Source organism: Eretmochelys imbricata, chromosome 1, assembly GCF_965152235.1.
Source record: "Eretmochelys imbricata isolate rEreImb1 chromosome 1, rEreImb1.hap1, whole genome shotgun sequence".
NCBI lineage: Eukaryota > Metazoa > Chordata > Testudines > Cheloniidae > Eretmochelys > Eretmochelys imbricata.
The window spans coordinates 321,987,733-322,095,130 of record NC_135572.1 but is presented as its reverse complement, the minus strand read 5'-3'; the positions used below and the strand labels follow the sequence as shown (position 1 = coordinate 322,095,130).

Below are 107,398 nucleotides of genomic sequence, written 5' to 3'. Positions count from 1 at the left end.
GCATGTCTTATACATAGGCTCTCTTTTCCCTGCAGTCCCACCCAGTATCTGCTGCTTTTATTGCAAATACAAGTTGTTTTCATTAAAGACTAGCATTTATCATCTTCTATTCACCCCTGCTTGCTTTTTTGCATGAAAAGGGTGAATCTGGCACCTTCAATAGTTTGGGTAGGAAAAAAAAAGTCTCTAGAGGAGGTCAGTATTTCACAACCTGGAATGTGTAAACACAAATCAGACTGCCAGCATTTTTCAAGGGCCTTGTGAGCCTCCCCCCACACATTCTCTGTCTCAGACAGTTAACTGAAATAGATTTATTCAGCCATTTGCAACTTGATCCTAACTGTATGAGCAGCCACTAGAGTCAGAACATACTGACCCTGCTGGGTGATAGGAATAAAACTTCCTGTAACGCTGGGCTATGTCACGACTGACAGTTAATAAAGATCAGTCACAGTCAAGTGGGCTGTACCCTTGTCACTCAAACAAGGTGCCAGAACTATCACAAAAACCACTGGACCTATTCTTGGGGGTAATGGTGGAACCAACCCCTCCTGACTTTTAAAATAGATTGAACAAAACACTAGAAAATGTACTGGAATAACAAACCCTGCAGTAGCAGCAAGATGAATTGATTGGTATAACAGGCAGTTACTATCCTGTACGTTTTACATTTTGATTATATGAAATTCTTTGTTCCTCCTGAGCTTTGGAGATGTAGAGGCTAATTCTGATTTTAAGCCCCTGGTTCTGGAATACCTTATTAGGAATTCTGCACTGGCTATTCCCGACAAAGTGGGAACTGGATTCTGACAGGTATTGTAGAGAAACTCCCTGAGGAATCCCCAAGATGCTCTACATACAGGGTGGATTCTTTCCTGACTGACAAATGGAACAGGCGTCTGTCAGCTAGACATCTTTAAAGGGTCCACAGCCCACCATTGGAAGATAGGTTATTCTATGGATCACAGATGAGGTCCATTCCTTGGTCAATTCAGGAAGAAAAGCTAAGAATATAGAATCATTTTGCCACTAATAGTAAATGGCAGGTTTAACTGGTTCACCTTGGCTGACTTATCAGACATGTGGACCATGGAAGAGCACTAAAGCACCATAGCCCAAAGTATGGGGTGGGGGGGGGGATATCCTGAGAATATATTTTGTAACAAGGTACTGACCATAAGCAATCTTCCTTCCTTCCCCACATCTCTCTCCAAGAAAATGATATCACAATGAGATTTTTTTACATTACATTATGTGACAGTGGATAGGTTGGTAAGCCCTTCCACTCCCATTCACTGATAGACAAGAGTTTTTACAGTTTATGAAACTCTTGTTGACAAGATGGCCATCATACAGGGGATTGCAGATGCAGAAATGGAGGGAGTACTCCATGACATAAAAAGAGAGTTCACTGTATTTCTATGAACTTTCCGCACAGTCGGGACCAGTATATTGGCCACAGAGCTGCTGTAATAGTAAACTTTGTTAATTGGCTTCAGTATAATCAGTTAGTCTCCTATGCAGCCATGGTTTACAAAAATCTCCACCTCTTGCAGCCCAGAGCCTTTAAATATTATCTTTGAGTTACTCATGGCAAATAATTTTTCTTCAACATCTGCTTATGCAAGGCTTGTACAGTTCTATTGTTGTTCAAAAACGCTTTTAAAAGACTGGAGTACTCAGAATGGACTCATATATTTTTAGGGAAGACATTGCTATGAACAGTTATCTTGTTGCTGGTCACCTTCTTTTCAGGGATAGAACAATCATTCATAGGTAAATATGAACTTCCTTGCAGTACTGTTGCACAAAAGGAGCTGCAGCATTTACAGGTTTTCTCCAACTGGAAAGTGTCTCCACAAACTAAGCATGGAATTTTCTTGTTGCTGTTTTGTAAACCTTTAAAAAAAGAAGGCAGTCATTAATTAACCCACATTTCAACTGATGTCCATATTTTAAAAGTCCTTGTTATGCAAAATCATAATAAACTCTTCAAAAACTGCATTCAGTTATACTATATAGTGCTTTTTCAATAGTAAAACAGGGCTACATGGAAACTGTGTGCCTCAGGTATTAATACAAAACCTGTTAATACATTAAAAGGACTCTGTATATACCACAACCACTTATAGACCATTCTATAAGTGTTGGATGTGTGTGTAAGCCTTTAGGCAAGAGATTTCAGGTGACAGTGAAATATGCCCATTCGTTCCAACTCTCGGCAAACGGAACACCATATACCACATCCTTAAGTTATGTTTTTAAAAACACACTTGGCAGTATCAGTAGGAAGAGGATCCCTTGTGGGAAATCCCCCCAAAATGATGATGGTGGTGATGATGATACTTAGCAGATAAATAACACATAACATCTGCAGCATACTCTACAAACAATGGAAATTTTTCTTTAACTTTTTAGTGAATTTAATACTTATGAAATGTTAGGGCTTATAGGCCTTTAAACTGAAATCCTCTTCTTATCCACAGAACAGGTACAGACGACAGCAGCTGCAGCACCCATTGCCCTGATGACGTTTCAAAATTGACCTGGAGAACTATCCAAGTTCAGTATCCATGTTTGCTTAATCTTTGACCTCTCTGCCAATTAGGTTCCAGTTTGTGCTAAAAGATGGTGATTTTGTAATGAGAATAACAGTCCACTGGAACTGGTCCGTAGTCCCCACATAGCCAGCAGACACAAATTATGGTCACTTCTGACCTGGATTACATGTGAACTAGTGATACAGAGGTGAAAGTCTCTGTGTTCCAGTGCCAATCTCTTGAGCCATCCAGAGACAATAGGAGGTTGAATGAGAATAGCCAGCTATCACTAGCAGAAATAATAAGGACTTGTGACCTCTACACAGAAGAAAAAGGAGTTGGGCATTAATGTGGATATCTTAATAAAAACTTGTGCTCAATAGGCAGCGGCAATCCAAAAAGCAAACAAGATGTATGCTGTATAAAAAATGCAATCGAAAATAATCTTCAAAATATGGTATGCCATTATATTATATATACAAATGGTATGCCCTCACCCAGAATACCATATCCCAAAAACAATATAACATAAATACAGGGGATTCAGAGGCAAGCAGCAAAACTTATTAGAGGCATGGAGAGACTTCCAAAGGAAAGGCTGAAAAGTTTGGGACTATTTATATTAGAAAGACAAATAACATGGAATATAATACTAGTAGACAAATAACTAGCTAAGCAATCCAAAAACTTATACTGTATACCTAACTTCTACTTTCCCTCTAAAATGTATTTTTATGTAATTTATAGTGAAATAATACTAAACAACAGATATTACCTGATATTTTGGAAGGCTGAAGTAAAGGCCAGTCCAAGGGATTCATATTTTGAAAGGTAGGGGCTGTCTGATTTACTCTGTGAAAGCTTGAATCTGTTATTCCTTTTGCCTTGTTTATATACTGCACATGTTTCATCTCTGTGATGCTTTCTGTAGGTTGTAAAACTAAGCTGGGGAAATCTATGTGCCCAGTGGATTTCATGTGTGCATCCCTTACTTTACAACTTTTCCCTGGTGGCTTCTTGAGAGGCCTAGGTAAAGTGCAAAAAATAGCCTTTTCAATTTTCATTTTGATGTTTTGCTTGTTATTTCCAGTTCCTATTGATTCTCCTTGTTTTTCGTGATTGGCTGAGGTGCACTGAATTGTCTGTGGTATTCTTGTTAATGTGTCAGGAAAATTAAAATTAGCAATGGGAGCAGCTTTCTGCCTTGATCTCTTAATACCAACTCCTTCCACAAAAAGGTCCGTAACATGGAACGGCGGCAGTTCCAAAAGAGGCTTGAGAGACACAAAAAAGAAATTAAATTTTTCAACAGACTCATGCACTACTAAATTATAAATGAAGACACTACTGTTCCATGGGTTACATCTACTCATAAAATGGGTTCATACAGCACTTTGTGTGACGAAGGATTCCACACCACTGTGACAAAAACTGCATAATTTAGAACTTACTAAGGCTACTAATTTCTACATGGTGTTTATTTTTCCACTTTATACAATGGGCCTAACACGGTGACCAAGGAAGATGAACAAAATAATAATGCCAGGTTTCAGAGTAGCAGCTGTGTTAGTCTGTATTCGCAAAAAGAAAAGGAGTACTTGTGGCACCTTAGAGACTAACCAATTTATTTGAGCATAAGCTTCCGTGAGCTACAGCTTACAAGGAGAGTGATCACTTTAGATAAGCTATTACCAGCAGGGGAGTGGGGTGGGGGGCAGAAAACCTTTTGAAGTGATAAACACCCATTTTTTCATGGTCTGTGTGTATAAAAACATCCTCACTGCATTTTCCACTTTTATGCATTAGATGAAGTGAGCTGTAGCTCATGAAAGCTTATGCTCAAATAAATTGGTTAGTCTCTAAAATAATAATGGAAAACCACTGAGACTTCTGCTTTTATACTAAACTCTGTTTTATGGTTACTTCAGTCTATCAAACCCATCACTCCTCTTTGTCTATATCATCCAGCTGTTGTACCCTGTCTGACACCTAAATTGTAAACTCGCTGGGCGAGAGTCCCTCTTCTTTGATACTTGTCTCTGTGGTGCCTAGCACAACAGAGCCCTGACCCTTGATTGGGGCTCCTTGGTGCTACGGTATTGTAAATAATAAATTACAATAACAATTATGATCAATGAGGTGAAAGAAACTTTTCAACACAATTAAAATCCTCCCCATTCAACTGAAAAAACTGGGGTAAAAAACATAAGCCTTACAGCATGCCTTGTGGGTTGAAATTAAGAATAACAGACTATGTCCAGGACCGGCCCCTGAAAATACCTGCTCCAAACACAGTACCCAACTCTAGGGACTGTCAGCTTGAACATCCCACCTGATCTCTACCTTCAGGGTAAAACACAGTCTCTAAGAAACACAAGACTTACAAAAGCCACAAAAGGAGCTTAACAGCTCAAAATCAACATCCTGAACTGTACCCAGAAACAAAGCCAGGACACGTGTAATATGCTTCCACAGGAAAATAATGCTAAGAAAGTAGGTATTTATTAGAGCTGGTCAAAAATTTAAAAATAAAAATATGAGGGGAAAGTCAGCATATTTAAAAGGGTTTTAATTGCATTGCTTTTGTAACAGTCCTTTTTTTGTTTTCTGAATTCTCCCAGAATGTTTCTTTTAAACTCAATTTTTGGTGATGAAATCAAAATTTTTCTAAACTTAGTTTTTTTCTATTTCATAAAACATCACCCTGTGACTAAACTGACCAATCAAAATTGGCAATACCAAAAACTGGATTTGTGTGTGGTGGACAAAGCACGGCCTGAGAAGCCAGTCGATTAACTGATTCTGCACGTCTGTTGCAGCCTCCACTGCAACCACCATAGATCAAAACGATCCTCTAAACACTTATGCACATGATTAATTTTATACACATGGGAGTACTCATATGCATAAGTGTTTGCAGGATCAGAGCCTGAAGTCATACCTGACCGGTTCAAGTCTCAGAGACAGCAGACAGTAAAACTGCCATCTGCTCTCCGACAAGTACGTTCCCCGCTGGGGCACAGCAGGCCTGAACTTGCGTCATATTCACTCTTGGGGCTGCAAACATCTTATTTAATTTGTTTTAACTGAATAACTAATTTATTGTGCTCTGTTTTTCTTCACTTCAGATATATCAATCAGCATAAAAAAGAGAACACTAAAATAATTTACTAATTAATATGAAGATTAACATTGGCCTCAGTCAGTTGCAATATGACTCTAGAATACAGCATCCTGTTCCTTCCACTGTAAGAACTGTGAACCAGATTAGCACACTGTATAGTTACCAACTGACCGATCAGTATGAAGCAATAAAGTTATAGCCATTACTGATTAAAGGTGGCTAACATTGGGAAAGGAAGTGTTTTGTTTAAATGACCTCAAACACACACAGGCCAAAATTCAATGGAGAGATAAATGAGCCCTGAAAATATCCAACACTGAAACATAACTTAAGGATGCTATTGACGTAGCTTGCACTCCTGTAGAATGAGCTCATGCCCATAGAGGGGGCATAGGCGAAGCCACTTCATATCCAGTCTTGATGCAGGAAGTTATCCACTTATAGATCATCTGTGAGGAGACTGCCTGTCCTTTCATATGGTCTGCATATGACACAAACAAACAAGAGGAAGCCCGAAAGGATTTAGTCCTGCCCAGCTATCATCTGACATCCAATGTGTGAAGATGATGCTCCTCTGGCAATGAATGCAGCTTACGAAAAAACACAGGCAAATATGCCGCCTGGTTTAAATGAAATTGAAAGACCACTTTCGACAAAAATGTCAAGTGCAGCTGCAACGTCACTTTGTCTTAGGAGAATTGTGTGTAAGGAAGCTCTGCCGTCAAAGCCTGCAACTCAAACACTCTCCTCACAGGTGTTATCACCATGAGGCATGCAGTTTTTTGACATGAGAGGAAAGGAGCAGGATGCCAGAGGCTCGAACGGAGGTCTCATGAGAGCCACTCAGACTGTGTTAACGTGTCACAAAGAAGCTAGTTCATCACGGGCAGATGGAGACAAAAGACTTCTTTCAAGAATCTCGCCACCATGGCACTGGAAAACACCGATCTTCCAAGAATGGGAGAATGAAAAGGTGAGATTGCCACCAGGTGCACCCTCAACGAGATAAGCATTAAGATACGATGATTGAAGATGCAGCAAATACTCCAAGATGTCTTGGATACTAGCCAGCGTTGGCTGAACTCCACAGGCCAATGACCACATTGAAAAACTCTTCCACTTTGCCAAATAGGCCATTCTGGCAGAGGATTTTCTACTACTGAGCAGGACATGATGAACAGCCACTGAGCATTGCTCTTCCTCCTCATTCAACCATGCAGCAGTCATGCCATGAGATGCAGAGAACTGACTGCAGGATGCAGAGTGCAACTGTGATTCTGTGTGAGCAAGTCAGGAAGGAGAGGAAGGGATATGGGAGGCTGAATCAACACCGTGAAAAGGTCAGAAAACCAGCACTGCCTCAGCCATGCCAGGGCGATGAGGATGAGCTTTGCCTAATCTGCTTTCAACTTGAGGATGACCTGTGGAATAGTTGGGATTGGAGGAAAAGCATACAGGAAAGCCGACTTCCAGTTGAGGTGGAGGGAGTTGGGCAGGGAGCCTAGACTGAGGCCCCCTTGAGAGTTGAACAGTCGGCATTTCTTGTTGTCCCTTGTAGCAAACAGGCTGATTGTCAGGATGCCCCATATTGCAAAGATAACTTGCAGAACACTGGACTTCAGCGACCACTCATGGTTCAAGGAAAAATTCCTGCTGAGATGGTCCACAAGATGATTCTGGACCCCAGGCAAGTAAACGGATAACAGAGTGATACTCTCGTTGAACCAGAACAGCCACAACTTGATTGTCTTTTGGGAGAGCACCTTGGAGTGTGCTCCCCCTTGCCTGTTCCCATAATACATCACGTTGGCAAGTATGGGAACTACTGAACCCTTGATGCGGTCTAGGAAACAGAGATAGACATTGTAGATGGCCCAAAGCTCCTAGACATTGATATGCAGTAGAGCTTCTTGCTCTGACCCCAGGCCCTGAACTTTCAGCAACCCCAGATGCGCTCCCCAACCTATCAAGGAGTTGTTCATGACAACAGTCCTGGTTGGTAAGGGCCAGATGAAGGGAATGCCTTGACATCATTCCTGAACCGTCTACCACTGCAAGGAGTCCAGGATTGATGGAGGTAGGAAGTCTAACCTATCCAGGGGTGAAGGGTTGGACGGAAAACAGTCCTGAGCCACATTTGCAGAGGGTATTGGCACAACCTTGTGACTGGAACCACAGGTATGCATGTAGACATGTGGCCTAAGAGCCTCAGGCACATGTGAACTGTCATGGAAGGCTGGGACTGCAGACTGAGAGAAAGGCTACAAATGGTCTAGAAATGGTTAATTGGCAGGAATGCTCCTTGAACTCGTAGAGTCTATTAGGGCCCCAATTAAATTGTTTTTCTGAGTGGGGACCAATGTTGACTTTCCTGTGTTTAGGATGAAACCCATCGAGTTGCAGTCGAGTAAGTGCAGTGTGATGCATGCATGAGAAAGAACTTCTTCCCTTGACCTGCCCCAGAGCAGCGTGTCATCCATACAGGAAAACATGGATTCCCCTCTTCTTGATGTACATAGTCACCACAACCATACATTTGGTAAAAATCCTAGGGGTGGATGACAGCCCAAAGGGAAGGACTGTGTACTGAAAATGGTGGTTCACCACAACAAACCAGAGAAATCTGTGGCTCAGGAGAATCGCCATATGGGTGTAAGCATCCTGAAGGTCCAGAGCAGCAAGCCAGTTGTTCTGAGTCAATGTGGGGAGGATAGTTAATAGGGTGACCATATGGAACCTCACGTATCTGATATATATGTTGAGGTTGCGGAGCTCGAGAATAGGTTTTACTCCTCCCTTGGATTTGGGAACCAGGAGGTACCAGGAGTAGAAGCTCTGACCCTGGTGTTCCAGAGGAACTTCCAGCACCACTCCCATGGCCAGTAAAGAGAAGCCTGCTTGAGGAGCAGTATCTCATAAGAGGGGGCCCTGAAGAGGGATGGGAAGGGCAGATGGGTGCGGGGAAGGAGTGGAGAGGAACTGGATAGTTTAGCTCAATTTGATGATGCTAGGACCCAGCTTGTACTCTAGCCCCAAACATCGTAAAAGCGAGCTAGCCTGTCCCCAGACAGAGGCAGAGTAAAGGGAGTGATGACTGGACCACTGCTCTGGTCCAAGGAGTCAAAATGGGCATTTGGGGAGTGCTGGGGAGGGCGTGTTGACTGGCTGAAACCCGGACCCAACTGCCTGCACCTCTGGGATCTATGCCCCTTTCTGGGATAATCCAACTGTTTTGAGAGACAGAAGGCTGCCAAAAGGTGCATTGTGGACAGTATTGTTGCTGTCTGCACTGATGGTGTATACATCCCCAAGGAACACAGGGTGGGCCCTATAATCCTTGAAGGTGTGCAGGGTCTTGTCCATCTTGTCTGAAAACCAACACCCAGCACCGAAGGGCAAATCCTCTATAGCCTGCTGCACATCAGGAGCAATGCCCAAATTCTGCAGCCAGGACGCCCTTCTCATGGTCATAGAATCATAGAATCATAGAATATCAGGGTTGGAAGGGACCCCTGAAGGTCATCTAGTCCAACCCCCTGCTCGAAGCAGGACCAATTCCCAGTTAAATCATCCCAGCCAGGGCTTTGTCAAGCCTGACCTTAAAAACTTCCAAGGAAGGAGATTCCACCACCTCCCTAGGCAACGCATTCCAGTGTTTCACCACCCTCTTAATGAAAAAGTTTTTCCTAATATCCAATCTAAACCTCCCCCACTGCAACTTGAGGCCATTACTCCTCGTTCTGTCATCTGCTACCATTGAGAACAGTCTAGAGCCATCCTCTTTGGAACCCCCTTTCAGGTAGTTGAAAGCAGCTATCAAATCCCCCCTCATTCTTCTCTTCTGCAGGCTAAACAATCCCAGCTCCCTCAGCCTCTCCTCATAAGTCATGTGTTCTAGACCCCTAATCATTTTTGTTGCCCTTCGCTGGACTCTCTCCAATTTATCCACATCCTTCTTGTAGTGTGGGGCCCAAAACTGGACACAGTACTCCAGATGAGGCCTCACCAATGTCGAATAGAGGGGGACGATCACGTCCCTCGATCTGCTCGCTATGCCCCTACGTATACATCCCAAAATGCCATTGGCCTTCTTGGCAACAAGGGCACACTGCTGACTCATATCCAGCTTCTCGTCCACTGTCACCCCTAGGTCCTTTTCCGCAGAACTGCTGCCTAGCCATTCGGTCCCTAGTCTGTAGCGGTGCATTGGATTCTTCCGTCCTAAGTGCAGGACCCTGCACTTATCCTTATTGAACCTCATCAGATTTCTTTTGGCCCAATCCTCCAATTTGTCTAGGTCCTTCTGTATCCTATCCCTCCCCTCCAGCGTATCTACCACTCCTCCCAGTTTAGTATCGTCCGCAAATTTGCTGAGAGTGCAATCCACACCATCCTCCAGATCATTTATGAAGATATTGAACAAAACCGGCCCCAGGACCGACCCCTGGGGCACTCCACTTGACACCGGCTGCCAACTAGACATGGAGCCATTGATCACTACCCGTTGAGCCCGACAATCTAGCCAGCTTTCTACCCACCCTATAGTGCATTCATCCAGCCCATACTTCTTTAACTTGCTGACAAGAATACTGTGGGAGACCGTGTCAAAAGCTTTGCTAAAGTCAAGAAACAATACATCCACTGCTTTCCCTTCATCCACAGAACCAGTAATCTCATGATAAAAGGCGATTAGATTAGTCAGGCATGACCTTCCCTTGGTGAATCCATGCTGGCTGTTCCTGATCACTTTCCTCTCATGCAAGTACTTCAAGATTGATTCTTTGAGGACCTGCTCCATGATTTTTCCAGGGACTGAGGTGAGGCTGACTGGCCTGTAGTTCCCAGGATCCTCCTTCTTCCCTTTTTTAAAGATTGGCACTACATTAGCCTTTTTCCAGTCATCCGGGACTTCCCCGGTTCGCCACGAGTTTTCAAAGATAATGGCCAATGGCTCTGCAATCACAGCCGCCAATTCCTTCAGCACTCTCGGATGCAACTCGTCCGGCCCCATGGACTTGTGCACGTCCAGCTTTTCTAAATAGTCCCTAACCACCTCTATCTCCACAGAGGGCTGGCCATCTCTTCCCCATTTTGTGATGCCCAGCGTAGCAGCCTGGGAGATGACCTTGTTAGTGAAAACAGAGGCAAAAAAAGCATTGAGTACATTAGCTTTTTCCACATCCTCTGTCACTAGGTTGCCTCCCTCATTCAGTAAGGGTCCCACACTTTTCTTGGCTTTCTTCTTGTTGCCAACATACCTGAAGAAACCCTTCTTGTTACTCTTGACATCTCTCGCTAGCTGCAGCTCCAGGTGCGATTTGGCCCTCCTGATTTCATTCCTACATGCCCGAGCAATATTTTTATACTCTTCCCTGGTCATATGTCCAACCTTCCACTTCTTGTAAGCTTCTTTTTTATGTTTAAGATCCGCTAGGATTTCACCGTTAAGCCAAGCCGGTCGCCTGCCATATTTACTATTCTTTCGACTCATCGGGATGGTTTGTCCCTGTAACCTCAACAGGGATTCCTTGAAATACAGCCAGCTCTCCTGGACTCCTTTCCCCTTCAAGTTAGTCCCCCAGGGGATCCTGGCCATCCGTTCCCTGAGGGAGTCGAAGTCTGCTTTCCTGAAGTCCAGGGTCCGTATCCTGCTGCTTACCTTTCTTCCCTGCGTCAGGATCCTGAACTCAACCAACTCATGGTCACTGCCTCCCAGATTCCCATCCACTTTTGCTTCCCCCACTAATTCTACCTGGTTTGTGAGCAGCAGGTCAAGAAAAGCGCCCCCCCTAGTTGGCTCCTCTAGCACTTGCACCAGGAAATTGTCCCCTACGCTTTCCAAAAACTTCCTGGATTGTCTATGCACCGCAGTATTGCTCTCCCAGCAGATATCAGGAAAATTAAAGTCACCCATGAGAATCAGGGCATGCGATCTAGTAGCTTCCGTGAGCTGCCAGAAGAAAGCCTCATCTACCTCATCCCCCTGGTCCGGTGGTCTATAGCAGACTCCCACCACTACATCACTCTTGTTGCACACACTTCTAAACTTAATCCAGAGACACTCAGGTTTTTCTACAGTTTCGTACCGGAGCTCTGAGCAGTCATACTGCTCCCTTACATACAGTGCTACTCCCCCACCTTTTCTGCCCTGCCTTTGGTCACCACAAAGGACAAAACTCTGGCCAAAGTATCCACAGTTCAATACAGAATGCAAACGACATCTTGGCCACTAAACAGCCCTCACTGACAAACTCCCAAAATTGCTCTCTGGAGGTATCAGGCAGCTGGCCCACTAACTTAGACATATCTGTCCAATTTACAAAGTCATACCTGGACAATGTCTGCTCGTTCGTGATCTGCATTTGCAGGGTGGAGATCCTCCTGCCCCTTAAATCCATCCTTTTGGAGTCCTTATCCTTAAGAGTGGACTTAAACCTGCCCTGTTGGGCTCTGTCATTCACTCCAGCTACGACTAGGGAGTTTGAGGCCACATGGGAGTAAAAACCCTCAAATCCCTGCACTGGGATGAAACAGCATTTCACCGAGCACTTTGCAGTAGGCAGTACTGAAGCCAGTGTGCTCGGGACGACTTTTGTAGGCTCTAGGAATGCATCATTAGTAGGGAGGGCTACTCTCCCAGGAGCAGATGGCTGCAGGATATCCACTGACTTATGGGAGTTCTCCTGCAGGAACCCTGCATGAATGCCAGGGAAGTGACCATGCACCACAAAAGGTCCTGACAGGCCTTGAAATCCTCTGGTATTGGAGGAGAGGAAGAACCAGGCACTGATGAATCATCTGCGGACGAAGAAGAGGTGGTTAATTGCATCAAGGCTGGCTCCCGTTCCTGGACTCGCAAAGCTGGAAAGGACAGCTCAATGGGCTCTGCACAGGGAAGGCTCACTGGTGACTGAACCTGCTGTGGGTCCACAGATCCTGCCACTGATCTGCCTGGCAACCTTGCCATAGAGCAAGCTGAGGAGTGCACCCTCTGCGACTGAGGAGCATGCCATGGATTCCCTGGAAGCTACTGATAAGGGTATGGCCAGTAGGCGCCCCATACCAACCGCAAGAAGAGTGCCAATCTTGGTGCCCATAATGCTCCATGAATGGTCCCCGATGTGGGTTGGGTGAGGGAAAGCGGGAGGAGGAAGATCCCGACCTCAATGCCGAGGAGCCTTGGGTTTCCAGGGATAAAGGTGGAGCCAGTCCTGAGGGAGCAAGTGATTGGTTTGACTCCTCCATTGCCCAAAATAAGGCCGGGACCAGCATGAATGATGGAAGAGGTACCACCAGCAGCGAGTACGCTGATGCCAGAAGTGGTGTTGACCCCAAAGTCAGCAGCAGTACAAACCAGCTGACAGTGCCAAAGTGAGGGGCAGTGAAAGTAGCCACAGTAACATCCACGGTGCCAACTGCAATGGAGTTTCCTGGTGCTGAGATCCCAGGTACCAAGCCCAGTATTGGCTCTGCTTCCAAAGAGTGAGGAAGGGATGCAGTGCCAACAGACCCAAGGGTTCAGCAGTCCCTCCAATCAACAGGGCTATTAATGACACAGCCCTGACCAAGTCCCGGGCCAAAGGAGAGGTCACGATGGAAAGTTGGAAAGATGGAAAGCATACCACCTGGTATGCTGCCGATGTCAGAACAGTTGGTGCTGGTGTCACCCTCGTCGGTACCGGACTCAACGAACGCCCTGGGGCAACAAATGGAGTCGATGGTACAGGGTCTATAGCCCCCATGCTCGGTACTGGGGAATGGTTAGAGGCACCCACGTCATCCTGCGCACCAGCACTAACCCCATGCCATTCCACGCTCTTCCTGGAGAGACGGGAGAGTCCCCATGAGACCTGGAGCAGTCTCAATTGGTCTTATACAACCTTTTCCTCAGCACGCCACATGGGGAACAGCTCCTCAGTCTCTTTGGAGAGATTCCTGCTCCAGAGTTCAAGGCAGAAGGACTCTTGGAACCTGAGGGCAACCCCTGATCCAATGAGGGTCTCGGTGCTGAAACAGGCCACATGGCCTGTTCAAGCAGGGGCTATTTTAGGCAACGGTCGTTTGCAACTTGAGTCAATTTAATGAACATCTACTCACTGAATACCATTCCTTGCCTCACCCAAGCACAGCTGGCACCACACGTGGGAATTGCTGTTAGGGATTGTTCCCCAACACGACGGACAATGTTTAAACAATGGTGAGGGCATCACAGGGGAATACTTCACTAAACATAAGTAGCATTAAGGGTATTACAAAGCATACACAGCTAGAAAAAACACTGAACTAGTGACAGAATGGGAATTTAAGACCACACAGAGCTCCGACTCCCGCCACGGGTAGTAAGAAGGAACTGAGGAGGTTCAGGGCGGTGCTGCCTCATATAGCCAAGGGAGGGGCTATGGCCACAAAGTGCAAGTGCTACTTTTCTACAGGTACTGCTAGGGAAAATTCTCCAGCTAATTCTCCACACACTGAAGTTGAATACACAGCTGTACCCACTCAAAGAATGTTAATTAGATTTTAAAACAATCGCCAAACTAAATTCCATCTGATTAGTGAATGATGCAGAATTATTCATACCTGCCTCCAGAGAAGTTCGAATTTTCCAGTGTCCCAGTTTTTGTCACGTTTCTTCTCAGTAACTACCTTAATCGTGTCTTCTTGTACCTGCGCACATAGCTCTGCTGTGACCGGTGTAGAAGGGAACATTGTTGGGCTAGTATTGATTTCAATCAACCATGGTTTAAAGTCCTCTCCAAGAATAAAGTCTGCCCCATACAGCTCAAAACTGCTCTTCCGGGCTTCCACGCTCTCTTGAGCCATCCTCATGGTGTAGGTAATGGCTTTTTTCATGGATGGATAGATAACATTTCGCCACATATTGCCTCGACCTCTCTTTTGTAAGTACTCCTGAAATTTGGTGCTTGTCCACATATTGTGCCATGGCAATAGAGGATTCCGGTCTGCAGCATTTTTGTATTGTTTCTGGATAGAATTATTGCAAAGATGAATGGAGCTGTGGAGAGAGGACACCACAACTATAGCAGGCAGCAAGCTACACATAATTGTACAATGCTACTCAACTGAAAAAATGCAGGAAACATATTACATTAGAACAAATTATCTTCATATTAAAATCTCAGGGTTTTGATTCTTAAACCTATTTTCAGTTTCCTTCATTAATTCCCCTCTAATGTAAGACAAAGGATGGTCTTATGGTTAAAACACTAGCCTGGGCTCAGGAAAACTGGGTTCAGGTCTCAGCTCTGTCACACTCGCATTTTGTGCCCTGGGGCAAGTCACTTAAGTTCTCCATGCCCCAGTTCCCTGTCTATAAAATGGGGATAATAATGCTTCCCTATCTCAAAGGAGTGTTGTGAAGATACATTTGTTAATGGTCATGAGGCATTGTGATGGGTACCATGTAAGTGCTGATGCTGATAGAGCATCTACAGTGGGTTAATTTACCAGATATCCTGCCACTCCCAATCTTTGGTATGGCCCTTGCTAAAAATATGTTCCCATGGAGATATTTAACATTGTTAAAATTGTTTTAACATTGTTCAATTTTAATAAGTTGTCCAGAATTTTCCCAAAAAACTCCCACAGTTCGCCTAGTGCTTTTCTTGAATATTTGATAAACAGACTACAGCATACATAAAAGAACAAACATCCCCTAATGTTCTAAAATGTTCTAAAATTACATTTTCTATAATATTCATATGGATGAGGGCACAGTTAGAATCACTATTTTAAGTTATGACAACTGCTGACTGACACTAAGAGTCTAATTAAAGCACACAACCACGACCCCTGTTCACACTCTGTAACTAAACGCAACTTCAGAAATCATCAGAAAGTCAAAGCATTAGCATAGACTGGTTCATGAAATTTTAACACTACCATAATTCCACAATCAAAATTCAGGGACCTGACATACTGTAGAATTTTTCAGCCTGTTCATTCACTGTTCTGTATAGCTACATTTTTGTTTATACTTCCTTGGTTACCTGTCTAGATTGTCTAAGGAGAAACGTTGTGTAGAAAATCTCAGATAGCTTTCTTTATAGAACCATATAGTCAGAGGGTTCCAGTCAGTGACAAGAAACCACTGTCTAATATCAAATTTAGTATCATAAATTAGCAATGGTGTCTCAATGTACTTCTGTACCACCCACTTGTGGTCCTTTACTGGAAATTGATCTGTTGCTTCTACTAACTTCAGAATATCATCCAGTCTATTTTTGCACACTATTTCTGGAAGAGAAAAAAATTAAAATAATATGCATGTTAGTGTCTAATAATAATGTATGCAGGTGACAGTGTACAAAAATGAGAGATTATACACGAATGAGAATTTCCATTTATCCTACTTATGCATGCAGGAACAATAGTAGAATATTGATAGATCACCAGAAAGACACCTGTTATGGTAGAATTAAACAAAATCAAACAAATAACCCCCTCCCAGGTTGCTCGCATTAATTATGTTTTTTAAACCTTCATTATTCAGACAAACAAAGACATATATTTTACCCGACCCCTGAAAGGCTTACCTGCAACCTAGCGATTATGGGCCCAATCCAGCAAAGCATTTAAGCATGTTCTCAACTTTAAGCATGTGATTAGTTCCACTGACATTAACTGAAAGGACTTTCATTGAAAACAATAAGACTACTCACATGCATGTACTTCAGCACATATTTAAAGTTCTTTGCTGGATTTGACAAGTTTTCCTTCTGCTATTCCTTCCCCAAGATACACAAAGTAACAGAGGTAAGATGTTGAAAACTGTGTAAAAATGACTCTTGCATAGAAAATGGGAAAGGTTCTGATTGGAAATGTTTATGCAGTTATGAATGGCCTGGTGGGACAAACAGCTGATGTACACAGTACATTTACAAGTTGCCTCTCCAGATGATACCCTACAACTTTGGGTAATAATAAACACTTTAAATTAAAAAAACAAAGGAAGCTCTTACCTCTGCCACGAGATTTTGCTCCTGGTTTAATAATCCAGATATTGTGGTTACCATCTATGTCTCGCTGTGGGCTTGTAGACATGATTTTGCTTAGAATCTTTTGACACTGTGTAATGTAATTATGTGCACTACAAATGACAGCACCTTCACTACAAAAAAACAAAATTTTAAAAAGGTAATACTTTATGCATAACTATTTTAGAAGAAGCATTTTATGAACTTAGTTTATACAGCTGTCAATATTGCTTTTTTCCCCCTAAAGTACAGTATGAAGTGTTTCTTGCTACAGTGATAGAAATTATTAGATTATGGATTTACAGAAATAAGTCTCACAGGTTACTGAGCTCATTTATTTTGGGTATTGTGTCAGGAAAGTTCTGTTATTAAGGAAATAATCTGCTTATAAAAACTTGCAATAATGGGGTAACGTGAATTATGAAAAGCACAGGAGTGAGGTTAATTGCAGGCTGAAAGAAGGGGGATTTTTTTCTTTAAACAACAAATAGAGGGGTTAGATCCAACATCTAGACAGCCCTGGGCAGGCAGGGCAGCATGAGAAGAATTGGCACCTAGTATCTGAACACTAGGAAAGTCAAGGCTAGTCTCACCTTTCTTTTCTAGACCTCTTAATTGCATAGACAGCATAAAACATAAAGGAATATATGTCTTCACAAACTGTCTCTCGTCAAAATCATAGAATATGAACTCTTCAAGGTAGGGACTGTGTCTTTGTTGTGTGTGTATGGTACCCAGCATACTTTTGGATAGTTAATGAATAAATAGTAATACTGTTATTTATTATCTATATTGTGATAGTGCTTTGGGACACCAATCATAAACCAAGAACCCTCTGTGCTAGGTACAAAGACAGAACAAAAAGAGTACTTGAGAATGTAATCTAGGTAATCCTGGGCCCGTGTGCATGTGTATTGAATTATCTGAGCTCCTTCTCCCTGTAAACACTTCTGATCCTGTATGCTCTCCTGATCCTGCAAGGTGCTAAGTGCATACCGAATGGTGCTCACTCCACTCAACTCATGCTTAAATAAAATGCGAGTTGAGGGAGGGTGGATGCTTCTCGAGAGGTCTCAGCATCTTGCAGGATCAGAATCTATATTTGTTAATTGCTTAGTTATCAAGGTGATGGCTAGGGTAAGATCATAGCTGCTGTATACAAACATTTAAAAACATCAAATCTTACAAATATAGATAAGTTGTGGTTTCAGCCATTTGAGAATATTAGCCTTCACATTCTGGGGGAGAGTAGGAAAAGAAGGTAAATAATCTTTATGTCTGGCAACCGGCTTTGTGCCACTCTGTGCTGTGAACCTGTCATACCTCATCTACCTCAGCAGTGTCAGGCTCAATCAGTACTTAGATGGTAGGCCTTCAGACACCTTGATACTGTTGGAAGAAGAGGTTGTACAGATACCCCTCCAAACCAGTACTAAAACAATGCACCCAATATGGTTTAGGAAGCACTGTGTTGCTGGAAGTATCATCTAATAGGTGAGATTTAAAACCAAGATGTCAGTCTCCTGAATACTAACGATCACATCATTATGGCAGTGGTCAGAGACCTTCTATTGTTCAGGCAACAAGAAAGACCAATTATCCTGATCCGACCATGATGACTTACAGATTCCAATGAATTTCAAAGTCTGCTAAAAGACCCAACCCACAGAACAAGGAGTCAAGGACCTGGTGAATCATTACCATTCTATACTGTCTGCAACCATTAACACGCTGCCCCCAAAACAGTCCCTTTCTCCCCATCAACACACAGTTCTCCTTGGTTTTCTGATACCCTGTGCTGGATGAAGACAAGAGTGGAAAACTGAGTGACAGTGGAAGAAAACAAAGGCTGATTCAGACAGGGTGACATATAATGAATTCCTCAAAGCCTATGCTGAGCTGTATTACAGACCAGGAGAACCTTCCTATCAACCTCCACTGAGGCTGCCAAATCCCACCCCAAGGAGCTATCCAGGGTGATAAACTGCCACATCAATCCTGAATGCCTGCAACCTTTATCAGAGCCAAGTACCAAGCATTCTTAAGTACTACCATCCTACTTAACTGAATATCACACCCATTTGAGAAGTCTTCTCAAACAGGATGAATCTGCTCTACTTCCACCAACCAAGAGCTCACTTGCATTCCCAGTGTTCAGGACATTCACTCAGCAGGAAGTTATGGACACCCTAAAGGAGTCTTGACTCAAGACTTGTGAATCTGACCCATGCCCTTCATGGCTTGTGAAAGAGTGTCATGAACAACTGGTACCACTCCAACTGAATGAACCAATGCCTCATTCAGAGAAGGAATCTTTCCTTCCTCCTTCAAACATGGAATAGTCCAACCTACACTGAAGAAACCCACCTTGCATAGTTTAGTCTTAGCCAACTACCACCCATCGTCAATCCTCCTATTCCTGAGCAGTTCATAGAGAAGCTACCAAAAGGCCAAAAATGAGCTCCTCCGATTGAGGGTAACATTCTAGCCCTGGATGAATCTGGATTCAGGCCAGGACACGGAACTGAACCCACTTTCGTGGATGATCTGTCAAAGGATAGAGGACAGACATCTATTCTCATTCTTCTGGGCCTCTGTGCAGTATTCAACACTGCTGACACTGAGACAGGTGGCAGGGATCCAGGGTAATATGCTAAAATGGTTTAATTCCTTTCTGAAAGGATGATCCCAACAAGTAGTGAGTGATGGGAAACTGCACCTCCTCAACTAGACCCCTGACTTGTGGGGTTCCACAAGGATCAATTCGCTCTCTGATCTTTTTCAAAATCTATATGCAACCACTAGATGAACCGGTCAGATGACACGGATTCATGTGCCGGCAATATGTAGATGACACACAGGTCTTCCGATCAGTCACCACATACAACCGCAACGCTACCACCAGAGCTTGGTTGAGTTCAGCTCTTGGATGAAGCTGAACGTAAGACAGACAAAGGTGATGCTGGTGGGCAGAGGAAAGCATTTTAGAACATAAAACCAACATAAGAACAGCCATACTGAGTCAGACCAAAGTTCCATCTAGCCCAGTATCCTGTCTTCTGATAGCGGCCAATGCCAGGTGCCCCAGAGAGAACAAACAGAACAGATAATCATCAAGTGATCCATCCCGTGACCCATTCACAGGTTTTGGCAAACAGAGGCTAGGGACTTCATCCCTGCCCATCCTGGCTAATAGCCATTGATGGACCTATCTTCCATGAATGTATCTGTCTTTTTTAACCCTTTTATAGTCTTGGCCTCCACAACGTCCTCTGGCAAAGAGTTCCACAGGTTGACTGTGTGTTGTGTGAAGAAATATTTCCTTTTGTTTGTTCTAAACCGGGTGCCTATTAATCTCATTTAGTGATCCCTAGTTCTTGTGTTATGAGGAGGAGTAAATAACACTGCCTTATTTACTTTCTCCATACCACTCATGATTTTATAGACCTCTATCATATCCCCCCCTTAGTTGTCTCTTTTCCAAGATGAAAAGTCCCAGTCTTATTAACCTTTCCTCATATGGAAGCTGTTCCGTGCCCCTAATCATTTTGTTGCCCTTTTCTGAACCTTTTCCAATTCCAATATATCTTTTTTGAGATGGGGCGACCACATCTGCATGCGGTATTCAAGATGTGGGCATAGCATGGATTTATACAGAGGCAAGATGATATTTTCTGTCTTATTATCTATCCCTTTCTTAATGATTCCCTACATTCTGTTATCTTTGAAGATCTTACAGCCACAGTGCAGTCCACATTGGTTGAAGATACACACCCACAATTGGTCAATTCAGCGTATACTCTTGGATTCCTTGCTGACACGGAGCTCTCACATAGCATTATCCACTAGTAACACTTTCTACCATCTTTTGCTTGGCTAGGAAACACTGTCCCATCCTGGCAGACAAAGACCTAGCCTCAGTTATTCAGCCTGCATCATCTCTTGGCTGGATTACAGCAGTGCAATGTATCTGGGTGCAAAGCCATCAGTATTTAGGAAACTTCAACTAGTACAGAATGCTACAGCATTTCTCCTCAGCAACACAGGCTACTGGGAACATATCAAACCTGTCCTCCAATCCCGATACTGGCTTCCCATAGAATAATGAATCTGGTTCAAGGTCCTGGACCTTATTCTATGCCCAGGATATCTAAAAGACCATTTAAAACTCCAGGATGAAGAGTGTGATCCACAACTATGCTCCTCTGGAACAATGGAATTCTCAACAGTAAAACTTGTCTGTGTGGGAGACAGAACTTTCCCTTGGGACTGTCCAAGAATGTGGTATGAACTCCCCCAGGCACTAAGGACTATCATAAACCTTTCCACTTTCTGCTCTATATCAAAGGCACAGTTCATTGACCTTGTCTTCTCTAATATGAACACATAGCAACAGGCATATTTATTTATTTTTTTAAAAAGGACACACACAATCAAAACAAGGTACTCTGCTGTGCACATTTTTCCCTCTGGGAGTAGATGAGAGAACAAACATCACATGAAAGATGTATAATCATATAGTTTATTGGAAGGCACTCAGACACTATGGTATAAGTGGCCCCATAAGAACTTGAATAGAATAATCCCATTGCACTTTTTGACAGGTTTCAGAGTAGCAGCCGTGTTAGTCTGTATTCGCAAAAAGAAAAGGAGTACTTGTGGCACCTTAGAGACTAACCAATTTATTTGAGCATAAGCTTTCATGAGCTACAGCTCACTTCATCGGATGCATTCAGTGGAAAATACAGTAAGGAGATTTAAATACACACAGAACGTGAAAAAATGGGTGTTTATCATGCACACTGTAAGGAGAGTGATCACTTAAGATGAGCTATTACCAGCAGGAGAGTGGGAGGGGGGGAGAAAACCCTTTGTAATGATAATCAAGGTGGGCCATTTCCAGCAATTAACAAGAACGTCTGAGGAACGGGGGCGGGGGGGGGGCGGGGGGAAATAAACAAGGGGAAATAGTTTTACTTAGTGTAATGACTCAACCACTCCCAGACTCTATTCAAGCCTAAGTTAATTGTATCCAATTTGCAAATTAATTCCAATTCAGCAGTCTCTCGTTGGAGTCTGTTTCTGAAGTCTTTTTGTTGAAGAATTGCCACTTTTAGGTCAGAAATCGAGTGACCAGAGAGATTGAAGTGTTCTCCGACTGGTTTATGAATGTTATAATTCTTGACATCTGATTTGTGTCCATTTAGTCTTTTATGTAGAGACAGTCCAGTTTGACTAATGCACATGGCAGAGGGGCAATGCTGGCACATGATGGCATATATCACATTGGTAGATGTGCAGGTGAATGAGCCTCTGATAGTGTGGCTGATGTGATTAGGCCCTATGATGGTGTCCCCTGAATAGATATGTGGACACAGTTGGCAACGGGCTTTGTTGCAAGGATAGTGTGCATGATAAACACCCATTTTTTCATGTTCTGTGTGTATATAAAAATCTCCTCACTGTATTTTCCACTGAACGCATCCGATGAAGTGAGCTGTAGCTCACGAAAGCTTATGCTCAAATAAATTGGTTAGTCTCTAAGGTGCCAAAAGTACTCTTTTTCTTATTCACTTTTTGTAAGAATATGCATGTTAAAACCCAACTGTCCTGGCCAGAGTGTACCTCAGATAATTCCATATTGCCTACATAAGTACTCTCTGTAGTTTCAAATGTAAACAGTGTCCTGTCCTTCCATCTTGAACTGTTTTATAGTACAGCTGTGCACTGCTAAGCCGTGTGCTATGGTAGACCTTCCATGTGGTAAGTTTAGTAACTTCATTAAAATCAGTATACACTGATTTACACCAGCTGAGGATCTGACCCTATATATTTGTATTGTGCTTTGAGTTCCTTTGATGAATAGAGCTATATATCAGAGGGGTAGCCGTGTTAGTCTGTATCCACAAAAACAACAAGGAGTCCGGTGGCATCTTAAAGACTAACAGATTTCATGATGACTACAGCACCTCCTTTGTCAGGCCCTTTAATTATAATGTCAGAGTTATTTCTGAGGCTGTGGATGGCATTAAGTTCTGTACGGCTGAGGTTATGGGGCAAGTGATGCTGTCTGTATACAATTTCAGCCTGTGCACATCTGCGGAAGCACTCTACGTAGAAGTCCAGTCTGTCATTTCGACCATCAGGAGGAGTCCACGCAGAATTATTCTTCTTGTAATGTTGGTAGGATCAGTGCGCTGTTCAGTGGTGTGTTGAATATATTCCTTGAGTCGGAGATGGCGAAAGTAGGCTTCTAGAGCTATAGATGTGCAACATATTACGAAAACAACGAGGAGTCCAGTGGCACCTTAAAGACTAACAGATTTATTTGGGCATAAGCTTTCATGGGTAAAAACCCACTTCTTCAGATGCATGGAGTGAAAATTACAAATACAGGCATAGATATACTAACACATGAAGAGTTACCTTCAAGTGGAGAACCAGTGATAACAAGGCCAATTCAGTCAGGGTGGATGTGGTCCACTCCCAGTAATTGATGAGGAGGTGTCAATATCAAATTGGAAAATTGCTTTTATAGTGAGCCAGCCACTCATCTCAGGCATTGGCACTCTTACAGCAGGACCCATCCAGAAGTCACCTACTACAGGACAGACCCAACAAGGAAAATAACAGAACACCACTGGCCATCACGTACAGCCCCCAGCTAAAACCTCTCCAGCACATCATCAATGATCTACAACCTATCCTGGAAAACGATCCCTCACTCTCACAGACTTTGGGAGGCAGGCCAGTCCTCGCTTACAGACAGCCTCCCAACCTGAAGCAAATACTCATCGGCAACTACACACCACACCAGAGAAACACTAACCCAGGAATCAATCTCTGTAACAAACCCTGTTGCCTACTCTGTCCCCAAATCTACTCTAGCAACACCATCATAGGACCCAACCACATCAGCCACACCATCAGGGGCTCATTCACCTGCACATGTACTAACATGATATATGCCATCATGTGCCAGCAATGCCCCTCTGCCGTGTACACTGGCCAAACCGGACAGTCTCTATGTAAAAGAATAAATGGACACAAATCAGACATCAGGAATAGTAACATACAAAAGCCAAGAGGAGAACACTTCAATCTCCCTGGACATTCAATAACAGATTTAAAAGCAGCCATACTTGAACAAAAAAACTTCAAAAACAGACTTCAAAGAGAAACTGCAGAGCTACAATTCATTTGCAAACTTCACATCATTCATGTGGGCTTGAATAGGGAGTGGGAGTGGCTGGCTCACTACAAAAGCAATTTTCCAATTTGGTATTGACTCCTCCTCATCAGTTCTTGGAAGGGGACCACATCCATCCTGACTGAATTGGCCTTGTCAGCACTGGTTCTCCGCTTGTAAGGTAACTCCCTTCTCTTCATGTGCCAGTATATTTATGCCTGTATCTGTACTTTTCACTCCTTGCATCTGAAGAAGTGGGTTTTTTACCCACAAAAGCTTATGCCCAAATAAAACTGTTAGTTTTTAAGATGCCACCAGACTCCTCGTTGTTTTTGTGGATACAGACTAACACGGCTACCCCTCTGATACTTGACAACATATTGGTGGTTGGACTGGATGATCTCCGGAGATCTCCTCCATCCTGGATGACCTCCTCTCCTCATCTTCTATGATTCTGCGATTACAGTATTTCTTATTGGAATTACGGGTTTATTTCTAATCTGAATTTACATTTCGGGCCAAAATGTGATACATTTACTCACAATGAAGATTATCTTACACCCTTTACAATAGGGCTATTTGTGGGGTAAAGTACTATTCATTGTGAGTAAGGGAATTATAACCTAACCCTTAATCAGGACTTTAATTCAAAACAGTTAATTGGAGTTGTGAAATCTTACTGAATGAGACAGTAGTACTGTTCAATTAAGTCTTTCCATTCCTCCTCACTAAGAATTGCAGACGCGTTCGTTGCTGTGTCAATGTCCTCGTGTTCCATCTGCCCAAGGTAGGTTTCACACACCTGGCAAGCCATGTCTATTAGTTTTCCAGGAAGTTGCTTGATTTCCTTTTCATCAGAATCTACAGGAGTTAAAAAAAGCAGGTGATTTAGGACATGTCAGTGAGGTAAGTACATTTCTGGAACATATGTACAATTAGAGAAGCAAGTCTTCCCCAAAGTATGGGGAACCTCTCACATTCGATGGCTTTCTTCTGGCTGCAATAGATTTCTTTTTTCAGTTTGAGAGTTTTTATTGTTTTGTACAACAGAAATAAAATGAGAAAGGAAAAATGAATACATTCAGAATGTGTTTGCAAATGACTCCCTAGTTGAAGTTACATTGGGACTGCCACTTAAAGCAGGACTAAAAGCCCAGTGTGAGGGTGACAGGACCCCTGCCAAAAAGAGACAGTGGTGCTCTAGTCTAGTCCATCATGGTTACTCCTGAGGGCATTCTGCACCAAAAAATTAAAAATTTTGTGCACAGTATTTTAAAATTCTGCAAAATTCTGCAAGTTTTATTTGTCAATAAATAAATGCAGAGGCTCTAACATGGCAGTGGGGAGCACAGGCCATTGGCTGCACGAAGGTGGGAGATCACCCTGCAGCCTCCCCACCCTGGGGACACAGACTCAGTAGTCAGGCTGCACCTGATCCTGACATAGCACAAGGCCTGGGCCTGCCCCATAAACACCCTGAGGCCCTGCCCCTCTGCGCGAGGCACACCTGGTGTGGGACAGGCAGGCTCAACCAGGCAGGATCCAAGTATGGAGGGGCTTACTGTGGGGGGATCCAGGTGTGGGATGAGAGGATTCTGTGTGGGACAATCTGGGTGCAGGCAGTTCAGTCGAGGTGTGGGGGGATCTGGAGGCACAGAGGCTCACTGGGGGAAGGGGGCTCCAGGTGCAGAGGTAATGGGACTCTGCAGGGGCTGCTAGGTGAAAGTGGTTGGGGTTCAGTGGGGGGGTCTGGGCACTGGGGTAAGGAGGCTTGATGGGGTGGGAGTCTGGGTGCAGCTAATTGGGGGTCAGTGGCGTGGGGGTCTGAGTGCAGGGAGCTCAGTAGGAGGTTGGGCTGAGTTCAGGGATGAGGATCCAGAGGCAGGGGATCTGTGTGCAGGGGGCTCCAGATTCAGGGGTTGAGGTTCAATTGGGTAGGGTTCGGGTATGGAGGGCGAGGGGGGTTCTGGGTGTACAGGATGAGACTTGGCGGGGGTGTCTGAGTATGGGAGGTCCAGATGCATGGGGGTTGGGTGGATGGGGGAGCAGCTCCCGTACAGTGACCCCTCCCTCCACAGCTGAGGAGCGATGGGGGCAAGAAGCAGGGGAGGATGCTGAGCTTCCTGCAGCTGGGGGAGGTTTCTGGGGGTGGATCTGACACAGCCTCAGCCACTCCTTGCAGGAGAAGAGGAAGTCCCGTCCCCTCCTGCCTCCAGTCCAGCCAGGACTAGCAGCTGATCCTCGCTCAGGGTACGAGCCACTGCTGAGGTATCCCCAACCCAACCTCTCAGTCAGCTGCTCCGGGTGCCTGAAACGATGTACCAGCGCAGTTATGGAATGGTGCATGACTTCTCTTGAAGATTCCCTTTACTTCCCGGTCAGAAAGTCATTTTTCTGCAGGGAAGCAAAGAAATCTGTGGGGGACATGAATTCTGCGCACACGCAGTGGCACAGAATTGCCCCAGGAGTAATCATGCAAGAAGGCTACCCATGAGATAGGGCAACTTGATATCACTCTTATGAGCTACATGTGCATGGGGATGTACCTTATTGCACTGTTATATTGCTAGCAACTTACAAATGTATCTCTCCCATCTGCTACTGCTGATACACTCCACTAATAGTCATTGACCCAGTGTGGGGGTATCAGATGTGCAACTTACTGTGTATTCATATTTTCAACTCCACAGGTGGAAGACACAGCATTTACAGCTGTCAATCCTCTTTTCCATTTCCAGTGTAAGGCAGAAGCCTTGCAATATGAACAGGATGAGATGGATGTTTAGCCCCATGACTAGGTCCCACGCCATCTGTGTGTATTTAATGTGACAGGGCTGGGACTGTGTCTGGTTTTCTCATATTTTTCTTCTGTCTGTACTTCCTCCTTACACTTTTATTAGATAAACAGCACTTTAGCTTTCCACACCTTTATCTGCTTTCCCATAGATTAACATTCTTTCTTCCTTCAGTGTGTATTTTTTGCAGTTCCCCGAACTTAGCCTCTGCGGCACTGACCAGCACTAAGGAGCAACCCAGGCCAGTGTCTACCCACTCATACCTGGGATGGCCTGACTTTTCAGCTCCAGCCTCACCATTGTGGAAATCTTTGTATGGCATTTAATTCCTGGCCTTTCCCAAAATGCTCCCAAATGTTTAACTTCCCCCAAAGCGCACAGCCACCTTGCAGCAGGCTCAGCTGCCTTTATGAAAATTCCATGGGCAGATCTATTAACCATGCATATCTGGTTAGATGCATAACTCCATAGTTGCATGTCTATTCAACCCTGAAAGCCCAGCCACCACACCTGAGCTAACTCACTCAAGTCAATGACAAAAACCTCCCACTGACATCAGATGGAGCAGGATCGAGCCCCAGAACTATCCGCACAAAACCTTGTTGTCATAAATATAAAGGGAAGGGTAAACCCCTTTGAAATCCCTCCTGGCCAGGGGAAAGCTCCTCTCACCTGTAAAGGGTTAAGAAGCTAAAGGTAACCTCGCTGGCACCTGACCAAAATGACCAATGAGGAGACAAGATACTTTCAAAAGCTGGGAGGAGGGAGAGAAACAAAAGGTCTGTGTGTCTGTCTATAGTCTGTCTTTGCCGGGGATAGACCAGGAATGGAGTCTTAGAACTTTTAGTAAGTAATCTAGCTAGGTATGTGTTAGATTATGATTTCTTTAAATGGCTGAGAAAATAATTGTGCTGAATAAAATAACTATTTCTGTCTGTGTATCTTTTTTGTAACTTAAGGTTTTGCCTAGAAGGGTTCTCTATGTTTTTGAATCTAATTACCCTGTAAGATATCTACCATCCTGATTTTACAGGGGGGATTTCTTTATTTCTATTTACTTCTATTTTTATTAAAAGTCTTCTTGTAAGAAAACTGAATGCTTTTTCATTGTTCTCAGATCCAAAGGTTTGGGTCTGTGGTCACCTATGCAAATTGGTGAGGCTTTTTATCCAACATTTCCCAGGAAAGGGGGGGTGCAAGTGTTGGGAGGATTGTTCATTGTTCTTAAGATCCAAGGGTCTGGGTCTGTAGTCACCTAGGCAAATTGGTGAGGCTTTTTACCAAACCTTGTCCAGGAAGTGGGGTGCAAGGTTTTGAGAAGTATTTTGGGGGGAAGGACGCGTCCAAACAGCTCTTCCCCAGTAACCAGTATTAGTTTGGTGGTGGTAGCGGCCAGTCCAAGGACAACGGGTGGAATATTTTGTACCTTGGGGAAGTTTTGACCTAAGCTGGTAAAGATAAGCTTAGGAGGTTTTTCATGCAGGTCCCCACATCTGTACCCTAGAGTTCAGAGTGGGGGAGGAACCTTGACACTTGTTAATAACTTTGCTTAATTACAACCTATTTTCAGTGCATAAGCTTTGGAGGAGATTTAGATATTTGTAAAAATTGAAGGGGAATTTACAAGCTACTTTTGAGGGACACACAGAAGCATTAGACAAAAATAAAATTTTCCTGCACTCTCAGATGCATAAAGTTTAATGTATGGCTTGATTCCAGTAGAGAACAAGGCCTTTTAAAACTGTCGTTTAACAGATCCTATCCATCGCAGATCCACAGGTATCAGAAATAAATATGGTCTCTCAGATACCATTGGGATAACTGTTGATAAATATTGACTTTTTAAATGGTGACCACTGTAAAGTAAAGTAAAATTGAAGTAAAATGCTAATATTTGTCCTCTAAAAATATACAGATTAATTAAAGATGAACAAGATATTCCTCAGCCCTTTTTCCACACCAATGATTTTGTAATATTAACACTGATATTTAAGAAATACCTTTCTTTTGGCCTACATCTTCTTTATTAGCTTTTCCTTTAGACTTCTGTGTTTTTTTATCACAGGCATTAAGACTGATGACCCATTTGAGTATGCTACATGCTGCTGTATTCCTGAAGTCCTCTAAAACAAATAACATATTATTTTAGATTCTGATCCACTAAACAGAATGCCCACAAAGGGATAAACCTGTTAAAGAAATATGGTTTTCATAAGCAAAAATACTATTTTCCACTCCACACATCAGTCTTTTATAAAAAGTAGAAAGCCTAGTACAGTAACTCCTTGCTTAACGTTGTAGTTATGTTCCTGAAAAATGCTATTTTAAGTGAAATGATGTTAAGCGAATCCAATTTCCCCATAAGAATTAATGTAAATAGGCAGGGTTAGGTTCCAGGGAAATTTTTTTTGCCAGATAAAATACTATATTTTATATATGCATACACACACACACACACACACACAGTATAAGTTTTAAACACACAATTTAATACTGTACACAGCAATGATGATTCTGAAGCTTGGTTCTGAAGTCAGAGGGTGGGATATTTCCCAGGGAATGACTTACTGCTAAATGATGAACTAGCAATGGGCTGAGCCCTCAAGGGTTAACACGTTGTTAATGTAGCCTGACGCTCTACAAGGCAGCATGAATGGAGGGAGGGGAGACAGCATGGCAGAGAGAGACAGAGACACACACTGTGTGTGTAAGAGAGAGAGAAAGAGACACACATTGCCCCTTAAAGTACGCTGACCCCACTCTAAGTACACTGCCTTTTTAAGTAGATCAGCACGTTGAGACAGCAGCTGCTGCCAGCAAGCTCCCTCAGTACTGAGCCCTGTCGTGTCCTCCCTCTGCTCTGTGGAGATGGGGTAAAGGAGCGGGGGGAGAGGGACACCCTGACATTAGCACCCTTCTTTCCCCCCTCCCTGCACAGCAAGCAGGAGGCTCCCGGGAGCATCTCCAAGGCAAAGGGCAGGAGCAGCACACGGCAGTGGGGGGAGGGACAGCTGAACTGCCTGGCAATTGATAGCCTGCTGGGCAACTGCCGCAGAGGGAACTTAAGGGAGTGGATGGGGGGCTGCCGGCCCACCCTGGTTCCAAGCCCCCACCAGCTATTCCAACGGGCTGCTCTTTCTGCAAGCAGTGGACAAAGCAGGCGGCTGCCATACAACGTTATGAGGGAGCATTGCACAACTTTAAATGAGCATGTTCTCTAATTGATCAGCAATGTAACAACGAAACAACGTTAATCAGGACGATGTTAAGTGAGCAGAAAAAGTGTTCTCGTTTACCTCTGAGGATAGGAGAAAAAGCAATGGATTTAAATAGCAACAAAGGCAGTTTAGGTTGGACATTAGGAAAAGCTTCCTGTCAGGGTGGTTAAGCACTGGAATAAATTGCCTAAGGAGGTTGTGGAATCTCCATCACTGGAGATTTTTAAGAGCAGGTTAGACAAACACCTGTCAAGGATGGTTTAGATAAGACTTAGTCTTGCCATGAGTGCAGGGGACTGGGCTAGATGACCTCCTGAGGTCACTTCCAGTCCTACAATTCTGCGATTCCAGCACATTTATCTGTGGCTTTCTGAGATATGGATGTTGTGAAAGAATATTGAAGCTGGTGCGACACTTCACCCCATATTCTTCATAACGATATTATTTTGATATGATTATAGCATAAGTATGATGTATTTTATGCAAGATAAGTCATGCGAGGTGTCATTGGAAAAATTATGATTTGCTTAATATGATTATCCTATTTATGTACATGTATCATTTTTGTATCTAAAGTTATAAATACTGACTATGTATCTGTACTTCAAAGGTAGTTACAATTGGTAACACCCACTAGACGAGATGCTTTTAGTCTAGATAGCTGGTTGTGAAGGGCCTATTCAGGACAATAAGCCATTAGGAAAAACAACAGGCCTTAAGAGAAGCTTATCCCCCACCTGGTGAGCCTTCCTGAGGACATTACAGACAGGCTGTAAGTAATGGCTGCTAGGACTCTACAAGGACATATGACCAGGTCACACAATTCTGGACTCCATCTTGGGATGTCAGTATTTCTCCACAAACCGGTCTGGGAACCAAGTTTTGAAACAAAGGATTCCCGCCATATGCTAAAGCTATATAAGGCAGGGATACATCATCTGTAGTGCTTCACTCCCAACACAAGAAGACTCCTGGAAACACCTGAGGAACAAAGACTGAACTGTGGGAAGTGCTGCACCCAGGCTAAAGGGATTTCAAGCCTATGTATGAAGACCTGAGAAATCCAAGCTGTACAGCTAATGCAGCTTGTGCCTAAAGATCTACAAGTCTGCCTGTACCATCAGTTTGGGTAAAAATCTGCTATTCATATCCAGTTTGTCTAGTATATCAAGCTTAGGTTGCGTTTTTGTTTATTTGCTAGATAATCTGCTTCGATCTGTTTGCTATCACTTATCACTTAAAATCTATCTTTTGTAGTGAATACATTTATTTTATGTTTCTTTGACTGGAGTGGTTGGAGAAAATCTCTGCTTGGTTACCATAAGTGGGCATTGTTCTCCTCACATTGAGGGAGAGGCTAAGTGGGATTTAAATGCATATACTGGCCAGATTTGACCAAGGCAGGACAGTACTGCTCTGGGGTCCTAGGCTGGGAAGCTGGTAGTTTGAGATCCTCTGTGTAACTTCAGCTGGGTGTGTCCCTACCTGTGTGAATGCTAGTGAAAGTGCAGGCTGGAGGGCTTTGCAGGTTGTCACAACAGTACAGTGTGAGAGGGAGCCCAGGCTTGTGGGTCAGAAGCCCCAGTGGTACCCCAGTCCCAGGTGGGACCCTGGGGGGAACCCATCACAGCTGCATCCACAGCATACAATGTGCTATTTAGAAATCCTCATTCTGTCGTTTATTGGACTATAAAGTGTCCCCCTCACACAGCACTATAGAGTTGAAAGGGACAGCAGCATGTGACCAGCAAAATATTTCTGGGTACTACTTAAGAAAAATAGGATGAGTTTTATCAAGCTGCCAGCCCACAGAAGATTGTCAGCACCAGGAATTTGAGGGGGTAGCAAGCAACGTGGTCAGCCCTCAAACAGAGGATCCAGCGGGACATCTGACTGACCCCAATGAAATCCTAGGGAACAACAAAATAGCTGCATTGTCCCAGAATACCCTATAGGGGTGAAAGAACCAAGTTGCAGTCCCTTCAAAGAGAAATAATGAGACTCGCTAATCCCCTTAATAAACCTGAAGGTAGTCTACTGCCTGTTTGCCATGTAAAGAGAAAACGGAGTAGAAGATTGTCAGACCTCTTCTACAAAGACAACCTATAACGAGGCAGAAGAAAGCCAGGACCAGTAGTGGTCAGGAGGCTGTGTGTGTACTGAAGAATGTGGTTTGTGTGGGCAGGGCTTAGAAAGTTCAGATAAATTTACACTAACACCTAGATTTTGTGGATTTTATCTGAACTGAACTTAACCACACATCAGAATCTTATGAAGTTTGCCCATCACAGTATCAACCACCTTTCATCCATCTGAAATAGCTCATTAAAAGATGGTAGAATATTACCATCAAATTTTAAAATGCATCCTGAAAGTCTGAAAACTCACTATAAAAATGTTCTTGATAATTTGTGGTTTTACACATTTGCATATACAAAATATATGCTCAAATACATACATTTACTGTTCTTTCTACGGTGTAATGTATAATGTCATCTATTTTAAGAGGCTTGGCATTAAAAATTAACAGAGCAGGAACTTTGCCTTTGAAGTAATACATTCAATGAAAGGACTCATTACTCCACACCAAAATTATTTTCTGTAAAAAGAACAGGTCATATGTAGTGGTGAGCTGGAACCAGTTCGCGCGAACTGGTTGTTAAATTTTGAAGCCGGCTTAGAACCGGTTGTTAAAGGGGTGGGCAAACTCCGGGCCGCATCTGGCCCACAAGAGCTTCCTGTCCAGCCCGCCTGAGCTCCCAGCTGGGGAGGCTCCCCTGGCTGAGAATCCCTTTTTAATTTTTACTCACCGGTGGCGCTCCGGGTCTTCGGCAGTGGGTCCTTCACTCGCTCCAGGTCTTTGGCGGTGGGTCCTTCAGTGCCACCGAAAACCCGGAGCGAGTGAAGGAACCGGTTCTTCAGATTTTGGCAGCTCATCACTGGTCATATGCACATCCTTACTCAGATTCTTCCATGCACTGTGACCACTTTATACTGCACCACCAATGCAAAGCCGATTTCAATCCAAAATATCTGCCCTCAGATCACCCCAGTTTTCAGGAATCCTCTGGTGGTATATAGTTATGGTTGGCTATGGCCAAGGATTTCATGAACACCACTGTTTTACCAGTCACTTTGGGCAACTGGTAGCAAATATAATAAAGCAGCCTTCAGGCCAGGCCCTTGACTGGCATCACGAAGTGGGGAGCACAAGAGTCACCTTTAAATCCTTCCACCTCCTCCCAGCTGCCCTGTACATTCCATAGTTATAGTCAAGTATTGAGATCCCTTTTAGATCACTCTGTAATATACCACCACTTTAAATTTACTTCATAGCATTAAACGAAAATACAATTTTTGTTACATCACTTATTTATAACACTTGAAATATTTGGCTCTCAAGAGCCGTTTATAACGACTGCAGGGTGTTTCTGATGCCTTGCAAAATTTGTAGACACTTTGTTTTCAATTTGTATTGCAGTCATGCAACATAAAATTTTCAGTGGAGTGAAGAAAGAATGATGAACCTTCACAAAACAGTAGATATTTTCCTGTTTTCAAACAAACAGCTCATAAACTAGACCTGACACCAACCCACACATCTCTAAAAGACTTTAAAAAAAATTCTAGCAGTATTAGATTTAGGTGATAAATTAGTTTGAATTTCATTAACAGAAGCTCAATTTAAAAAGCAACAAAGAAATTATTTCATTAATCCTCTTCTTTCATGCAGCAGGAAGGTTTAAAAATTGCTTTCAGGCAGAACTCCTCAGCTATGAAAATTATGTCTTAATTGCGAAAACCTGACAGAAGAATGATTAATTGATCTACTTCAGGTTTCTGAAAGATTCAGGTAATAAATTATCTACCTTAGGGTAAAAATCCTTGCGTTCCTCCTATTATCGAATAATGCGGCTATACTGCACTTACACCAGTGTAACTGGGAGCAGAGTAGTTTTAGTTCATACATATTTTCAAACTAAAGGCTTGTCTATACTGTGCTTTAGTTTGCACTCCAAGGGTGTAAATTCTAGTGCACAATAGGGTGCCGTACACTAACTCGCCTGTGTGGACACTGCTGAAGTGCACTAAAAGTTCCCTAGTCTGCATTTAGTGTGGTCCTTTCTCAAACAGTACCACCATTAATATACACTAAGGAACGTGCCAGCAGGGTCCTCATGGGCCAGTTAGTGCATGACACTAGCCCTTAATTTGAAAATATGTATGAACTAAAACTACCCAGCAAGGATGTTTCGCTCAGACAAGCTGTGAGGCTCTTTGGGACCTGAGTGGGAGTAATCTGCAGGCAGAATTTGGCTCTGTTTGGACTTAGTACTGCCAGGTACTGAATACTCTAGCTCTGATCCAGCAAAACACAAGCACAAGTTTTAACTTGAAGCATGTGAGTTGTCCTATTGACTTCAGTTGGACTCCTGACATGTTTAAAGTACTGTAGCATGTACTTAAGTGGTTTGCTGGATGCAGGCCACACTGCTTAGACCCTTGCTTTCAAGATCAAGTTATCAGTATAGAGAAATGCCTGAGACTGAACATGGAAGCTACTCAAATGACTTACCTATAAAATCATGTTTCTCATCATCCATGCAAATACCATAGCAGCGGGGGAAAAAGGTATTTGGATTTGCTGGAACATACCATGGCAAATTTCTCAGATTCAAACAAAGTCCAATCTTAAAAAGAATAAGGAAGAGATCAGATGATGGTTTGGCATTTTCTCTGATACACTGATAGAGAGGACAGATAGCACAAAAAGTCTTGGCCTCTACTGAAAATTGTGTATTTATTCCTTCTGTTTATAAAGGGATGTAATTCCATTAACAGGTGCTCATCCTGCATTGCAGTTAACATTTGCAACCACACATCATTCTTCAACATAACAAATAATAGGTTGCTCACTCCATTACAGATACATAGCTATCCCCACCATGCCCTCCTGATCCTAATAATAAATACTCTTCTCCCTCAAATGAACCCAATCTTGAGGCCCAGCAAACCATTCCTAATCAGGAAAGCACTTAAGCGCTTGGGTAATGTTAAACAAGCACTTATGTCCAATACTTTAATGGTATTTAAGCATCTGCTTAAAATTTAAGCACATACTTAACTGCTTTCCTTAACAGAGGTGGACTTAAGCATGTATTTAAGTATCTTGCCTAAATGCCTGGACGAAAAAGCAAGCTTTCCTGCCTGACAGGAAGGTCAACAGATCTGAGCTCTGATAAATTAAGGAGGCAAGTTTGAGAGCTGAGGGTCCTTTATGGAGAACATCTGGCCCCCCACCTATCCTTAAAGAAAAAAAGGGAGCTCAAAGCTCTAGCACCTTTGCTGGTTGGAAGTGTAGCAGTATGGCACAGGGTGGGAAGCTGTTTCTCAAGTAACCAAGTCCCAAGCCAGTTAGAACTTTAAAAACTATAGCTAACCCCTCAAAGTCTACCTCTCCCTATCTATCCTCCTCTTTCTTCCCCTACTATTGCCACATGAACAGCTCTTTGCTGGGTAGTGCAACTGTGACCCAAGAGAACGGGTGGGAAGGTGTACAGTAGGTGGTCTGCCCACAAGAGCAGGAAGGCAACGGAGAGGGAGCCCATGCTGTGCCTGTGCAGCAAACAGAACTGATGGTATTTCCTGTTTTGTCTGGTGGCGAACAGGTCCCTCTGGGGAGGCCCCCACCTCTGGAAGATGACACTGATGACCTCCGGGTGAAGAGACCACTTGTGGCGAGAGGAAAAGGATCTGCTGAGGCAATCCACCAGTGTGTTTCAGGCTCCCGGGAGATGTGACACCTCAAGGTGAATGGCGTGTTTCATGCAGAAGTCCCACAGCTGGAGGGCCTCCTGGCACAGGGCTGAAGACTGAGCCCCTCCCTGCTTGTTGATGTAAAACGTTGATGCAGTGTTGTCCATCAGGACCTGCACCACTTTGCTTAAGATCTGGGGAAGGAACACCTGGCAAGCCAAGCGTACTGCCCTGAGTTCCCTGACATTTATATGCAGGGAGAGTTCTTCCTGGGACCAGAGGTCCTAAGTCCTGAGATTGCTGTGGTGGGCTCCCCACCCCAGGTCTGATGCATCCGAGACTAGGGTTATCAATGGTTCAGGGTCAGCAAAGGGTATCCCTTCAATTACAGATCCTGGGTCTCTCCACCAGGTCAGCCAAGCGAGGACCAGAGGCAGAATTGTGAGTATTGAGTCCAGATGGTGTCTGCTTGGGAAGTAGACTGACGCCAACCACATCTGGAGGGGTTTGAGGTGTAGCCTTGCGAACTGCACCACGTAGGTACATGCCACCATGTGTCACAATAGTTTAAGGCAGACCCAAGCAGTCATTATTGGGTGGATCATGACCTTGGAAATCAGGTCCAACATAGCTCGGAATCGGGCTTCTGGTAGGGAGGCTTTGGCCTGGGTCAATTCAAGCACTGCCCCGATAAATTCTATTCTCTGAACCAGAACAAGGGTTGACTTCCGCTTGTTTATCAACAGACCCAGCACCTGTAAGGTGGCTCAGACTGTACTGATGCTGGGCTGCACCTAAGCCTGCAACTGACCTTTGATCAGCCAGTCATCGAGGTATGGGTAGACTTGTATGCTTTGATACCTGAGGAAGGCCGCTACCACCACCATGCACTTCGTGATGACCCGTGAGGCAGCCAACAGGCCAAAGGGAAGAGTGGTGAATTGGTAGAAGCGTTGACCCACTACAAACCTGAGAAATCTTCTGTTCCCATGGAAGACAGAGATTTGGAAATAAGCATTCTTTAAGTCGAGGGCAGCATACCAGTCTCCTGGATCCCAGGAGGGAATGATGGAGGCCAGGGAGGGCAGGTGGAACCTAAGTTTCTTGAGATATTTGTTGAGACGACGCAGGTCCAGGATGGGCCGTAGACTGCCCTTGGCCTTCAGGATTAAGAAATATCGTGAATAAAACCCCTTCCCTCTCAAGTCTCGAAGAGTTTCCTCTATGGCCTCACACGTAGGAGGGCTTGCACCTCCTGGACAAGAAACTGCTCATGAGAAGGGTCCCTGAAGAGGGACAGGGGTGGAGGGTTGGAGGGAGGGGTGAATGAAAATTGGAGGGTGTAAGCAATTGTTACTGTACTCAGTACCCAATGGTCCGATGTTATATATAACTACGCTGGGCTGAAAGGCGACAGGCGGTCCAAAAACAAAAAGGGGGGGGGGTGGATCTGGTGTCGAGACTGGTATATTGCCCTTGGACAGACCTTCAAAAGCCTGCCAGGCCCTTCCAGGATATCTATGAGAGCCTGACTGGGAAGCTGAAGTAGGAGGCGGGGGTTGGCGTTGCTTAAAACCCTTCTCTTTTCTTTTGTAGGGCTCCTGCCTGGAAGGCACCACGAACCTGGAGGTGGGAGGGGGGTGGCTGCTGAGGCCTAAAGTGCTTCTTGAAAGCTGGAACCGTGTAAAGACCCAAGAAACAAAGAGTGGCCCTTGAGCCCCTGAAACTTCAAGTTCATCTGTTCTGAGAACAGGGAGGTGCCCTCCAAGGGGGAGTCCTGGATGGATTGCTGAACTTCGTGATGGAGGCCAGAGGAACGGAGCCACGAACAGCGCCTCATGGTGACTGCCGATGCCATAGTCCTGGCTGATGAGTCGGCTGCATCCAGAGTCAGCTGGAGGGAGGTCCTGGCCACAGTCTTGCCCTCCTCTAAGATGGCCATGAACTCCTGTCTTGACTACTGCGGCAGGGAATTCTTAAATTTGGACAATGAGTCCCACAGATTAAAATCGTATCTCCCCAGCAGGACCTGCTAGTTGGAGATACGTAATTGGAGACTGCCCATCAAATAAACCTTATGTCCAAACAAGTCCTGTCTCCTGGCCTTTTTATTTTTGGGATAGCATTCGACTGTCCCTTTCTGTCCCACTCATTCGTTGCCAACACTACCAGGGACCCCAGCAATAGGGGTGTGAGTAAAACTACTCAAATCCACTGGCTGGGACATAGTATTTCTTCTCTGCCCTTTTTTATGTGGGGGGAGGCAGAGAAGGAGTCTATACAGTGTTCTGATGAGGCCCATCACCACTTTGTTAACAGGCAAGGCCACTCTGAAGGGAGGAGCTGCAGCCAGGATGTCGATTAGGCTGCAGCTGTGTCCTGACTCCTTAAGCTCCTCAACTTCCAAGCCCAAGTTCGCAGGTCACCTTTTCAGAAGCTCTTGGTGGGCCCTGAAGTCATCCTGAGGGAGTGGGTTACTAGGGCCTGCAACCGCCTTGTCCGGGGATGATGATGAGGAGGCCTGAGCCAGAGGTGGTGCTTCCTCCTCCTCTACTTCCACCACGTCCTTTGGGGCCATTTCCTGGACATCGGCACTGAGGTCAGTACCAGAATTAGGGTCTGGTGCTGGATGGGAAGAGACGATAGCTCACCTTTCTGACACCATTGAGTATGAACAATGGTAAGGGGGGGCCAGGTGACAGGGGAAACCCCCAAGGACTCTGGTGGCCAGGCACTGGCAGAAGGGCTGGTACAGTAGTCTGGTGTGTAGGCTGGGTACCGGTAGGTTTTGGGTGGAGCAAAGGATTCCACTTCTGACTCTGAAGAGGAATCTTCCCCTGAAGATCATGGCAGTGCAGTACCTGCTTCTGCAATACCAGGGAACTGGGGACCGCTGCATCGGGACCATGGAAGGCTTGCCCCTGGATGGCGCTGCAGTGGTCAGTGCCATGGTGGAGCTCACTGCACCTTGCTCCCTTCTGTTCCCAGTTGCCTTGGCTGACGAGGGGAGTTGAGGGATCGGTGGGATCGGAAGGGACAGAAGGTCCTTTGCCACCTGGAAAGCCTCCTGGGTTCAAAGGGGCCAGCAGACACCTGACCCCATGGCTGCTCTGGGGAGTCAGTGGTGGGTCCTGTATCGGACCCAGCTATCTAGGCAGAGTCAGTGGCGCAGTCAGAGGCTCAGGGAGGATGGGTGGCCCAATATGGGTCTGACTACGCTAGGCACTCCCCGCTTGTCCCTCTTCTGTATGAGAATGGCCTTCAGCCGAATATCCCTATCCTTTCTCGTGTGAGGTCTGAAGTCCCTGCAGATCTGGCACTTCTCTTTAACGGCAGACTTGCCCAGACACATTAGATAGCTAGAGTGCAGGTCTCTCACTGGCATTGGCTTGCCTCATGGGGCACACAGCTTGAAGCCCAGGGACAAGCCCCTGGGGCAAAAAGTCCCTCAACGACAGAGTCAACTACTAACACCATTCTAACTCTATCTAAGAGCTATATATACTAACTACAATAACTATACAAAATATGAACAGAGAAAGTCCAAACCACAGGGAAAGAAGCCTTGCTACAGCAAGAAGGGTCATTCCAGCAACTGTCACAGAAGGAACTGAGAGGGCGCAGGGCCAGCGGCACCCCTTATACTGATGCATGCGTGTAACACCAGAGGGCGCTAGAGCCGGCCCAATGGATACCACCAAGGGGAAAATCTCCAGCAACTGTGCGTGTGGTGCACACACCGCTAGCATGGAATGGGCATGAGGAAGCACTCGAAAAAGAACAGCAAAGCCTTTCATTGGGGTTTAATTCACTAATTTAAACAGGTTGAGAATTATATTAATTATAGCACAACAATCTATTTAGATGCTAAAAATATTAATATAACAAAACGGTACCACACCTATCTTAAAAGCCCTAGGTGCTTTTGACATAAGATCACAAAAACAAATAATAAATAGTAGCTAATAACTAGCTTTCCCTCAACCCTTCCCCACCACCACCTACAAAAATCAATCATTCAATATACTTAGCAAGCACACAAACCATACAGCTCACTCGGGCTCTACAGTAGGATCCACACAGACAGAGTCTTGTATGCCACATAGAACACCAATGAAATCAACAGGGCTTCACATGCGTGCAAGGGTCTACACATGTGGATTTGATTGCCAAGTTGGGGACTCAAACATTTAGACCTGAGAACATGGATATTGTTCCTTTAGAATTTCAAAAAAAAATCCACCATGCCCCTCTGGTTACATAACAATAGAAAAACAAATTCATCCTCCTGAATAACCTGGGATGAATTTGCTCCCATATATGTAAAGTCTTTAGCTTTGACTTCTTATATCAGTTACTGTTGATCACATTAATATGGAAATAAATTTAAAAAACCCACTAACACTCACTAACCCTTCACCTTGTATAATCTGTTCATGAAACCTAATACCAATAATGTTCCCCATGTGGGAACAGCACCAAAGACCAAGTGATTTTAACTATCTACTTACTTTAGTTGTAAAGGAGCCAGTTTTTGCATAATGATTCAGCATCTGATCACAATGTAGGTTATGGTAATTAATTGCATCCTTTTTTATAGTCCAAAAAAAGGATGTCTCTTCATTTCTTACCAACCTAGACTGGCACAAAAAAGACCCTGTATTATGATTCCACAGATTTAAGATCAAGGAAAGTTTTATTAATATATCCATACCAACTGCTCATTTTCTGCAGTATATCAAAGTTATACCCACGACTTCACTTTGTGGGCACAGGAAGCTGTGCACTGGCATAGCTGTGATAACTTAGTTGGGAGAACATGTACCGTCACAGAGCCTTTTAATTCTATCTGCTCCTTAGAGCATTTCCAAAGTGAATTCCTCTGAATAACAAATAAGGGCTTGTTGATGTGCGTACGCACGTATGCTCTTCTGCCTGCAGGACCAGTGGAATGTTAAGGCTCCAGGACATATGTACATATTTTTGAGAAACTCCCAGTCCCAAAGAAAATAGTAAAAATGACAGTTGCTTTGGCGGCTCTCGTGTCATCTGCTCAAGCCCCATTTTTAAATCAGGTGACTGACTGGCTCATGGGGTGATTTTCTAGACTGCTCATTTGTTCACGGGGTAGCATCACTAATATCTTGAGCATCCATTCACACAGAGACATATGTGAGCTGCTGTAGAGACAGTCATCCTTGTCTTCCAGAACTATATGATCAGTGAAAGTGCAACACAATAGATGGCCAAAATAACTTGGTGAAGCTTTGGTATGAGTAGGTAGTAATGGCCACATAACCTATCATATATGTGCTCTCTTCTGGACTAGGATAAACTTAATGAAATGTTGGTTGTACAATATCAGTGAGTTATAAGTGACTAAACTAGATGGCAAATAATACCCTGACAAGTATAAGATTCTTTCGTAAGCCCCATGGGGCCATCTTCCTAGTTCAGTCAAAGGAACGACTGCCAGTGGCTTCACTCGGTATGCTACTGGATTAAGTACATGCAATAAGTTGTTGGTGTGTGTGGTTTGTAAATGCAAATGATTAACTAAATGATTAACTAATAAATCAGTCAAGCAACTTCCCTGAATGGCAAGACCACAGATTTGGTAATCAAGTAATAGACTGGCCAGTGCACAGTTAGTTTAATGTACAGTAAAATACAAATTACTTCAGTAGGGGCTGCATATACATTTGATGGGTACTGCATACCAATCTGCTAGACCAAAAATACATCCCATGCTGTTACTGGGCCAAATTCTTCCTACTGTAGATGCACTTTAGCTGGCATTTCCTTCCGCTATCCAGCAGGCAAATTTTTGCCTTGCGTAACTCCATTGAATCCAGGCAGAAATTGGCCCACTGTGGCTGGACAGTAAAAGGAAGTGAATTAAATGAGACAAAAAAATCAAAACTTATCTTACACATATTTTTTAAAATATACTTCAGGAAAAACAATAAGTACATATGTAATCCTACCATTACATCATGAATGTCATCTGAACTGTCAAGGCCAGAAACTTCTTCACACAAGACACTTCTTTTGCCTTTAAAAAAAATCATGTAACAATAATACAACATAGATAAATATATTGTTTTAAAGCCCACAGAAGTTTTGAGCAATAGGGAGTTACATCTACAGAGTGCTAGGAGTAGACAAGAGCCCCCAGTCCCAGATAGATTTTGTGAGAGGAGCTATGTGCCCTATAAAAGGTGCTCTACATTTATTTGATCTCCCACGACCTGTAGGCTGAGAACATTAGCAACCATAAATTAATTTTTCTTTAATAAATATGAATATTACACACAAAACCATGTAAAAAGAACATTAAGTTTGCAAAATCAAACACTAAAAAGTTAGGAAATGCCAGCATTAAGGCTGCCCATGCAACCCTAATTCTGCCCATTGTGCATATGCATTACGATGCAGTCTTTAATTACATGATAACATACTATTTTTTCCAGAGAACCAGGTTAGATGGTGCTCACAAACTGAGCAGCTATACAATATTTTGTTTTATCCTCATTGTTAAGTGACTCCATGCTATCTGTAATGCATGCTACTCAAATCCTGCTCTGAAGCCAGAATTATCGATTTCCTTGTGGGCTTTTCTACAGTACTCATCGCTTTAGCATCTGACTGCTTCACAAACATTACTTTATTTTCACAACACTCCTGTGAGATGAGCGGGTATTCCTAGAGGATTGCACTTGCACACTTTCTAACTTTTGTGGGTGGAATTTATTACACATGCTAGGGCTCTTGCATTCCTCTATTCCACCCCACAAGCTCCCTGTGTACCACCCTTCTATCTCCCTCTATGTCAGGGACTCCCTGCCTCTCCCTGCAATCTCCTCCCTGATATGAGTTTTGAGTGTTCCACATTGTCCCCTCCACCCATACCAGCGTCCCCCCTCCAGATACACTGGAAGACTTTAATGGGAGCCATCAACCAGTTGTTCTATCTCCAGACAACTGCAGAGCTGCTTGAAGCTGTGGTTGTGCTAACCAGATAGCAGGGTCTCCAGGTGTCCCCCATTTTCCCTCTTTCCATTTTCTAACTTTCCTCAAAATCAATAGGTTTCTGTCCACTGATGCCTAGAACACTCCCTGCAATTTTGGGATTGGAAGTGGCATTCACAAATTATCACATTTCAGACAGACAGACACAAAAATGCCATCAAGTTGAGTGTAAGGCCGTCACAAGTATGGCCATTTATTCCAATTTTAGCAATAGGGAACTGAGGCACAGAGAAATTAAAGTCACAAGTATCCACTAACTTTGGGTGCCTAATTTCAGACACCTAAGACCTGATTTTTCAGAGTGTTTAGCATTATATAGCACAGCTCCCGCTGACTTCAGCCACAGCCGAGCGCTCAGCACTTCTTTGCAAGTTCGACACCAGTGTATCAAGTTGGGCACTCAGAAATGAGGAACACACAATTAGTGACCATCTGTGAAAAGTCGGGTGTAGGTGACTTGCTCAGCATCACATGGGAACTCTGTGGTTGAGGCAAGAATAGAATCCAGTTCTCCAGTGCACCCTCAAATTGACTTTACCCTGAGACCATCCTATTTCTTCTGCAGTTTCCTGCCTCATTTATTAGACAGCTTCCAACTTCTACAAAAAATGAGGTAGGGGCCCTACAGACAACAGACTCATTCACTACACAACCCACTGGCTCCCAGTGCCAATTTTCCTCCCTGGGTTCTTCATACAATCTCAGTCTCCCCCTTCCTGTGGCTCCTTGTTCAAGCTTCTTTGCCCAGCCAGTTCCAATTCTCCCCATTCATGACGGCTCCCTATCGGATCTGTCTACCCTACCCCCGCCACTGTTCCTCGCAGGTCTCAGTCTCCTTGACCAACTACTCCCAGTCTCCCCATCATCTCTAAGAAGTCTCTCCTGAGCATGTCAGAACTGCAATTTTTCAAAGGGTTGGAACTTGGCCAGATATGGGCAGATTTTCATAGGGACAGCACAAGGCACATCCCTGATACAAAGGCCACCACCTTGCCAAATTTCAAGTCTCTGTCCCAAACCATAGGGATGCTAGACCTTCTCAAAGAAAAGGTCACCAGAATGTTTTTAAGATGGACAAAACCATTGTTTCCCCAACCTTGTTCTCAGAAATGGCCTAATCATTTTAGCTGAAACTCTCCTCCAAAAATGCAGCCTGAGGCAGACACCTGGCATGGAAAATTTCAGCCTAAACAATTAAAGTTTTGAAAAGTTACATACTGAAAACAGGGCCTTATAATGGGAAGTGAAGGGCAGCCTTAATTATTGGTGCTATTACTGGTGCCACTTATAATATTCTGTGCCAGGAATCATGCCTCTTCACTGGTTGTTTGCGATTGGCCTACTTGAGATATTAATGTAGAGAAAGTACTGTCTGTTGGCCAGAGCAAAAGACAGATTCCTGGGTTCTGTTCCTGGCTCTATCACTGACTTGCTATGTTACTATTTACCATTACTAACTGCTTGGGTTTATATATGAACTTCCCCCCTAGACATATTATAACCTAACTGTCCATTAGGAAGTATTTTATACCTACCTCTGAAGCAGCTGATACGAAAACTGTTATAGACAGCATAACTTGCTAAATGGACCTCTGGCCTGATCTAGTCCGATAATTTCTATGTTCCTATCACCTTGTGAAGTCACTTAACTGCTATGTGACTCAGTTTCCCCAACTGTATAATGGGAATAATTATGCTCACCTGCCTCCAGCAGTGTTGAGGCTTAGTATATTATTATTTGTAAATAGCTTTATGTTTGTTGGAAGAAAGGTGCTACAGATGCAGGGGGTTAGACTAGATGATCTCCTGAGGTCCCTTCCAACCCTGATATTCTATGATAATATGATTAATGATGTCAGGTCAGGCTATGCCTGCAATAGTAATGAGAGTAGATGGTACTACCTGAGGCTCATCAAACCCACTGCCTTGTAGGAGGGCATAAGGCTAAGGAAGCAACCCCTGACAGAAAAGCCCTACTGCCTTGTGGGTGAATTCAGGAGAATGTAAGGCTAGGAGAGCAAACTCAGACAGAAAATCAGGAGTGGAGGCCCTAAACTGTCAGGTACTAATATTTTAGTATCTTTCCGGCAACTCCTGCAGTGGATCAGGTACAAGATGTATTGGTTCTGCCTCTCCTCTGGATTTTACCAGTGACGCCGAGAGGGGGGTCCTGATGCATGGGCAACTCAGGGCCTCCATATCATCTGCCCAGGCTTGTGCCTTGGAGAAATATTCCAGCTTCACCTCAAGTGTCGACACAACATGGGAGGCAGTAGTCACCGGTTCTAAGCTCTTACTTGACTGGCGTAGAGTTGAGCGCCAGGGGCTGTCTCCGATGGTGGGAGAGATCATTGTATCTCACTGGATAACAACCGCCCACCATAAAACTGAGCAGCACCCAGACAACAGGGTGTTGTCCTGCCACAGTCTGCCTTCAATGGGTGCTGGGAGCTTAGACTTTTATAACTTGACAAGTGGACTGTAACCAACGCACCAGGCAAATCAAGAAAAAGAAAGAAAACATCCTTAAAGATAGGGTGCTAGAACGTTTGCACCATGACAACTGGATTATCTGAGGACCTTCAACAAATCAACGATGCATGTAAAACTGCTGCGATCAATGACAAGCTGAAACGACAATGTGGATATCGCATCCCTCCAAGAAACATGGCTCCCATCAAGCGGATCTCTAAGGGGAAAAAAGACTACACATTTTTCTGGCAGGCGAAAAACGCTGAAGACACACAAGAGCATGGAGTGGGATTTGCCATCAAGAACTCACTTCTATGGATGATTTGTTATACCAATAAATTAAAAACCAGCAGGATCTTATTAAAGGGAAAAAGGCAAAATACCACATTTATTGTGAATACAGAAAGAATCATAGTAAGCAGTTAGTTACAGCTATAACATTCCATTCAATCTCATATTTATTCACACATTCATTCATTCATACACACACACAGGTTCTGCAAGGTTGTTATCATAGTTACCAGCCTTAGAGTTGCTCATGCCAAGCCACTGGCCAGGTGGCCTGGACATGAGGAGGGAGCAGAGCCTTGTCAGATGCTCATCTGATGCTCCTGGAAGTTGGTATGCAGAATCAGATCCCAAAGTTCTCACTTTTTAGAGTCTATTTTTATAGGAATTTCTTCCTATGCCAGTCTGTGGGAATTGCTTCATCATGCTGTTGCTGAATGAATCAGCAAATAGCACATTCCTGATGGCTCCGTGCTGCTAGATGTTATCTTGTTCTTTGGTGCTCCCATTCTTGAGGCTGTTGGGTGGATTCCAGTCTGCCCTTCGGGGGTCCTCTGGTTATTTCCACTTGACGCCTTCTTCAGCCGATGGACACAGGATTCTTAGGCTGGCACCTCCCTGATCATTCAGTTATTATCCACACCAAGCATCCATCTACATCCATCTCTCTCTCTATTTTAATCACAATTGTTAATACAACAAAAGGGCGAGGAGTCTCTGGGTGCTGTTTCTGTTGTAAGAGTATTGCTTTGAGTCTCTCTCTCTGTGAATTGCTTTGAGAACAGACTCTGTCTTAGAATGTACTAACACAATTAGCAGCTTGCAAGTTTCACACATAGAGGGAGGGAAACAGTACCAAAAACCAAGAGACCTCTTAAATTAGTAATACCCTGGAATTTAAACTATGGGGAATCAAACGCATTTGTGATTTTAATACAGAATGTCTTTAATATGATCCAACAGATTGAGCCACGTACAAATGGATCAGAAATATTGGCATCATGCTTGTTCACATCTGAGGGCCCAGTCAACCTTGTGAGTGTGTATGCCCCAACACTCTCCTCATCATTGGACATCAAGGACCAATTCTATGACCAGTTGAACAGCACCATCGGCAGGATTCCAAAACATGAATATGTTTTCCTGCTAGGTGATTTCAACGCAAGGGGAGGAGCTGATCATGAAAATGGACCAACTGTCTTGGTCAACACAGAACTGATAAGATAAATGGAAATGGTCAGAGAGTGCTAGAATTTTGTTCCTACTACGACCTTCATTCTTCCACTCAAAGCCACAACACAAAGTATCTCGGAAACATCCCTGATCTGGCCACTGACACCAACTGGATCTTATCACCACAAGGCATACCAACCTTATGTAATCCTTTGCCAGGTGGAGCCAGTAGCAACCAGGGCCGGGTTCAATACCTTTTCAACAATACAACACAGAACCAGCTCAAGTTCCCACCCAGTAACCTGGGAAAATTACACACCATCCCTGGGTACCTGAGAGGCAATACTTCCCCACTCACAAGCACAGAGTCTGAGTGTAGAAAAGAAACTTTTAATGAAGGAGGGAAGTCACCTGACATTAATTAGGGAAAATGCCACAAGCAGGATTCATAATCATAAAACTGTGAGCAGGACACCCACCCCAGAGTGCATGGGGCAGTGTCTTCTGCCTCGTGTTCTTGAGTCCTACAACCAAAAGTTCCTTTTCTGTGCCCCTCTCTGCTCCCTCGCCATACCCCACTCACAGTGGTTGTCTTTGGTCAGTGAGGACCAAGGGTTCAGAGGTGCATCTGTGGGAGTTCACCTCCCACGCAGGGAAGAAGGCACCTTGCTTGCTCGACCATCTGAGAACTCGCCAGCCGCAGTTCCTCTCTGCTGGCCACCCTGCCAGCCATCATTCCTCTCTGCTGGCCACCCTGCCAGCCATCATTCCTCTCTGCTGGCCACCCTGCCAGCCATCATTCCTCTCTGCTGGCAACATCAGAAACATGTATGATGGGCTCAAAAAAGCTTTGGGTCCAATTTCAAAGAAGACAGCCTGAGTCATCCTGAACAGACTTCAGACCCTTGCAGACTTCAGACCCTTGCAGACAGCATCTATCCTGAATCACAGTACAGCTTCAGAACAGAACTGAAAGATCTACTATCAGCGTGACCTTTTGCTGAGAAAACTACAAGAGAAATGCAGAGAACAAAAAAAGCCCCTTTACATAGCCTTCATCGATCTTACAAAGGCTTCTGACCTTGTCAGTAGAAGTGGACTATTTGCACTTCTAGAAAAGATTGGATGTCCCCCACAAGCTCTTAAGTATGATTCGGTTCTTCCACGAAAACATGTATGGGACAGTCCAATATGACAGCTCAGTCTCCGAGGCTTTCCAGATTCATAGCCGGGTCAAGCAAGGCTGTGTACTTGCCCCAACTCTGTTTGGGATCTTCTTCTCCTTGCTACTGGAACCAGCTTTTGGTTCCTCAACTGAGGGAATCTACTTGTAGACAAGATGAAAAGCTTTCTGATGGAAAGCTGTTCTATCTTGCAAGACTTAGATCTAAAACCAAGACACGGGGGACCCTCAATCAGCACCTCCTCTTTGCTGATGATGCAGCCATGACAACTCACACAGAAGCCCATCTCCAAAACCTCACAAACAGTTTTTCCAAAAGCCTGCCAAGACTTCAGGCTTACGAGAAGCCTAAAAAAGATGAACATAATGTACCAAGGAGTTGAAGAAGCACGCTTCATCAAAATCAACCACTACGAACTCAAAACGGTGAACAAGTTCATATATCTGAAGGCCTCTATTGCAGCCAACCTCTCACATGAAACAGTTGTTTCTGAGGCTGTGGATGGCATTGTGTTCTACATGGCTGAGGTTATGGGGCAAGTGACTCATAAAACTCTCATAAAAAAGCAACCTTCCACACAAACTTCCTCGTGGCTGGACTTTATAAAAACTAGACAAGCCATTTACAACATACACTTTGCTTCTCTACAGAGGAAAAACGACATTAAACTATCTAAACTGCTACATGCCACAAGGGGCCATAACAGTGGTTCCCTTAACTCACCCAACAATATTGTTAATCTATCCAGCTATACTCTTAGCCCGGCAGAAGAGTCTGTCCTATCTCGGGGCCTCTCCTTCTCTCCCATCACACCCACAGACATGACACAGTTCTGCAGTGACCTAGAATCCTACTTTCGACGTCTCCGACTCAAGGAATATTTCCAACACACCACTGAATAGCACACTAACCCACAGAAAGCTTCCTACCAACACTACAAAAAGAAGGATTCTGGGTGGACTCCTCCTGAAGGTTGAAACAACAGACTGGACTTCTACATAGAGTGCTTCCGCCGACATGCACAGGCTGAAATTGTGGAAAAGCAGCATCACTTGCCCCACAACCTCAGCCGTGCAGAACACAACGCCATCCACAGCCTCAGAAACAACTCTGACATCATAATCAAAAGGGCTGACAAAGGAGGTGCTGTCGTCATCATGAATAGGTCAGAATATGAACAAGAGGCTGCTAGGCAGGTCTCCAACACCACATTCTACAAGCCATTATCCTCTGATCCCATTGAGGGTTACCAAAAGAAACTACACCATCTGCTCAAGAAACTCTCTGAAGAAGCACAGGAACAAATCTACACTGACACACCCCTAGAGCCACGACCCAAAATCCATAAACCTGGGAATCCTGGATGCCCCATCATCTCAGGCATTGGCACCCTAACAGCAGGATTGTCTGGCTATGTAGACTCTCTCCTCAGGCCCTACGCTACCAGCACTCACAGCTATCTTCAAAACACAACCGACTTCCTGAGGAAACTACAAACCTTTGGTGATCTTCCAGAAAACACCATCCTAGCCACTATGGATGTAGAAGCCCTCTACACCAACATTCCACACAAAGATGGACTACAAGCTGTCAGGAATAGTATCCCCGATAATGTCACGGCAAACCTGGTGGCTGAACTCTGTGACTTTGTCCTCACCCATAACTATTTCACATTTGGGGACAATTTATACCTTCAAATCAGCGGGACAGCTGTGGGTACCCACATGGCCCCACAGTATGCCAACATTTTTATGGCTGACTTAGAACAACGCTTCCTTAGCTCTCGTCCCCTAATGGCCCTACTCTACTTGCGCTACATTGATGACATCTTCATCATCTGGACCCATGGGAAGGAGGCCCTTGAGAAATTCCACCAGGATTTCAACAATTTCCACCCCACCATCCACCTCAGCCTGGACCAGTCCACACAAGAGATCCACTTCCTAGACACTACAGTACTAATAAGCGATGGTCACATAAACACCACCCTATACCGGAAACCTACTGGCCGCTATACTTACCTACATGCCTCCAGCTTTCATCCAGACCACATCACATGATCCATTGTCTACAGCCAAGCTCTAAAATACAACTGCATTTGCTCCAGTCCTTCAGACAGAGACAAACACCTACAGGATCTCTATCAAGCGTTCTTACAACTACGATACCCACCTGCTGAAGTGAAAAAACAGATTGACAGAGCCAGAAGCGTACCCAGAGGTCACCTACTACAAGACAAGCCCAACAAAAAAGTAACAGAATGCCACTAGCCGTGACCTACAGCCCCCAACTAAAACCTTTCCAGCGCATCATCAAGGATCTACAACCTATCCTGAAGGACGATCCCTTACTCTCACAGACCTTGGGAGACAGGTCAGTCCTCGCTTTCAGAGAGCCCCTCTAATCTGAAGCAAATACACACTAGCAATTACACACCACAACAAAAACACTAACCCAGGAATCAAACCCTGCAACAAACCCTGATGCCAACTCTGTCCGCATATCCGTTCAAGGGACACCATCATAGGACCTAACCACATCAGCCACACCATCAGGCGCTCGTTCACCTTCACATCTACCAATGTGATATGTGCCATCATGTGCTAGCAATGCCCCTCTGTCATGTACATTGGCCAAACTGGACATCTCTATGTAAAAGAATAAATGGACACAAACCTGACATCAGGAATTATAACATTCAAAAACCAGTAGGAGAACACTTCAATCTCCCTGGTCACTCAATAACAGACTTAAAAGTGGCAATTCTTCAACAACAACAAAAAAAAAACTTCAAAACCAGACTCCAATGTGAAACTGCAGAACTGGAAACCAACAAATTAGGCCTGAATAAAGACTGGGAGTGGATGGGTCATTACAAAAACTAATTTCTCCATACTAATTTCCCCCTACTGTTACTCACACCTTCTTGTCAACTGTTTGAAATGGGTCACCCTCATTATCACCACAAAAGTGATTTTTCCTCCCTTGATATTCTACTGTTAATTGAATTGTCTCATTAGACTGACCCCCCACTTGGTAAGGCAACTCCCACCTTTTCATGTACTATAAATACACATACACACCAGCTACTGTATTTTCCACTCCATGCATCTGATGAAGTGGGTTCTAGCCCACGAAAGCTTATGCCCAAATACATTTGTTAGTCTCTAAGGTGCCACAAGGACTCCTTGTTGTTTTTGCTGATACAGACTAACACGGCTACCATTCTGAAACCTGTCATCAGGAAAAGAGGCTCAACTGCTTTCATATGCGTTGCCTTCATTGAATCTTTGGAATCTCTGGGAGGGACAGAGTCACCAACACTGAAGTGCTCAAGCAGGCCAGCATACCCAGCATGCAAACACTCCTCAGAGATGCCATTGCTGGCTTGGGCATGTGTGCCGAATGAATGATGGGTTCATCTCAAAGGACATCCTCTACGGCAAATTGACATCTAGAAAAAGAGCCAAAGGGTGCCCAAAATTGCATTTCAATGATGTGTGCAAGCGAGACCTCAAAGAAATGGACATGGATGTGGATAACTGGGAAGGTCACACTCAGGACCACAGCCTTTGGAAAGAAGAGCTCAATAAAGGTCTCTGGAGTCACGAGGAAGCGGTTCAGCTTAGCAGAGAAAAGAGCTCTCAGAAGGCAGAGCCCAAAGGGACGAAACATCACCTTTAAATGTGACAGATATGGCAGAGATTGTCTCTCTCGAGTGGGTCTCTTCAGCCACAACCACGGCTGCCATAAAACCAATTAAGTAAATTCTTTACCTCTCAGGAGCGCATACCTATGGTCTTTAGAGACTGAAGGATGCCTAATACTACTATATGAATGCTTTTATAATAACTTTCTTGTATTAAATTAATCCTCTACTTACCAGTTATTTAACTACATAGGCATCTTTAAGTGTTACTAAATGCTCTTAACAACTAGGGATTGGGAATCAGAATGAGTACAAGCACAATTGTTGTGATTATCCATACAATGGCTTCATTGAAACAAATGAGGAGAGGAGTTCATCGGTAATACAAATTGGAGTGTGCAGGAAGGGATGCTGTTTACATTACAGCAAATGTTCCTGAAGCTGAAAGAATAGGACCCCTCATTTTGCTTGTGCTGGGGTTAGAATCACTAGCAAGGAAGTAGCACTTCCCTCCCTTTAGGACAAACTCAGATCCATGTCATAGAAGAGTCCAGACTCAGCTTTTCTGCTTTACTCTCTGGATTTCCTTCTGTATGATCAAAAAATGGCATAGTAGGCTTGCATGTTTGTTGTCCTTCAGAGACTCTAGATAACATGTTCAGGTTACAGGAAAAAGAAGATTTATTGCCTAACAGCCAGACCTGCAAACTTAACCTACTTACCAGCAAGAGGCTCATCTGGCCCTCAGTATTACAGCCCCTGTAAACCCCTTTTCCTCTTTTCTCAAAATCAGAGACTGAAAGTGAAAATCTGCATGACTAGTTCTGATCATTTTGTGTTGATTATTGTTATGAGAACTACAAACATTTAAAACATGATAGGACATTTGACATAAAAGCAGAAAGCTATTTAGGTACTTTACCATTCTTCCCACCGTCTTCACAATCAGCATCACACTCGTCATCTTTATTGTCCTGTAAGTCATTTCTTATGGAAAGCTTTCTCTCCACCCATCCTTTTTTCCTTAAACTTCTACGAATTACTGGGTAGGGTCCACAGATGGTAAAAATGTTCTTTTCCTAAGATTGCAAGCAGATACTTTTAAATGAAAACACAGACACTGCCAAAATATTATGGTTTATCTTTAACAAGTAAGGTCTACATCAACACTAGTGCAATGCCTTTGAAGTTGCGAGCACTACATTTTGAAAACAAGAGGGGAAACACTGAAGATGTATTCATTAGATTTCAGTGGCACCTACAACATGTTAGGAGCTGTCCACACACACAGGAACACAATCTTTGTCCTGAAAGCAATCCCGCTGATTATTCCACAATAGTATTAAGCAATTTCCCTCCAGTAACAAATGGCTGGTTAGCACAGTGGGAATACACATCACCCAGTCACTTTGGGACAGCCAAATTAATGAAGGTGAACTTCAATGTTACAAATGAAATTTTGCCATATAGACAGACAGACATGTTTTATAGCATGAAATCACCATCTTATCTAGGTCAAATGGATTTATGTCTATATCTATTCTCTGTCGCAGGGTTTGTTCCCCTCAGCCTGTAAACCCCCGCAGAACTCAGCAATAACAAATTCCAGTAAGAGAAGAGCAAATGTATCGTAGTTCAGTGTGAGAATGATGTGTACTGACAAAGCTCTGGCACGGGGGCAGTCTTTGTACAGTGCTATCTGCACTATAGCCCTGTCTAAACAAGAGGGAGGCTATTTTTAAAAAATACCAACACAGTTTTAAAAACCATTTAGCAAACAGGGTTTAACAACTTAAAAAAACTATTAGCTCATTATGATCAACTTCCAGCTGACCCCCAGGAAAAATATCATTGTTAGAAAACAGTATTGTAAATGGAAAAACAAACCACTAAAATCTATTGTCAACACACATACCCTGATTGCCTTGTCAGCTAAAAATCTTGCCAGCTTATATTTGTCCAATTTGGGGGAGAGAGGCAACTCTTCTGCAATTCTCTGGTTTAGCTCTAAAAAAGAAAATAAAGCTATCATGCAACAGGAACTGTAACCAAAGGAGCAATTAATACATAGAAATAGAGGCCCATCTTTTGCAGTGCTCACTCATTTCTAGTAGTGCCCGCAATGTGCCTAGGCACTGTATAAACATATAAGTATGTACCTAAAAGCTTACAAACTAAAGCCCTTATCCTGCAAGTTGATCCATATTGCCACCAGAAGTCAGTGGAACATCATATGCGCATAGGGACTTATCTAAGATACTCATCTGGCCCCCATCACCAGAGCACCTTATAATCTTTAATATATTTACACTCATAACACCCCTGTGAGGTAGGCCAGTGCTATTATCCCCATTTTACAGATGGGAACAGAGAGGCAAAGTGACTTGCCCAAGGTGTCATACGAAGTCTGTGGTGGAGCAGGGAATTGAATCTGGACCTCTCAAATCATAGACAAGTACCCTAACCACTGCATCACCCTTCCTCTTTTCCTGCCCATGTGGATCAGTTTGCAGGATCAGATCCTGAAAGGACTGTGGGATTGGGCCCCAGAGCTCCCTCAGTGTACCATATAAGGAAAAATCATTGGGATTTCTCATGACTGCATCTTGGAGTGCTGAGAACACTAACATGCATGGTATGTAAGATGCTCATGGATCTCAACCTCATTTACTAGTAAACGTATTAAATTGTTCTGCATTTTATTTTCAAAGAAGTGGCATCCTTGTTGGATTATTTATCATAGGGCCAAATCCTGTTCATCACATGGGTGATCACACTGATCTCAGTAGGACTACCCATGAAAGTAAAATAATTAACATTATGGCTCACTTTTACTGTCCTGGTAATTTGTTAGGGGAGCATGACATCTATAGAAAGGATACAGATATGGACATTGGCCCAGATCTACACCCTGAAATACTCAGCACCACGATGCCTAACCTCTAGAAAATCCCTAAAACAATAACGTGATCCACAAAGCTTGAGTTAGGCTCCCCATACAATGCAGGGGAGAGATAGCACCTAAGAATGTGATCTGCAAAAGTCAGCATGCTAAGCAGCGAGCCACCTAAGCTAGCCAATGGGAGATGCAGAGGAGAGGGTGTGTGCTAAGCCCCACCCCCTCATGCAATTCAGCACCTAAATCTGGGCTGCAGAAAGGGGACTCTCTCTGCTAGCGAACCACAGCTGGGAACTCCTCTCCTAGAGACAAGTGGCTTAGGTGCCTAAGCTGTTTATTGTGAGAATGAGTTATGCTCCTGCCTTACCCCACACAAAATGAACAGAGGTAGGGATCAGAGTCAGTGGACCAGAGAGACTCTAGCCTGGTGCTTATGGCACCCACCTGAGAAGTGGGAGACCCAGGGTCCAGTCCCCCTGCTCCAATAATGATTTAAGTATTTACCCAAAATGAAACAGCTTCAACAGTGAGAGAGCTCCACATCAGAATATCCCATGGCTTAGTAGTTAGTGCACTGTCCTAAAAGGTGGGAGACCCTCTCTTCAAATCCTTTCTCCCCCTCAGGCAGAGTGTGGAACTGAACCCCCATCTCCCAAACACCAGGTGAATGGTCTAACCACTAGGCTAAAAGCTATAAAGGGATGGGGGCACCTCCACCATTGGCCAGATCTTGAGTGGAACGTGAGCACTCCTACCAGATCAGACCCTGCAGGCAAGATAAGTGCTTTTTCCCTGGTTCATGGATTGCTCTAGGGCTTAGGCAGAACAGGTTTCTGGGCACCTAGAGTGAGGTAGCAGCAGGCATGTCCATAGGCAGAAACTTAGGTTCCTAGGAAACTTTTACCCTGAAAGCTTAGGCACTGCGTGAGTTTGGGTGCCTATGGGGTTAAGTGGCAGCCAACTCTGGGTTTTGTGGATCACAGTGGAGTCTAAAAATGGGACTTGGGCACCTAAGCCCCAGAATTAGGCACCTAACTACCTTTGTAGATCTGATCCCTTATCAAACATTTGCTGGTGGTAGACAGACACTAATCCTTACCTAGTTCCTAAATAAAGGCCCAATCCAGCAAACACTTAGGGTATGCCCTCACTACCCACCGGATCGGCAGGCAGCGATCAATCCAGCGGGGATCAATTGATTGCGTCTAGTCTAGACGCAATCAATCGATCCCTGAGAGCTCTCCTGTCGACTCCTGTACTCCAGCACCGCGAGAGGCGCAGGCAGAGTTGACGGGGGAGTGGCACCAGTCGACTCACTGTGGTGGAGACACCACGGTAAGTCGATCTAAGTACGTTGACTTCAGCTACGTTATTCACGTAGCTTAAGCACATGTGTAAGTTTAGTCATCTCAGTAAAGTTACACATGTGCTTAAGTGTACATAGGAATAAGGCTAACCTTTGTTTTCTAACTATTATAAATAAAGTACCAATTATCTCCATTTGCCCCTCAACCTAGCCATCATTCATTGGCTGATCTTTTTTTTTTTTTTTTACAGCTATTGTGGCAGAAGTGAGACTTAAGGAGAGATCTGAGGAAGGAGTGGGTAATGGCCTTAAGGATCAATTCAGGAAAGGATTTCCACATCTAAAGGGCTGCATAGAAGAAGGTGTACAGACACTGTGCAAGAAGCTGTCAGGTGGACAAAGCTGGCATTGCTGGCAGAATGGAAGGGGGTGGGGGGGGGCAATGCAATCCAAAAAAGAGCGGACACGTATGGAGGAAACAAACTACAAAGGGAACCTGAATTTGATACAATGAAATGGGGAAATCAATGAAGCTATTAAAAGAGGAGGAGGATATAGTCAAAGAGATGGGCAAGAAAGGTGGCCTTAGCAGCAATATTTTGAATGGAGTGGCAGTGGTAATGGGAGCATTAGGGAGGCCAGAGAGGAGGTGGTTATAATTGTTAGGGTGTAGATGATGAGGGCCTGAATGAGACTTTTAGCTTTCTGGACAGAAAGAAAAGGATGGGTTTTAGAAATATTTTGCAGGAAGAAGCTTCAAGAGAAGCTGCTATGGACAGGACATTCCTTTGCACAGAAAAATATTATTATGGAAAAAGTAAAGACTAATGAGCTTTCTGATTAGTCCGATGATTACACCTCAGCAAAGCTTCCTTTTTCTACCAGTTCCTGCAGGAAGAGTAACTTCCTGTGAAAGCTACTTTTCCACATGAAGTCTACGAAGAAAGAAAGTAAATTGAACATGAAATGACAAAACAGACCCCCCACACCCTTGTCAAGTATAATGGAAAGTATGGTTATTCAAGGTCTGATCATGCAACCAGAACTGCATCAGTTGCACCATTCTCCCCATACAGAGCCCTTTTGGCTTCAGTAGGATTCTGCATGGTCCACCCACATACATGCAATCACTGGATTGACTCCAAATGGAAAGTTACCTCTGTTGAAACGTTTCCAAGGTAGACTACCTCAAACTAAACAAGTTTCCACTGGATAGGATTCCATGCTATCAGCAGCTAGGGAATTTAGGAAATGCTTTGGCCTTTTTAAATAGCTTTAAAAGTCTGGACCTTAAGTCCAGATCCCAAACACAATAATCTCTATGGGAGTCTTTCAACTGATTTCTATGAGATTTGGATCAGGCTTTTAATTAGAAGAAAGTACTGCATTTTTATATATACCCATTTGTTTTAATGATCTTGTGCAAGTACTCAGTCATAATATTACTTTCAGAAATCTTTAATGCTGTTTGTAGTAATTTTTGCTAAAAATTCTAGCATTTTCATTAATAGAAACATAGTATAGTGTGAATTTAGTCAGCTGAGAATCAGCTTGCTGTACATAGGTAAATGATTATCCATACCAAATGTGTGTGAAAATGTTTAAATTAGGAAATACCAACATTAAGGTACTGACCAGCCAGAGACTTACCAGGAAGCAATCCCAGGTGGCAGCAAGCTGTGGGAAAACATTTGTTCACAACAACTTTTGGAACCTTCTGGGGAGGGAGGTTGGTTCTTATCATTCCTATCAAAGAGAAGAGACAGTTTCCAAAATACAGAACTAGAGAAGTTATCTGAAATTGATAAGACTAGATGTTATAAGTGAGTTAATAACAAAAATAGCCATAGAGTCAAGGAAGAAATAGTTAAAAGCTCAAATTATGATACAAGCTTTCTAATGAAAATGAAATGAAGCTGATACTAGAAACCATTGGTGGAACCAATTTCTTCTATGATTCCAATTACCCATTTCCATCAATGGCAGAAACTGGTCAATTAATATATATGAATTTATTTCATGGTGGGAAAAAATAATTTTCTCTATAGATTAATAAACTCTTTTAATTTAGGTATATAAATTATATCCATAAGACATTACTCAAAGGAGATGTATTAAAGACAGTTAGTTCTCAAGGACCTGATTCTGAAAAGTACTGAGAGCCAAATGCAGTTAATGCAGAATTAAGGGTATTTATATCCTACTGAAATGAGCAAAAATGCATGTGAATTAAGGAAGGAAGGAAAACTGGCTCACCAGCAAGTTCCCTTTTCTCCTAACCCTGCAGCAGTCTCTCCCTTGGGAATCCACATTAGTAGAGAGGTTGGGTTGAAGGTAGACATAGGATGACTGGTGGCTCTCCACCAGATTTTCCACACAAAAATCCCACAGGCTAGATTTAGTAGATTATTCCTTTGCACTATGGAATTCCTCACCTCGGTGGTATATTTCTGGACAGACATAGTTGGAGGAGATTGTAACAACACATCCCCTGCAGGAACCTAAATATGCTTTCCAGGGACTGCAACAAACCAGAAGTGCAAGACGGCAGTGCGTAGCCAAGGTGTGGATGGCTCTTGTGCCTAATGGATCCCTGAGCTCTGCATATGTCTTGGGAGATCTGAGAGTTTAAGGGTAAAACCTCCAGTCTCTGCCACGAAGGGACAAACTCTGTCACATCTCTACTGCTCTAACACCTCCCCCACCTCCTCCTCCTCAACCCCAAACTGGAAGAATTCCATGGACTCTCCAACAGTTGAAGATTTCAGAGTTTTCACCTCCCTAATCACAAATAACCAGAGCAGAGAAGAATGGGACCCTAAATGTATCATGTGACTGAAATCTCACTCTGTGTCTGTTGCTCTGGGCTACTGCTGGTTTGAAATCTCTATATAACGATGTCTTTGCATTAGGAATGATGTCATATATAATTTTGTAGACTTTAAAAACTCAGTAGACTTCCAAACATACAGCAATGATCCAGTGAAACAAATTTGTAGTTTTAATTAGGCATTGAAATTAAATCATTAACAAATTCCAGCTATACATTTTTCTCTCCTAAAAGCTATAGTATAGAAACATTACATCCTGATCATTAGAGACCACATCATTACAACTTTCGACTTATCTTTTTTAAAGAACATAAGTTGTCCCATAAGTAGAAAGTCTAGATAGGCAATGGACATTGAAAAGACACTGTGCAGGGTAATTCATCTCTGAAGGAATGCTAGCTAGGGACATGTCCTATTCTCAGACTAAGGGATCTTTTGTTAGAGAGAGAGAGTCTGAAAAAAGATGATTATATATTGATATTTTATAGCTCTCATGTGACTTTAGCAAAAGTTTGATTAAAAAATCATTTGCAAATACAAACTGTTTTCTTCTTCTTTTCTTTCTGCATCACTTAAACCCAATGGGAGTGGTCTTCTTTCTGCATGAATCTGATTCATCATGATATATTAAGCTAGGTCATCGTTACTTCACTCTTTGGCTATTTGCCCTGCAAACTGAGAGGGAGAAGATAATTCAATTTGTCATATGCTTCCATGCTACATTTTCTCTATCTCTTATTATTTTTCAATATTAAAGGGACAAAATCAAACTTTAAAACACACACTTCTTTTTGAGGATGCTTTCCCTACCATAGTATTGTTCACTGTAGGTAAGTGATGGGAAATGGCTATAGAAATTATGCCAAACCAAAAGTATGCAATCGATATGCAGTCCTCCTAACTGGCATGGAAGAAAGATACTTTGGGTGTATAAAGAGGTCAGAGTTTCTGTAACAACACAGACAGTTTCAGCGATGGTCTCCCAAAATACACGTGTGCCCCTCCACGACTAGACCTATATGGCCTGTCTCTGAACTGCACTGTCTCCCTGTGAAGACTAGGAGCTACTAGGGGCAGGGTACAGTGTTTTCCCCAGGAATTGAAATGGGGGGGAGGGGTCAGGGCCAATGAGGGGTGAGACAGTGAGAGTGAAGGTGGGCTATATGGCACCATAGTAAAAACTGAAAAAATGTTTCATGACTATTCTCTTAGATTTAACTCGTTTTAAAATCATCACACAAATTAAAGTTGGCTACTCAAGCCTTCTATGAAGCACTACATCTATATCCTTCTTGGTTTCTTGTTATAATTTTGCACAACTCTTAATGAACTTCTTGAATGCAATGCGTTCATCTTCGGTGGCTTCTCGTGTGTCCAGCGCTTCCATTCCTCCAATTGATATGCTCATTAGTTCATTCACATGATCAGGCAGAAGGTGACTTCTTTCAGAACACAACATTCTATTCAATGATGAAAAAGAAACCTCAACTGTACATGTTGTGACTGGGAATAGCAAGAGATGAATTCCTACTTCTTTCATCCTAGGAAACATAGCACAAAAATCTATTTGAGCCCCTAGTGATGATAAAAAAAGAAGTTGAAGTCAAATCTTCATTCATTCGTCATATAATATTTCACTCTGTGTTCAAATTCTCTATTTTGTCCTGAGCACAAGGCAGCCCCATTGCTGGTAGAGCCTCATTCCGCTCTACTGTCGGTGTTTTATAGGACAGGGATCTGTAAAAGCTATGTGGAGGTTGAGTAGAATCTAGAAGTCGCTGTTGTAGATATTTAAGAATCAAGTCTATGTACTTTTTCAGTTGTCTTAACAAACACTTCTTGTCCTCTTCACTTTAGGATTCAATATAAATGCCTTCATAGTCAACTTCTGAAGTCAACTGAAGTCTTTTGCTTCGTCCAGTACTTTTTCGATGGATAGCTCTCCGATTGATCAAAATGTAGCTTCTCTTGCTGGACAAAGATCTACTACTGTTGTAGCAGATGCCTGGATGGCATTGTTTAATGACACAAGTGGTTTCAACAGTAGACTTACAAGAGAGAACAGCAATAGTCCTGAATGTAGTAGCAAAAGTAATCCACCAGCCTCACTACTTAGATCCATCCCATCTTGGTAGATACTTTCCAAAGCCAGTAATAATGGCTGGAGTAATTTTAAGACAACAGCCAAGGATCGCTCATGAGAAAGCCAGAGGGTTTTCCCAGGTTGGATTAATTTGAACTTCAGTCCCACTCTATCTTCTATATTTTCCAAGATATTCAGTCTTTTTGGACTCTTGCTGAAAAAAGAATATAACGAAGACATTAAATTTATAGATTTTTTAATGTCTTTTGAAGAGTCTGCAGCTCATACTAACGCTAGTTGGAATAGATGGCCTCTGCGATGAGTATAGGAGAGATTAGGGTTACACTTTTCTCTGAGCAAAACTTTTACACCACCATGTCTTCCAGAGCAGCTTGCAGCTCCATCAAATGCACAAGCAGCCATCTGTTTGGGGTCCAATTGACAAGCATTTAACTTTTCTAAGATGTGGGTTGTCACAGCTGCAACCGATGTGTCTTCTATAACTTGAACATCTAGAAATACATCTACTGGCCTACCACTGACATCAAGATAACGTACACAATGACTTAACATTTGCATGGGTGCATTCATCAGCCATATATGCAATTTTTTTTAACGTGGTGAGAGAGTTCTTCACTTATTCAACTGTTGAGTCTTTCACTGTTACACCACATGCTTCTAGCCAGTTAGTTGAGTTTCTTGCAGAAAGATAGTGAGCATTTGCTGGTCTTGTTCGGAACCAGTGTTCAACTTCAGGATGAACAAGTGACAATGAACTTAACATTGGCCTCCAGTTTGTAGTGTGTGGTATCTCTTGCTTAAATAGAAAGTATGATGCCACAGCCAAGTTTGTTCGCATGAACTGTGTTGTGTCTCCAGAATCCTTAACAGCCTCATTAACACTCACTGGTGTTGTCCTTAGTCAGTGGAGACTCAGAGGTGCTTCTATATGAGTTCATCTTCCAGGTGGGGGGGGGGCAAGAAGGCACCTTGCTCATTCCTCCAGCTGCTCACTGTTCACTCTAGCCACTATTGTTCGTTGTACCACCGTTCACTCCATCGCTCTGTTGCCAATAGCCCTGTGCCGTCACCTTCTGCTGCCACCTGCCACTATAACCTCTGTGAGTTGGTTTCTTGAGGTTTCACCCAGCTCTCAGTGATTTCAGCTGAGCTCTCAGTGGTGGAACCTCACTGCTAGTGCAGACTGGGCCATCTCATCCACAGAAACACTGTCCCACAGCAGGTCTAAGCACTTAGACCTGATTATCAGTGTTTTCAGCTGCAGCGGTCACTTAACAAAACAAAAGACTATCTATGGAGCCTAATCAGCTCTGTCTTTAAACAGTGGAGAGAGGCAGGTCAAATAGTACTTGTGACTCAGGCAGACCACTATGCAAAACACCTGTCCCCACCCTCTCTCTTGATTCCCTCAATCAGCACAGGCTAAATAGTTCTACTGCCCTTTACTCATACAGTAAGAATAACATTTCATTACCCCACCCCACCCCCGCATTCAAGTGATTTGTAACCCAACCCCAGTCAAAATCTATCACTGGGGCAACACAGCTCTGTTTGCTGGATACCTAGGTAGATTAGGTGTGAATGTAAATACAATCTGGTCCTGAAGCCTTTCCCCCCCAACCCCCAGCTCATCACTAGCTGTCAGGGAGAGCTCATTTACACTTTGCTTACCAATCATAATTTGAAATTATTAGGTTGGCCAACATCACCAAAATGAATGCACTGACACTGTCATAAAAGACAACAGTTGTATAAGGAAGCTAGTCTATGTTCATACCTTTCAAATCTATTATACTTTTTCAGATACACATATTTTATCATACACTTTATATGTTTTTAAAGTGTGTATTAATATTTCAATTTCAATTCAAATGTCCAAACAATCATTAAATTGGCAACGCTGCATGTAACTAGTTCACAAAACTGGGGGGGTGGGGGCGTGTTGTGGAAATTCAGGAGGGGTGTAGGGAAATCCCGCAGGGACTTGACCTTTAGCTGATCCTAGATATGAAGAGCATCAGTGAGGGCAAGACACCCCTTATGGAGGGGGCAGAGGGAGTTTCCAGGCCAGGCTGCGCACACTAGGTGGCCTGTTTAACCAGCCTTTGGGGTTGTCTCTGGCAGAGAGAGCGGGACCGACTCAGGCGGTTCTAAGGGGCAACCTGGAGACAGAAGTAACTTCCGTGGCCCGGCGAGCCCACCCACCTTACCCTCTGGGAGCAGCTTCTTTCCCCGGGGCTGCAGGCCCTTCCCTCCCCTGGTTGCCAGCGCGGCACGCTCCGCGCGCGCCCATTGTGACCTTCGCGGGCAGCGCGGGCGCTGTGAGTCACTCTGGACAAGGGCGGCGGTGGGAAGCCGCGGCCCCAGCGCCCCCGGGAGGGCCACAAAGGGTCGCTCCCCGGCTCAACCAGCTGCTTGGCTGTTACTGAGCATGCGTCAGCTGCCTGGGCTTGCCCCCAGGGACGTGGGCTGTCGCTGGTGCCCTGCGGCCTCTCGGGTGGCTGCCGCTCTGACTTGCGGTTGCAGAGCGAGCCCTGCTGCGAACCGGGCTGCGCGGGGCAGGGCTGGGCCGAGTGTGTTGCAAACTGACTGCACGGAAGGACCACACACGTGGAGGCAGAGGACGGAGGGAGGCAGATCAGCAAAATCAGGAGTGACCCCCTCCGTCCCCAGTCCCTCACACCTTGTTACCCCTGAACCAGTCACCAGAGGCGGGGAGAGGTGGCAAGGCAGCAAGAGAGAATACTTGCTCCTGGCAGCAAAGCGTGCAGGCAGCGGTTTGGTAGCGCCACGCTGCTCACAGTGCCACCGCCACAGCAACCAGCTCCTCCTCCACTGGGCTGGAAACTCACTCTGCCCACAGGGGTCTTGGAGCTGCGGCTTGGGATCGCTAGCACCGGGAGCAGCCAGAGGTGTTAGTGGGAAGGGCACCGGGACTCAGCCTGGCAAGGAAGGATGAACAGTGACGCTGGGGATAGAAGGGGCTTTTAGATTTACAGGAGTATAGTCCCACCTGAGTCGGGTTTGTAGTAAAGGCAATCTGGGTGAGGCTCAGCTGCCTGGCCACGATTTCCGTATTAAAATAGCCTGATCGCTTAGCTTGATATTCCGAACTGTTTTGATGGAATTGAACAAACTTCCAGAGCTGCAGCATTAATTGCGTCAACGTTGCTGGATTTACCAGGCGTGTGGGGGTAAATGCAGGCAAACTGCTTGCCCCGGCGCCCCTTTGAAGTTGAATGGCAAATCAGTACATCAAAGGAACACTGCTGCCTTCTCCGACTCCACAGGGGTTGAGAGGATGGCAGGCAGGAAAGGAGGTAAACACCTTGGCTGAGTAGAACTGAGTCCTAAAGACTGGTGACTCCTTTCTGCTTTATTTTTTACTTGCTCCTGTTCCTCCCATCAAAGCGCGATCATCAATTTAAAGCAGTGGTTCTCAAACCCATTGCCCAGTCAGGACACAGCTGCAGCCCATGTGACATCAAGCCCATGTGACAGGTAATATATATATTGTGTGGATTCAGCCTGCCATAACACATGGAGAGCTGCTACTGCATATGTGGCCCACAATGGTAACTAGGTTGGGAACCACTGATCTAAAGTTGATGGAGAAATTTTAAACTGGATTTGTTGACATTTTAAAATGTCTCCCACTGTCACCTCAGTGTCTTAATCCAAATTCTAACTCAGATCATTTTACCTGTCTTACTGAAATTCTCCCTGCCTTTCAGATGAATACAGTATTTTTTCACTTCTTGTTGAAACTTTTCTTTAAGTTTGTAGTATGCTGTTAACCAGCTGACAATTCTACCTTTAAGGCAGTTAAACTTCAGTGATGGGTGAAGTGACCAGTGTTTTAAGTCCTTGAGGTCCCCTGGTGAAACACATGACATTATGCCATTGTCATATCATTGGCTTGTCCCCTACTATTCCTGAACATCAAAAGTTAACTTACCTGCCACAAAGGAAATGTCTAAATCAATGGATTCTCTACCGGGCTATTACTGTTTGGTGCAGAATACCTCAATTTTTCAAATTAATGCTGATGTCAATGGAAGTTGAGGGCTCTCAGCATCTTATTGGTTTGGGCTATATAAGAGAATTAAGCCCTCAAGAGGACATGATGGTCTCTTTTTTATTTCTTTTCCCGCTTCAAGCCCAGTGATAAAATTATAGTCTGTTTCTTTGTGTCTCATGTGTTGAAAGGTCTTGGTCAATCGTAAATTTGAGGAGAGGCAACTTCTTGGAGACAAGGATTTAGTTTTACAACTGGCAAGTATGTTACCATATAAAAGAAATAGAAAACAACCAGTTAAAGTACACTCAAAGTACTTTACATACCCGACCCTACCCACACAATGGTACACGCAAACCAGTTAAACAAAATACCTAAACCCTGACGGGATGATGTTTTCAACCTATCAGTTCTCATTCCATCCATGATGTTTAAAAGTTGTTCCAGTGGTTTTTGCTTTATTTTTGTAAAGACAACATTCCTTTCTGCCCCAGTGAACCCAACAAAACCATTCTTGTTTCTACTTGAACGTAAGTTGGGAGTGAACTTTTTCCAAATTTTAAAGATACAACATTTTTGGAGACCACCAGGGTCTTCTGCTGCCTTTCTTGAAAGAGTTAGCACGCAAGAATACCTCCCAAGACATTGGAAGCTTTTGGTGAAGGATGGCTGTGTCAACCTTTGAATGGTAATATCTAAGACAGAAAGCATCAGCTTTCAATATGGGAGCAAAAGTCTCTGGTAACCTCCAGTGAAGGGTAGATTAGCTGGCGATAAGCTGCTGCACCAAATACATCCAAAATCTTAGGGGAATGGAGAGGGTATTTTCCCTTTTTTACCAGTTGCATAAATGTTTTTAAAGTGGTTCTTGAAAACTGTTAGAGCCTTTGGCATATATTAAAAATGCAAAAATAAATGAAGCTCCCCAAAAGCAGAAAAGAAAAAGTCCCAAAGTAGCTGCAAATCTCCACCCTCGTTATATGTATGCTGACGTTTGGCTTATTCCTTTCTCCTCAAAAGTCTGGGAAAAGACATACGGCTTGCAGTGTGCCCTTAACATCAACTGATTTGGGTTATTTCAGACTAAAAGAGGGAATGAATTCCAAAGTCTAGGGCCCATCATGGAAAATGCCCTGTCAGCAGGGAAAAATGCCTCTCAAGGGTCTCCAGTTGTCATGGAAATGCTTATGCTGTCACAAATTCATCTGACTTTGAGACAGATATATGATAAAGTAGGAGGAATAGATAAGACTTTGAGGGAGAAACACTTAATTTAAAGGATGTATTTTATAACTATCAAAAGTTGTTAGCAAAATAGAAATATGAAAAGGGGAAAAAATCATTTTTTAGGAAGGATACATTTTCATATGTGAAAGAGCAAACAGATTCCAGTAAAGCAAGGCATTCAGCCCAGCAGTCATCCCACGTAATAATATTATTTGTTTTGTTTTTTTCATTCTGATTAAGTTACAGGGTGAGTCAGTAGATTTTGTGCCAAGCACTTAGAGTTTCGTGACTTTTCAAGGCTGATGTAAACTAAGGGCTGTTACTCCTTTTTCGCAGTCCATAAATTTGTTACAAAAAATATTTTAAAGAATTGTATGTTTTCATCTATGCAAACTGGACTTCAATCCACACCTAGACTCCTTGTGATAAAGACCTTTATTTTATACAAAAGTAATGAGATGCAAAACACCTTTACAACTCCTACAAAAGTGAAGTATAAGCAAAAATATCAATTATGACCTGTACTCATAACTTTACAAAAGCATTTACCAGTGAAATTGACTGCATAATTGCAGTTATATTAGGCTCTTGCAAACAAATGAGACCTACTGTGTATTGCCATATTTATTTCAAAAATCATATCTCCATAACCCATAAGTAATTTATGACCTTGTTTCCAAAGGGATTTTTTAAAGCAACAAAACACTAAACATTTAGATACTATCAGCAACCTACCATCAAATAATATCCTCACACAAAATATAAAGTTGCATTAAGAAATTTCACCTATATAGTTCAAATTTATTAGAAAGGTACAGTATTTACCTTGAAAATAAATTTTGTTATTCCTTGGTCCCTACAGCTGGAGCTATAGCATTGTCTACAAACTGCTACAGTTAAGAAGCTTTAAATAGAATAGTTGATTTATTGTATTATATTCTACTTGCTGAATCCACCTTACTGAGCCATCTGTACCACAACAGCTTTCCACGCTTTGTCTTTGTCAAAATCCTTTATGGTATTATTGGAAACCTAGAAGCAAACAGGTTTCAAACAGTGTTTTAGTTAATTATTAAAATAAGTAAATATGCAGGAGAACACAGAAATAAGAATGTGGGCTGATTTATTAAAATATATCATAAAAATGTTTTCTATTTTGCATTTAATTAGTGGCTTTTATCCTGAAGAATCCTAAAACTCTTCAGAAATCATAACCCTACAGCATCACTGAAATGAAGCCACACTAGAGTCAAGGGCATCAACTTGCTGATGCACAACACATTGCGAAGAGTGGCCAATATGGAAATTCTGGCTAAGGACACTGGGCCAAATCCCTATTTTTACTGAAGTGCCATAGGATCTTTAATATCCATGCACACAGATTCATAGGTTCCAAAGCCAGAAGGATCCATTGTAATATCTAATCTGACCTCTCATGTAACATAGGGCGTAGAACAGGGGTGGGCAAACTTTTTGTCCCAAGGGCCACATCTGGATATGGAAATTGTATGGTGGGCCATGAATGCTCACGAAATTGGAGGTTGAGGTGCGGGTTCTGGCTCGGGGTGCGGGCTCTGGAGTGGGGCCAGAAATGAGGAGTTCAGGGTGTGGGAGGGGCTCTGGGCTGGGGCAGAGGGTTGGGGTGCAAGGAGGTGAGGGCTCCAGCTGCGGGTGCGGGCTCTGAGCTGGGGATGAGGGGTTGGGGGTGCAGGAGGGTGCTCCAGGCTGGGACTGAGGTGTTCGGAGGGTGGGAGGAGGATCAGGGTTGGGGCAGGGGGTTGGGACACGGGAGGGGGTCAGGAGCGCAGGCTCTGGGCAGCACTTACCTCAAGCAGCTCCCAGAAGCAGCAGCATGTCTCCCCTCTGGCTCCTACGTGGAGGCGCAGCCAGGCGGCTCTGCACGCTGCCCTGTCCGCAGGCGCTTGGAGAAGGGGCAGCATGTGAAGCCCCCTGGCTGACCCTACATGTAGGAGCCGAAGGGGGAACAGGCTGCTGCTTCTGGGAGCCATGCAGAGTGGGGCAAGCCCCAGACCCCGCTCCCCAGCTGGAGTTGATGGGGCTGGATTAAAACATCTGGAGGGCTGGATGCAGCTCCCGGGCCATAATTTGCCCACCCCTACCGTAGAACTTCCCCAGAATAATTTCTTTTGAACTTGAGTATATATTTTTTTTAAAATCCAATCTTGATTTAAAAATTGCCAATGATGGAATCCTCTATGACTCTTGGTAAATTGTTCCAATGGCTAATTACCCTCATTGTTAAACATTTACATCTTATTTCCAGTCTGAATTTGTCTACCTTCAACTTTCAGCCACTGGATCCTGTTATACCTTTGTTTCCTAGATTGAAGAGCCCCTATCCAATATCAAATATTGATCCCCATGTAGGTACTTACAGACTGTAGTCAAGTCACCACTTAAAACCTTTTTGTTAAGCTAAATAGATTGAGCTATTTTAGTCTATCACTATAAGGCACATTTTCTAACCTTTTAATCATTCTCAGGCTCTTCTTTGAACACTCTCAAATTTATCAGCATCCTTCCTGAATTTTGGATACCAGAACTGGACACAGCTTTCCAGCAGCCGTCACACCAATGCCGAATACAGAGGTAAAATAACCTTTCTACCTTTACTTAAGACCTCGCTGTTTATGATCATATTAGCCCTTTTGATCATATTAGCCCTTTTGGCCACCACACTGCACTGGGTGCTCATGTTTAGCTGATTATTAACCATGACCCCCAAATCTTTTCAGAGTCACTGCTTCCTAGGATAGAGTCCCCCATCCTGTAAGTATGGTCTACATTCTTTGTTCCCAGATGTATACATTTACATTTAGCCATATTAAAATACATATTGGTTGTATGTGCCCAGTTTACCAAACGATCCTGATTGCTCTGTATCAGTGACCCGACCTTTTCATTATTTATCACTCCCCCCAATTTTTGTGTCATCTGAAAACTTTATCAGTGATGAATTTATGTTGTCTTCCAGATCATTGATAAAAATGTTAAATAAAGTAAGGCCAGGAGTCGATCCATGCAGGAACCCACTAGAAACACCAGCTCAGTGTTGATTCCCTGTTTACAATTACATTGAGATATATGCAAAAAGAAAAGGAGTACTTGTGGCACCTTAGAGACTAACAAATTTATTTGAGCATAAGCTTTCGTGAGCTACGGCTCATTTCATCGCATGCATTCATGAAAGCTTATGCTCAAATAAATTTGTCAATTTCTAAGGTGCCACAAGTACTCCTTTTCTTTTTGCGAATACAAACTAACACGGCTGTTACTCTGAAACCTGTCATTGAGATATATGTTAACCAGTTTTCAATCCATTTAATCCATTTAATGTGTGCCATAGTAATTTTTTATTATTTTAGTTTTTTAATCAAAATGTCATGTGTGTACCAAGTCAAATACTTTACAGAAGTGTAAGTATATTACATCAGCACTATTACCTTTATCAACCAAACTTTTCATCTCATAAAAAAACATATCAAGTTAGTTTGACAGAGTTTATTTGCCATAAACCTATGTTGATTGGCTTTAATTATACTACCCTCCTTTAATACATAAAGTAGGACTTTGGTTTTTAAGATTTCAGCTGAAAACCCTACACAAAGAAGTAAACACTTTGAAGCAGGGCTTCTTCTGTGTTTGTACAGTACCTAGCACAATGGGGCCCTGATCCACGACTGGGGCTCTTAGGTGCTATTGCAATACAAATAATAATAACTATAAAAGACAACTCAGTTTACTTAATTTGAAAAGATGATGAAGCTTACTCAGCCTGGCTAAGATTCAAATGTATTGTTCCAGGGAATTTGGGAATATTAACTCATATATATATATATATATATAAAATATGATTATATGGTGCATTTTGAAAGTTTTGCTATATATATGTATATATATAGTTATTTTTGCAATATAGAGATATAGATACAACATTTTCAAAATAAAATAATTGAATAATCTGACGTTTTAAAAATAATAATTAAAGCAGGTTATAGCTATTATGAAAAGTTCTAAACATCTTTAATATAGTTTTACTTCTGTCCTTAACATTTTTCTTTTACAAATATTTTTTATAAAAAAGACTCAATAAGCACTTCAGTGCTGCCTCCTGTAGCTGGTATGGGGAACAAATCACACCTTCAAAGCTGCCACCTGTACTAAGTAGTTAGACAGGGAAGAGGCAGTGTTCCGCTGGAGCAGAAGTGGGTGCTGCTGAGTAACGTGTTAACAGCTATAGGAAAAAGAGTGTAGTCCTTAGTGTTTGGAAGACATGAACGGAGGTTGGACTTGGATAGAGACATTTTTAATTCTGATGACTGTGCTTGTGTTTGTATCCAGGGAGGCTCCTCACCAAGAGACCAAGCAGCAGCAACTTTAAATCAGTTCAACCACAATGAAACCTCTGTGTTGTTGACCACCTCAGAAGTTGCTTGGGAACTAGACATTCAGGGACTATTGCATGTGCTGAACACATGCTCCAAAATATGGAGTAAGATATCCACCGTATTAATTACTTAAAACGCACACAATGGAGCCCAAGGCCTGGTGATGTCATACTGAGGACAAGAACACGGTCAAGAATGTAGTAGACTTGCCGACTGCAGCTGAATAGGAAGTGCTCCCCTGGCTTCATGACATGACCAGCTGTTAGCCATTGTCGAACCTATCTTTCGGTGAAGGTCAGCTCTGGCAGGGGAAGGTGTGTCACAAGGATGGCCGTTTATGGGGAGTTAGATACGCAGCCAACCTCAGCTGCAAGGAGGTGCTTGGGAGGTGGCAGTGCCCCTTCTACACTATCCTTCAGAGAATGTCCATTAGAGGCTTCAGTGGGAACCTGCAGCATGTGATTAATAATAAAACATCTTTATTAATGAAATCGCTATTACCTATTTTATGCATAATGGGTCAGATCCCATTTATTCAGGAAAATATACCTCACTGAGCCAACCAAGTCATCAGATGAGGAGTTCAGTAGACCTTAGGACAAACTTCAGAGCTTGCAGAATCCAATGGGACTCACCATTCACTATTGTTCTCCAAAAAGGCTTGTATGTATATAGTCCTTCTACACTAATTTTGTATTAGCACCAAATTCTCATAAATATATTGGCTCACTCTTAATTTTACTAAGTCCTGATATATTTCCATAATATTTTTTTCTGAATAGAAACAGCCAGCAAAAGAGGACATTTACCTTTTTCTTTTAAATTAGTTTAATGAATTTGCTTGTGAAAGGTGCAAAATGGACAGAATTGAAGATTACTGTACATTTCCACAGAACTGACACAGGACTAGCAAATGCAGTTCAAGATTCCTCACACTGTTTAATATCCTCAACCCTAACCTTGAGTGACCAGAGCATAGATTTAGTCACAGACTGATTTGATCCTTGGCTTCTTTGCTGATACTTCTAACGAGGATGGCAGTAGGTGGTTTGGGTTTTTTTGTTTGGTTTGGGGGGTCTTTTGGCTGGCACACTTGTCTGCTCGGAACTGACCAGGAGTAACAGTGCATTCTCCATCACTGGCAATTTTTAAATCAAGGGTGGATGTTTTTCTAAAAGATATTCTCTAGTTCAACCACAGCTATCGTATTTGAAGCAGGAATTAACTCAGGGAAGTCTATGGCCTGTGTAATGCAGATCAGACTAGATGATCACAAAGTTCTTTTCTGGTCTTAAAATCTATGAAGGTGTCACGGAGTCCCTGCGCGATGCTCTGGAACTGCTCCCCATGAAGCCAGTCAGGACTTTGGGGCAGTCGCCTTCCTGTGAGCAGCCTGTCTTTAGGACACACAGCTTCCACCTTCCTGGGTATGACCTCGGAGCATTCAGCATCCTCTGCCCCTCTGTGCGCTTCCCACAGCAAGTCCGCTCAGGCAGGGCTCCTGGGGAAGCCAGAGGGTCCTGCACCCCAACTTCGCAGTGAGACGTGACTCTCAGCCAGCCAGTAAAACAGAGGTTTATTAGATGACAGGAACATGGTCTAAAACAGAGCTTGCAGGTGCAGAGAACAGGACCCCTCAGCTGGGTCCATTTTGGGGGGCAGTGAGCCAGACAACCACGTCTGCCCTTCACTCCATGTCCCAGCCAGCCCCAAACTGAAACTCCCTCCAGCCCCTCCTCCTCTGGGCTTTGTCCCTTTCCCGGGCCAGGAGGTCACCTGATTCCTTTGTTCTCCAACCCTTTAGCTCTCACCTTGAAGGGGGGAAGGGCCCCGCCATCAGTTGCCAGGAAACAGCATGTCGGCCATTCTCTGTGTCCAGACCCCTGCACACACCTGCCCTCTAGGGCTCTGTAATGATCGTACACCCTTACCCCACCACCTAGATACTTAAGAACTGCATAGGGGAAACTGAGGCACCCCCACACTATTCAGAGGAAACATTAAGAACAGTCCCACTTTGTCACAGAAGGTCACACAGAAAATCTATGACCTAGGCAGGAATAGACCCCAGATCTTGATTTTAGTAATGGGCTTCAATCTCAAGACCTTTCTTCCTCTCAAGCAAACAGCTGGCCTTACCCACAGAAGAAATGTGCAGGGCTGGTGGCTAGAAATAACAAGCATTTTACTGATAAACTGAACAGTTCATTCTGGAAGTAATTGAGAAACAATAAACCTAGCAAATCATTTTTACAGTCACTCTTCATAAGTGTTACCACTCTTTAAGGGTTCCATGTCCCATTACCAGTCTGTTATACCACAGAATATCTCAAGTCAACTAAGAAAACTATTACTGTACTGGTTTCAGAGTAGCAGCTGTGTTAGTCTGTATTCGCAAAAAGAAAAGGAGTACTTGTGGCATCTTAGAGACTAACAAATTTATCCGATGAAGTGAGCTGTAGCTCACAAAAGCTTATACTCAAATAAATTTGTTAGTCTCTAAGGTGCCACAAGTACTCCTTTTCTGATTACTCTACTGAGTATCTAATTTAACCAGGAAAATAAGTCATTCAGGGTGAAATTCCACCTTAGCATGAATAAATACATCCCTTACATTTTTAAGGGCAATTTTAGGTGATAATTGGGAATAAATAATTCAAATATTACAGAAAATCCATTCATAAACTACAGATATTATCAAATTATAGTCAGATATTAGACGCTTACCTCCATTGTTTTGTACTCCTGTTTACTAATCTGTGGCATTGCCCAAGATGAATCATGCAGCTTCATTTTTGTCTTGTAACTTACACACTGGATGACAGTGCCAATGGTAAGCACTGCCTGAATTAACAGCATCAGCATCAGAAGTAACAGAAGTATATCATAAGATTGCTAAAAGTAAAAATGTATATAAGTTGTTAGATGTTTATCATACCTGTCTTTTCTGCCTTCTCTCACTTCATATTTTCTGGAGTTCTCCCACAATTTACATGTTTCAGTATGACACCTCATTTTTTTCTCTCGCTGACTGATCAAACACTTTGTTCTTTTGGAAAACTAAACTGCATTGAAAAGCCTTGAACAGAGTTGGGTGAAATTTGTTAGTTTTGGTTTGGTTTTGGTTTGGTGTAAATCATTCATTTTCTATTCACATATCTTTGACTACCTGGGCATAAAGCCCTCAGGAAACTTGAGCTGGTGTAGAATGTGGTAGTACATTTCCTCAGCAACACAAGCTACTGGGATCTGCAAACTCCATTAATCTTTTCCCCAAACCAAGCTTTGAATGAATCCAAGTGTTTATAAGTGAACATTTAGCACTCTATCCCACTGTGCCACTTACTGATAGGCATCCTAGGAAACAATTTGAAAGAAATTATTCTTCATGTAAGGTTTAGAACTTTGAAGTTTGTTCGCCACAATTTTATGAACACTTAGAATCATAGAATATCAGGGTTGGAAGGGACCTCAGGAGGTCATCTAGTCCAACTCCCTGCTCAAAGCAGGACCAATCCCCAACTAAATCATCCCAGCCAGGGCTTTGTCAAGCCTGACTTTAAAAACCTCTAAGAAAGGACATTCCACCACCGCCCTAGGTAACCCATTCCAGTGCTTCACCACCCTCCTAGTGAAAAAGTTTTTCCTAATATCCAACCTAAACCTCCCCCACTGCAACTTGAGACCAATACTCCTTGTTCTGTCATCTGCAATCACTGAGAACAGACTAGATCCATCCTCTTTGGAACCCCTTTTCAGGTAGTTGAAAGGAGCTGTCAAATCCCCCCTCATTCTTCTCTTCTGCAGACTAAATAATCCCACTTGCTGAGCTGTTATGGAAAAGTTCTGTGGAATTTAAATAAAAAATGATTACCTTGTTATAGGTTATTTTTAACCATTCTATAGAATTTGATGGAGAACTATAACCCTGTTATAGTCTTCTATATGATGGTTCAAAATAACTATAGAAAGAATAGTTTTAGAATGTGTGACAGGGTCAGGCCAGATGGCTACAAAAGAGTGGTCAAAGGTAGATACATTAGTTCCAGGTTAAGCAGGTCCCTTTTCCCTGGGTAAAATAACAGGGACTATTCCTGAACACTCAGGAACTTTCTAGAACTATTTAAGGCAGGCATGCTAATTAGGACACCTGTAGCCAATTGGGAAGCTGCTAGAATTAATTAAGGCTAATCAGGACACCTGGGTTAAAAAGGCTCTCACTTCAGTTAATGAGGTGTGCGCAAGGAGCCGAGAGTGAGAGGGCGTGCTGCTGGAGGACTGAGGGGTACAAATGCTATCTGGAATCAGGAGGAAGATCCTGTGGTGAGGATACAGAAGGTGTTGGGAGGAGGCCATGGAGAAGTAGCCCAGGGAGTTGTAGCTGTCACACAGGTGTTACACAAAACACTATAGACAGCTGTGATCCACAGGGCCCTAGGCTGGAACCTGGAGTAGAGGGCAGGCCCGGGTTCACCCCATCCCCCCAACTCCCTATTGGATACAGGAGGAGTTGACTTGGACTGTGGGTCCCACCAAAGGGGAAGGTCCCTGGCCTGTTGCCCGACCCACTAGGTGGACCAGCAGAGACTGTGGGGATTGTTCTCCTTCCTTTTCCCCATGCTGGCCAGTGATGAGGTTATCTGAGTGAACAGCAGATTTGAGCAAGTGGCCAAACTGAGGGCTACTGTGAATCTCTGAGGTGAGCAAAATCTGCCAATAAGTGCAGGACCCACCAAGGTAGAGGAGGAACTTTGTCACAAATGTTATATAGGCTTTTAGAGTAATTTCCAAAACATTTTAGTCATTCTCCATAATACAGCTATCTATATCCTTATGATACATAACTCATAATACTCTTTATTTACTCCCTCTGAATTGCTAATTGGTGGATGCTAATTTTTCAAACGAGTAAAATACATACTTTAACTGCTGGTGGATAATTTTTAAAGATGTCAATAACTCGCATGATACTGAAGGATAAGTATCCAGAAGCAGTGAACAACAATGGAGAAGTGACACTGCTTATGGCAATCAGGACCTCAACCTAGTTAAAACAAGATATTACATTTTAAATTAAGATGTTAAACTTGTGTTAAATAAATAAAAATAAGAGCAAATAACATTGGTTCTTGATTCCACTTCTTCCTGCAGCAAATTTAATGGGAGTGTGTGATAAAAATATACAGAAAGGGCACAATCTGCAAGCCATCCATATTCAGATCTCTCCTCTAAGTATGTACAGAAGCAGGAATTCAAATAAATGAATATTCACTATGGAGGCTAAAGGCTACTAGCTAAGAACTCTATTGCTTTGTAGTACATTTAAACTCATTTCCATTCAAAGTTCAAGAGGGTTGTTGTATTGTTTTGTTTTGACTATGTCTTTCAAGTACAGGCAGAGGAAGCAAAAATGGATTAGGAGGGCTAGCATGGAAGGGACACTATTATTTTTTTCATTTACATGAAACAATAAGAATTACAGCCAAACATTAGGTGATCTGTACATGCTAAATAACTAAACCAACAGATTCTGGTAGTTTCAGGTAAGGTTCCTGATGACAATAACAGGCTGATTTTCATTCAAAGATAATTCTGTAGGGTCAAATTCTGTTTCAATTACCACCATAGATCACCACTGTCTTCAGTGTGGCTGCATGTGTCTAACTGAGAACAGAATTAGGACTACTAGCTGTTTGGTGAGGCAGACCCATTTTGTGCCCCTGATTACTCTCCTTACCATCCTTGTAGTAATGTCCACAACTTCCCCTGAAATATCCAGTACAAATAAATACTTTGTACATTTTAATCAATTAAAAATCTATTTTGGTTAATGCACTAATGGTATATCGCAGGAGGAAAGCCGACTGAACTCTCTTTTAGTACAATTAACTTTATAAGTACAGAGCCAAGCACTCCATTGGTCTCCTTTCTAACAGTATTAATTGAGTATTCCAAGGACCCCGACATCTATTTTGTTATATTTAGTATATAACTTTTTATGGTAACTTTACAGTGAACATATATTAGTTGTATGATTATCACCAAAGGACTTTATTCATAATATTCCATTATAACACAATATCTGAACATTACACATATACTTACCAAACATTTACTTGGATATTCAGCAGCTACATGACTTGCAATGGCACTTGGAAAGCACTGAAAAGAACTCCAAGACATTAGAAAACATTAAGACCCAGCTCCTCAGCTGATAAATTGGCATAGCTTCATTGGCTGCAGTGGAGCTACATTGATTTACACTAGATGAAAATCGGGTCCTCAATTTGCTCCAAAAATGTGAACTTACTTGTTATAAAGTTAAATTTTTGTATAACACTGTATAAGCAATATTTATGGTACTAATTTAATGGGGAGAAAATTTACCTCAAAAACTTTATTGCCATTAATGGAGTGTTCTGTACTACTAAATCTATACATATCAACATGACACTATTACCCATGTAGCCTAAGTCAGTAGGTCTTCCATGTGCTAACATTCTACTGAACTTGAATTTAGCACGCTAAAGGATTCTGGGTGAATTCACCCAGGGGCTGGTGTCTCTCTCCATTTTGTGCTGAAGAGATTGCCAACCACCGGATTCACGTAAGCATGGACCCAGTGGCTTCTCCACTACCTGTCCCCTCAGTGGTATTGAGGCATGCACGGTCACCCCCTTATGAATTTTCTTCTCCTGTCTGCAGCTCTCATTATGTTGCTATCATCATGAAGGGTTTCACACTGAGGTGAATGTCCACCACCAATCACTGGAGGTTCAAGTATGTAATTAGGACAGCCACTTAATCAAGATGATAGGCTGACCTTGGCATCCTAAGGATTCCACTAAAGTGAAATTCAACCCAGATCTTAATTGTGCAGACTGAATGATGGTATTTTAAAAACATGGACCTGTTTAGTAAAGAATAACCCCTTTAATAGCCTTATTTTATTACTGATTTCAATGGGAATTTTACCTAAGTAAGGCACTTACGTCCTAATACAGTGTTGTAAATCAAAAGGCAGGCATGTTAGACAATCTAGCACTATCATTAAAAAGCATTAATTTTTTGTAAGGCAGTGACTGAAAATTAATTTGAGAGCCAAATAAACATCAAGCTTAGAGAGACAATGTATAAAAAGCTACATTTAATAGTGTAGTACTTACAGCCACTAAGATCCAAAAGAATGTTACTGAAAGGTATGGACCTGAGACTAACACATCCATATTCAAAGCAATTATTCCACCAAATACTGCAGAAATTCCAATAATCACTTCAATTACCTGAAAAAAATTAAAGCACTAAAATAATTAGCAATGAATTAAACTAAGTTTTTACAGTCATTTCAGTTGTGTAGTTAGGATGACTCATAGACGTTAATGGATACATTTATGACATGAGAAATGTCTGAGGCCAATCCTACACGCATGAAAGACTATGGCAAAACTTCCATTAGTTAAAATGGGAGTAGGACTGGCCCCTTTCTACATGTTTACAATTTTATTCAGTGTTTCCAATAAAAAATAAATTGACATATCTGCAATTATTTCTTATTTAATCATTAAGTAGACTTTTCCTTCCTGTTTAGGACAGTTGGAATTTATCTTGTAAAATCAACACATAACTCATGTTCATGTTGACACATTATAACAAGCCTGTTCCTGAAGCTATTACACACAGAACTCTCACAGGCTTTAAAGGAGTTCAGTATGTGAAAAGATGAGAGAATAAATTCATATATCTCAAGAAAACAAAGCTTTTCTTACTGAACAGGATTTCAGAATTCGAGTAGGAAAGCTGACATAGTTCAAAACGCTGGTACTGTCATACACGGTACTCTAAAGGTAAAAAAGAAACAACATGATCTGAAAAAAGTATGCAGTTTAATAAAGGCTAGGTTGTGTCTTGACTCTACACAGTATAAGGGGCAGTTGTTATACCAATAAATTAAAAACCAGCAGGATCTTATTAAAGGGAAAAAGGCAAAATACCACATTTATTGTGAATACAGAAAGAATCATAGTAAGCAGTTAGTTACAGCTATAACATTCCATTCAATCTCATATTTATTCACACATTCATTCATACACACACACACACACACACACAGGTTCTGCAAGGTTGTTATCATAGTAAGCAGTTAGTTAATAGCTATAACATTCCATTCAATCTCATATTTATTCACACATTCATTCATACACACACACACACACAGGTTCTGCAAGGTTGTTATCATAGTTACCAGCCTTAGAGTTGCTCATGCCAAGCCACTGGCCAGGTGGCCTGGACATGAGGAGGGAGCAGGGGCTTGTCAGATGCTCATCTGATGCTCCTGGAAGTTGGTTTGCAGAATCAGATCCCAAAGTTCTCACTTTTTAGAGTCTATTTTTATAGGAATTTCTTCCTATGCCAGTCTATGAAAATTGCTTCATCATGCTGTTGCTGAATCAATCAGCAGATGGCACATTCCTGACGGCTCCGTGCTGCTAGATGTTATCTTGTTCTTTGGTTCTCCCATTCTTGAGGCTGTTGGGTGGATTCCAGTCTGCCCTCCGGGGGTCCTCTGGTTATTTCCACTTGACGCCTTCTTCAGCCGATGGACACTGGATTCTTAGGCTGGCACCTCCCTGATCATTCAGTTATTATCCACACCAAGCATCCATCCACATACATCCTCTATCTCTATTTTAATCACAATTGTTAATACAACAAAAGGGTGGGGAGTCTCTGGGTGCTGTTTCTGTTGTTAGAGTGTTGCTTTGAGTCTGTCTCTCTGACTTGCTTTGAGAACAGACTCTGTCTTAGAATGTACTAACACAATTAGCAGCTTGCAAGTTTCACACATAGAGGGAGAGAAACAGTACCAAAAACCAAGAGACCTCTTAATTAGTAATACCCTGGAATTTAAACTCTGGGGAATCAAACTCATTTGTGATTTTAATACAGAAGTTCTTTAATATGATCCAACACAGTCAGACATATCCCCCCAATCACTTGTGAAGTCTGCCTGCAACTTGACTATAAGGTTGTGGGGAAGAGTAGGTGTTGCATGCCCTGTTCCCAGGGAATGAGTAGAGCATTGGTTCCACCCCCTAACACACTGGCCACAGCAGATGGTCAAAAGGGAAGTAAGGGTCAGCAGCAAATTTCCTCCCCCTGGGAGCAAGTGGGGAGCAGGGAAGGAATCATAGCTCTCTGAATCACAATTTTTTTCAACACCATCTCAGGAGACACAAAAAGCACAAACTAGTCCAATGTAAGCATTGTCAATACTATTGTCAATACTATAATAAGTTTTATATGTGGATACAAAGCATTTTTTCTCAGAGGGAGAAATTTTCTATATCCTTCACTGAATCATAAATATTTTGTATTTTCCCCTACTTTGTATTTTCATCTTGAAGCTCATATATTTCCATCATTACTAATAAAGGCACTAAATTGTAACGGAATCCACTCAGAAAACATGAGCCCCTCTCCATATCAGGTTAGGGCCAGATTAAGCCACTCTTTCTCATGTAGTACAGAACCTTCCTACACAAAGTAGTTCCAAAAGGTGGAAGAATCCAGCCCTTATACAGTTTCTGTTAAGTAATGGAAAACATTAATTTCCACTCATTTTCCCTCTGGGGCTTTGCATAGCAAACAGCATTACCACTGGATTACAAAATGGCATAGATACAGGGCCAGTTTCCCACAGTGCAGCCCATTTGCACTACTACAGTGTTGCAAAGGGGCCATAAACTTGTCAGATCTCCCCAGATAAGGATTTTACCTGTGTGAGATAGCTATCTCTTATGGCAGCACCTCACCCCCAGCAGTTCATGGTATAGGAAGCATCTGTGGGTGTTTGCTTCATTCTGGGAAGAAGCATGTGCTGTTGCAGAAATCATATAAGGTGGGATATTGAAAAGTGCCTGTGTGACTTAGGAGCACAAGTGTCATTGACTTTCTAAGTCACTTAAGGTGGTTTTGAAAATCCCATCCACAGCCCCAAATCCTGCATTCAGCCCATGCTACCCATGTTAATACTGGGGAACTCTGCATAGGCAATGTGGGAAGGAATCTACCCTCTTCCTCAAGCTTCAGAAGAGCAGCAAAGCTTTGCACATATGCATGCCTGAAGGACAGGGAATGGCTCAGAGTATTTGCATAATTATGGTGTCCTTCAACCACCCTATCTGTCTACTGTCAAAGTGTCCCAATGGAGTTATGCTCTACAAAAAGCAAGGAATATGGATGCCCTGCATGAGCTCATGGTATCCTGACCATGGTGCATAGTACAGTTATAGTAGTCACACTTTGCACAGGGCCCTCTGCCCCTTTGGAGATGGGAGAAAATTGGGGCATCATTATATTACAGTAGATGCTCATTAGTAGCAACATATTGGTGCCCTTTTCCAGTTGCTCCTAAGCAGCTGTTGCTGTTACGGGGAGTATCATCTGACCAAAAGCATATGAAGAGTTAAGAGTGTTTCAGAAGGGGTGTGGCAGCCATGTTGGGGGAGGCAAGTTTTGGGGGGATGGGCAGGGGCACCCTGTGTTTGGCATGGGAGCCCCCAGTTTGCAAAATGGCTGAGTGAACCCAGCTGCCGGGAAAAGGCTGAGGATGCTTCTGCTGGCATCTTCATGCCCCACTCTGGCGAGAGATGGCTGGCTGGGAGGGCACCATGCACAACCTGCAATGGAGTGTGGAGGTGGCTCCTAGCACAGAGAGCGGTGACAGAAGGGGGGAAGGGGACAGGTCAGTGGCCTGGGGAGGGAGGTCCCCCGAACCCTCACTGCAAAACAGCACACCCACGCTGGCAACCGAGATGGAGGGGACAGCTCAGTGCATGGGAGGTTCCCCCAAATTCCCCACTGCAAAATGGCAACCCCCCGCCACTGCCTGTAAGCCAGATGCTGAGAATGGAAGAAGGAAACCTTTCAGCTGTGCCTCTGCTGTTCCCCTGACTCCAGCTTTCCCCCCTGAAAAATCCCTCTCTTCCAGACCCTCTCTCCAATCTCCCCCTACACATGCTCTCCATTCAGGCTCTGTCAGGCAGGGCAAGTGAATGAGACTCTGTGCCCTGGAGCTGCACTGAAGGGTCAGGAGGGGAATGGAATGACATAGTTTGGTGCGGAGGGGGAAACACCCTATTTGCCCCTCTCCACCCCTGGATGTGACATTGCAACATCACAAATGTTGCTCTTATATGCCAGCTATGTTGCTGTTACCTAGTAGACAATTCACAGTAGGGAAAGAGTTCCCTGGGGAAATATTGCTTTTAAGCGGTGGCTGTTCTTACAAGGTGTTTCTGCAAACAAGCGTCTCCTGTACCTTGATTTCTCTTAATTATTGTTCTGAATCAATTTCACAATGAAATATAAAATTATTATATAAAAATGAAGTCACTAGTACTTAGTCAACATAAAGAAAGAACAGACAGGCTGAAGAAAACAAAAAAAATGAAATTAACAAATTGTAATTCTTAAGGGAAAACCTACTTTCTTCCTCCTACAGCAGTCTTCATTAGACCTAGCTGAAATGATCACAGTAGTTGCCATGAAGATTTCCAGCAGAATTAGCAGAATCAAGTTGAAATTTATCTGCCAACAGAATTCCATATCAAACCGCATTAAATAAGTAACATTAAAAAACATAACTGTGTCTATAAAAATTTAGCAAACTGTTGATCCATGATTAATAAGTTCCTATTGTTCTTTCATGTCAGTTCTGCTTTCTAAATGATCAAAGTTACACCTTGTCTCTGACATATATCTTGCATATCATGTTTCTTGAAGAAAACCAGAACAGGCAGATTTCAGAGGCCTTCTTTTGGGCACTGAAATTGATCTTCCTCACTGTGTCATGTTTAGATCTAGGCATATTGTGATCCTTGATATATTTAGCTTCTAGGGAAAGTGGCAGCACAAAGAACTACAAAATAATAAAGATACTATTTGACTACAGTATCAACTTCATATTTTAAAATCATATTTACCTATGCACATTAAAAAACATACTGTAAAATAGAAGTTAAAGAGATATTTCTAAACATTAGAAGAAATCCTCACCGAAACTATCACTTGCCTCTGTTAATGCTACATCTGGCTAGGGAGGGTTTCAAAGCTTCTAATGCTTTAGGAAAGGATTTTGGAACCACATGAGTTCACTGCTCATGATCCTCCTCTGTGGCTGAGGAGCATGCAGTGCCACTTGGAGAAAGGGGGTAGGTAACAAAGGTGACAAAGCCACCTTTGCACTTGACTGATCCTGGGCCAGTTATCCACACAAATCCCAGCATAAAGCAGAGCTGCCTGACAGTGTCTCTAACTTGGATCAGCTGCCAATGGTCCCAAAAGACTGATATAGCAGGCAGAGAGCGTCAGGATGCAGGGAGATCCCAGTCACAGACCCTTTTTCATGGCCACTCTCCTTAAGGTAACAGTTGAGGAAGAATGTGGTGGTATAGGCACTCTTTGGATATGTTTGCACAGCAAAGACAAACTTGTGGCTGGCCCATGCCAGCTGACTTGGGCTCATGGAGTTCAGGCTGCTGGGCTGTTTCATTGGTATGAAGACTTCCAGGCTCAGGCTGGAACCTGAGCTCTGGGATCCTCCAATCCCACATGGTGCTAGACCCCAGGCTCCATCCCAAGTCCAGAAGTCTACACAGCAATGAAATAGTCCCGCAGCCTGAACACTGCGAGCCCAAGTCAGCTGGCACGGGCCAGCCATGGCTGTCTAGTTGCTGTGTAGACACGCCGTTTGTCACCAGAAGATTCCCCTTTGCTGGGATGATCCACAAATGGCTGGCTACACTGATTCCAGGGCTATTTTGCACTTGGGAAGCATCACAAAGCAGCCACAGCACAGCCTGGGATTGGCCCACATATTTATTTTAACATTTACAACATTTTTTAAAAGTTATCTGTGACGATGTAACAAAGGCCCTCCACAGATGGTGTTGCTTTAAGTCATAAAGTGCTTTGAATTAAACAGAGATTTAATATTTTATGGGTCCAATATCCTCCAAATTATTAGCAGCGAACCCATGTCAGACCTAATGACTAATATTTCCCTGTGCAGTTTCCATGAACAATATAATGAATCATCAGAGAGATATTATAATATTTATGAAATGGGCAAGTAGGGAGGCTAAAATAAACTACTTGTCTCATGTACTGAAGTCTCTTTGCACTACATAGCCAGTGCAAAGCAGCCGTAAAAGTGGCAGACCTGGCCTTGAGAGGATCACTCCAGTGTAAGGAGATCCTCCAGTAGGATAGAACCATCATAGCACCATGGATCAGCCTGGTGCACAGCCAGTCCAGGATCAGAGAAGCACAAAAATCCACACCTGCAGCTGAGGATCTGGGCCACAGAATCAATATGCAATTTATCTGTTTTCAGATGCCTTGGAAAACTATGAAGAATCATCCAGAGATGTCCTGTGATTGTCGTACTAGACTATAGAATTTGGCAAATAGGAAATTATGTTTGGGTTATAAATTTACCTCTCTCTAACTTTTACATGTTTCTAAATTTCTAACCCTATACCCAGATTTCCCCCCACCCATCCCCATACACACACACACATACACACACACACACACACACTGTGTTTTAATCTGCACTGAAGACTCTGAGGTGGCAGTATGGTTGAGTGGATAGAGCACTAGCCTGAGGGATGTGGGTTCAATTATGAGCTCTACCACTGGCCTGTTGGTTGACCTTGGGTAATTCACTCCCCCTTTCTGTGCCTCAGTTTCCCCTTCCGTAAAATGGGGATTATGATACCTCCTTTGTAAAGTGCTTTGAGATATACTGATGAAAAGCACTATATAAGAGCTAAGTATTATTACTATGATCAAAATACTTTAATCTCACTACAGTTGGCCGTACATAATTGTATGGTAATGCAGATTACCATGCAACCTGAAAAAAATGGTTACTTACTTGTACAGTAACTTTTGTTCTTCTAAATTTTTGTGCATGTATAAATTCTACTGCAGGTGTATGTGAACCCAACACATTCGAGTCAGAGACTTGCCAGCAGTACAACTAAATTGTACATGTGCTTTTGTTCTCCTTGTTTCCCGAGTCTCGGGCATAAAAGGGGCTTGTCTCCCACCTCTGTCTCCATTTTTTCACACCGCTGTGTGTCTAGTGTCTGAAGTAGTGGGAACGATGGGAGCGTCATGGAATGGATATGTGCACAACATATCTTGAAGAACAACCGTTTCTGTAAAAGCAAGTGACCTTTTCCCTCTTTTGAATGATTGTGCACATATATATTCCACTGCGGGTGACTCATCAGCAGTTCCCTTCCAGGTGGTGGGACTTTGGATCATCTGCACAGAGACTGTAGCACCAACTTGACAAAGTTGGCATTGTCATGAGAGAGGCCTGAGTGATGGCAAAATGTCTGGAAAAGGTGTGTACAGATGACCATGTTGCTGCTCTGCAGATATCTATTATCAGAGTGTTGCTGAGGAAAGCTGATGAAGTGGACTAAGCCCTGGTGGAGCTAGACATAATGCTTGGTGGAGGAGAGACTTTAGAAAGATCATAGCAGAGTTTAATGCAGTCAAAAATACGCTGAATTGACACTAGATGACATTTACTCTCTTGGCATACACTACAAAGAGCCAGGGAGATTCTCTAAAGCAGTGTTTCTCAACCTTTTTGATAACAAGGACTGGCTTGCTACCTTCCTAAACTGTGTCAGGGAGATCTCAGGGACTGGCTCCAATCCATGGACGGGTCATTGAGAAACACTGCTCTAAAGGACATAGTGTGATCTAGATAGAATGCCAAAGCTATGCAAATATCTAAGGTGGGGAGTCTTTCTTTGGCTTTGGAAGAGTGGCACAGGCGCTGACTCCATGGGTGCTCCGGGGCTCAGGAACCCACAGAAAAAAAATAGTGGGTGTTCAACACGCAGGAGCCAGAGCTTGAGTGTGGAATGTGATGAGTTCTGTGCTGCTAACAGCTTCTGCCCTGGGGCAGGGACTTTGTTTATAAACAGATGCAGGGTAATTAAGATAACAAAAGGCTTGTCATTAAATTAGATGAAGGATCATTAGATGATCCTGAAAGCATTCTCCAGTTAAAAGATAGGAAACAAAAAGGTTAGGAATAAATGGTCCATTTTCAGAATGGAGAGAAGTCAATAGCGGTGTCCCACGAGGGGCTTGTACTGGTCTGGGACCAGGGCTGTTCAACGTATTCATAAATGATCTGCAAAAAGGGGTAAACAGTGAGGCGGCAAAGTTTGCAGACCATACAAAATTATTCAAGATAGTTAAGTCCAAAACAGACTGCAAAGAGTTACAAAGGGATCTCACAAAACTGGGTGACTTGGCAACAAAATGGCAGATGAAATACAATGTTAAATGCAAAGTAATGCACATGGCAAAATATAATCCCAACTATACATACAAAATGATGGTGCCTAAATTAGCTATTACCCATCAAGAAAGAGATCTTGGCATTATTTACAGTACTCCGGAAGCACTATATTTCCAGAGTACTGCAAATTCATGAGGATCCTTCTCACTGTGTCTGTATCATCTTGAACTCATTCTCCAGCTTCAGAAGACTTAAAAATTATCTCCAGTCATCAATGAGAGAGACACAGCTGAATAATGTAGCTGTCCTTAACGTGCATCAAAACAATACCAAAGAACCTAGATGTAAATAAGACTGCTGACAGTTTCATCCAGAAGCCTACAGGGAGACATAATGTCTTTAAACTGGGACGTTAGACAGCTTGTAGGTGACTGTAATGATTTTAATATACTGTAATTCATGATAATGTAATTAAGTAGTTCATAACAATTGAATCATTATTAAAATAGTAAAGATACCAATGATAGATACATTCAATAACTAGAATATGTATGAAAGAAGTGTATAAATATACTGAAAATAGCCTCCTCCCAAAACTGGCAGAGTGTCATCCCCCCACCGCAATACACGCACCCCTTTAAAAGCACCCACCAGCAAAAAAAAAAGTTAGCACCTATGAAGAGTGGGGTTTTGTGTAAAACACTGGCAGATGGATAGCGTAATTCAGGTGGAAAGTTGACACTACATTTGACATGAATTTAGGGTGTGGGTGTGGCCTAAGGGAAACCTTGTCTTCATGGAAGACTGAAAGGAGGGTCAGCTAGAAGAGCCTGAAGTTCTGAAACTCGCCTTGAAGAAGTGGTTACCTCCAGAAATGCCATCTTCATAGACAATAAAGTTAGTGATGTTGTCACCAGAAGGTCCCAGAGGATTAAGGTCCCATGAAGGTACAGGGTCAGACACAAGCAGGCATACACTGACTAGACACTTGAGAAATCTTGAAACCAAAGGGTGAGAGAAAATAGAAAACCCATCAACTGGTGGGTGAACAGCAGTTATGGGAGCCAGGTGGACCCCCATGGAACTAAATGAAAGGCAGATGACTTCAGGAGTAATGGGTAGTCAGCAGAAGTCTTAACTTCTGTGACAGGGAGATAATTAAGATTGCACTGTGGCACTCTGCACCTCATAGCAGCTCACTGGAACCTCCATATTCACTACTGTCATTTTGTATAAAGTAAGCCTTGTGAGGTATCATTTTAAAAGTCTTGATCTGTTGAACATCAATATCCTGTTGGATTGTATGTGCTATCACTGTATGTTAAGTTATGAAGTTTTGCTCTGTGTGTGTGTTACTGAAATATGTTGTGAGGTTGGGAAAACCCAGCCTTTCAGGTACAACAATGGAGTAGCCAGATGGGCTGATGTTGGTAGGACGGAAACTGGAATCTGCCAAAGGGTTCAAGCAAGGCTTCATTAATAGGAAGGAGCTGGAAGTTCCAATGGTGTTGGCAGAGCCAGCGGTGCCAACATGGAAGGGTGAGGAGACAAAGACATCAATGCTGCCATGAATTATGCCGACAATGCCAATGGCAGTGCTGGGTGTTGCAACAGTGGACTGTACTGCAGGTCCTCTGCCGCTAGAAAGGCCTGCGGAGTCAAAGGTAAGTGCTCAGTGACAGTGCTATCAGTGCCCACTTTGTTGGATGCAGAAAAGACAGACATGGTAAAGATTAAGACACTTACATTAAGACACCTACACGAGTCTTGATGGCCCTGTGGAAGCCAGAGTCAATACTGCTGCATCAGACAGCGCTGGGGAAGGCCTATTCTTGTATTTAAGCTCTGACTCTGCACCAGAGGACTTACTTGAGGACTTTTTGTGAGGCAAGGACTGGGACTTTGAATGTCTATCAGAGTCGGAATGCCTGGAGCACTTCAGTGAGGATGGCATGGAGGACAAGGAATGGTGTTATCCCAGGATTTATGATTTGGAGCTGGATGGGCATTCCTCGTCAATGCAGAATCTGATCTCTACTAGTCAAGGTCTGTTTCTGACACAGGACATACAGACTCCTTCATCAAATGCACTTTGAGGTGAAAATCTCTCTGTTTTTTTTTCATTCCAGTGGGGAACGAGATACACATAGGGTATTTGTCCCTCAAAGGCACCTGACCTCATCAAGGCAGATCAAGCAGCTTTTTGTGTCCATCCTAACAGGGTAATGGCCCTGCACGATCCACATTGCTTGAAGCCTGGGGATTCCTTCATAATAAATCCACCAGGGCCCCAGTCTATAAATACACTAAATACACTATAAACTACTAATAAATTAACTGTATACATTATAAAGGAGTAATTTCGCAAAAGCTGACAAACCTAAGCAAAAGCTACAGGGAGCTGCAACTCTTGCCATGCGGGGTGAGAAGGAACTGAGAGGCAGTCTGTGGACATTGCCCTTTTACACCCTATGCTCAGTGAACAATGGTGCATGTACCACCTTGTGGTACTGCTGTCAACAGTCTCCGACTAGAGTGTTCTGGGCATACGTACACTTGCAGTGGAATGTATAGGTACACAATCACTCAAAGGGAACTAGGGCTAAAGGTCAAAATTTTCAAATGTAGGTGTCTAAATTTAGGCACATATATTAAAGTGATCTGATTTTCAAAAGTTCTAAAGTAAATATTCAGAGCTACTATTAACTTGAAAGCTCTGTACCTCTGAAAATCAGACCAGTTATTTAGGTGCCTCAGTATGGATTTTAGCCACCATCTAATGGTGCGGATGACAGAACAGTTAAAGAACTGCCAATATTTTTTCTACATTAGTGTTTCTGCTCTTGCTAATCTGATGTAACTGTACTGGGGATAGCAACAGTCGGAATGTTTTTGGGGGAAAGTCTTATATAATACAAATAACAACTAACTTTTATAAAGTTTTCTTTCTGTACAAATCTCAAAGCAATTTACAATACTATGTTAAACACATTCAGAGATACACTTTCTGGGTGCTAACGGGCAAGGACAGAACATTCATTTCCATTTTATTTATTTATATATTGATGGCTTTCTGTTATACTTTTAAAATGTCTAGCAGATGGCCACAGAGGTAAGATACAGTGGTCACCATTAAAAATAAATAAATAAAAATTTAGCAACATTACCTCATATTGGTATCTGAGATACCATATGTATTTTCTTTTCTAGGTATAGGGAATATTGTGTGAATTCGATACCACTATATGTTAACTGTTTTGTACGTTGACTTTTTAATGGTGATTGCTGAATGTAAGAACAATTCTAATGTGGATGAATTCTTCTTTGGTTGACTGTTGTCAACTTCATTGACTGGATGTCAGTTAACCGGTGAAGAACTCCAAAAGAAATGTTAGTCATAAAAGGCTTTCTGTAGGTGACGTCAGGAACAAACATATCAGTCAAAGAAGAACAAGGAAAAGATCAGACTTAGCCTGAAGATGCAATCCACTAAAATAACAAGGTTTGGAACCTCTCCTCACTTCTTATATTCCAGCATCATTAAAAAGAAATTAACATTTGGCTAATCTAAAGATGTCCACCAAGTCAGCTTTTCCTTTCTCTTCTGATCTTACTCTCTCCAGTGGCTCTTTCGGAGCATTATTCAAGGCAAAAGCTAGAGAAACTTCCATTTAATCAATTTGAAGGCACGTGTGAGGGTCTAATTCAAGAATCTGGGTATACGGACCAATATAGGAAGACAATTGGGAAAATGATTTGCATATGTTTTTTTCTTCCAAGTTAGTTGTACAGCTTTCACCCATATAATTTTTATACCTTCTATAACAAGCCAGCCTTTCCTCTGAATAGGGAAGCCTTCTACAGAGACAAAAGCAGTGATCCAAAGAGATCCTACACATGGGCGGCATGTAATGGAGGCTGGGGGAAGCTAGGCCTTCCCAAACCTCACACCGCTGTGGGGGCAGTGGCAGATTGCCACACGGCCCATCAAGCCCTGGCCAATTTGAGCCCCTGGAAAAATCTGGTGGCGCAGCTTCCCACAGTTCCCATTGGCTGGGAACGCAAACCGTAGCCACTAGGAGCTGCCGTACTTGCAAATGCTCAGGTAAACAAAGCGTCTCGCGGCCCGCCAGGGGCTTACCCTGAACAAGCCGCGAACCAAAGTTTGGGAACCGCTGGACTAGATGATCATGATGGACCCTTCTGGCTTTAAACTCTCTAAGTCTATGAGAAAGACAAATACAGAGTTGGCTGATAATTTTTTCATAACTCACATTTATTGCCGATGGATTAAGGACAAGTTTGCATCCAAACCAAATTAAACACGTTGTTGTTACAGCAAATGTAGAAACAAATAGAATCTGGAAATTGGGTATCTGTAAAACAATTGCAAAAAGATTTTTTTTCAGATAACCAAAGAATAAAAGATTAATAATCAATTAAACTACAAGCACTTACCACATTAACTTTGTTTCTTGCTATAGCAAAACTCACAACTGCTGAAGGAATACACTAGAAAAAATAAATGAAATAAAAGATTAATAGAATTGCTTACAAAACATCATAAATTTATGTTAATAAGAATAGTATACATGTTTCTTAGAGGATCTGGTACATATTGTAATAGTTTTTCTTTATCCATTTTGAATTGAAAAGTGAATGAATAATATGGAGAAAAAGGAGAAATAAAACATAAACATATATTAAAATAATATGAAGGGTCAAACAAGCAAACAAAAGCTTGGAGATTCAAAGCAAAGGCTACCACGCTTGTCTCAAACTCAACAATTAAGGGTTGTATTTTAATATTCCAAGGGATTCAGAGCAGTAATGAACTACAGTCTCTCACTGTTAAGTGAATGCTGCAATAGCTAGGCTTTGAATGAAAGAACAGCAGTCTTTCTGGAGAAATTTAATGTCTTTGTTAGTTTAAATTAATTCCAGCAGGCCTAAAGTTCTAAAGCAGACAAAAGAAAACCTGGACCCTCAGTGTTCTTTTAAAGAGACAAAGCCAAAGTTGTTAGACCTAAAAATTGACCAGCTTTGATGATAGTTCAGTTTTGAAGGTCTTTGTAAAAGTAATTTGTGGGGTCATATTATGTCTTCAGAACTGTACTTGTGACCCCCATGACTTCACTGGGAGCTGTGTATATGTGAGGGCAGAATGTGAGCCAGTTGTACTTGGGAAAAATAGTCTACATTCCATAAAGAAAAACTTTCCTGAAGGGATCTTATTATCTCCCAAGTGTTACCCTTATTGAGGTATTTATCTCATTGCAGGCTCCATTCCATTCCACACATTTAGGATGTTACTGCAGTGTTAGAAGATATTTATAAGTGAAACAGAAAACTATGAAAATAAAGTTATAGAAAATGGTTTTTAGCCAAAAAAATTAATTCCACATCATCTGTGCTTCCTTCACTAATCATCAGAGCTAGGCAATTTTTTTCAGTAAATAGTAAATTTGCTGAAAAATGCATTGTGGAGGGCACAGAACCTATTTGCAAATTCAGGTCAAAAATCACCCTAAGAAAAAATATTTTGGAAATGTCGAAATGTTTCATTTCAACATTTGCAAAACAACCCATTTCTACACTTGTTTTGAAAACATCCATTTTAATCAATATTTCATTCGAAAATGTCATTTAAAATTAACATTTCATTTCATAATGTCCTTTTGAATCACCATTTGAAACACTATGATCAACATGAATGACATTTTTTTGTTTTTCTTGTTTCAGTGAGAAAAAAAAATTCACTTTGGGTCGAAACTAAAATGCTTTTTTCCTACTTTTTTAGCTAAGCCACTGAACCAAAAAAAAACAATTATTTTTTTTAGCTCTGTTAATCATCTTCTGTGTCCAAAGGGATATTTGGGGTGAATTCCCAGCCCCACTCAAGTCAATGGGAGTTTTACCATTGACTTCACTGGGGCCAGGCTTTACCCTTTGAGTCCCACATTTGTACAGTGTCAATTTGCCACTGAGAACAAGTATAACAGCAGGTTAGCATTTAGCTAACATGCTCGATAGTGTCTCTCCAGCACTTAATTTACAATTTTTAACATTAGCAAAAAAGGGGGGAACATTTTTAAAGGAAGAAAAATGATTAAATGAGTGAAAACAACAATCCTTTCCCCTCCCCCATGTTAACATTAACACAGGACCTAAGCCTGCTCCCACTGAAGTTAATGGGAGTTTTGCCATTGATTTCAATTGCAGCAGCATTATTCCCAATTTGTAACATGTTGGTAAAGACTTTATACTCTCTTTCTGACCCATGAGTCTGGCCAAGTTGCACTTGATGCAAGATGCAAAGGGAAGAGGCAAAGTGAACCTTAGAATATTTTTTGTTTTTCTCCTGTTGCACTCTGAGTCACAATCTCTTCCCTGAGCTGCTTCTGTGGTCATATAGCTACACTGTCCCTTACTCAGAATAAAGTACCAGTCTTGCCCTAAATTAGAAAAAAGATTGATTGATATATATATCACCAAAATAACAATGGCACAGTAGAGTATTTCAATGTACGGAGGAATCAGAGCTAACTTCATCATACCCACAGAGATCTAAAATGGAGATGATGAATGCCAGAGGAAAAATTGACAATGGTTGTGTATAGCTTAAAGTGATCTTTTCTGCCAATCTTATTCTTTAAATATCAAACTGGTGTCTGTTGCAAAATTTTGATAGATGAAAAAAATTACCACCAGCAGTGGAACAATATCATAAAATTCTATCTTTGTTGTTCAATTGTTAGAGTGTCAAATTATTACAGATTTTACTAATAAAGTAATAATATTTATAGAACACCTTTCATTCTGTTAACACTTAGATACCTTGGTAATGTGCACCTTATAAAACCTGAGACAGAGATAGAGAAAGAGAGAGCGAATGAAACCCATCCATCATAATAGCATCTACCCACCAGATACAAATATAGGGTGAGGGATCACAAGGGAATCTTAACTGAAATTTCCTCCCTAGAGGTTTCTCTGCAGCAGGAGACAATTTATAATATAAAAAATATACATGGGCATCACTGCATCCCACACTGAAAAACAACCACTTTTGGTGAGAAACAAGGCAGCTATTTAACAAGCATGATATTACTAACAATTCTTTGTGAAAACCCTTTAGCTTTAATGTACAGCGAAACCCTACATAAGGAACATTTATTGTGTGCATGGGAGAGGAGGTATAATGTTGGATAAAATGATGACATGGGTGGAGAAAGTCTCAGCATGAAGAAGACAGACAGATTAAAAGGAAATTAAGTTCATAAAATTATTTATTATAGTGTGCATTCTCAGACAGCCACAGCAATTAATTAAGAATGCTTACTGAACCTGCTGCACAACGTAAATAATCCATTTCAGATGGAAAAACATTTCCCAGATAAAGTGAAAATCCAGAAGTAACAAGAAGGCAAGTCTGCAAAGCAAAAATATGGTATAAATTAATGTCAAAAATGTATAAAAAGAGCAAATGAACAGACGAAAACCAGTAGTCCTTTCAAAATAAAGTACTTTTGAACTTTTAATAACACAGTCTTTGTACAATTGATGATGAAACAATACATCAAAAGATGTACAGGTCAAAAGAACATGTTTTTCTGGCTGTTAAGACAATATTGGATTGTACAAGCACATCTGAGCTAAGTATTGTGTAATGACTTGGCAAATACATAAAGAAATGCTTAGAAGGTAGTCACATCATAATTGAATTTTGGGCTGAAATAGCTTGATGATAAAAATGAACCTTTTAGGACCAAAATATCAAAGGGCTCTCAACTAAACCTCTAAATTTATGCTCACAAAATTGTATATGAATGCTTTTTGGCATACAGTTTTGAACAACCAGGTTTTTACATTGTTCCAAACCTTGTATGTGCAATTCAAGAATTCCATGTGCTGAGGTTTGGATTATGAAAAAATTTACCTGTACAAAGCTGACCAATCATAAATGTAGAGTCTGATTTTCAGTTTTGGCTTTTCCTGTTATATTTATACTAAGGCCCTCACAAATTCGTAATTGATTTAGGAATGTGTGAATTATTATAACTACTTCTGGAGAATTACAGTCTCACTTTATACTCAATTTTACAGGGCAGAATCCAGAATACTATTTATACGCACACATGGAAGTATTAATTGTTATACCCAATCTGGCCCTCACTCTATATGCAGAATTAAAATCAGTATGAGTTTTTGTATACACTGATGAAAGGACTGGTTTCTTATCTTTCTCTACCACTGCTGTGTTTTTCTTGCTGGCAGTTTACCCTGTGAATCTGATGTATCTCAGTGACCCCCACCTAAATACCCTTTTAAATCATCTGGGGATTTGTGTTTTGTTTTTAAGAAATAGATATTTATTTTGATTATTACCCCTGTTTGTTTTACTGAATTCTCAGACTGTGGATCTAATCCGGGTCCACTTGAAGTCAACAGTAAAACAATAATTTTTATTTAGGTGGGAATGAACTCAGACCTTAGAAGATTAATGGGCCTAATAGATTCAGAACATAGGAATAACAATACATTTATGTCCCATTACTGCCTTCTTGAGTTATTTCCATGTAGGGGAGTGCACATTCTATGGGTAACAACTTGCAGCATTTCTTTATAATTCCTCTGATGGTGAGGGAGCAAAATTACCTACTCTTCCCCAGAGGAAGAGATTGCGGCTTCCACTCCCTAAAACTGCAGATACACCAAGATCCAAGCAAATAATGCAGATATTATCATGCTTCTACTGTTTTAAACCACTATACCATCCAATTATTCTTATATTTTATGTATACTATATCTTGGAGATGCTTTCATGTGCTGCATTTTAGTGTGATACTTACATATCTTCCCACTCTGAGCAGAGAGCCAGTTTGTCAGATGGCCAATGAAAGGGAGATATCAGTGTGCCCTGGGAAGTGAACTGGCCCATCCCATGAAGAACACATAAGACTGACTGGCCTAAGCAGGGCCTCAGACTGAGCCCACATTGAGAGACAAGCATCCACATCACATTCCCTTGTTGGCCCACTTTGGGTTTCATCATGGTAGTCTGAGCTATTATCTTCTGACATACACCCTTAAAAGAAATGGCTTAATGGATGCAGATAGAAATGATGGTTAATTGAAGATGATGACTGAGGGAAGGCAAGAGGAGGCTGAAGGGTAAAGTCAGGACTTGCCAATGTAAGCTGGACTGGAGAACTGTGGGTGAGGAAAGTGGCCATTGGAAGCATGTGACTACGAGAACCAAGCAGAGGAAAAGACCAGCAAGTGAAGGAGAAATAGAGCTCAAGAGAAAATATGCTGAGCTGGAAAATGAAGGAGGAACACAGAAGGCAGTAACTGAAGGTGGGAGGGCAAAGAAGAAGAGAAGAGTGGCTAGTCCTACAAGAAGAGGGGAAGAGTTCAGAGCCTCGGAGGACAGAGGATGACTTGCAGAAGATTGCAAGGGAGAACAAAAGACAAGGGGACTTGCAGCAAGAAAGAACAGGAGAAAGGCCAGAGAATCACACCAACACCAGGAAGAGACAGGTCTATGTGATTGATGACTCTCTACTAAGAAGAACTAACAGGCCTGTCACCACAGCTGATCCACAGAACAGAAGGGTGTGCTCTCTGCCAGGAGCTAAGATACAGGATGTAGACCTGAGGCTGAAGAGTATCCTAGTTGGAGCAGGAAAGAATCCATGATTGTCCTTCATGTGGGAACAAATGATACTGCTAGATTCTCACTGGAATGCTTCAAGGGAGACTATGTCAGGCTGGGGAAGATGCTTAAAGAAATGGAGGCTCAGACGACATTCAATGGTATTCTTCCTCTCCCTAGAGGAGGAGAATGAAGATGAGACAAGATTATGATGATTAACGGATGGCTCAGGCAGTGGTGCTATAAGTAGGGCTTTAGGATGTTAGACCACTGGGGAGGCATCCACAGACAGAGGACTGTTCTCATGGATGGACTCCACCTGACAAGGGAGGGAAATAGACTTTTGGGGTGGAGGTTGGCATAACTGATAAAAGAGCTTTAAACTAGGAATCTGGGGAAGATGGTTGGGAGATGCTCTTGTAATTTCCACACCTGATTCTAATATTGACCAGGAGGAAAATCAAGAAAGAGAGAACACAGCAATGGAGAAAAGAACAGCAATGGGTAGGAGAATGGACAGAAAGAGGAAAGAGAGTGTCAATACCAATGAAGCTACCAGTCAGGTAAGTGATACTGGCAGGATAATGACTCTACCTAATTGGTGAGGAATCTCAGTAAAGCCAAGCAGAAACAACTAAGATGTTTGTATACAATGCAAGGAGCCTGAATAACAAAATGGAGGAACTAGAACTACGGTTCAGGAAGTGAAACCAAATATTACAGGGATAAAAAACCATGATGGAGTTGTAGTTATGACTGGAGTACTGGTATTGAAGTGTATGTGCTGTTTGGGAAAGACAGAAATAAAAGTAAAGATGGTGGAGTAGCATTGTATATTAATGATGAGGTAGACTCTAAAGCAATTAGAAGTGATGGAATGGATAAAACAGAGTCTGTTTGAGTCAAAACCACTTTCAGAAAGAAAGCTACCAGAGGCTCCCCTGGGATAGTGCTTGGGGTGTGCTATAGACTCCCAGGATCCGATATGGATAGAGACCTCTTTAATGTTTTAAGGAAATAAATTCTATCGGGAATTGTGTGATTATGGGAGACTTTAACTTCTCAGATATAGATTGGAGGACAGGTGCTACTAATAATAGTAAGGCCCAGATTTTCCTGGATATGATAGCTGACAGATTTCTCCACCAAATAGTCACCAAACCAATAAGAGGTGATGCCATTTTAGATTTGGTATTGATGAACAGTGAGGACCTCATAGAAGAACCGGTTGTAGGGGACAGCCTTGGTTTGAGTGATCATGAGCTAATTCAGTTTAAACTAAATGGAAGGATAAACAAAACTAAATCTGTAACTAGATCCTTGATTTCAAAAGGGCAAACTTTAAAAAAATAAGGGAATTAGTTAGGGAAGTGGACTGGATTGAAGAACTCAAGGATCTGAAGGTGAACGAGGCTTGGAATTACTTGAAGTCAAAGTTGCAGAAATTATCAGAAGCCTGCATCCCTAGCAATGGGGAAAATATTTATAGGGAAGGGTTGCAGACAAAACTGGATGAGCAAGCATCTCAAACAGGTTATTAAGAGAAAGCAGAAAGCTTACATGGAATGGAAGATGGGATGGATCAGCAAGGAAAACTACCTCTTAGAGATCAGAAAGTGTGGGGGAAAAGTGAGAACTGCCAAAAGCCAAGCAGAGTTGGACCTTGCAAAGGAAATTAAAACCAATAGTAAAAGATTCTATAGCCACATCAATAAAAAGAAAACAAGGAAAGAAGAGGTACTGCTAAGCACTGAGGATGGGGTGGAGATTAAAGATAATCTAGGCATGGCCCAACACCGAAACAAATACTTTGCCCGAGTTTTTAATAAGGCTAATACAGATCTTAGTGGCAGTGGCACTAGGGTGGCTAAAGGAAATGAGGACATGGAAGTAGAAATTACAACATCCAAGGTGGAAGTCAAACTCAAACAGCTTAATGGGACCAAAGTGGGGGGCCTGGATAATCTCCATCCAAGAATATTAAAGAAACTGGCACATAAAATTGCAAGCCCAATAGCAAGGATTTTTAATGAATCCACAAACTTAGGGGTCATACCCTTTGACTGGAGAATTGCTCATACAGTTCCAATTTTTAAGAAAGGGGGAAAAAGGTGATCCAGGAAACGACAGGCCTGTTAGTGTGACTTCAATTGTATGCAAGATCTTGGAACAAATTTTGAAAGTAATTATGGACATAGAGGTAAATGGTGACTGGGATAAAATACAACATAGTTTTACAAAAGGTAGATCATGCCAGACCAACCTGATTTTTTAGACAAAGGAAATGCAATCAGTACCTGGATTTCAGTAAGGCATTTGACACAGTTCCACATGGGAAATTATTAGTTAAATTGGAGAAGATGGGGATTAACATGAGAACTGAAAGGTGGATAAGGAAATGTTTAAAAGGGAGACTACAATGGGCCATATTGAAAGGCGAACTGTCAGGCTGGGGGAGGTTACAAGAGGAGTTTCACAGGGATTGGTTCTGAGACCTATCTATTTAACATTTTTATTAATTACCTTGGCGCAAAAAGTGGGAGTATGCTAATCAAATTAGCAGATGACACAAAGTTTGGAGGTATTGCCAAACCAGAAGAATATCTAGACATCTAGAATATCTAGAAGAATACCAAGACTGGAATATCATACAAAAAGTTCTGGATGACCTGGAAAACTGGAGCAATAGAAATGGGATGAAATTTAATAGTGCAAAAGTACAAGGTCATGGACTGAGAGACTAACAACAAGAATTTTTGCTATAAACTGGGGATTTAGTTGGACGCGACAGAGGAAGAGAAAAACCTGGATGTATGAGTTGATCACAGAATGACTATGAGCCACCAACGTGATTCAGCCATGAAAAAGGCTAATGCAATCCTTTGATGCATCAGGTGAGGTTTTTAGTTAGTACCATTATACAAGACTCTGATGCAACCTCATCTGAAATACTGTGTGCAATTCTGGTCTCCCATATTTAAGAAAGATGAATTCAAACTGAAATAGGTGCAGAGAAGGGCTATTAGGATGATCAGAGGAATGGAAAACCTACCTTATGAGAGGAGACTCAAAGAGCTTGGCTTGTTTAGCCTAACCAGAAGAAGGCTGTGAGGAGATGATTGCTCTTTATAAATACATCAGAAGGATAAATACATGGGAGGGAGAGGAATTATTTAAGTTAAGCATCATTGTGGACACAAGAACAAATGGATATAAACTGGCCATCAACAAGTTTAGGCTTGAAATTAGATGAAGGTTTCTGACCATCAAAGGAGTGAAGTTCTGGAACAGCCTTCCAAGGGGAACAGTTGGGGCAAAAAAACCTAACTGGCTTCAAGACTGAGCTTGATATGTTTATGGAGGGAATGTTATGATGAGGCTGCTCACAATGGCATGCAGTTGATCTGCGAATGCTAGTATCAAATATCTCCAATGGCTGGTGATGGGACACTAGATGGGGGATGATTCTGAGTTACTAGAGAATTATTTCCCAGGTGTCTGGCTGTTGGGTCTTGCCAAAATGCTCAAGGTCCAACTGACCCCCATATTTGAGGTTGGGAAGGAATTTTCCCCCAAGTGAGATTTTCAGAGGCCCTGGGGCTTTTCACCTTCCTCTGCAGCATGGGGGATGGGTCACTTGCAGGTTTAAACTAGAGTAAATGGTGGATTCTCTGTAATTTGAAGTCTTTAAATCATGATTTGAGGAATTCAGTAACAGAGCCAGAGGTTAGGGGTTTATTACAGGGCAAGGTTCTGTGGCCTGCTATGTGCAGGAAGTCAGACTAGATCATGATGGTTCCTTCTGGCCTTAAAGTCTTTGAGTGACAAGCATCCACATTACATTCCCTTGTTGACCCACTTTGGATTCCATCATGGATATGGTAGTCTGAGCCATTATCCACTGAAGTACACCCATAAAAAAGAAATGGTATAATACCATTTTTCTGCCTCCTTTCTCTGGAAGTTCTTCTGTGAATTGGCACAACTTATTCAACCTCTCCAGCAGTCTGGATGTCCCTTTGTTAACCAAAGCAATTTGTTAACAAGGATCTTCAAAAGAGCAGTGGAAGCAGATGGCAGGAAACAAAACAATTTCCATTTTAGCAAACACAAGTAGGGGGAGAAAGAGAATGGAGCCTCCTTCACCACCCGACTCCATGTTGCCTTCCTCACTGTCTGGATAAACTTTGGTTTGAGGGGTAACCTTCAGAAGAATCCTCTTCAAAGGTTAACTAGACTATTAAAGAAAGGGGCAGAAAACCCCAAGTTGTCCCTTTCACTTAAGAAGACAAAGGCATCAACACCTTTGGGCCTCTGGAGAGATCCTGACCAAGGAAAGGTTCAGTCACCATCTTGCTGGGAGACTGTAGGTAAGAATGGCCATTTTAAAGAAAGATTTGAATCAAAACTTGTCAGATTAAGATTTAGACTTTTATATCTGTGTTTTCACTTGTATTTGCTTATAACCATTTCTAAGTTTAGCTCTTACACTTGAATTCACTTAAAATCCTGTCTTCTCTCATTAAGAAACTTGTTTTATTTTTAATCTAAACCAATCCAGTAGTGTGTTTAAACCGAATGGTTTGGTAACTCCAGATAAAGTAACAAACTCTTGAATACTGTCTCCTTGCAGGAGGAACAAACTGTAATATCTGAACTGTCCAAGAAAGGGCTTGACAGTGCATAACACACAGTTTGGGAAAAATCCATGACTGGCAGTGTGTTGGGGTAACCTTTCAAGGAGTAACTAAGATAGGTGGAAGCCAAAGTGGGGCTGTAGAAGAGATGCTGGGTTCAGAGCACTGAACCAGGACTGTCTAGCACACAGAAACTCAGGGTGTGACCTATATGCTGGAAGGCTGCTTGTGAGTGGCACAGTTTGGGAGCCACAACAGCAAAGCATCGTGAAGCACCCAAGTTTACAGGGCAGGCAGTGACACAACCCCTCACTGGTCTGGAATGCACCCCAGAATGAGACAGCAAATTCTTTTCTTTCTGTGAATGCTTGAAAGCACACTGAAAAAATCCATATAAAAAAACCCAGCTCTTCTTTTGCCCCTTCTCGTTATGTAATCAGGTATTGCAAGTAAATTCAAGCTGTTCAAGCAAATTAATTTGTCAGAAAGAGAAAAAAGGTCAGGGACCTGAGTGAAAATGAGACTTTGTTTTTATTCACTGTGCAAATAAATAAATGTCCTAAAATGAAAATAATCACCTTTTCAGTCATTGCAAAGTGATTCCACAAAACACAGAGGCCACCAGCGAGAAAAAACACCAGGAATATAGGTTCTAATAGTTATCATGTCTGTTCTTTTAGTCATTACTGGTCAGAATGTTAAGGACCCATATAATACTCCTTCAAAATCATATCCTTCCATGGTTCTATCCATGAAAGTTCAATTAAGTTGACATGAGATTTGCATAAACCACACACAAGGCAGGATATGGCTCTCATTACTGAAAGTTTTTAGGAAAAGATCTTTCCATTCTTTAATATAAAGAGAAAGTGACAATTAAATGTTGTATACATATTTTAAAAACAAAAAATATTGTTATAGCAAGCAAAGTACTAACAATAGTTAGAAATATACTGAAAGTTTGAAACATTTGATCTGCCTGGGTAGTATTAAAATATGTTTAATTTCTTTTACAGTGAATATGTCCTGATATTTGCCACTAAGATTTATTTTCTCAGATTATGATGTTTGGACACTACAGGTCAAATTCAGCCTTGATATAAAACCACTGCCTTGAACAGATTTACAAAAGTGATGTATTTAGCTAGAAAATCTATTTGTAGTTGCTAAATATGTTTCTGTTTGAACATCAAATTTTAATATTTATACATTTTCATCTTCTGAACACCATCAGTGAAGAGATTAATTTCATTAACTTTCCCAAAAGGAAAAACTTCACAGTTATCAAGACTTTCCTTGCAGTATGAAATGCAATAGTATGTTTAAAATACTTACCCCCATCAACAAAGAAAAGATCCATGTTCTATAACTAAAACAAGGATGAAATCTCTTTGATATCTGAAGGTCACTAGATTTGATATCTGGTACATAATTTCCATTCTCTTGCTTTCCACGCTCCAAAGTTGGCATCCTGTCATAATTAAATTCTTCTCTGTAACCTTCTTCCCTGGTCATAACACTTTATAGAGGTAAATATTTTAAAAACCATGAAAATGCAAACTAAAAGCAGATACCAAAAAGTATGGTCTTGTTTTTCTACATCCTTAGGCACATAAGCACTAAAACCACTCTTCGTCTAGTTAGAATTTAATAAATAAAATAATAAACTAATACTACTACTAATAATAATTAATGCTTAGCAGTTTACATTTTCAAAGTACTGTACAAACATTAATTAATTAAGCTCTATACAAGAAGAGAATTTCCTATATCCGTAGTCAACAATACTGTATTGTAGTGTAAATAAGTGTGTATGTCTAAAACACTTTTTTGTTTACACTGTAGTTAATTTTATAAAATTGGATTTAAGAAAGATTTTTAGAAGAAGATTTAGAGCAAAAGAATATTAGCATTTAATGATTTAAGTGTAAACTTTGTAGATATATCTAAAATTAAAATATTTTTTTCTTTTAAACATTACTAAGAGACTGTGAAGATTTTCTAAACATGTTTATTTCCTAATTTTCATTTGGCTTTAGGCATCAACCTCAGAGATCTAAAAATTATATTTAGACTTTAAAATTATTCTGATGGACTCATTTATTCAGAATACTTCAGTTATAATGTATTTTATTGCTTTTTAAAAATGGTATCTAGTAACAATCATTAGGTTTTGTTCACTTCTCTCTTTTCCAATCCATTCTGATGCCTTCAATAATAGATTATTATAATTTATTGTACAGTTTTCAACAGTTAAAAACCTGCGTGCTTACCTTAAATTGAAAAGTTAGTTGTCAGTTTAAAATAGTTTTGTGAGTAGAATTATCTGTACACTTTGTGATATTCTCACTGCTTAGTGATTCATTCTACCGTTGAAAAGTTTGCTCTTCCACTTTGGCTTTCAACAACATCTATTCATACGGAACAAAAGCACAGCAAAAACTGCAGTTAAGCCAGGGAACAGGGTAATGCCTCCTGAATTTTAATGAAGAGAATACACTAGAAGATGACTGTACTATATTCTCATAAGCCTGATTCAAAATCAAACCCATAGGTATGCAAACATTTAAACTTTATGTTTTTCTAAATGAGTGTGCTACATTATAACAGACATTTAAATGAAGTATGTATAATAAATTTAACAAAGTTATATATGTTACCATATCTAATAATAATGTTTTGCCTGGAAGTTCTTTCCAAATAATTTAGTTCTTATTTCACAGGAGAGAGAACACTTGAAAGTATAATGTTTTCTTAAAAAAAGTTTTCAGAGAAAAAGTTTCTGCACTTCAGGGAGTTTAAACCTTAGTTTGCCTCTTTCCAATTAAATTTTTGTGAATATGTTTTGATGACTAAATCCTGGTTTTCTCAGAATGTTCAGATAAACTTTGCACATTTGACTCATATTGGCACTGAGCCTTACAGAACACAGTTTTCGTCAAACAATACAATTAAAATTCTAGCAGGCAACAGTAACATGCAATAGTCATGGTCCAAATGAATCCCTTCTTTCTGCTGATTAGGAAATGAAAAAATACAGGAATGCATCTACCCTGAAGATATTGGCATCATGACAACTTCAGCAATTACTGGGTCTTTTGTACACACTTAAAACTCCACTGTAACCAATAAACAGTTCAAACTGTAGTATATTGAAAAACCAGCACCTTTGAGAGTATGCTTCAAGAACTTCAGAAAAGCCATCACTTTTCAATACGTACTAATATTTAACAGTAAAATCTTCAACAAAAAAGTTGAATATCTGCCACTATTACAAAAAAAAAATCAAATAATTACAATTTGATAATTGTTTTGAACAGACTAAAGACTTAGCAATTCATCATGTATCATTGATGACTGCAGTTTATGTTGAAGCTTAGCACAAATTGGCGCTAAATAATTAATCCTATATTCCTCTTTGTTCATAGAAGAACACTATGCAAATATTTCTACCATCTGTGTCTTTCTCCAATGATAAAATAGATAATAATTGCACAGTGTGATCCTCAATAAAATATTATGGGACTGACAGGTTGCTTCCATTAGTAAGAGAAACTGATAATGAAATTGCGTATTTCTTTGATGTAATCTTGCTTATTTACAAAGACCATACGAAGTCCTCTTTCCCTGAATAAATCAGAAATCAAACAACAGGAGACTGGTTTCATTCGTCACAATTCCAAGCTTCTTTCAGTCAGCACTTTACCTACAAGTTCTCTCTCTTAGCTTTTATGAAAGGTTTATGTTACCAGGGCTTCTCTGGCTCTCCATGAGGCTGCTTTTCTCCATCTCTGTGTCCTTCTGAGTGTTTTTACCTCATCTCTCTCTCACAGGGACACACGCCACTCTTCCAAATCAATGCCTCAGCTCCTGTGTTTGCTCTGTCAGTCTCCAGGGAAGCCCCTTGGGCCACATGGTTCAGCTTCTACTCAGACTTTGCTGGTGTTTTGAGTGGTTTCAGCTATTGTTTCAGCTGCCTGGTTCCATAAAGATGCTTGGTGCTTGATTGTTTCTTACATTTATCCTGAATGAAGGGAGGCTTAAATGAGGTTTTGCCCTATCCCCTACCATAACAATAGTAATCATATTCCAAGATCTTTTTTGCACCTGCCATTCTCCACATAATTTATACTCTGATGGGGATAAAATAGGACATGCATAATTCTCCCTCTCTTTTTTGTGTGTATAAGTCATACAAGCGTTTGGTCTATCTAATGTATGTATTGTACATTTTGTGCTGTCAAGAATACAAATTAATTCTTATTTTATGGCCCTAACAAGTATATTTATAATACTAATAATGATCAAAGGCATCTAGATGAAATTCTGACCTTTTTTACAGCCAAAACATCTTGCAGTAAAACTCTGAGGACAGAGGGCCTGAGAAATTCCATTAAATTCTCTACCTCAGGAGAAAAGATCTTAGGGCTGCAGAAGAAGAAAGGATCCATGGAGAAAGGAAGCTGAAATCTTATGAAGCATCTGCCTCTTCAGTCCTCTTAACTCTGAGTGTGCAGGTTCTTAACACTCCTCCTCCCTGCTGGAGGAATTGAGACAGAATGCAGTGGAAGTTAATTCTATTTCTAATAAGCTTTCCTCAATTGCAATCTCTCAACTTGCATCCAGAGACCCAGTTCAGATCTCCAGACTCTTTGTTGTGACTCCAATGTAAGCTTTTCTGAATTAATGTTTTTTGATATTCAAAACTATCTATGGTCCAATACCAATTTTAACTAATGTAAAGCCTTAGATCAGTTTACACTGTTTAAGATTATCTAAATGTACGGGTTACTGCAAAATGCATTCAGAAAAATACCTATATGAATCTCTTGGGATCCAGAGAAGCTGTGAGTCAAACCCCGCAACTTCTGCTTTTTCTTGCTTTGCAGTGAAGTATTTGCCCTGGAAAAAACTCTATAAGGGCACCCATATGGTTTTTCTTCTTCCCTGTGCCAGTCATGTTCCTCTCTTTAGGAAGCAATCTAGGATCTTGTATTTACTTAATATTTGTATATGTGCAAAAGTGTATTAATTTCCCTTTTGATATGCATTCATGCTTGCCAGATGATCACTTATACTAATATATTTCTTTATTGTATATGGCTATTGGCCTTCTTTTACTACACATAAATAATGAGAATAAATATATTTTGTTTACTTTCTTAATAAGTGATAATATTGTATACAGTTTAAGTATATCAAGTGGTCTAAATCTAATTTCTATTCTTTCTCTCTTGGCAGGAATAAAGTGGAACTGTTTTAATGTTATGAAACACTTAATAAAAGGTTTCAAAGACAACTGCTGTTGTCGATTCATCTTGTATCATACACAAGATGTTTTCAACAATAAACATCACTGCAGCAGTATTTAATGAAGATATGCAGTTCTGCCAAACTTCTCGGTACCACCTACTGTGGAAAGTCTTTTGTTTTAGTTCCTATGTTGCAATTCACCATGGTGTTAAAACAATATAGAGTTCACTGACTCAGCGTAAGAAATATTTGAAGAACACTACGCAATCTCAGTTAAAAAAAAAAGACTGGGAAAAATGCATAATAGAAACTCAAGATACTGAACTAAAAGAACTGATAAAAATATGGTAAGCAGATTCACTAAAATTACTTTTCCCTGGAGTCATTGCAGCTCCTATTTTAGATTACATGGACTGAAAGAAAAACAATGAAGGAAAAATACATATTTTTCCTCCTAAATCTGATTAAGAATATTTGGTCTAAAATTTAATTATGCCAAGTTTCAAAACAAGCAAAAGCAATAATTCTGATAAAATCCTGTAAAATGTAGATGACATGAGAATAAATAATCTATATAATAACATGCTACATTTCTATGCCTATCTTCCCTCAAGGTGTTTATGTACCACTTCTAGTGGATGTAATGACAGACATGCTCAAATGGGCAGGTATATACATCACCCTCAAATGGGCAGGTATATGAACTGGCAGATAAGGGTGCAAACATCCTAGGCACAGTTTAGGGTTGCTAGGCATCCAGTTTTTGACTGGAACTCCCGGTCGAAAAGGGACCCTGGTGACCACTGACCAGGCCACTAAAAGTCCAGTCATCGGCGTAGTGGGGCTAAAGCAGGTTCCCTGCCTGCTCTGGTTTTGAGTGGCTCCCGGAAGCATCTGGCATGTCTAGCTCATCTGGCTCCTAGGCGCAGGGGCGGCCAGTGGGGCTCCGCGTGCTGCCCCTGCCCCAAGCACCAGCTCAGCAGCACCGCAAACCCCTCTTCCCCACCCCAGAGCTCACAACCCCTGTCGGAGCCTTCACTCCCTCTCGCATCCCAACCCTCTGCCCCCAACCTGAGCCTCCTTCTGCACCCAAACTCCCTCCCAGAGCTCGCATCCTGCATCCCCTCCCCCAGGCCAGAGCCCCTTCTGCACCCTGAACCCCTCATTTCTGGCCCCACCCCAGAGCCCACACCCTCAGCTGGAGCCCTCCCCCACTCCCACACACCAACCCCATGCCCCAACTGGGTGAAAGTGAGAATGGGGGAGACCGAGTGAGAGAGGGAGGTGGAATGCGGGGGGGGGGGGGTGCTCTGAGAAGGGGCAGGGCTTCAGGGAAGGGGGTGGCAACCCTAGCACAGTACAAAATTATGAAAAGACAGTTATACGAGCACACCAATGGGAGGGTACAAGGGTATCTTTAGCTCTGTGAAAAGAAAAGGAGTACTAGTGGCACCTTAGAGACTAACCAATTTATTTGAGCATAAGCTTTCGTGAGCTTCAGCTCACTTCATCGGAATGCATCCGATGAAGTGGGCTGTAGCTCACGAAAGCTTATGCTCAAATAAATTGGTTAGTCTCTAAGGTGCCACTAGTACTCCTTTTCTTTTTGCGAATACAGACTAACACGGCTGCTATTCTGAAACCTGTCATTTAGCTCTGTGGTTTCTCCAACATAAGTCCACGCCTGTGATGGAAGGAGACAGGGTTTGGGTCCATCTCCAGTGACCAAGGCACTGCATGTAGTGCTACTCAGCATCCCTCCACCGCACCCTTGACAGCTAGCCAGACCAGCATCTTGTAAATTGTGGCCTCCCCTTCCATGTGCGTCATTGGCCCTGCTCCAGCCAAGGTTCCTGCGACTAGGCCTTGGTATCACTAGAATCTGGAGTTCCTGGCTCATGCCTGCAAATAACAACGGTCCTTCTGGGTCAAGAGTATAGATATGCTGCCTGGTAACACCCACAGGTTTCCTGCCCCTGTGTGCATCATCCCATGGCTGTGGGCAGGCACCCCGAGGCAGGTCAGGAAGTGGGGCACCCTGGGAAGAGGGCAGGATGGCTTGTTCAGAGGTGGTGGTTCCCCAGGGCATGTGAAGAAAGCTCCCCCCGAAGGGAGAAAGATCCACCCCCAACCTTCAGAGCAGGGGGCGGAGCTTGGCTGGCCAACACAGCAGGGAACAACCCTCCTGCCCGGCGCTCCGCGTGCGAGGGGCGGGGCTCCCCTACATGTGACCTCGGGACCTGCACCCCTGCCGCTTCTACCACGGCCTCGGGCTGGGACAAGACAGCCATCGTTAGAACT

The 107,398-nt window shown here is 42.4% G+C and overlaps 2 protein-coding genes across 2 annotated transcripts; both read right to left on the bottom strand.

The window, feature by feature from the left end:
• Positions 1–1,690: 1,690 nt before the first annotated feature.
• Positions 1,691–64,454, bottom strand: TTLL8 (tubulin tyrosine ligase like 8). Its single transcript, XM_077805570.1, has 14 exons — positions 64,262–64,454; positions 53,334–53,425; positions 52,341–52,497; positions 41,608–41,675; positions 40,132–40,260; positions 34,440–34,554; positions 28,646–28,768; positions 24,531–24,711; positions 16,647–16,795; positions 15,675–15,921; positions 14,245–14,680; positions 10,715–10,735; positions 3,760–3,814; positions 1,691–1,899 (listed from the first exon to the last, which is right to left on the bottom strand). The coding sequence occupies exons 1-14, from the start codon at positions 64,452–64,454 to the stop codon at positions 1,691–1,693; spliced, it is 2,175 nt and encodes a 724-aa protein (XP_077661696.1).
• A 2,306-nt stretch (positions 64,455–66,760) lies between these two features.
• Positions 66,761–101,359, bottom strand: MLC1 (modulator of VRAC current 1). The gene is made up of 11 exons (XM_077807851.1): positions 101,180–101,359; positions 92,892–92,981; positions 90,008–90,061; positions 89,824–89,925; positions 81,700–81,801; positions 77,979–78,050; positions 77,379–77,495; positions 76,318–76,374; positions 75,134–75,256; positions 72,940–73,107; positions 66,761–66,835 (listed from the first exon to the last, which is right to left on the bottom strand). The coding sequence occupies exons 1-11, from the start codon at positions 101,357–101,359 to the stop codon at positions 66,761–66,763; spliced, it is 1,140 nt and encodes a 379-aa protein (XP_077663977.1).
• Between the last annotated feature and the right edge of the window lie 6,039 nt (positions 101,360–107,398).

Coding starts and splice junctions, on each gene's coding strand:
- MLC1 (XM_077807851.1), bottom strand. CDS start 101,359: ATGACCAGGGAAGAAGGTTACAGAGAAGAATTTAATTATGACAGGATG. Junction 92,982..101,179: donor TCTTTTCTTTGTTGATGGGG/GTAAGTATTTTA, acceptor TTTGCTTTGCAG/ACTTGCCTTCTTGTTACTTC. Junction 90,062..92,891: donor TACGTTGTGCAGCAGGTTCA/GTAAGCATTCTT, acceptor TATTTTTTCTAG/TGTATTCCTTCAGCAGTTGT.
- TTLL8 (XM_077805570.1), bottom strand. CDS start 64,454: ATGTCATGTGTTTCACCAGGGGACCTCAAGGACTTAAAACACTGGTCA. Junction 16,796..24,530: donor CAGTACTACTGTCTCATTCA/GTAAGATTTCAC, acceptor GTTTTTTTGTAG/TGAAGGTGCTGTCATTTGTA. Junction 14,681..15,674: donor TCCTTAGACAATCTAGACAG/GTAACCAAGGAA, acceptor CTCTCTCCACAG/CTCCATTCATCTTTGCAATA.